Source organism: Haliotis asinina, chromosome 12 (genome assembly GCF_037392515.1).
Source record: "Haliotis asinina isolate JCU_RB_2024 chromosome 12, JCU_Hal_asi_v2, whole genome shotgun sequence".
Lineage (NCBI taxonomy): Eukaryota > Metazoa > Mollusca > Gastropoda > Lepetellida > Haliotidae > Haliotis > Haliotis asinina.
This window is the reverse complement of record NC_090291.1, coordinates 26,525,018-26,646,913: the sequence shown is the minus strand read 5'-3', so window position 1 is coordinate 26,646,913 and position 121,896 is coordinate 26,525,018. Positions and strand designations below refer to the sequence as shown.

At 39.9% G+C, this 121,896-nt stretch overlaps 6 protein-coding genes across 9 annotated transcripts; 2 read left to right on the top strand and 4 right to left on the bottom strand.

The window, feature by feature from the left end:
• Window positions 1-3,227: 3,227 nt before the first annotated feature.
• Window positions 3,228-23,919, bottom strand: LOC137258857 (uncharacterized). The gene is made up of 5 exons (XM_067796552.1): window positions 23,717-23,919; window positions 14,316-14,463; window positions 10,309-10,513; window positions 8,742-9,566; window positions 3,228-6,776 (listed from the first exon to the last, which is right to left on the bottom strand). Exons 2-5 carry the CDS (start codon window positions 14,398-14,400, stop codon window positions 4,346-4,348), a joined length of 3,546 nt encoding a protein of 1,181 aa, XP_067652653.1. The 5' UTR covers window positions 14,401-14,463; window positions 23,717-23,919; the 3' UTR covers window positions 3,228-4,345.
• Window positions 23,920-26,093: 2,174 nt separating this feature from the next.
• LOC137258858 (D-aspartate oxidase-like) lies at window positions 26,094-41,636 on the top strand. Of its 4 annotated transcripts, none has more exons than XM_067796555.1 (12): window positions 26,094-26,172; window positions 30,411-30,486; window positions 32,816-33,028; window positions 33,499-33,610; window positions 33,728-33,807; window positions 33,971-34,036; window positions 36,297-36,351; window positions 37,393-37,494; window positions 37,725-37,795; window positions 38,158-38,275; window positions 38,766-38,864; window positions 39,331-41,636. In XM_067796555.1, exons 3-12 carry the CDS (start codon window positions 32,832-32,834, stop codon window positions 39,445-39,447), a joined length of 1,017 nt encoding a protein of 338 aa, XP_067652656.1. In that variant the 5' UTR covers window positions 26,094-26,172; window positions 30,411-30,486; window positions 32,816-32,831; the 3' UTR covers window positions 39,448-41,636. The 4 variants fall into 4 exon arrangements, with proteins under 4 accessions (XP_067652656.1, XP_067652655.1, XP_067652654.1 ...); XM_067796554.1 differs by lacking the exon at window positions 26,094-26,172 and adding an exon at window positions 27,814-27,969; XM_067796553.1 differs by lacking the exon at window positions 26,094-26,172 and having other exon boundaries at window positions 30,199-30,486.
• A 526-nt stretch (window positions 41,637-42,162) lies between these two features.
• LOC137258852 (kelch-like protein 26) lies at window positions 42,163-51,702 on the bottom strand. The gene is made up of 4 exons (XM_067796548.1): window positions 51,375-51,702; window positions 50,428-50,625; window positions 47,105-47,229; window positions 42,163-46,711 (listed from the first exon to the last, which is right to left on the bottom strand). The coding sequence occupies exons 2-4, from the start codon at window positions 50,604-50,606 to the stop codon at window positions 45,198-45,200; spliced, it is 1,818 nt and encodes a 605-aa protein (XP_067652649.1). The 5' UTR covers window positions 50,607-50,625; window positions 51,375-51,702; the 3' UTR covers window positions 42,163-45,197.
• Window positions 51,703-57,938: 6,236 nt separating this feature from the next.
• LOC137258855 (UPF0434 protein HCH_02705-like) lies at window positions 57,939-60,311 on the bottom strand. Its single transcript, XM_067796551.1, has 3 exons — window positions 60,260-60,311; window positions 58,504-58,660; window positions 57,939-58,392 (listed from the first exon to the last, which is right to left on the bottom strand). Exons 1-3 carry the CDS (start codon window positions 60,300-60,302, stop codon window positions 58,248-58,250), a joined length of 345 nt encoding a protein of 114 aa, XP_067652652.1. The 5' UTR covers window positions 60,303-60,311; the 3' UTR covers window positions 57,939-58,247.
• A 180-nt stretch (window positions 60,312-60,491) lies between these two features.
• Window positions 60,492-66,779, top strand: LOC137258854 (ribonuclease P protein subunit p29-like). The gene is made up of 6 exons (XM_067796550.1): window positions 60,492-60,651; window positions 63,328-63,389; window positions 63,792-64,006; window positions 64,479-64,547; window positions 65,432-65,607; window positions 65,826-66,779. Exons 1-6 carry the CDS (start codon window positions 60,630-60,632, stop codon window positions 65,960-65,962), a joined length of 681 nt encoding a protein of 226 aa, XP_067652651.1. The 5' UTR covers window positions 60,492-60,629; the 3' UTR covers window positions 65,963-66,779.
• A 274-nt stretch (window positions 66,780-67,053) lies between these two features.
• Window positions 67,054-81,715, bottom strand: LOC137258853 (3-dehydrosphinganine reductase-like). The gene is made up of 10 exons (XM_067796549.1): window positions 81,377-81,715; window positions 79,770-79,859; window positions 74,184-74,243; window positions 71,831-71,896; window positions 71,503-71,598; window positions 70,987-71,178; window positions 70,284-70,367; window positions 69,881-69,964; window positions 68,217-68,318; window positions 67,054-67,654 (listed from the first exon to the last, which is right to left on the bottom strand). The coding sequence occupies exons 1-10, from the start codon at window positions 81,485-81,487 to the stop codon at window positions 67,532-67,534; spliced, it is 1,008 nt and encodes a 335-aa protein (XP_067652650.1). The 5' UTR covers window positions 81,488-81,715; the 3' UTR covers window positions 67,054-67,531.
• Between the last annotated feature and the right edge of the window lie 40,181 nt (window positions 81,716-121,896).

Here is a 121,896-nt window from a genome sequence, read left to right as displayed (position 1 = left end):
CTATCCCTGTTGTAGATTATCCTTGGATTGGGCTTATGTTGGAGCGTTTGTAGAGGCGCTACTTTCTTACATACTGTTCATTTCTGCAGGGCTAGGGATAAGAAAGAATCCCGAGCATCTCATGCTGTCTGATTGTCAAAGGTGTATCTCTGGTGTCCCCCACCCTCATACTGGCGACATAGTGCTAAAACCAGCGTGAAACTTAATTCACTCCCTCGTCAAAAGCGACTCCCTGACCGGTGGTCAGTGACAAGATGTCAGTGCGTATATCAGGAATCAAAAGGTAGTCTGGATTCGATTAGATATAGCCTGGTAAGATTCAGCTTGAACAATGCTGCACTTCTTCAAAGTCTGTTCTCTACGAAAGATAAGACAATGAAAAAAGTAGTGTCCCGCTGTGATTTCGGACACAGGCAAACTGTAGCGCAGTATGGTTGCGCAGCGTAGAGAATATGACCGGTCTTCATATATGCGAGCGAGGCATATATGAAGACTGGTCATATTCTCTACGCTGCTCAACCATATTTGCGCTACAGTTTGCCTGTTTTTCGGAGTAGAAATGGGGTGGTCACAGTTTCTAGAAATGTAAATGTCATCCAAACCGATATAAATCGAGACGAGGTAAATGTTGTGAAGAGGGACTTAAAGGGGCACTGATGCGGAGCATTTTCCGTGGACTGGTGTAAACTTTTGTTATTGTTTTTCTCCCGTGAGTACCCGGATGATATCCCAGAATTCGTGACTGGTTCGTGACCTCTGCTGCGCAGTCCGTAAGCGCAATTGATAGTTTAATTATAGACATATAAACTGAGGTGAAGTCAATTGTACTTCATTACAAATGTATTATGAAAACAAATGAAACACTTTGAAGGTTAATCATCTGCCAGTGGTAGAAATGGTAAAAAACTATTAGGACGGAAAAATAACGAAGCCAATGTACGTCTCTATATTTTGTCTCATAACCCTAATTAGTTTATTGTCATATTTGTATGATTCTGAAAATTAATAAAAGAACACACGATTTGCTTATACTCATAGTAAATTTCTAACATAACAGCAACATTTATACATTGTATAGATTGCCAATGTGGATCCTATTTCACACACATACGCGATCTAGTGTGTGTTTTCTGTCATACAGATTCTGCTGAATGCTACAACAAATAAATTAAAACAAAATGCAAATAATGAACGTAAAACAGACTAATTTTATAGCAACAGTGTCAGGCTACTACCTTGTTCAGGAATGTATCCATCAATATCCACGTAAAAGAAATCGTATTCCATTCATCTGCAGCTGGTAAATAATCCTGCTCTGTGTCGCGTGTCTTACAACTGTCTCATTTGCGAAAAAGTAACACATCGTTTCACGTCTTTCGTTGGTGAAAACTAGATAAACCTCTCATTGGTCTCCCAAGATAGCACACCTGGCAACTAATTGTATGATGTCCACTATTCTAAGTAATTTAGTTGACCAATATTGAGCAATCAATCAATCAACGCAAGGGTGGTTAATTCTTTGAAGGGAGGATGTTGTTTTTGCACTCACACTTTACGACAGGGTGTAGTCATCTACACACACTGCCTTTTGACAAATCCGCTAGAAGAACAAAAGTAATTAATCAATCAGTGTGTTATCGGTTAATCCTTTGATCGATGTTTGTTTTTGTAAATCAGGTGATAAACCCTCTTGCATCACTTACATGCACATATTACATAACACACAATACATTTGCCATTACAGACCTTAATTTATAATGTTGAGTATTTACTCCAGACAGGAGAAATGCCAAATGGGAACCTTTGTTGAGTAACCGAAGTGGTGTTGCTACTAATTATACCTGTTATAAATTCATGAATTGACCATCAAGGGAATGATGACAAATAACACGTGTAGGTTTACACCATCAAACGCGAGTTACAGCAAGGAAGATGTAATCTCTGTGTCGCATGCAGCCTGAAAACACTTATGGGCCGAAACTGTTTTGAGGATACCAACGGAATTTCGTTACATAAGGAATACACTCAGGCATTTGCTGTGTACTTGGGTAAATAAGTGAAATAAGTTTTTTTTACGTAAGACAATTTTCAGATTTCTCTACCAAAGCCAAGGTCATCGTCTTTTTGTTTACGATTTCAAATAAATCAACTGTGTGTTTTATTATCATAAATAATAAACCATTGTAGCTACCATAGCTACCAAAATTTACGTATGCTATTTGCTATCACAGCTCAACCAACACTCAAAACTACCTAAATATACAGCTTTGCAATCTGCCGTACTGAAACAAATGGCTTGCTACGTGCCTGTAGACATCATATTTTCATGTAACATGATTAAATATCGAGGTTAAAAACACAGAAATAGGATCAAATTGGATCAGTAAGTATACCATCCAAGCATCTGAAAAGAACTACACTGCTGGGATATTTGGTTACGATCAGACAAGGAATACCATGGATATTTTTAAACAAATGGCATATGATGGGCATCCGGCCTCCTGACTGTTTAAGTGAAGAAATTTTGCTAATATGGACAGGAGCCCAGTTCCTTTGTCCGTCACGGTCGAAGGAGTGGGCGCTGACCAATTTGCGGTCTGCTTTCGTAATTAGACCGTCAGCGAGAAGCATTATTCGCTCCACATCAGTGCCCCTTTAAGTGTAATAGACAGCCTCATAACAGGCTATTTCGTCCCAACAAATGAATCAGCATATAGATCTACTACATGTTAGTTTCAATAATTTGCGGTTTTCTACTTGAACAAAGGCTGTCAGGGGTTTCATGAAAACCTTGGGGGTACTATGTACTTGGGTCATAAGGAGAGTATAGCATGGATGTGTGGTGTCATCACTAGCACCTGATGTTGATCACCATGTACTGACACACCACTCTCTTAAAATGAATGTCCACAATCTGAGTGGGTGTTACTGTTTTGACCAAAGCCGTGATCACATGACCCATGTGTTCCAGTTCAACTTGATAAACCAAAAGTATAATTAATACATACACATAAAACATGAAGGTGATGATATTTCCTGTATACAGTTCACTTAAACTACACATGCACATAAACAATGTGTCAAGGATAATGGCCATCTGGCAACCTTCACTGATGGAACCTTTTACTCAGTACAGGGTAGTTCTGCTCAGGAAAGGCTCTATGAAGATACCTGTATGTGTGTATTTTTATGCATTAACATGACACTTTAAAAAGACACTTCAATAATGAAAGGTTTACACATTTATTCAATACTGAAAATAATATAGTAATGTTTCATTCTGAAAGAGACAGACTTTTCTGACTACATTTGATCTTGTTTGATCTTGTAGGCGAGATCTACATATGGCAAAAGAGATCTATCAAAGACTTCAGGTGATACATGTTTTAACAATGTTAACGACAAAATACAAATCTCTTATCTTCAGATGTCAAGACTGACATGCCAACATTTGGTCCGTATCCATTGAATAACTGAATGAGTCGGTGAAACTATGTTACAAAAAACACAAAATATTGCAACGGGCAATCCTTGGTATATTCACCTCAACACACACACACACTAGAGATGATGACATCAATCACACTTTAAACCGCTCAATTCCAACTGAAGTTTTCACAGTACTGGAAACCCATCCTTGAGTGGAATACAGCCAAATTTGAACGACAATAATGTAACAAGTGTCAGTGAGACCTCTTCACATCTGACATATTTAACTCTAAAAAATAACTGAGATATAACAAGTTCTGAGACACCTTGATACTGCAAATAACAACAGAAAGAACAACAACATAAGTGAATGTGTATAATAGTGTAACAAATGAAGAAAAAACCATCACCTGACAATATTATAACACCGTCAACCAAAATACATTACTGAGGTTCTATAGTAGAAGAATAGTAGTGATAAAGAATCATATTTAAAAAATGTGTTGACGTAACTGTGGCTAAAGAGCTACCAGAACTTGCATTCTGACTTTATGCTAAAAAACATCTTAGGGATAATCTGGTATACATATGCCTATGTAATATAATGGGTATTACGATAATCTTGGCTATCAGTGACCAACATTTCTGAACAACTGTAAAGAAGAAATATGTTCTAAACAGAAAAGAACCTCTTGAAAATATCTGTAACCATGCAACTCCTCTATCATTCACAAACAAACAGCAGTCAAAACATTTGCATCTGCACATAAATGTATGTATGCTTAACAAACAAATTCAAACAACCAGATATGTCTGCGTGCAGCCATCTCTCTCCAGGTGTCCTGCAGAACAACAAAGTCAGAAGGACACATTTAATCAATATTGCCACAGGTCAGCACACTGTCAAGAGTCCAGATTACCGTTGGGTTTCCAAGGTTGTTGGCTTATACACAGGAGCTGTAGATTTGGGTAATGGCTTTTGTCCAAGGATAATGTCTGCACACTTCTCAGCAATCATGATTGTTGGTCCATTGAGATTGCCACTAACGACACTCGGCATTATGGAGGCATCAACAACCCTAAGTCCATCAACACCAATCACTTTCGCTGAAGGATCTACAACAGCCATTGGGTCACTTGGCGAACCCATCTTACATGTGCAGGAAGGATGGTAAGCACTGTCTCCCATTTTACGAACAAATGCATCAAGATCTTTGTCACTAGTAATGTTATATCCTGGAGCTATCTCTGGACCTCTGAACTCATCAAATGCCTTTTGGGAAAAGATCTCTCTGGTCAGTTTTATACCATTCCTCATATCAACAATGTCTTCATGTGTGCTCAGATAGTTAGCAACAATCCTTGGGTGCTGTGAAGGATCTTTGGATTTCAGTTTTATGAAGCCTCTACTTGTTGGTCTCATAGTTCCCATATGAGCTTGGAAAGCATGGCAAGGTCCAATCTTCCTACCATGGTCATTGACAGTTGATGGCAGGAAGTGATACTGAATGTCTGGATGTTCAATCCCTGGCTGACTGCGGATAAATCCACCAGTTTCAAGATGAGTTGATGCTCCATCCCCAGTGTTTGTGGTGAACCACTGTAAACCTATCCTGATCATGTTATGTGGAAACTTCCATTGTGCTGAGTACAAGGTGATCTTCTTTGTACACTCCTGCTGTACATATACTTCCAGATGGTCCTGAAGATTTTCCCCAACACCTGGAAGATTTGCTACAACTGGGATGTCCAGTTCCCTCAGTTCATCAGCATTGCCAATCCCCGAGATCATCAACAACTGAGGAGAGTTGACAGCTCCTCCACTGAGGATAACTTCCTTTTCAGCCCTCACCTCTTTCATGATTCCTCCCTGCTTGTACTCCAGACCAACTGCTCTGTTATTTTCAAAAACAATCTTTGTTGTCATTGCTCCCGTCTCAGTAAACAGATTGTCCCTGTATAGAACTGGTCTGAGGTATGCAGAAGCTGCACTCCACCTCTTACCCTTATGAATAGTCATATCCATGAACCCAACCCCTTCCTGCTGAAATCCATTCATGTCGTCTGTGAATGGGTACCCTGCCTGAACTCCAGCATCAATGAACGCTTGGAACAGAGGGTTATTACTTTTCCCCCTTGATACATGAAGTGGTCCATCTCCTCCTCGGTAGTCATCAGATCCGAGTTCATGAGTTTGTGCTTTGCGGAAGTAAGGGAGACAATCTGCGTAGGACCAGCCAGCTGCTCCTTCCCTTTCCCAACGGTCATAGTCAAAGGCATGTCCTCTTATGTAAACCATAGCATTGAGTGAGGATGATCCACCCCATACTCTGCCTCTAGGCCAGTACATGACTCTGTTGTTCATAGCCTTCTCTGGCTCTGTCATGTAGTACCAGTTATACTGATCATCACAGAGGTTATACATCAAAGCTGCTGGCATATGAATTTTCCAACTGTCATCCTTTGGTCCAGCTTCCAACAGAAGGACTCTGTTATTAGGATCTTTACTGAGTCTGTTGGCCAGAACACAGCCAGCAGATCCTGCACCTACAATGACATAGTCATAGGTCGGAAGTTTATCTTCTGAAGCTTTTAGCCTTAGTGCAGCAACTCTACTCAGGTTTCTTCTGATTTGGGTGAAAGGTGACGAGTTGACTGAGGTACTAAAGAGTCTTCTGCCAGTGGAACCACCAGACCCCTTCACTCCAGCAACCCCACTGGACACAACGTGGGGCAGGATCTCACTCACCACATCAACTAACAAGTCAGCATGGGGTTTTAGTTCGGAATGTGATCCCACTCCTGACAAGACTCCGATCTTTGAGGCAACATTGGCTAATGATCCCATATGTAGATCTGACACTGTATCCCCAACTACACATACAGAAGACGGATCAACCTTTAGCTCATCACAGATAAGTTTGAGATTGTGTGCAGACGGTTTGGGTTGACTATGGGGATCATCACCACAAACCATCATGTCGACATAATTGAGCACGTCAAGTCCCATGAGATCACGGATGGCAGTTTCTCTAGGTGACCCAGTGCAAATAGCAATCTTCACACCACTTAGCTTGAGGTTCTTAAAGACTTCTTTCACATCTTTGTCAAGTGATTTTGGTTTAGTAGTCAAGATGACCTCACTGTCCTGCCAAGCTTGATTCATGATAAGGATGGCTTCTTCATAGTAGAAGCCTTCTGATGTCAGGAACTTGACAAGAGCAGATTTCACCTCATGCCAGGAGCCTTCAGCAAGGACACCACTCTGGAGTTTCCTTGAACTCTGGCATGCCCCCATGACATCAAACACCTTATTGGCCAGCTTCATGCCTGTGATTTGTTCAAGCCTGAAGAGAAAGAAGTTTAGCATTGAGGTTATTTACACTGCACAGACGACATATATTACAAAGGATACTTTTTGTTGAATATTGATCACTGCAATCATATTGATCATTGTAAGATATCTTGATTTTGTTTCAATACATACCATAAAATTAAAGGAAATCAATTCTAATTCACTCTTCTCCAATTTTCATGAAATACCATCAAATGTAGAATGTTTGCAAACAAACGAACTAAAGCACATTATTCCCCTAATCATGTGATGTTGACTCCCTGAACACTGATATAAATTCAGTCCATTGTCATAATTATCATCTGAAGTTTAGCTACCGTTATGATTGGTAAATGAAAAGCAATTAAATGTCCATCAATATCTTAACCTTGACTATAATGGCTGATGACCTTTACCCAAGTAGTTACTTGGAAGCATCTGACATTAGTTATCAAAGTCCTTCATGATGGGAAACTTCTGGCTGTGTTGGTACCCTGTGCTGTAATTAGGCTGGATATGATCATTGTCACATAGCCTTTGATGACACAATTTAATAATAATAATTAACAATCTTCCTTGCGCTCGAAGAATGATGTTACATTAACCAGTCCTTGACAAGTGGATTCTTCAAGCTAATAATTGTTTTTATATTAATTTTTTACTTAAAGGTCACATGCAACCAAAAAATCAAACATAATTAAAACACATTTATCACTTATTCATGACATATAATATACATTGCTGCTTTAAAAAAAACAAATAAACAAAATTATAAGTGTACAATCGCGATTCAAAAGTGCAGTATTTTGTACTTGGGCTTACTTCCCCCGAAACAAAGCCCTCGGGAGACCGAACCCAGTCATAGCGGGTGGATATGCGCTCAAGTGTAACGACGGCTTCTGATTGGCTGTTTCATTTGCTGATATGCTTAGGGTTCATTGTGTGTACAGACAGATGATCTGTTTGATGGGCATTTTAGAAGTATAGCCAGTCACAAGAAAGTAAGATTCTTTATGGATAACAACTTCTTTTTGTGTACTTGATGCGTCGTTTCAGTATGGATTCATATACTGTCAAACAAAATCATATACACTAAAAGAAGTCGTTATCCATGAAAAATGTATATAGAGATGTTGGGTTTGGACAATACATGTTCTCTGAATTTGCATTTGATCCAATCAAAAATCATCTCAGTAGAGATGGTAAACTACTGCGTGGCTGGAATCTGTCATTCGTCCAAGTACAAAGCAGGACTTGAAACTGACAAGAGTTTGCACCAGTTTCCGTCAGATCCAGTCATCCGAAAAAAATGAATGTAGTTTGTTTGCAACCCACAGACATAAAAACGTCATGTGTATCACACATGCCTAATTACATAATGTGGCAGAGACGGGACTCGGGTGCACGAGTCATAAATCAACTTATTTTCTTTATGTCATATTGTCTGATAGGTGATAAGTTCAAATTGCACGTGGTCAATGATTGAAGCTGTGTATTGCATGTTGTCTTTAGCAGACAGGCAGACAGACATATAGGTGTGAATAAACCAGACACTGAGCTTTCTCTGTGACAGAGACTGCTTACCACAATGAACAAGTTTTTTTACGTAATGAGTAGATTATTTACTTGTTTGTGTACACAACCAAGATTAGACTACTGCTCACGACCTCAGACGCTGGGCATGCATACTGTTTCAAGCTCCACGAACCTATTCACTGCGCATGCGTTATGGACGCAGCGCAGCACACCTGTTGAAACCAGTTTTTCCCCCAGCGCTGGGGGGAATTCAGTGAAACGTTTGAACTCCAATTTCGCTGGCTTTTTGTTCATCACATTTTTTTCAACTTTATAGGTTGAATTGGCATTTTTTATGATTTGTTTCAGTAAGTGCATACCGAAAGGTATCAGAATCTGCAAAGTTGTGTTTTACGTTGCATGTGACCTTTAAAGAACACAGAAAACCATAAACAGTTCCTACCTTTCTGTTAATCTCTCCAGCCATTCTGTGTGTCTACTGTGTGTACACAACAGTGTACCATGAATGTCAAAGATGACCAAGTCCATCTTCTTGTCCACCTGGCGGTCCCTAACATCTCTGCACGCTTCCTCCAGGGAGTGAGGTTCAATCAGAATGCGATCATTGGCAGAGTAGGCATAGTACTCCTTCCACTTGTCATATGGCAGGATGAGAGGCAAAAGATCCTTCACATTCTTTACCACGTGGTCTGAGAGAGCCAGGAGTTCCTCAGTACCACACACTCCACTCAAAACACCAACGCTCCATCCCAGGTTGGCATTCCTTCCCATCCCAACATCTGCAACTGTATCTCCCACCATCACCGTGTCTGATGGATCAACACCCACTGCTTCACAAATCTTCCAGGCATTGTGGGGATTAGGCTTGGGCTGCATGTTAGGGTCATCTCCACAGACAACACAATCAACATAGTCATTGAGACCCAGTTGGCTTAGGGTGCTCAATGTACCTGTACGGTTATCTGATGTGCAGATGGCAATCTTCATCCCATTGCTCTTCAGAATCCTAAACAAGGTTCTCAGGTCTGTGGTTGTCCTTAGGACATCTGGGTTCCCTACATCTCCCTCTACCCAGCTTTCCTTGATCACTTCCCTGGCTCTTTCAAGAGTCAGGCCTTCTCCAACAAGCACCTTCTCCAGCTCCACTGCTATCTCTGGGGTGGTTTTTTCTGCAAGGAGTCCAGGTAAGACTCGATTCGACTTGTGGCAGAAGCCAAGGGTATCAAATATCTTCTCCTCAATGTCAAGGCCACTGGACTTTGCCATACTAGAAGAAAACAAATACTTCATTAAAGCTCAAGACTAACACCTGGAAGATGGTGAATGCACTCTAAATGTGTACATGTGTTTCTTATGCAACAGTTAAGTTCCTTTCGTATCCTAAAACTGTTGTTGACCTGTTAGTTTTTTAATGGCATGTGCGTGTGTGCGTGCGTGCCTGCATGCATGCCTGTGTGCATGCATGCATGAGTGCATGCGTGTGTCTAGGTGAAACTGTATTTCATCTTTGCTGAACAGTGTTAGGATACACCCTTTTACTATCAGTTGTGGAGCAGAGGTTGCAACCCTATCAAGATTTATGAGAAATCGTCTGGGCAGGCGCTGAGAAACAAGAATTGCAAAACCAAAACCCAGTCCCAGGGAATTGCTCTAGATCAGTGTCCACTTCAGGTGAGCTAATATTGAAACTCACTACACCCACAACCCTGTTGAGTGTTGTGGGTAAGGTAGATAATGACATCCTTATGCTATACAACAGAGGTAAAAATGGTAACAGAAATGACTATTAGACGGTTCTAATGAGCATGCTTGGTGACATGTTGACATTGTGGGTTGACAATTATTATCATATTTCTGTGATAGAGTTGTGATTGTATTGACTATGACAAACATAACCTTCACACAATCCCTGTCAATCACAGTTATCAAAACAGCTCTAAAACCACATAACATGAGGAATCAAAACATATGAAATGACTAACAAAACCAACAAGTACGCAAACACATACTTTGCAGCTAGATTTTTTGCCCATGGTGTCCACATGGTATGGAAGCAGATAAGAGTCCCATCTTTGTCGAAAATCACCAACTTTGCTTTCTTCATATTGCTCTTGCGGTGCGAAACACTCTTTATGGTTTCTTGAAGGAACTCTCGTTTTGTAGATTTTTCTTGTTGCTTTTCGTAACAAATGGTAGATAGTTGGGACAGACATGCTGAAAGATATAAAAAATGCAATTTGACATCTCATGTTGTTCACAAAACTTTGTTGTCACTTGACTTGACTGTTTCTGTTCAGTTTATGACATGCCCAAGACCAACTAACATTAACAAGTCACTAAATATGAGCTCCATAAGGCTGCATGAAAAAACTGAAATGTTTCTCGGGCACATTTTTTCAAAAGTGACGAGGGTGATAGGACTTTTGTTTTTATTTTTTCTCTAAGAAATACAGCTTGGGAAGTTTAGGATGTGTTAATGAGTTGTCCTTACAGACACTCATTCTTCTAGTGGAATAATGGATGATCAGAACGCAGCAAAGTCAAAATTGTCTTTTTAAATGGCAACAAAAACTTGTTACGTGCACATATAAAAGTGACGCACCGATGCCCAAGAAACATTTCACTTTTTTATTTAGCCTAAGTCATGTACTGCCAGTACGTATTTTCAGTCACAATTCTGATATGCATCTGGTTTACTATGGAAACAATATTTCTCTTCAAGAAAAATGACAATGATGAATGCTAGAAAAAACTGGGTATCAAATTTCATTGGATACTTCAAACTAACCATGGCTTTCCACATAGAATTATATGTACATATACATAATAAGTCAAAGAAAATACCCATTTGTCTCACAAGTTTCTCAATCATCTAACAAACTCCTAGATTGTCCACCTAACAAACTCAATCCCCAAATCGAACAAACTGCTCGATCACCCATCTCACAAATTTCTCATTTGTCCATCTCATAAACTATTCAATCCACTAACAAAACATTAAAACAGCTCAATCGTCCATATAACAAAACTCTCAGCGACAAGTAATATGGAATATGTTTGGTCTGGAAGTCAGTCATACAGTGTGTGTTTTTTTCAATGTATATGCATTTTTCTGTGTAGGAAATCTACACCAACTAAATAAATCTAGAACAATATATTTTAGCAACATAATTTCAGCCCCTTTTCCTGTATACTTGACCTGTTAATTAAAGATAATTAAAGGTAAAATTTCTTAAAACAACATTTTAAAATTCCTGTATTATATGAACATCTACAAAAACACTGCATTCAATGGACAAATTAGATGAGGAGATGACTGTAAGTGAGACCATGTTCATGGGTCATTAAACAAAGGTACAATATTGGTGGATTTTAGTAGCTGAGAACTGTTTAAACAGCACCTCTGTGTATGTGGCATGGACAGATGTGACAGTAAGAGCTACATATGTTCTCCTCTGCAGGCACCTGGCCCAGGGCACTTCCATAGAAGTTGTAACAGTCATCAGGTCCATTACTAGAACTTGGGACTAGCATGACCATCTGGAAATTTCCATGCTGAGTAATCGAGAATGACAAGAGATTCCATCAGAACAACACAAGCCTGCTATGCTAACATGACCTGTATATCACTTAGAGTTGTCATTCAAGCTTGTTGTTTTCCTATCTGCCTTACATGACTCAGCTATATTTGTACGTAGGATTGTCTGTAGCCACGAGGCCATGTCTTGAACCTCAATATTACACTTTGTAATATTATAGGAGAAAGGAAATTCACCACAACTATCTGTGAGACAAACACTTGGCAGAAGTGATTAGACTCTTCTTAATCTTCTCATACATATACGACTAAAAGACACACCTAGCCAGTTTTTTATATGTAATGTTTCAAAAATGAATAAAAACTTTGTGTCTAATCAGTATGTCTATGGTGATTATTCCATCCAACCATTTCCAAGTTTGAGTCCATTGCCACTGAAAACCTGTTGCCAAACGTAACCAAATATGTTTTTCTCAATAAAGGTAATAGAGCATGAATCTGATGTGATTCTTGCAGTTTCTTTTGCATGCATAATCTGTGCAACACTAGCAATGAAAAACAAGAGAATTGATTGTTTTAGCAGCAGATGACAAATGTAAATTTTGCCTTGACTTGCTGAGGCACATCGCAACAATGCAATTAGTCATCTCGAAGAAGGTGCATCACAGTCAGCAGTGTCAAGGCAATTTAATGTGCCTTAAACTACCATAGGAAAGCTTTGGCATCAGCACATACAGTATTGAATGACAAATGCTTGTTCTTGGCCCGGTAGTCCCCATTTGATAGACATTGAAACAATCTCAGACCAAACCATCAGGAGCTGTCTCCATGAGGCAGGTATTCATCCAGGGAGACCTTTGCTGGCACCTTTCCTGTCACATCAGCAGCAGCAGCAATGTAGACAGTTGTGTTGAAACTATCTCAGTGATTATTACAAAGCTGAAGAAATGTCATGTATGTGTCCAGTATATCCTCAGGCATCATGACAGAAAAGCATGTGTGTACAGAGGGTGTCATAAACGGTATACTCCCAGTTTGCATACAGGAAATGGACAGATTTGTGGTGAACTTAGTGTTATGATTTGGGTAGGCCTTTCATACGAAAGGAACCAATCTTATTCATGTTCAAGTCAAAACTACAGCTCAATGTTACTGCGATGAAATCCAGGCCTCACATCACTCTATCCACAAACTGTCAGAACATCATTTTCCAACAAATGAAAGATTTTTCTGCTCAGCACGTTCAGGTTTTTTCTGGCCCTTCCATTCAGCAGATCTGAACCACGTTTGTGGGACGGAATAGATGAATGTGTGAGACAGCGTGATCATCTGCTGCAGACCTTAGCTGCTCTGATTCTTGCTTTGTGTAAATATCAGAACATTCCTGGAAAGTTCATCTGGAATCTGATCCAACCTATTGGAGGCTAATGCCAGACAACCATTGATGCTGATGGTGATCACACAAGATACTGACTGCTCTGTGACCTTCACCTTTCGTAGTATAGATAAACGATGGTTCTGGTTCACAAAGCAAAATTCCTATAGAGAAATACATAACTGAAAATCACCATGTAGCTATACCAGTAATTTTGAGTGATACAGGACAGTGACAAAGAGAACACTCTAGAACATGCATTGTCCATAAGGTGGGTCATAACAAATGATGTACAGAAAGGAGTAGTATAGACTAGTACAGACAATGATGGTTCTGACTCACAAAGCAAAATCCCTATTTATTTCACAAACAAGAACAGGTGCATTTGAATACATCTAGAGAAACTCTATGTCTTCAGATACTTTTGGATGCCTTTGACACAAACTCCTCCTAGACAAATTAATTGGCGGACAAATGTCCATGTGAGCAGACACATTCTTGTACATTCTGGCAGGTAGTGGGAACAGCGAAGCCACCTGAGGGATGTCAGAACAATGTTTGGGACACACCATTGCCCAACTATGGTGGGCCCAAGGACATGGAAGTGGCATACCTCTGTGCAATGAACACTGAAAAGCTGCAGACATTCCAAAGGGAATCTACTGCAAAATGTTTGTTCATAGCAAAATATGAGGGGAAGAACAGACTGCTGCTACTCAATTTGCCAAGTGTTGGAGAAATGATTCCTGTCTACGGTTCGAGATGCCACCGAAAAAGAACACCTCTGCCTGGTGGATGGACTGTTCATGTGCCGACTCGTAAAGGAAAGAAGATCAAGAAGTCAAGTTGCAGTTCTCCAGAGACTAGTGCATGTGGTGGGGGTCTCTTATATCGGTATATGGTGATTTTCAGCTATGCATTTCTTTTCTTGAGTAGTGTGTATGCCAGGACTATGGCTGATTGTGTGAATCAGGTGACCACAATGATTGACCTGGCTGAGTGTGTGAATCATTGAATTAATTGAAGCTGACTGACTAACTGACTATGAGGTTTTATCAGATCACACAAACCTTCCCTTCACTGAGAGCAACTAGAAAACCAACCTGGAATATGATGTCTTGGACCCCGTCTTGACACTTGACTACCTATGAAACGGGCCCCTCGGAGAAGACCAGTCAAGTTCCTCATGTTGATCGCTCTTCAGTTTCCAGTGCAGTCTTAGGCTGGTCTTTGATTACCATATGATTTACACTAAAACAGAACAAAACAAAAGCAAATTAATCACTTAAAGTAAGCTGACTGTGTTTGTAAGAGGAGCAGCGCTGACTGTTGTCACTTCCTGCCTTGGATGCAGCACTATGTGTAGCACAAGAAAATACTACAAAGTCCATGTTGTTTCGAGGGTGTATTTCCGGTATATTTTGTTATTAATTCAGTAATAATTATTATTGGGTCACAACATTTAGTGTATTGAATATTAAATATGATGGGTCACATTTCGTTTTAATAGCTGGTCAACACTTTTATGATTCTGGTTTTCGGAATTTATCTGCTTCTATTTTGTGATGTTCACTTACGGGATACTGTTTTGAGACCATTCTACAGTGTTGACGATGTTCGTTTGTGCCCGAACTTTCGCGAAATGACTTTGTAAATATATATAAAGGCTGGCTTCCATGTTGAGGGCTACACTCACACTCATTCACATCACCGCCATCACTTGAAAGCCCGTAAACACCATTATCTGCTGTGGCACGATCGCTGTGTTTGCTTTTTGCCATAGCTGTTCTCTCTCACACCAAGATTTTGGTGAGTTTGCTATATTGTATTTTGTGACCATTGACTTACATTTTGTCTCTCTTGAATTGTATTTGTAATCAGCATTGTTATATTGACTTGTGACTTTGTATACCTAGCTCTCGTTGCATAATAACAGAATTTGAATGTAAACGACTTGTCTTTGTTCTGTTTTGCTGGTTCACAGGGGATTTCTTACATCGTTTGTCACTGTAAATTCTTAACTGTAACAACGTGGAAACATGATACTTGGTGATGATGATGATATACATGTTCAATAATAGGTGGGACAAATATTATATGGCAACCTATATTGACTCATATTGAGTACTGGTGACTGTCCTATCTTATTTATAATACACTATATTCACTATTATTCAATAATATATCCACTGATCCAGCTCTACCTAACAAAACACAAAACTTGTATCTCCTCACATTAACTGACATTATGTAGTTTTCTAAGGACTTCATCACAGGGCTAAATAATATGTCTAGTTCAGTATTCTCTCCAGTAAGGCTGTGTTTAGTAATGATATTTATGAAGGATACTCGCACTTGTATCCGTGATCCAGTTATGATCACTTTTGTAAATGTGCCCAGGTTTCAATACCTGCATGGTCTTGACATGACAATTGGTCCTGCTCACTGATTAACTAGCAATTTTCTGACTTCTCTGTACAAATGTTGTGTTTTCAGAGATTCTCCATCTGAATGAGTTCAGGCAACATGGATAATGAGGATGAAGACTTTATGTCTATCCATAAAGTCTTCATCCTCATCACACCAACTTCTAAACTGCCACTTGCAGAAAGGGATAATGTTTACAGGCAATGCATCACATCTACTCTAGTCCCCAGGTGTCAGTCATGTAAATTTGGAAACAAATGAAAACTTGTGAATTCAATCTGTTTTTCTGAAGTAAGGGGAAATAACTTCTAGTTGTGATTGTTTGACACCTTAACATGTTGGATCCTGGGTCCAGCCAGTGATAATTTCAATTTCCTCTCAATCTGACTTTTCTTTTTAAAGCAATGCCACAGCTGAATTATCCAAAAGTTCCATCCTAATCAAATATTTTAGAAGTTTCTTAATTTTTATTTTGCTCACTAAACTTTGGCACAATACTTCAGTTACCAAAAGTGATATCAAAACCATGATTAGCTCTTAAGTTGGAGAGTCTCAACAATGTCTCAAGCTTAAAATCAAAATGAGTCACTGATATCATAATAATGAAATGCAATGAGTATAGAATAAACATTGGCACATATACAAATTAAATTCAGACCCCACATAATGCCCAGTTTCTATTGCAACATGATTCCTAAATTCAAATGTTAGGCTATACAAGTAAATGCAGTTCTCCAGTAAGTTGTGTATGATCATTTTAGCCACAATGAATAAATGATATTTTACAAGTGCTTCATTTGCTGCAGCTGAAATAACTTGTACTACTGCTTGACAAGTATTAGGTGAGCCAGCGCAGTGACTGTGTTGTGTCAAGCAGGCGGGCAAGTAATCTGGATGAATACACTTGGCTGCTACAGGTCACAGGGGCTTGTATCGCTTTGAAACGGCGTTCGAAAGACATATAGATGTATAGACCCTACCCTAGTACTATATAAAAGGAAAGGGATGTAACGAGGAAACCACCCCCTCCTCGATCAAAGTTACATGTTACCGCGTAAAATATTTTTAAGGCCCCATCGAGGCCAACGGATCGAAAGCCAGATGATTTCCCTACAAAATGAGCTATAAATGGTCACAATCGGATCATTCTTTCAAAAGTTATACGCTACGAATCATCGCAAACAGCTACCTCCGCAATTTCACGCCAAAATCATGGATCACCCAATACGGCGAAAACTCACCTTTTAAATTCGTTTATTAATTCCAGCCACGTTGGCAGCACCAGCGCTGGGCTGGATTCGATCGGCCGCGGTATTCCGAGGGTCGGAAAACTTATTACAACATCTACATGTCATTTTTTCGACAGTAAGCAAGCATTTTCACCAAAATAGCCGGCAATCCTACTCACATGTCGGCCATAAGCGACCTTGACATTCAAGTGAACTGAGCAGATCCGCACAAACAGACTCGGGCCATCCGACTGGTTGGAAACAAAATATACAGTGGAAATGGCCAATCGGATGGCCCGAGTCTGTTTGTGCGGATCTGCTCAGTTCACTTGAATGTCAAGGTCGCTTATGGCCGACATGTGAGTAGGATTGCCGGCTATTTTGGTGAAAATGCTTGCTTACTGTCGAAAAAATGACATGTAGATGTTGTAATAAGTTTTCCGACCCTCGGAATACCGCGGCCGATCGAATCCAGCCCAGCGCTGGTGCTGCCAACGTGGCTGGAATTAATAAACGAATTTAAAAGGTGAGTTTTCGCCGTATTGGGTGATCCATGATTTTGGCGTGAAATTGCGGAGGTAGCTGTTTGCGATGATTCGTAGCGTATAACTTTTGAAAGAATGATCCGATTGTGACCATTTATAGCTCATTTTGTAGGGAAATCATCTGGCTTTCGATCCGTTGGCCTCGATGGGGCCTTAAAAATATTTTACGCGGTAACATGTAACTTTGATCGAGGAGGGGGTGGTTTCCTCGTTACATCCCTTTCCTTTTATATAGTACTAGGGTAGGGTCTATACATCTATATGTCTTTCGAACGCCGTTTCAAAGCGATACAAGCCCCTGTGCTACAGGTAGCAATGTGCAATACATGCTGATCGTGAAGTGAATACCACTACTGTTTAACACGTGTCTCATAGAGCGATTAGTTTAGCAAAACACCATCACAACATGATTCGCATGATGAAATTGAATTTTTCAATATTTAGACGACAACCTGTTTCCCTCTTGTTTAAAATGGAATGGTCTGGAGGGCGTTCCCATATATGCAAATTGGGGTCATTTGTCAGGTCGTGGCTCATCTAATACTTGTCAAGCAGTAACATACTATACTGCTGAATGTCCTCCATCTTACTGGTTGTGTTAATCCCTACTCACTAATGCTGAAACACATAACACATATTCTTTTGCTGTAAAAGTGTAAACATGACCAAAAACAACATTCCGATGCCAATCTTTCTTTTTAACTGCAGATGCTTTCACAAACTATTTCATCTGTGTCCATGGAGAGGGAAAGTGTGATCAAATAATTCCCATTAGTTCATGCTGTATGTGAAGTCTTGAACTCATGAACGAACTGCTGGGCATTTTCTCCAAGTTATAAGCCTACTCAATGTTTACCATAACATCTATATTTACTGTAACATCTCAAAGGCAATTGATGTGGTTTGGGAGACTATGACTACTTGTTCCCTTTACAAATTCCTACAGAAAACTATATTATGTTCTGATATGCTACTGTTTGTACAAAGTTTTCAATCTCCAAACTATTCCTGCCAACATGCAGTCTTGAAATATTCATAACTTACCTAAAATTGATGAATTGATTCTTAAAGCAATATCATGCAATTACCACAGACCTGAACAAGTTACAGACAATTACATATATATGAGACCATGTTCCACAGCTTGCCTTCTTACTGTTTGTAATGCTTTGTCCCAGTGAGAGTGAAGGTGGAACAGACAGGACGTGTGCAGGCTGCATAATCATCTGGGTCAATCACATCTTACACAATACCATGTCATGTGTCAGCAGCTGTGCAGGTACTGGACACATGGAATATATCAAAACAAATGTTGATGACTCTCTGTGTGTCTTTCTCTTTCTCTCTCTCTCTCTCACATATATACATACATAAAATATATATAAAAAAACATACATAAAACATATAAAATATGGTCCCAATATCTTATCAGATATCTTATAATCCCACAGATTAACTAGTATCAACGTTCAAAATAAATCCAAACAACGTAAAACCCAAATACCAATGACATCACCTCATACTACTTCTCTCCCCCACCTCTTATGTCAAATTTCAAAATTCATACAAATTTAATTATGCAGCCCTAACATCCATGAAGATTGCCTATTGTGCTGGAAAGCACACTTTAAACTCTCCAAATTATCATTATTTTTCAATTCATCATGGATTTACATGACATATAATTATCACCTAATTTAGCTTTTGAAGGATAGATAGTAGTACTGAAATTGTGGAACTAGCTGATTTGACAGATGTTTTTGTAGAGAAGTAATGAATATTACATGCACTTGCATTGAAAACAAACTTTCTGACTTAAAAGCCAACATACAAAGCCATGGTTATGTAGAACATGTGTTTTTGAAACAATTTCAATATTTCATATTAAACAAACCATTATTAAAGTAAGTTCATATCTATCATCATAGTCAGCCTCAAGAAGTTATTAGCTGGCTGGTCCAAACTTGTCTTTCACTATACATGATTACAAACAATTCATTTGGAATACGACCAATGTTTTAAGTCTTGGCATTTAAGATTATGATTTGCTCAGGTGTTAGTAAACCTGGAAGATTACTTATAAGTCCAGGCTTTGGGTAGCCACTATAATCTGATGACACAATACTGTATCCCTAAATGGTTTGGTCATAACAATAGAGAAGCTGACATCTATAACATTATCCTGCATGGAATATGTGGAATCAGTCGTTTTTATATATTTGATTCCGTCATTAACATTCTCAAAGTTTCTCAACAGCACTCGACATGTATACCTCTGAATGAATAAATAATGTCTGAGATACAACCAGTCCTCATGCAACTTACCTTCAGTAAACTTTCATCATGCAAGATGCATCATGACAGTTATTGTGCTAATGCAATACTTGTGGCACTGGTGATATCAGATATCTGTACCCCTCTAGAAACACAGTCTAAGTAAACTTAGTCTCAGTGTTATTCGTTACACTCCACCACTGAGTCTAACAAAGCCTAGTAGAAGGTCGTGTCAGGTAACCTTTGAGCAACCTGTGACTGTCCAATCAAACACGAGACAGTTAAATAGATTTAACCAATCAGACAATGGTTACTACTTAGGGATCGGAGAGACTTACAAAATATTCAACTCACTGACACAGATCTCTCCACAAACAAAAATCCGCTTATAACAAGTTAACTGACCTGCAGTATACATGCTTTGGGGTTTCTGTTGACATGGTTACTATTAGCTAGTATTTCTGCAAGATGACATCTTTGAATATTGCAAAAAAACTATTTTCAGTGACTGTTTACTCATCGTTGTCATGGTTGTAACGTGTGCTGTGTGCATCATACAGAAGCGAGCGTATGCTAGATAGCATTTGGAATCGTTTGGGTATGAACCTTTTCGAGATAAAAAGTTCAAAAGGTATGAGTGAATGTCCACTTTTGTGATTTGGTAAGCTGTGTTCTGACTGGTCAATCTCATAGGTTACCTGACGCGACCTCCCACTAGGTTTTGTTAGACTCAGTAGTGGAATGTAACAAAAAGTACCGAGGCTAAGTTTACTTAGACTGCTAGATACAAGATATAATATATTGAAGTAAGAAGTTATTGAAGACTAACCAGGGGTGGAAATAACTATTGCCAGACGTCCCAGTCCAGTGATTTGTTCTACTGGGGCAAGCAAACTTGTTTATATTGCTGCACTGGTGCCCAGCTGACTTTCCAATTATGTCGTGCTTATTCAAACTTGGCCAGAATAGAGAAAAATTACTAGTGCACATGATTTTACATGTACAAAGTTAGCAGTTTAAAGTTATTTCCTCACCTGACTAACATGGTCATGGTGTATTTCACAGTGAAGAACACAGCTATGACAACTGTGGCCTGTTTCAGCCATGTGATGGACGGACCAGGACCTACATCTAGGAGGGCTACATCTACAACATCAGCAGTAATGACATTCGAGGATGACATTCGAAGATGACATTCCCAGGACTTCTTCAAACAAACGTATGTACATACGTACATACATACGTAAATACATACGTACATACATACATGCTGATTTGTATGTACATGTGGAAGTCACACATTTTGTCATATGACAAACTTGTGTATACAGTCAACACACATATCAATCAATGTATGGTTGTCTTACACATACCTGACTTAAGTTTGTTGGTACTCGTATCCTTACATACTGAATACATATGTCACTGTACATAGTACCCAATGCATTCAGTATTCTATCTCAATGTGTACAGTAATGTGCTTAATTGTTCGCTACTAGAGCACCCTCTCTTTATTCATGCACCAGAGTTTCATATTCAGTCAAGTTCCCAGTTACCTCACGCATCTCATTCAGGAAACAATGCAGTACCTGCTGCTGGCCACACAATATCCCTGTTCTACACAATGTAGGGAAATCATCAAGACAGTAAAACTACCATTGCTTTTAGTACTTGTATATGTGAAATATGCAATCCACAGCTTCAATAACTGTGTCAAATCAGTTACGATCCCACTAACCATAACTTCATTATGCAGGTAATAACGAACATACTGGGAGATGTCAAAACATAGTGAGTCTCACCAGCGCAATGATATAAATGTAGCTGTTTATGTTTTACTGATATTTTTCTACATACCATCTGTCAACCTCAAGCAAACTGGTTTGCTATGTACCAGTCTCACGATCCCCATGTTGTTTGTCTTTTTATGTTGTGCATAAAAAAGCAATTTGAAACTACAATCACTTGTTAAAGTGACTCCCCCATTCACATGATTCATGTCTGTTGAAAGAGTTTGTTTTGGAGACACTACCCACTCCCCACCCCATATATTGTTTTCCTTTTTTTTCGCAATTATTTTGCAAATATTATACCCCAATGTGTTGTGATGACTCATATTTCATGAACCACATTACCCACATGTGAAACTTTGGATATGGTTTTGCTAATGACCCCGTCACAATAAAATCGTAACTTTACTAACTTTGGACATTGAGAATATAGTTAGACGCACTACTTTTTGACATCCCCTCATACAATATTTCACAAATGACAAGTCTTTATGGATGATCAGCTTCTTTTTTAAGAACATGATCATCCACAAAACGTGTCATTCCTATTACTTGCAACTTCTAGAATGTCTCACAAACAGTTCACACAATATTTCCTTTCAACATAAGTCTGGGATATGAAAAAACCAAAATATCTGAAGATGTTTCTGAATTTGATGTTCTAGGTTTCACTGAAACAAATTTAGATGCATTTATACAATTATTGGATCTATTGATAGTTTTCGCTAGAAGGAGGGGGATTGAGGTCTATTTTTGTAATTCATGAGTTTAAACACAGAACAGATTTAGAAGTGCACAATCATGAAATAATGTGGTTTCAAATTCATCTGTGAATGTTTTTTTGTCTAATGAGTGAAAATAAGCCCTTGGCATATTTTCGACACTTCTAAGATATGGGATGTAGAACTTCAAGATTTTCATATTAATTATCATCAAAATATGTGTCAAACCGATTGCAGAAAACAAGTATCAGAATTCTATATTTCTGTGGCAAGAAAATGGCTCACTGTGACACACTGGAGCTTAATGTTGTTTCCTACTTTTCTATTTCTTAACAAAGCTCCAGATAATACACATATTTGCATATTTTACTCAATAAAAATCACATTTACTCAATTAATTACAAATCTAGGAGTACATAAAAATGTATAAGAATCACTTTAAACCCAATAGGTCTACAATACCTGCATACGTCACTCAATTAACTAATTTGGCTTGTGTATGATTCGTCAAGATGCCCAGACCCTATAACAGAATTAGCAAATGGTAGGCGATGCCTATATAAATTATAGATATACTGTTACAGCTGTAGCCACTATCTGCAGTTTACTCTAATAGTCACATGACTTCCATGTTGAGTATTTAAAAATGTCTGCCAACTATTTGGCAACACAGCAACATAAGAATTAATAACAACTTTTAGTCTGTTGAGACACATTTATATTTATAATTTTAAGAGAGTTAATTACCCAATAATGATAAGAAGTTCTGTGTAAAAGAACTCAATTCTTTAAACTAGTAGGAGTATACAAAACACTAGTTACACCTCAAAAAATGCAATTATGCATACATAAACAGACATGGGAGCAAATGCCCAATTGTTTGAAAAATTATCTGGAGTGGTCTTAATCTATAGAAGCTCCTCTGACTCCAGTCTCTTTAGAAAAACGATTACAACTGATGTCACAGAAAACCCTAGAGGCTGAATGTCTGCAAAGTTATTTGTATTCATGACCAATGGCTAATTCTAAAACTTGCAACACTAGCAGGAGGTAAGTGAAGATTGAGTGTATTTGTGCATGTAGTCATGGTAATCACAAAGCAAGGTACTTACATAACCACGGGCGTGAGCAAGCAATTTCACCTCACCAAACGCGTATGTTGACAGGTTGATTTTAAGCCAAATATTGGTGTTGACGATGACGACGATGATGATGACAAGGCAATGTTTATAGATCTACAGATCTAATGAATGATGTCAATGGGATAGCATTCCCAGCGATGGCCAATCAGGAGCTTTTGTTTATAACTTACGAGACTGTGATACAACTGTATCAGACTATGCATAAAGCCGTGTGAGCATTTTCGTTTCTCAAAAGATTCGGTGTGTCAGTAATAGAAGTTAAAACACTCTGTAAAACATCTGATAAGCCACGAATCGACCAATGGACAATTGCAATGACAAAACACTCATTCACGTACAAGTTAAGACACTCAACAAGTTGACGACTGAACTCACCTGGCCTACGAGACACAAGTGAGGATGATGGGGGTACAACCATCTGCAACAGTGACAAACGCTTGTCCTAGATATGACGCGACTTGACCCTAAAACCCGGCGACACGGATTTCAAGTTTCCACTCAACATACGGTAAGAAAGGTCAGATGTCAAGGACGGTTGAAGGCCGTTTACCGGCAGGCAAAGCTCCGCAGATATCTCTCTACAAAAAAGAGGGCGTCTTGACGTTGTTTCCATTGACTTACAGGGTATTTAAGTATAGCATGAATAATTTTCATGAAGTGAGTCTTGGACGGACCTTTGTCAAATATGACAGGCACATTTGTAATCATCGGAACCCAGTAAACAGGAAACGAGACTGTTCTGTAATCAATGTTTTGACTTGGAGAACCAATGACACACATGGGTTCGAATCTCTGTTTAGACAATAATTTTCAAAAATATAAATCTTTTGCAATCGTATGATGTTTTGAACGAAATCAGTGAAGAAGTGGATTTTTAAGAAATTCTACCGCTGCATTCATTATATAAAGTATACGTATTTTATGTAATGAATACAGCGGTAGAATTTACTAAAAAACCCATTTCTTCACCGATTTCGTTCAAATTTGAAATTTAGATAAACTATAGCACCTAGAAACATTATACAATTGTAAAAGTCTAGATTACATATTTTTGAAAATTGTTGTCCAAATAGAGATTCATCAATGAACATGAAAACACATATTTTACAAAATGTAACGGTGAATACTATTTCCACAGAATAAAGAATACCAAGTATTAATTTTCCTGCAATGAGTTCTCAGTCTTTAATACCTTTAATAACATTGTCAACGGAGAGGGGCTAGCCCTTTGATCTTGCTAAGAAAATGTGTCTTTTAGTTTAAAGTGCTTTATCGTTTAGTAATTTGTGCGGAGCCGAGCATTCATGCAAGATTGTTGCACTATCTAAATTGGTCCTTCTCCCAAGATTAGCATTCAAGATTAAGTCTAAGCCCAGCCCAAATTCCTTAGCGTAAGTACGCTTTAGATAAGATATAAAACACGATTCGGACATCCTTACCACTGACTTTTCATTGATATAATGTTCCCAAGTGGAAGGTATACAATGAAACTATTGGTGGTAGTCTTAAAAAGTTCCATTGGTATTTTAGGTACTGTGGAGAGTTTAAAATGTTAGTTTACTGGATGCTTGACTCTTGTCATACTAATGTTTGATAAAAACCAAAAGGTTATACCAAAAGGTTGGAACAGAGCAGAATACCATTGATTGTGATCTTATTTCTCCAACAGCGAAATATCGACGACATGTCACGGCAAGCACTTAGGCCTGACCTTTGGTCAACTGAACATGTCTGAAACGTCACTGGCAGACGTGAATTCATGTCAAACTAAGCATCCTGTGATGACTCTCAATAATCTCGGAGCTGTTTACATGAATATATACTCATGACAAAATTTAAGGGAACGCATGTTTCTTAGGGCAATTCAAAATTTCTGTTTACTAACTTCAGCGCCGTGTATTATCGTTTTCGTGAAGAGCAGTTCACTCAAACTCACCACAATGCTTTCCATGCACGTGCACTACATGCTCCCGAAGTTACATGCACTTAGATTTACACGTAACATGTATGTGCACTGTCAAACACAACGGTTAAAAACATTGTTAATATGGCGAGACAGTACTTAACTTTGGCACAGAAATGGGAGGCAATTGGCATGGTTAATGGTGGAAGCTCATTACGACAGGTTGCAACAACTTTTCACAAGTCTGTTAGCGTGATATCCAGACTTTGGAATCTCTATAGAGTGACTGATGACGTGAAATGAGGCGTGGTCGGGGACGGAAAAAGAAAACCACCCCACGGGATGACCGGACCCTACGCCTTATTGCTCTGCGAGACAGGTTCAAATCCTCCTCCAAAATGAATAGGGAATTCTGATTCTCAATCAACCCCACCCCACCACTGAAGATAAAAATGACAAAAGTGCACCCCCGCCCCTTGTCAAAAGGCTGGATCCGCCCGTGAGTCTTTAACACATAATCCAATCTGAGAACACACGAATAACCCGGTAGCATACACCAAATTACCTGGTGTTTTGCGCATGGCGTAGGATGTTTCTGACATGACACGAGAGCCCTGGTGTTAACCCGGTATGCAGAATCACGTATGCTACTTTAGCCTGATCAGTGACATGTATGGAGGTCGTGATACATATGAAACGCCGGTACAACAGGATTTGCAGAACACCTGTGCGTCGCATGACACGCATACACTGTTATTAAAACTGAATAGTAATTGGGCTCAAAAGCATTAATTAGCTGAATCTTTTATCTGACTGATTATAATAATGCGTCGACACTGTCGTATGTGTGCGATTCCAGCTTATGGCTGGCCCGGGCTGGTGAATTACTGCCAGGCAGTGATAACAGTAGGTGTTCCGGCGCGAAAAGGTGAGTGTTTCCTGTTCCACCCGTCACAAACACATACGTAGGCAAATCAGTTATACTGTAAATTAGCTGATGAAAACATCAGCCTATTGCCATCAAACATCAGCCTATTGCCATTGTATGCAACAGTACAAAAGATACATTGTGTATATCGTTCGAAGCTATTGCCATTGAGGTGTATAAAGCTTTCCCAGAAATTACTGAGAAAATCTTTGTTTCCTAATACTGACAACAGAATTCTAAAATGTGTTACATTATGTAGTAAAAGTACTCATAAGTGAGGCAACTCTTGTAGGCTAGAGAATGAACATCACTACACCAATAGTTATCTCCCCTGGTGTAGCAGATGGCTTCCTTTGTTGACGTGGCCGATTTGACAGATGAGGAGAAAAGAATGCAGGTTTTAGATGATTGTGAAAGGGGTGTGACTAACGCAAAAGAGCTGGCTGGTAGACATGACATGCCCCTGTTTTCGGTATACAGAACTTTGAAGAATATTGAGTCAGGAGTTGGGTTCGAGCTAAAGATAGGGACAGGTAGGCCAAGGAAATTCAGTACAGATTGCTGGCGACTTGGTAAGGTTGTTAATAGGGGGAAGTGAAAAAAGTTGAGAATATCAGGAATGACATGATTAATAGAAGAAGTCCTCAAGTATGTAGTGAAAACCTTACCAGACAAGAATTACAAAGACTTCCCTTGGTTAAAAAGCACGGAATGCCCCCCACAAATTGATGAATATGAATAAAGACGTTTAAACTGGTGTACTCTCGAAAACCAAACCAAGATTGGGATACTGTTTTGAAAGTCATGTGTGAACATTTGGACAAAAGACACAGTGGGACCTAATTGCCAACGCCCCAAACATGGCCCGAAATTCCACTCGTGAGATGAGATATATCATTACGTAGAGTGACCCTGCTGGGTATTTTCATTGGAAATTTGACTAAGGAGCGACATGTTGACATCTTCAGTGATCACATCCTTCCAACGGCCCGAACACTGTATGGAAATAATTGGATTTTCCAGAATGAAAAAAGACCCAATTGAGGCATATCTACGCAAAACAGTGGTGGTCGAACGAAAATATTCAAGTTTTAGACTGGTTCATATTTATAGTGTCCGAGGACTAATGAAGGTCCGGGGAAAAAACAACAACAAAAGGACTTAGAAATATTGGATATGAAGAGAAAAGTGGTCGAATATTGGGATAAGCCGAAGATATTAACACTATTTCCTACAAACTGTGATCGGTAGTGTACTCAATTATATTTAGTCGTGCAGTAAAACTTCTATTGTTTCCATACATATATTACAAATTTGCAGAAACAATTTTCAAAATAATTTCTTGGAATACCATATTTAACGAGCAACGGGACAGATGTCCATAAATGAACGCATCTGTTTTCCTAACCTATTTTTATAATTGTCTGAATAAAGGGAATTATATGCTAAAACGCCAAATTAGTTTAGGATAGCGTGTTCTGCAAAACTGGAAATGCAACCACGTTTCAGTTTCATTGAACAGACAGTACTCTTGGCACTGCTATAACAGCTAGCTCTGAGGAGGATCTAGCTCGATCGTATACACCCATAGCGTATAGGCTGCATGCAGGTACTCGCGCTGGTTGCCTGGCAACGACCTTCAGGGGCGTAACCGATCCCATCGGACAGTAAGCAAGTTCACTTCATTCCATATATATGTGAAGGTACATTTATGTTTGGAGTAGCAAGTTCATATGAAGCAGCTGGTGTACCTTTTAAGGGCGGAACAGATGGTTCAAATGAAAAGGAAATGATGAGGTATCAGTGGCTATTGCAATACGTTCCATACGTCATATGTTTTATCGTCAGGTCGTGATATACTGCACACTACCACATTAGAAGCTGAAAGCATCGCTGTGGAAATGAACGCCCCAGCGAAGCTTGTACACGTACCTTGATATTTGATCGACTCGTTTGTAGTAGCTTGAAATGAGAAATTGTACGACACAAGTTACTGCTAATGATTAAGATATCCTTACCGAATGATGCTTGAGCTACCTAGCTGGTACATGGCTGACTGCCATGTGAGGAATGATGCCGATATATGTGCAGTGCGATTTCCCACTTTTCAGTCATCCGAGGACAACACCACGCCCCACATATTCACGCTTGGCCTAGGTCAATAAGTCCAGGCAATATTTTGCCATGGACGTATTGATCTTGTCCAAAGGTTAATGACCACCTAGCTACATCCGGGCGAATAGTTTGGCCTTCATCAGGTATACAGGTGGTAGTCCGTTATTCAGAATAATACCCACCACAATTACAGCGATACTGAAGGAATATACTACAACATGATAATGCCTCCCACCTTTAATTTCGTGATTTCCACGTCCCATCGTCCACAATGGCTGGTGTTCAGGCAGGAACATTGACTATAGCTGTGGCTGTTATTGTGTGGTTCATATGTATTTCAAAACACGTACAGCGTCACTCACAATTTCATGTGCAGATATCAATTAACTCTGCTGCTATCAATAACTGTTAAACTATAACTGACACATGGACATTACCTATATTATCAACTGTTGTGTGTGTTTAGTGTTATTGAACATTTGTAACGTGACATGTGTAATTCACACTTTAAATACATTTCCCCATAACACATACATGTCTATATTACCCGACGATATGCACATTGCTATATTACCCAACGATATACACATGGTTATATTACCCAATGACATACACATTGTTGTATTACCCAACGATATACATTGTCATATTACCCAATGACATACACATGGTTATATTACCCAATGATATACACATGGTTATATTACCCAATGACATGCACATGGTCATATTACCCAATGATATACACGTGGTTATATTACCCAATGATATACACATGGTTGTATTACCCAATGATATACACATGGTTATATTACCGAATGATATACACATTGCTATATTACCCAATGATATACACATGGTTATATTACCAAATGATATACAGATGGCTATATTACCGAATGACATACACATGGTTATATTACCCAATGATATACACATGGTTATATTACCAAATGATATACACATGGCTATATTACCCAATGATATACACAGGGCTATATTACCGAATGATATACACATGGTTATATTACCAAATGATACACACATGGTTATATTACCCAATGATATACACATGGTTATATTACCCAATGATATACACATGGTTATATTACCGAATGATATACACATGGTTGTATTACCCAATGATATACACATGGTTATATTACCAAATGATACACACATGGTTATATTACCCAATGATATACACATGGTTATATTACCAAATGATATACAGATGGCTATATTACCGAATGACATACACATGGTTATATTACCCAATGATATACACATGGTTATATTACCAAATGATATACACATGGCTATATTACCCAATGATATACACAGGGCTATATTACCGAATGATATACACATGGTTATATTACCAAATGATACACACATGGTTATATTACCCAATGATATACACATGGTTATATTACCCAATGATATACACATGGTTATATTACCGAATGATATACACATTGCTATATTACCCAATGATATACACATGGTTATATTACCAAATGATATACAGATGGCTATATTACCGAATGACATACACATGGTTATATTACCCAATGATATACACATGGTTATATTACCAAATGATATACACATGGCTATATTACCCAATGATATACACAGGGCTATATTACCCAATGATATACACATGGTTATATTACCAAATGATACACACATGGTTATATTACCCAATGATATACACATGGTTATATTACCCAACGGTACACGCATGGTTATAGTATGTTGTATTTGTCCCTGAAGCACACCAACACTAGATTTACCATCTCACCAGTACAGCGGGTATGCCGTGTTATACCAGATACACCACTTCCCCCCTATATACATTGTCTTTTCCCACTTTCAGATAACCATGCAGGTATTGATTTCTCTCTCGGAACTAATCTCAGTTGCCTCCCTTGCTAAACGCCACAAGGAAATGAAAGCTTTACCCCGCGTCTATAGTGCGTTTCTGTATGGAACAGTCAGAAACGTTGACATCGGCAACGCGTGTGTGTTGTAAAGTATATACATCTGGTCATATGAAGATCTGGTGTTCGCTCCCTTTTGTAATATGACATTAGTTAAAGATACCTGATTTCTTACAGGAATAATTCCACTAACGACCCGGTGATTGTGAGAATGCCCGATGTGATAGTGGAGTTACTCTATATGTAGATACAGGTAGGTGATGAGTGACCGGAGCCATCATATAATGCATTAATGAGTGTTCTTAATGTTGCACTTCTTATACATCTAAGACATTGTGTGAGTTTTGGTTACGACTGGTTGCCTATTCCAGTTATCTCCCTTTGCTGATTTCCCCTAATGAGTGTTGATTGCTTACATTGTATTGTCCTTAATTAATGTTTATGATATAAAACCGTGACAATAAAGTCTTCACTCTAAACTGAATTCTAAAAATACTTCTAAGGCAGCCGACTTTTCAAATCAGAAGAATGAAGTAGGTCAGTCAGCTGGCATTTACCCGAAATTTCCGTAGTGATATGACGACACTCGCCGGCACGGTGTCAGGAGGACCACACGTACGTACAGAGGCCGGCACTTGTACCCACCTTCCTTCTCTCTCTCTCTCTCTCTCTCTCTCTCAACTTTGATACGAGCATTAGTCGAAACTAATATCACATTATTAGACACTGGAAGAATCTATGTCAGTTGTGGATTATGTTTTCATGTCATATTCCTTAAGACGCTGCTTTGTAAAATCCATCGATTTTTTTAATGAAGTATGTATGACTGATTTGTCAGTTTGTGTGTTTGAGTGACTGTGTGTGTGTGTGTGTGTGTGTGTGTGTGTGTGTGTGTGTGTGTGTGTGTGTGTGTGTGTGTGTATGTGTATGTGTGTGTACGGGCGCGCGTTATCTGTATGTGAGCGTGTGTGAGAGAGGTAAGGAGGATGTAAGTCAATATATAGGTGACTAGGTCAACCCCAGATGATGTGGGTCAGTCTCGCTGTGTATACATAAACAAGTCAGTTCAAGTAGCTTTCCGAGTTCAGAGGTGTCTGTGGATATATAATGCTTACATGAAATGTCAAGTAACGTGTAGTTAGATCTGCCATGGAACAGTACATTTGGTTGTGTGTTTCAAACTACTTATCCTAACTACATGGTTGAATTTTGAAATCTAATTAATGAACTTGAACTTGAACTTCTGTCAAATATGATTCAGTCTGAGGTAGATCGGTACGCTTTACAGCAATGATAGAACTCAGCCACGGACAAATGTGTCACAATATCAGAAAGCAAGGACGGACGTATATGGCGAAAATCAGAAAGCAAGGGCATACATATACATGTATGTCGCACTATCAGAAAGCAAGGTTGGACAAATATGTCGCAACATCAAAAAGAAGGACGAACATGTATGTCACAACACATGATAGCAAGGGCGGATATATACGTCGCAATGATTCGAATGAGTGAGTGAGTGAGTGAATTTAGTTTTACGCCGCTTTTTAGCAATATTCCAGCAATATCACGGCGGGGGACACCAGAAAATGGGCTTCACAAATAGTACCCATGTGGGGAATCGAACCCGGGTCTTCAGCGTGACGAGCGAACACTTTAACCATTAGGCTACCCCACCGCCCCGCAATGATTAGAAAGCAAGGACGGACAAATATGGCGCAAAATCAAAAAGAAGGACGAACATATATGACATATATATCGCAACATCAGAAAAAGTAAGGATAGATACATGTAGCAGCACAAGAAAGTAATGATGGACACATTTAGACATACAAGAAAGCAATGATGGACACATATAGAAATATAAGAAAGTAATGATGGACCTATGTAGAAATAGAATGAAGTAAGGACGGACACACGTAGCAACACAAGAAAGTATAGTTGGTCACATGTTGTATCAGAAACATGCAAGGATCAACACATGTAGCAATACAAGAAAGTATAGTTGGTCACCTGTAGTAATGCAATACAAGAAAGTATAGTTGGTCACATGTAGTAATGCAATATAAGAAAGTATAGCTGGTCACATGTAATAATGCAATACAAGAAAGTATAGTTGGTCACATGTAGTAATGCAATACAAGAAAGTATAGGTGGTCACATGTTGTAATAGAAACATGTAAGGGTGGATACACGTAGTAATACAGGAAAGGAACGACGGACACATGTACCAATACAAGTAAGTAAGGCTGGAGACATTTGATAATACAAGAAAGTAAGGACGGGTATACGTGTAGCAATTCCGGAAAGTGAGGATGGACACGTGTAGCAATACGAGAACCATTGACGTACACAAATGTATCAGAACAAGCAAGTATACTGAACAAAAACGCAAGGCCGAGGATATTTATCACAATGCAAGAAGGCAAGGACGGACAGTGTAAGAACCATTAACGCACACATGTGGCAGTACAAGAAGCAAGACAACGAACATATAAATGAAAGAAGCGAGCATGTATGTATAATAATGGATATGGATCAAGTGATATTTAATGACTTGACAATTTAATATTCCCATACAGGTCACCGGAAGCGTCAATGATGGTTCGTGTTTGCGTCGTTGGGGCGGGAATAGTGGGACTGTCCACTGCCATTAACATACAGAGATTGATTCCGGCTGCTCAGATCACTATCATAGCCAACAAGTTTGGTAATGATACAACCAGTGCTGGAGCCGGTGGCCTCTTTAGGCCCAACCTCGGTCACATAAAAGGCGTTCCCATTGATACGTTGAAGTGAGTATGAGCTGTGTCTGTCACTTGGTCCTGCTGTCAGATATTCATTCATGGCAACATTGGAAAAAATATTCTGAATTTATTATTTTGATTTCCCTTAAGTATAAGCAATATAAAGAAACATAGAGACTTTTCAAAGACCCATTTTAAATGCTTACTGGAATATGTTTGAATGAGCCTGTCTCACCAAACATACAGACAGTATAGTAGGGAGTACTATTCCTCATGCTATGCTTTGTTGTGTAATTTCTTGTATAGTGGAGTTACAGACCCTCGTTCCAAGTTCCCTTTCAATTTATCTTAACAACAAGAAGGCACAGGATGCATATTTAAGGACATCAACAAACTTCCTAAAAACATTCCCCACACCGGAGGGCAGCATTATTTAAAATTAAACTAGCTTACGTAAAGACATACCACTTTTTGTTGGACAAGTCTGTGGTATACACAACATTTTACTACACTGACAGACGGTGGTCAAAGATTTCTTGGCAACACTTCTCTAGTCTGGCTTTGTCTTCGGAGGCATCATCGTCTGGAAACAACGTCACCAATGGGTTCGTGCTGCAGGATACGGAAGAGGTATGTTGATACGTTAGTGCAGTATAGTCACTAAACATTTGATGGAAGCGTTCTCTTAAAGGACTATTTCAGCGCTTCAGCTTCTCTTAATATCGTAAATGGTGTTTACATTTCCAGCCTCAGTTTTTGAACGAGGTGATCTTCTCATACCATAAGCTGTCCCGGGATGAACTTCAGCGGTTGAACTCGAATCAGAAGTAAGTATTATGTCACTCACAAATAAACAGTTTGTTGACACATCGTTACAATATGACCAAGGATCACTGTAACACACGTGAAAAGACGAACACAGTTTCATTTAATTACACTTAATATTCTGAAAGTGAAATCGCTCCCTGATTGTATACGTGTATATTTCAGACACGGGTATAACATCACAACTGTTATCACGGAACCCAAGAAGTACCTACCATGGCTTATGAGGAAGTGAGTGCAGACAGACACGAGAACTAATATCTATAACTATTACACGCAGGTCTCAATCCACGTATACATGAAAAAGGCAACATAATGGATCTGAAAGTTTGCCTAGTGATTTGATGAGTGCACCAGCTGGCGTGGGGCTTGCACAGAATACCTGTCACAGTAAATCTGTTCCAGATTCGGCTATATTCAAACCACTGCCATTCAAACAGAAAACAAAGCAAACATAATATAAATCACTGTTATTTAGAAAGACTCTGTTCTACCAGATTAAGGCAGTAAATCAACGACAAACGGATAAGAACTTTAATCTATTGTAATATTCCCATGCGCGTCTTGTTAACAATGAGAACAATAGGACTACTACGAAGCGGGTGTAAATAAGGTGGCTTACGGCCAACGGGGAATAGGCGGACTAAACGTGCTAAAGAGTCTGGTGATCCAAACAGAAAATATACGCTCAAAGGCAGATGCTATTGTGAAATATATAAACAAACAAACGGAGTTAACCATGACATGTTAAATACACAGACTAAAAGCCTTTAAACGCCAATAGATGGTCTGGATAAGATCATTCGTATCCGAGTTCGTGCAGTGGATAGTATGTATCGCCACGTCGCGGAATTCACGTTCCCCTCGATCACAGTCATTGACGTCCTCCCTCAGGTGTTATCACTACCCACATCATAACGGCCGCACCTCCAAAGCGACCCCAGCCCAGAACACAAATCCTGAGGTAAGGTTCACCTTGGAAGACTCGTGTCCTGTCGTCTGGCTGTATGTCGCGCGTGTACGGAATGTAAGGACTGTTTGGCTCCGGCCTGTGTCGGACGGTCGAATCAACTAAAATAGACGTGATGTTGAGTCGTTGATGGTGGCTGTCCACTACGGAAGGCCTATAACTTTACTGTTTGCTGAAAACGTCGCCATGACGTGGCCAACGGTGTCTATTGACGTTGAATCACTACGAGGCATTAGACAGAAGTCTCCATTTGTCATTCCAGGCACGCTACCCTTCCCAGATCCTAAATTTCATTCATAAGATTACCAAGGAAAACATTACATGCCTCAGTAACATTTGAATCTGAAAAGAACAGGGAATATGAACTATGTAAATAAGTAAGTAAGTCGTCACCAAGAACATTCTGGAAACTACATAAATTCGAAAAGTTTCATAACACCAGGCGATTTATATTCTCCATGAAGATGTCCTGATTACTTCAATAAATTACTTGTGAAAATATACAAACATTTAAGACTAATGTTAAAACCTTCACTGTTACAGTAACATCCATTCTGCTGTACGGGGACACGGAAATATCGCTGTGATTGAAAGTGTTTATTTGAATATTATTTATCTATGTGCTGATATGAGACCCCCGAGTCCGTTTAGAAATATCAATTAAAATATTTTTGGCTGAAGACTGCTACTAATAATCGCCATCATAGTTTCTGATACGTTATATTAACTCTGTACTGCTGTGTCTGCTGTGTCTGCTGTACAGTTTACAGTGGTTAAACTATATCCATGAATATTTGCGGCCTCCCTGACGCCAGACTTACACTATGTCCCACCTCAAAAATTGCCACAAGCATTTTCAAAACCGTGAAGCCACAGCCTCGTAACACCATATTGATGTCGGTCGTATGTAGAAGCAGGTACATCAGTTTGTGATCATTGATAGAGTAGGCCTTTGAAAGAGGTAAATCGTCCAAGGATCGGGACGGATGCGTATAGAGTTGACACACCCAGTGTTGTAGATCGATTCTCATGCTTTTCGTCACAGGATTGTCTGGTCCAGACTCGATTATTTACAAGCCGCTGGATGTATAATAGCTGGTATATTGCTGAGTGCGGCTTGAAACTAGATTCACTCACATGTATGAGATCCATATTGCATGTAGCTTTTAACGCTGAACAATTCTAACTGGGTCATTACAGAATGATCTCTTCTTCGTACCATCAACGAGCGGTTGATACATATATTGCCAGGACTATTCAAATTATACAAATCTTCACGCCTGACCGCATGAAAACACCCATCGACAAGCTTTGTACACATCATGATGGAGTGAAGGCTAAATCAAAAAGTGTATTGTTCTCAGTTACTGATGGTGGTGCAAGACGTGAAGCGTGGATAATAAATATGTGCTAATGTTTAGGTATACTGTGCTGATGCTGGTATGTTTTTACGTTAGGAATTGGCATTGGTGTAGCTGGATGTTAATTGCAAATGACCAGTTCAGAGTACCTTTGTTTCAGATATAAAGAACACGGCGGACAGGTGGTATTTAGAACACTGACGTCTTTGGAAGAGGTGAGATATATATTCATTCCTTCATGTAAATTGTAAATATGAACACTCTTGTATCTCATTTCCTTGCATTGGTCGAGGAATCATGTATACAAGCAGTTCAGCGGAGTCCTGCTTTAACAATAGGTGCCCCAAAAAATTTCGTTCTTAACTTACATGAAGATACAGAAATGGTTCAGTCATGTAGCTACTGCGATACAGTTCCATGCAGACACAGCCATACTGAACTGCTTCAATGTTTCAGTTGTGTGGTATGCCATGTAAGTGTAGTATTCACCTACTCCAATGTTTCAGTTGTGTGGTATGCCATGTAAGTGTAGTATTCACTTGCACCAATGTTTCAGTTGTGTGGTATGCCATGTAAGTGTAATATTCACCTACTCCAATGTTTCAGTTGTGTGGTATGCCATGTAAGTGTAGTATTCACCTGCTCCAATGTTTCAGTTGTGTGGTATGCCATGTAAGTGTAATATTCACCTACTCCAATGTTTCAGTTGTGTGGTATACCATGTAAGTGTAGTATTCACCTGCTCCAATGTTTCAGTTGTGTGGTATACCATGTAAGTGTAGTATTCACCTACTCCAATGTTTCAGTTGTGTGGTTTGCCATGTAAGTGTAATATTCACCTACTCCAATGTTTCAGTTGTGTGGTATGCCATGTAAGTGTAATATTCACCTACTCCAATGTTTCAGTTGTGTGGTATGCCATGTAAGTGTAGTATTCACTTGCACAAATGTTTCAGTTGTGTGGTATGCCATGTAAGTGTAATATTCACATACTCCAATGTTTCAGTTGTGTGGTATGCCATGTAAGTGTAGTATTCACCTGCTCCAATGTTTCAGTTGTGTGGTATACCATGTAAGTGTAGTATTCACCTACTCCAATGTTTCAGTTGTGTGGTATACCATGTAAGTGTAGTATTCACCTACTCCAATGTTTCAGTTGTGTGGTATGCCATGTAAGTGTAGTATTCACCTGCTCCAGTGTTACAGTTGTTCGGTATGCCATGTAAGTGTAGTATTCACTTGTTCCAATGTTTCAGTTGTGTGGCCAGTACGACGTAGTGGCCAACTGTTGCGGCCTGAATGCAAAGTACTTGATAGGTGACGAATCGATTTATCCCATCAGAGGACAGCTTATCCGCGTAAGGAACGACTCGCTGAAAACTCGTTGGCTACCTAAGTATTATATGAATTGTCTTGTCTGCTTTACTTCCACGTCACTTCTAAGGTTAGCAGTACTGACATTTTGACTTCTACGTCCGCTAGATATAGCAGTATCCTGGCAATGAACTGTATGGAAGGTGCACTTATACGTCTGTGCCAGTACCTCAGTATTATAGGAGATATATCCTAACTGTTGTGATGTCTTCAGATGCGAGCTCCCTGGATACGTGGATTCTATTACATAGAGCATGATGGCTACAGCACATATGCAGTACCACAGTAAGTGCACAAATACCACTGATCATAGAACAATCATGTGTTACCCCTTGTAACAGAATTACATGCCATACCAGAACCATCTGAGTTTCCACCCCTATCCCATCAGTATACATCTGCGTATGGGTGCCTGTACTCCCCGCTGTCTGCGTATTGATATACATATGTGTGTGTGTTCCTCACCTCCAGGTATAGATGATATACGTGCGTGTGTGCGTTCCTCCACCTCCATGAATTGATGGTGCACGTGTGTGTGTGTGTGCGTGTGTGTGTGTGTGTGTGTGTGTTTGCGTGTGTTTGCGTGTGTGTGGGTGTTCCTTCATCTCCCAGTATCGATGATATACGTGTACGTGGATGTGTTCCAGCGCTGACTACATGATACTTGGCGGGTGTCGCCAGGAGGGAAATTTCAGCGAAGAAATTGATCCCGCCTTGACGGAGGACATCCTTAGAAGGGGCAAGGAGAAGATACCTGGCCTGGAGGTACCAAGATGAAAGGCTGCATTACTCCGTCTAGGAGTGTCCCTTTTACCTATCTTGTCTCCCAAACGTACCTGGATGTTGGTTCTGAACAGGAGATGCGCCTTTTTGGTGGCTAGCTGCAAGCACCATCAAGCTGATAGTGAGGTGGAGGCTAGTTGAACATATCATCAAGCTGGTAGTGAAGTAGTGGCTAGTAGACCATATCATCAAGCTGGTAGTGAAGTAATGGCTTCTAGAACATATCAAGTTGTTATTGAAGTAGTGGCTAGTAGAACATATCATCAAGCTGGTTTTGAAGTAGTGGCTAGTAGAACATATCAAGTTGTTATTGAAGTAGTGGCTAGTAGAACATATCATCAAGCTGGTTTTGAAGTAGTGGCTAGGTCAAATTGTATCTGATGTTTATGACTGTATTGTCATTGACTGAACGAAAAATGGGGTGAAAGTGGACCCTTTTTATCGAAAAATGATTTTTCATTTGTTCTTTAAGGGAGCCAAAGTTATCGACGAGTGGGCCGGTCTCCGCCCGACAAGGATTCCCATCAGGGTTGAGAAGGAGAGCATGAAGCTTGGCAGTAGGACACTGAAGGTAGGAACGGGAGGGAGACGGTGTTCTCACTACTAAACATTGATGTAGAGATCGACGAACCCAGGGACAGTGTATTGTTGAGATGGGGGTGAGCGTAGATATCAAGAGATACTACCACACATGAACTAATATAAGTAACGTGTATAATTAATCCAATATATGAGCCATCAGGCTCCCCAAATAGGACATCATGTGTTAGGAACACTACATTTACAATCACCATTTGAGAATAATAATTCAACTAGTGTTCTGTTTCCATTCGTGCATTGGTGCTGTTATAATGAGACTTACAAATGTGACATAGTTCTCATGAAGATTAGTAAATCATGACACATTTTGATTATACCAAGCGTGTGTAGTCATGAATAATTACTGTTACATACTTACAGGTTTATTTTAAAGAATATAATGAAGTCTAGTAACATCAGGCAAATCCCACTGTACTATTTTATGTTGTCTGCAACAGGTGGTCCACAACTACGGTCATGGTGCCAATGGCATCAGCTTGAGCTGGGCAACTGCCGTCGACGCCGCACAGATGGTGAATGAGTTGGTCGACAGCTCATCTCACTCAAAACTTTAACCAGCATTGTCAGACTCGATCCATTCTGGCCTAAAGATGCATTGGCAGAACAAACTCACGACATGTAATGTAACGTTGCATTCCTTAATACAGCTCGGTGAAATTACCTGTAAATTGTAAGAATGAACCCACGATACGGATCATATTTATCAGCTTCACACCAATATTCCGGAACCATGTAATCACCTGTATGCCAGACGGTATTGATGATAGTCGCTACAGGAAGAATTCCTTTGTAACTGTTATTGTGCACCCTACATTAAAACTGGGGCAAGGATGGCATATTGGATACATATTAACAGTTATTCGCTTACACTGTGTCTAAAAAGTTGCACATAATAAGGATGAACCCATTTCATGATGTAATTATAATATTCATAATGCGGGTCTAGGTGGCGAATTTCCCATTTGTAGTAGTTAAAACAGAAACCAATTGTGTATGTGTATATGACTGTTTTACTGGCAGTCATTGGTGCAGAGTGAAGCCATTATATGTTGTTAACTCATACCTTATTATCATGTTAAGTATTGTTCTCCTTGATGAAACTGTAATATTTGAACTCTATGCATACGAGGTGCACAAAGCCTTGAAAGCGGTATGATGAAACTGTCTGGGAGCAGGGAGACTATAAGTTGTAGATTATCCCTGCTGGGAGAAAACATTTTACTCCTGACCCTACTGAGTATATTTTACGTATACTAGATTAATATTGTTTTTCCACTTTGACTGTTGTAGTTTGTCAGAGGATGATCTCATGAGCAATCTCGTTAGTGCCCTTTTTACAACGTCTGGCTGATGTTATGATAAAAGTTGTGTTTTGAGAAGAGCATTCTCACTGGTTATTTTGATTCTGCTAGTAAAATGAGGAAAAATGCGTTTGTTATGATATTTGAATAGAACACGCCCTACTACTAAAGCTGCACCTATTTTAATGTGTGCATGTTACATTTGTCGCGCTCCACCATACTGCTGATGTTCCACCTACTTTACGCTTGAGCTACTGGTGTTCCACTCTCTTTACACTTGTGCTACTGATCTTCCACCAACTTTATGCTTGTGCCACTGGTGTTCCACCCACTTTACGCTTGTGCCACTGGTGTTCCACCCACTTTACGCTCATGCCAGGTATGTTCCACCCACTTTACATTTGTGCTACTGATCCTCCACCCACCTATCCACTAATGGCCTGGGAACATGACTAGATCACAAGAACAGTACGGCAGACTTTTGGCAATCAAGTCAGCTAACTAAACGGCACACTGTGTCTTCACACTGCTGATTTCCTTCCTTTGCTATCGTGGCATGCAGCATGACTTCAACGTATACAGAATCCTGCCTTTTGGAAACTTCCAGTTTTAAATGGAATGACCAATACAGTAATAACAAGTGTTTACCACTGACATGGCAATGTCCCCCGCTCCTAAAGCAGAATGAAATATTTATAACATATCCATTACTCTTCACTTTTGCTCACACACGAGGTGGGTGTCAGGATAATCATCCAGTGTAGGCTGTCAACAAAATTGAGGACGTTGGTGGCAATGTTTTATGGAATATTGTGTTAAGATCAGTTCGAAAAGTGGACAAAGTGTTATGGCCATACTGAAAATAAGTTCAAGGTCACCCAAACTGACTGATTGCTGCGTAGTCCCCTACATAGGATGTCACCAAATTTATAGACATTTAGTATAACAGTTCATGTCCACAAGAATGTGATGAGTAGTCAAAGAGTCGCGGTGACCTTGAATGTAAGATCAAGGTCAACAAAGTTAACTGGTTTGTGCACATTCCCCCAATGTAGGCTATCATCAAATGTGAAGATATTTCGTACAACAGATCAGGAGATCACGTTCAGATCACGTTAACAAGAGTTAGAAGTGTGATGAAAGAGTCATGTGACCTTGAAAATAAGGTCAACATCACCAAAATCGACTGGTGTCTTCGTAATCCCACATTGTAGGCTGTCACCAAATTTGAAGACACTAGGTACAACAGTTGAGATAGTTTGAAGAGTGGTGAAAGTGACCTTGAAAATATGATCAGTGACACCCTGGTGTCTGAGTAACCCCTCAATGTAGGCTGTCACCATATTTGATGATGTTGGGTGCAAAAGTTCATGAGATATAGCTTCAACAAGAAACAGGACGTGTGCACGTACAGAGGCTGCTGAATACATAGTTCCCCGTTCTGTGATGTTCTGTGATGCGGCGGAGACAACAAAGCACAAATAAAAAGAAATCTTTGCTGAAACAGATATATGAAACAAAATTATTATCTGGTTGCAGCCTTTGACAGTAGGAAAACACATGCAAATATTGATCACCTTGTTGTAAGACATATTGAGGGAACAATATATACAGTGCACTCTGTCCGGCTCTGACTGTTTCACTTGGATTGCTGTATAAATCAGACTGAACTCATGGTCACAGCATAATACTTCTTTGTTGTCATAATGAAAAAGCTCTGTATCTCTTACTCGCATTATTTTAGATTTCAGACCAAAGTGTTGGCCCGAAAAGGTAGTTGCACCTGGAAAACATTCCTTTATAATAACATGAAAATGGGTTTCACACACAGTACCTCTGAAGGGAATTGAACTGGGTCCACAGAGTGATGAGCAAACTAGTTTAACTAAGGACAGAGTAGCCAATTAATAAAAACATAAGCTCAAAATGACATGTCAAGATGAGATGAACAAAAATAAAAGACAATCATTGGACAATATATTTTAATGAAACAGGTGTAAAAGGATTTCAGTGGACGATGAACACATTCTGTGAGATGTCGTATACAGATTCTGGAGGAGCAATGCTACACCCCTAGAATGTACATGTTGAAGCAGCTTGCCTGGTTATGTAGAGATCAATGAGTTACAAAGTCAGGATGCCACTACAGTGTAAACAGGGAACAGACATGTCTATGCTCTATTGTAGCAGACAAGTAACAACCCCATAATCTGTATTACCCATTCTATTTTAGTTAAGTTTTTACCTGTTCTGTGTTACAGTTTAATCAAGGGTAAAGTTACCAGGACCAAGGGACAAAGTTAACTGACACAATGAATACACAACTTACAATTTCACAGGTTTCCGGTGACTTGTATTCCTATGCTCACACGCTGAAGATTATTATTATTATTATCATTACAGGACATTTATATAGGGCACATATCTATGCAATTAGTACAAGGCACTAGTATTTTCTTCCCTTGATTACTGAATGTCAATCTCAACTTCATATCATACTGTCATTTTCAACTCCCTAGGGATCAAACAACGTTTGCTGCCACTAGGTGCACAACGAGTTAATGTGGCTTTCATATCCTCACAATGCATTATTTCAAGTAAGACAGCAAGGAATAGTCACATAAAAAGCAACTCTCAACAGATAATGGTATACATGAGCGGGTAGTCTTGTGGTTAAAGTCCTCGCTTGTCATAATATGAGTATGGTTTTACCCTAATATTTGCAGTATTCCAGCATCTTCATGGCAGGGGACGCTACACATGGGCTTCACACATTGTACCCATATGGAAATTGAACCCTGATCTGTGTGACAAACAAATGCTTTCAAGGCTAGGCTAACCCTCTACCCCAACAACATTTAATGGATTATGAACTGGACTTTTATAATGAATCAGTATTTCCAATGTCTGCAGTGTAGGCATCTCTTGCAAGAAGCTGCGTTGGTTCTCCTACTGATGTCCAATAGTGCATTACCTTCTTACTTAACTTAAAGAAGTGGTAATGTGGCTGGCCACTGAACTGGTAATACAGTTTATGCATTGTGCTAACAACTTGCTACATGGGTTAAACCATAACACTACAGCTGTGATGTCATTAACACTAACACTACAAAACATTTCTCCATGCTGAGTATGCAGATAGTCACATAGGTATAACACAGATGTGAGAATAAAAACATAAATACATGTGCTATATTCCATTGTAAGTTCCATGTTGTGTTGGAATATTTCAACTAATTGGCGACTTCAATGAAATAAATGGAAACTGAAAGGAACAAACAAGACTTTCTCCTCTGCCGAGTCACAAGCACTGAAATATGTCAACTGACAGACAACTTCACATCAACTGTCCCCAGGTACATATATGCATGAAGAAACTCACTGTGTGTTTTGTCATGAGCTTATAAACCATCATAAAATAGGCACGTTTCTGCAACACACTGGCAACTGAAGAAACAGATCATTCTGTTGCTAACACCTACCCTTCCATGTCCAAATGAAATAGACTTAACTGTACTAAGACGCACTGATAATCAACCAACAATCATGAACACATTGGCAAAAAATCATTTCTCTGAAAAACAACAATAAATTATATACCTACTGTCAGAATACTTGCAGGATTGGGTGGAATTTTCAACATTTATATTTGTGGACAATATTGCAGCCACTACTTACACCCTATCTGTCTGCAAAGCACTTATGGTCTGAAACCTAACATAACAATATTTTCTCCAATGTGTACAGGCTACATACATACTACAGCAGAAGCTATGTGCTATATGTTCAACCAAATATGATGCCGTAACTTACAGTATCAGAACTATACAGGGATGTTGATTATTATAAGTCCATCCATATACAATCAGATGCATAATGAGAATAAATGTGGCGTGTATTTGATGTGCTTTACCAGTTTAATGTAATGGAGGTAACACAATGAAGTCATACACACACAAACAGGTGTATCACTTATCAAGTTCACAGCTGTCTCGGACAGTCCAAGAACTCTTGAATATAAAAACGTAAGTTTTACCTTTGAGGTATAAGCTGTTTTTAAAAACACAGGGTTAAATAGAATGGCCAAATAAAATGCATTAAAAATCAATCATATCAATCTCACAATCATTTATCAAAAATCAAAACTAAACTGGGTATCAAAACTGAGACTCGTTCCTGTCGATAGTTTTGTCCATGCATGTAGACCTCTGTGTCCCTGCATACTGAGGTACCAGGAACACTCCCATACGGGACGGGCAGTGATGAGACAAGTCATCCATGAACATTGTACAGTTCCCCACTAACTTGAGTACACTTCATGCTGAATAGTTACCGTAACACATAAGTTAAGGCATAAAATACAACGTACATACAAAATACAACATACATACATCAACAAGAAACTAACAGTAACTAACAACATCATAACATGCTTCTGAAAATGCTGCGTTGTCTAATGTTACTTCTGCATGGAGAGACCAGAAGAAAGTTAAGGGCTAGGGTTTTCCCATTTTGGGCAGGTACAGACTGCAGTGAGGCCAGGACTGAATTACAAGGGCAGGGCACTACCTGTCTGAGCAGGTGCAAGAGCAAGCGCAAGGAGGGGCCAGGAGTGAATTACATGGTTAGGGTTCTAAAAGTTTGGTCACATACAGACCACAGGGTGATGCCAGGAGAGAGTTACAGGGTCAGGCCTGTACCAGTTTGGGTAATTACATACTGCAGGGTGAGGCCAAGAGTGAATTACAGGGTCAGGGCTGTACCAGTTTGGGTAATTACATACTGCAGGGTGAGGCCAAGAGTGAGTTACAGGGTCAGGGCTGTACCAGTTTGGGTAATTACATACTGCAGGGTGAGGCCAAGAGTGAATTACAGGGTCAGGGCTGTACCAGTTTGGGTAATTACATACTGCAGGGTGAGGCCAAGAGTGAGTTACAGGGTCAGGGCTGTACCAGTTTGGGCACATACAGACCACAGGGTGATGCTAGGAGAGAGTTACAGGGTCAGGGCTGTACCAGTTTGGGCAGGTACAAACTGCATGAATTATGCTCCCATATCTCCAGAGACTGCTTCTTTTTGTCCCTCCACTGTCTCGTCTTCAGATCAAAACAGTCGACAAAGTTACTTTTGCAGCGGTAATCTCCCCCTTGCCATCCGCCAATGACGTAGACTGAGCTGTCAAATAGTGTGTATGTTGCATAGAGACGTGTTTCATTTAGAGCTGCCACTTGTTGCCAGGAGTCTGTGTCTGCATGATAACAGTCAATGGAAGACACCATCTCTCTTTGGTGGTTTGTTTGGTCATAAGTCCAACCTCCAATTACATAAACTTTACCTCTGAAACAGACCATGGTGTGATCCACACGTGGAGACAGCAGTGAGGCACACCTGTGCCAGGTATTATTGAGTGTGTCATATCTCAGCAGATCACTCAGTATTTCCCCATCTGTTTCCTGCTGACCTCCTGACACATACAAGTACTGGCCTACTGCAATGCCTGCATGTTGGGTTCGGTTGCCAGGCATTGGCTCGATGTCCTGCCAAGAATTACTTTCTGGGTCATATCGTTCACAAGGTGCTCCATCAAGAGTAAGATCAGATGCTTGTGGGTCACCCCCTATTGCATAGAGATGGCATTCTGTCACCCCAAGATAAAATCGGCATCGTTCATGATTCATAGGAGCTATACAGTCCCACTCACTCTTGGAAGGGTCATAACGGAAGCCATAGGGATGAATAACTTCATCAAACTGATCATTAAAACATCCACCGATGACATACAGCTGGTTGTGTAGAACAGCCATGCCAAAGTTGCACTGGTCTACATGAGGTATTCTGGTCAAATACTTTAAAGTTGCCAAGTCTGTTCCTTCTCCATAATACCAAATATTATTGGTCATTCCTGAATCAGCACTGAACCCCCCAGCCACCAATACTGTTTTATGGAAACCTCGCATATTTGTAATTCCATGAACCTGTGTGCTAATAGACTGTTTTACTGCAGAATCTCCAATGTCAAGTCCATGATTCCTGTCCTCCTTCTGAAAGCTTGTGAGCATCTTTCCCAAGCAGGGAACTGCCAGGATCACGTCCTTCCATTCCTGGTCCTCCAACAAATCCTTCAGACTCTCTTCTGGGATGTTATGGAACTGAATGTGTGCAAAGATGTTCTCAGCCATGGTCAGTCTCTCCTCTGGTCGGTACTTCACCCAGCTGAAGACAGCTAGGAGGACATCAAGCTCAGAGCAGTCAACTGGGAAGCCTGAGGCCAGCACATTGACCAGTGCTTGGTGACCCATACTGTGGAAGTAGGTGGACATTGTGAAGGTGGTCCAGTGTTTGCAGATAAACTGTTGCACCTGTTGCTGCAGAGGCTTCAGACAGTACAAGTCAGCCACACTGGCCACATCCACACAGTTGTCCAGGGACAAATGTGACCGCAGGAAATCTTCACATGCATCAATAACTGGCAGAATCTGTACATGGGTTGCAGCACCCAGCACATCAGACACATTGTCTGAAACAAGGTGAAACACTTGATTAACAACTGTAACAACTCCACTAATACTGGCACAGTTAGGACCAGAGCTTGACACACAGGACAAAAGAAACGTACAACTCTATCAAGGAGATGAGCTGCATGAAAATGTTGACCAATCAAGACAAAGTCTTCCTACATGTATTCAACTGATGTGGTGGTTTTCACCATTGTTAATAGTTCTTTTGTTTGTTACATGAAGAAATTTGAGGATAACTCTGAAATGTTCCACTTTCACAGTCAGCCTGTCTTCATGTCTAACAGCCAGGACAACATGGGAAGATGTACAGCAGCACAGCATACTCTGTATCCACATATGATATAGTTAATAATTTGATGATAAGGATTGCCAAACAACCAGAAAGTACCTACCACTATCAATGTTACTCTTTGATGTGTAAGCAAAGTCCAGGAGATTCTTCATTCCACGAGCAGTGACTCCGTTTAACACAACCTGCTTCTGTCTGCATTCCTTCAGGCCATCGGTGAACATGGCTCTGAAAACCAGAACAGATGTTAAGTGTAATCATAAATAGAAATGATATTGATCAAATGAAGAACAATGTCAGTATGACTAATGTAGACATAAGGTATAAAATGTACTCCAAACTAAATGGTCTAAATAACTAACTTCATTCAAAGGATATTTATCGTGTGAATCTAAAATCATTGATGCATTTTTCTCTTTTTTTGTTGTTTTTTTCTCTTAAATTTCTATCTTTTGAAGTTACATATTTCTATCCTCTGTGAACACTCACAGAAAATATTTGTTTACATGTATTCTCTCTTTTATCAGACCCATCTGTTGAAAATACATTTTCCATCCTCCGAGAACTTTCATAGAAAATCTTTATTTCTCTTTTTTTTAATTTCCATCTTTTGAAGTTACATTTTTCCATCCTCTGTGAACATTTATAGATAGTAAACACAATAAAAATAAAAACTTTACACTTGTTTCAAAGTCAATAATTTGAACATTTTGGAAAATGGGTTTGAAATAACAATTGTATTCAATTCTCTTGCCGCTAAAGATGCTAAAGCATACAGACAATGTTTGTCATGGAATCGGTTCCACCGGAAATGCGACTACAATGTCCATGATCAAAACCTGTGAGTCACAACTTAATGAAATCATGTCAATATCGGGTGTGTCCTCCATGGGCGTTCACAACTGTGATAAAACATCTCCTCATGGACTGGATGATGTGTCTGAACACAGCTTGGGAAATGCGCCGCCATATTTGTACCAACATGGCACCAAGCTCCTACAAGTTCTGTGGAGAATTCCTTACTTGACGGAGCAGCTTGCCTAACACATCCCATACACGCTCTATGGGGTTGAGGTTGGGAGATCTTGAGGGCCACTCCATGATATATATGCCAGGGTTCCTGAGGAAATTTGTTGTTAAATTGGCTGTATGAGGTCTGGTGTTATCCTGTTGGAAAGTCAGACCTGGGCCATGAGCTACCATGAATGGCAAAAGCTCTGGAACGAACACCTGATCCCTTTATGCTGCTGCATTTAGGCTTCCCTGGATGACAATGAGTCGGGATTGAGCATGACCGTTGATAGCACCCCAAACCGTAATGCTACTGCCCCCAAATCGTTCCACTTCCTGTATGCAACATGGCATTGCCTGGGCATTGCGTTCTCCTCGTCTTCTCCAAACTCTAACCCTTCCATCAGTAAACGTTAATGTGAACCTTGATTCATCACAACCCTATTCAAATCTTGCTGGGTCCATCTCAGGTGCTGTTGTTCTCAGAGGAGACATTGGCGTCGATGGAAAAGGGTTAGATTTGGTCCACAATATGGTCACCGTGCATGAAGAGGACAGAGCGCAGGCCATTCTGAATGGTTTGGGCAGTCACTTGACCTCCAAACAATACATTCCCAGTGGATGTGGCAGTGACAAACCGATTACACAAATGATGCAAGACAATCTGTCGGTCTTTTGCGTGTGACGTCACACATGGTCGACCAGGACGGGGGCAGTCAGCTGTGGTGAAAAGTTTGATGGTCATGTGTCTGGAGATTATGGATGGTCTGTCGACTGCATCCCATCACCCTCGCAACATAAGTGCAAACATTCCCGTATTCAGCATGCCAATGGCACGTTCAGAATGTTTGACAGTCGTGGTATTCTAATTAACGAATTATTAACCATAAAACCATGCTTTTCTGAGATGACACTCTACTCTGCTACCGTGAGATCAATTGCATGTGTATCAATAGGTCATGTGACTTGTGGCACGTAGAAAAGTGATTTTAGTGTGCAGTGCTCTTGCAAGTGCTACTTAGGCCCGACCAGTAGAATGAATGTGTGACGTAATGCCCTTGACAATGCATTTTACCATTATCACAACAAGAACTCTTTCAAGAAAAGTTTCAAAACACTATTTGAAAAATAATGAGTGTCAAGTTTTTATTTTTGCTGAGTTCATATATTTCTCCTCTTATATTTCCTTATTTTGGAGTTACACTTTTCTTTCCTCTGTGAACATTCATAGGTTGAGTGTCCAGAATTAATGGTTGTTGCTGTAAATGTATTAGCAACAGACACACATATCTGTATGCATGTATGTGCATATGAGACACGACCTGACCCCAGTTTGTATATATGGGTACACCCTCCACAAGATTCCATTTGAAACAAGAGGGAAAAAGGTTGTCTAAATACTGAAAAGTTCAATTTTCTCATGCAAAATGCATGCGCACACACACACGAATACATTATGTATAATATCTCCAATTAGCAACATAGGCATGCATATATATATATATCAAATACATGTATTTGGATTGGGTAATTTGAGTGATTTCTAAACAGTATGTGGAAAGTAGCTCAGAAGGCATGAAAGCTTGCAAAGTTACAATTTGAATGTGTTACAAACTTTGAGTTTTCGTAATATCTTACTATTTCTTTTTGAAAGGTTAAAAAGCTCGGTTCAGTAATTTTTCTATTAAATTTGTGAAGGCGAGATTTTGTTATGATTACAGCATTCAAAGCATTGTTATGTTTACCTTAAGCCAAACAATATATATATTCTGTATTGAAGGCGATTCTGCCTTGTGTATAATTTCCAATCTATTCTGATAGCTTTTCCCATATATCAACTGAATGTAAACATGTACATAAGATTTGTGAAATTGTTTCATTTGGTTTGTTACATTAGTACAGGCTGCAAGACAACCAATGAATGAATAACTGTACTCAGGACGTTGTGCACAAATAACAACTGAAATCACCTAATTCACTACTTGGAGTACATCTTTTTACCATCATGTTATAGATTATCTGTTCTGAATCAATATATGTGTTCCCAAGGTAACTTTCCCACTTTGTGTAGGTCTTAAGTTTCTTAAAATAAGACTCATGCAGAATTTTATAAAGTATCTTACATACAGATTTATTGTGTATTTTTGAGATGCTGAATGGCACTATTGGTCCTTGAGAAAGTTTTACTAAATGATTTCTATTAATGTAAACTATTAAAAGTTATTATTATTATTATCATTTATTTATTGCTTCAAGAGACAATGAAAGTTTTGAAGTGTGACTATCATGTCCAAGCACCAGAGAATACAGGAACCTCTAGAGAGTTATCTCAGTGAATGGATCCAGACATGGGTATTCTTCATGAAAAACAACAGGGGAGTCCATGCAAGTCTATTAATACAGTAGAACAGGTACCTAAAGTAGTCACTGCATGAGGCCAGCACCACCCTGTGTGCAGGAAACTCTAGATTGTCCACAACTAGAGTCACATCAAACAGTTGATGCTTGTCTCGGAGGTGCCTCAACCCTGCAAGCAGAACATCCCCGTGATTTGTGGCCTCAAACTGGAACTGGTTCTGGTCCATGATGTCCATGGTTTCGTCAGTTCCGTTCCTGAAGAAAAACCAGCATGCTGAAATCTGTTTGACACATCTCTCATTAGAATACACAACTACAGATTTGGGAGAAACATTGTTTAAGCCATTTCATCAACATATGCACATTTTGTATCAGTAGAAAGGAAAATCTTTTGATAACTTCCAAACATCAACAAATTAAACTAAGTCTCCATGTTCTTGTCCATTTGGCTGACAGCAGTATTGCGTTTTGTGACATGTGGTGTTATGTGACATGTGGTGTTCTGTCATATGCTGTGTTATAATGTGACATGTCATGATGTACTTGCTACACTGTAGTTCATCACACATGCATTGGTACACTACACTGCCGAGGATGGTCCCTTGTTGTAGCTCTGAACAGGACAAAGGAGACTCTGATATACTGGTACTAGTAGTATTTGAACAACATATACTCCAAGAAGCGGCAATGGTACTCTACAGATTCCTCTGTGATGCAGCATTAAAATGTTCTAAAGGGACAAGCACTGATGTCCATACTCAATATGTATAATCTCAGTATTTTAAAGCGCTACATGTATCACCGTGGACACAAGTTGTGAACACTCTGTCTGACTCTATATAAAATCCTACTAGAAGCAATGTGTACAGAAGTTTAGAAAGCTCGACCGCTCTACACCATGGACAGTGTTAAACATCACTTCGCGTGGTGCAGGATTTGGATCTCATTTAACATGACATCTCGCCTATCAATCAGATATGAGTACAAAGTACTGTAATGTTTACCTATGATATTTCCATATGCTTGATAAATCCCCTGAATCAATCACTTCCGTGTGTCACAACAGATATCGAACATGACAGGTGTCATTGTGACTGTCCACTGCCGGTGACATTTATATCTCCTTCTGCGACTCGCGTCTCTTCAGCTGTACACACACGCACATCAATCGTATACGGACATCAATCAGTACTAATTAATGAGCTGGGTGATCGAACGAACGAGAATCGGAAAATGTCAATCGCCAGTTATTTCATCAGTGTTGTTCATCACTTGAAACAAACAACACTGGCTTTGTTTTCCTGGCCTTTCGGTCAGCCGTGACTTGTGTTACTAAATATAAACCTTCCGCTTTTGTGGGTACCCGAAACAGCTGATAACCTACACACCGGTATGAGTTACCTCCCTTTGTTATAAAGTAGAGGTTTACTTGTATTCACGGAGAATCGTATATTCTGTAGGCTTCATACCTGATTGATTCCCACGCCACCCCAACAAAGGCTTTGTGTGAGATAGAATGATTTAGCATTTTATCCATTTGGTCTTCACAAAGCGTTTGGAAACTATATAAAATAAATCACAGCGAAAACCAGTTACTTAATATACATGCCGGCAGTCATGCGGATGAATGTTATGTTCAGCTACTTTACAAAGATCAGTGAGTTATGAACTTGTCTTGTGGAGACACCCTCAAAGAGAACATCATCAGTTTTCGTTTTCCTTTGTGTTTCATTTTAAATCTCCACGCACCACATAATGATGCAGCTGTAGAGTACCAGCTGCGGGGCCTAACTGAAATAAACAATAAAATGATGAAGAAGCCTGAAGCTTCATGCAGTCTGCAGATGGGATGTGATCTCCGGACGCAGGTTCATTGTCCGGTCAACACAATTATTACCATGCATGATTGACTGACAAAACCACTGATCCGATGCAAATATCGGGATCGAGGGTCTGTCATACCAGGAAGACTGTATACAGAGTTGTAGATTATCCCTGGTCATACATAAACATGTTTTATAACTGTGATACATTCTAATAACATCAAACATATACATCGTGATATTATAAGTCTATACCTCGATCACATAAACAATAGTTCCCAATGCATATATCATGTTGCAACATACACATTCAAAACTCTCTTTTTCTGTAGTTTATAATAATGTTAGGTTGTTGAGACAATTACTTGTATACCTAAAATATATACAAGAAACAATAATCAAAGAAAGAAATGAATCTACTTATGCCACGCGGTGATTCATCCCTCCCTCTGGCTACAAGCTTTCATATACTGGAAGCATCAGAACCAATAATGGCCGCAGGCAACACAAGCCATGCAGAAAGCGTTATTGTACAGAGGCCTGAGATATGAATACAGGTGTGAATGTATAGCTACTTGCAACAGAGCAACGAATTCCAACTGACATACGTTTACCTCTTAAACATTACTGTACATACGTACTCTGTGTGTGTAGGGGTGGGTGGGGGTGGGTGGGGGTGGGGAAATGTATGTGTGTGTGGCCTTTTGTTCTTTTGGGATCTGTACATCAGTAGTTGACATAATGCTGATATCTGTAAATATTTTGTGTGTATGTGTGTGTGTATGTGTGTGTGTGTGTGTGTGAGTGTGTGTGTGTGTGTGTGTGTGTGAGAGAGAGAGAGAGAGAGAGAGAGAGAGAGAGGCAGACGATAGGACTGACATGTATGTGCTGCCCCTGAGTGGATACACGAACGTTAGTAACACACCTGTCTATATCAGGAGGAACGTGAACCTCAAAGTGCCCAAAGCTGCCCAAAGTGACTGAGGCAGCTGTAGCCGGAGATGACATCATATACTGAAAGCATATATAACACGAAGCTAACTCTTACAGCTTAAAAATATGAACTGATCCCTCTTCTCACACCTCTAAATTTAAGAATGAACAACGTTCTGTCCTATTCCACCACTTCGGTGTATGTTACAACAGGCCATATTTCACCACTGACATTATTTTTATCACCTTTATATCACTAATTTGGGCAGTTTAATAACTTATGTTTATACACAGCCATAATGATGTTATCGAATTATCTGATCTTTGGTATATTTATAACACGAATATTACATACAGGAACAGACCTACGTGCTATGAAACAGTACCCCCGACGCCGTACAGAGCAATTCCGAAGATATATTAGCGCCTCTCATAGAGTGTTTCCTGTGTAACTCTACCCTCAGTTCATCTTAGTTGAGTTGAGTAGGGTTGAGTTGAGTTGGGTTTTACGTCACACCGGCATTATTCCAGCCATATAGTGATGAGATCAAGTTAGCATCCATTATCATTTCATCTTAAGGAAATCCAGAATATAACTGCTATGTTGACATAACAACATGAAACAGTGCGGTTCTTCTTACAGTACCGACAGCACACATAATACGTACATTGAACCAGTGACCGTCCAGCACCCCGTCTTCACATTGCCTCAAATGTTCAATATTTGGGTGAATGTAATGAGGGCACCTTGCTGAGCACATTCGTATCTCACTAAACAACACTAGAGCAAACATTTTCTGTGTTTTGTAACTAAACATACTTGATCTGCTGTTTCGGGTGTTACGCTTTGTACAAAAATTAAGTAATCATGTGCAGATACTGAAGTTGGATGTACTTGTTGATGCTGTAGTCTGCTCTCACATATTTGGCTCTTGTAAATATCAGCTGCGTAAACCGTTGTTACTGAAAATATCATGAGTCACTTGTAACATCAGTATGCATAATTATTAAACGTAAACACATGGTTGCTTAACAAGAAAGCATTTCGGCCATGCCACAGAGCGTGACGATAATACGTTTGGGAATGAAGATTTTTATGGATATCAACTTTTTTTATTATGAGAACAAAACGTTTCGCAGTTAATGCTTACTCCTTCATCAGGTGCAACTTTCATGACGATGCATAGGGTACTTGGTGAAACATAAGTCAAGTTCCAATATAAGGATCACGAAGGTGTTATGATAAATACAGGGGTACAAATGATGTGGTGACATTTTTCACGAAATGTGGTAACTTACCGAGATAGGTTATCACGAATACTCAAAAACTAGTGAAAGAAACATGCTCGCACAAATAACATTATAACGTAACATAATAACGTATTATATAGTCTGGTTCATAATTACTGAGAATTTTTCTTCTTACTTTGAGCTATCCTAACACCTCAACTGATTCACTGATACTTAAAACTAAGTAATGGCATAAGGGAGGTAACTCATCTTGGCCTACTGAGTATAGTACAATTAGAGTTACCTCCCCTGAATTTGTAGCAGACGTCATTTTCCTCAGCACTATCAACAATGTCTGCTGAAAATAAAAGAAGGTTGATTTTTGAGCTGTGTAATCAAGGAATTGACGATGTAAATACATTGGCAGAGAGAACAGGAACTCCTCTTTCTACTGTGTATAGGATTAGGAAGAATTTTAAAGAGGGAAAGGATTTTGGGCACCAGAAAGGAGCAGGGAGACCCAGAAAATTGGACTTCTCAGATCGCGTCCGACTGGGAATTTTAGCGTCTAAAAAGCAAAGGGCAAGCATCTCCAACATCAGGTATGAAATGATAGAAAGGGCATCAACAGTTGTATCAAAATCTACAGTTAGAAGAAATTTGATTGATCTTGGATGGGAGAAAAAGACTGGAATTCCTTCTCCTCTCATGAAACAAGAACATAAAGACAGGCGTGTTGAGTGGTGTTTGGCACATGAAAACTTTGACTGGGAAAATGTGATTTTTACTGATGAAAGCTCAATATGGGTATATCCCAATAATGTGAAAATATGGACAAAGTCTGCGTCAGCACCGTTGTATCGACGACCTAACTACAGCCCAAAGTTTCATGTATGGGGAGGGATATCCTTATTAGGAACGACCCCGCTGTGTGTGTTTGAGGGAAATCTGACAAGTCAACGCTACACTAACATATTAGATAATTTTCTCCTTCCAAGTGCACGTGTTTTATGGAAATGACTGGATTTTGCAGCAAGATAATGATCCTAAACACACCGCAAAACATGCCAAGCAGTGGTTTCAGGAGAAAAATGTGACTGCATTACCATTTCCTGCATATAGTCCTGACTTAAATTCCATTGAGAACATTTGGGGAATGATGAAGGAATGTGTGAATCAGAAGGGGTTGACAAAAATTGAAGACATGAAGAGAGAAGTGGTCCGATACTGGGACTGCATAACTCACGAGACACTAACCTCTCTGATAGGAAGTATGCCTACCCGTCTTAGACTGTGCCGTGAAGCTCAAGGAGACTTGATAAAATATTAAATTGTTACCTACACAACATGAAAAGGTCAGTTCACTTTCACAATACATTCAATTTTATCTGATTTGTTCTCGTTTAATAATATGAAATGCTTTAGCTATTCTCAATAATTTTGAACCATACTGTAACATCGAAGAGATGGACATCACTGCGAAATGCATTCGGATGCCCGTAATGTGGTCTCACAATTTTACCATCAAAAACTGTGTTTTACATGAGATACCGCTTGTGTGAAATCAGTAGATTTGGCACAATGCTCTGACAATGCTATGACGCCATGAACTTGATGACGTCACAATGCTATGACATCGCCGCACTGCAACTCTAATGGGAGTGCTGGGTTCAGAGATGTACATTTTTCATTGAAAACGAATGAAGAATGATTTTGGATGATAAACAGAATCTCACCCGCGTGTCTAAGACTCGGATATGTGTTACTTTATCATCTCGTGTTGTTATATTTGGTATCAATAGACACTTTGGAGAGATTTGCGATGTATTCATAGCTGACGACTGTTTCCAATTACCATAGCTACAGGTCCCTTACGATCTGTAAAGTTTAACGTAAAACCATGTGTAGTGAACACATGGAAAGTATTTTTGTTTCAAACACATGACATGCATTTTTCAGTGGATACATTTCAATACAAATTCAAAGGTACATACCAGCTGCACATTTTGCTGATCGTTATCACCCGTGCAGCAGATCTCACATGAGTTACATTTCACCGACAGCCTTTAACATTCAGTTACTGTTTGGCAATGATCTCTCACTCACACACACGCACGCACACACGCACGTACGCACACACAACATCACACACACAACCTCCCCCCCCCCCCCCCCGCAAAAAAAAACAACAACAAAAAACAAAAACCAAAACCAAAAAAACCCAACAAAACAAAACAAAAAACCAACAAACAAACAAAAACGACAACAACAACAACAACAAAAACCATAACCCCCCCCCCCCCCCCCAACAATGAAAACCCAACAACAGATTTTCACCACAATATCAGTAGAGGTTATCAAGCGAGGTTTTGGGATGGAATATAATATGCATTGTTTTCAGCGAGCCATGGTTGTTAAGGATGGCCTAACGAGGCAACTTGTTCAAATGATTAGTTTTCTCCTCTTTGAAAGTAACACAAAGTACGCTTGTGATGCGACTTCATGAATACTTTTCTGTGACGTAAAGTTGTGTGTGAATGATTTTCTGCACGGTAAATGCTTCATTGAGTGGGAACTGTGAATGCCTTACCGTGAGGTGACTGACGGGAGGAATTATTGTGAGGTGACGTAACGGCATGAATGCTTCACTGTGAATTAATGGCATAAATGCTTGACTGTGACGAAATGATATGAATGCTTCACTGTGACGTAACGGCATGAATGGTTCACTGTGACGTAACGATATAAATGCTTCACTGTGACGTAACGATATAAATGCTTCACTGTGACGTAACGGCATCATTACTTTAGAGAGGTATTGGTGTGAAATTTTTACTGTGATGTGACTGTATAAATGCCAGATTGTGACACGACTATAAGGATGTTTTACTGTGGAGTGATTGTTTGAACGTCAGATTGTGACACGGTTATAAGGATGTTTTACTGTGAAGTGACTGTATGAACGCCAGATTGTGACATGACTATATCAATGTTTTACTGTGAAGTCCCTGAACAATATTATTTTCCTGAAAATATCTGGTCTGAATCTCTGGTCTGCCTTTGGCTCTTAGGTTTCTTTATTGCTATCAAAAGCATATATATCTTCAGAGACTAAGCATTAGTTTAGTATGGATGCATTAATTCAAGGATGTATGAATACCTTTGTGTACTGCAAAATGATTCCGATATAATAAATCTATATAATAGCAGTGTTGCTCCTGTTGTTGATCACTGGACTGTCTGGTCCATCAATCAGTCAAATCTATTAAGAGTACTGGGTGTATCAAACATGTGCCTGTATGAATAATGCAGTTGTGAGACAATATTGACAACAAACCCCTATACAGTAACTACTTGCAATGCTCCCAGTAGATGTTTGTGTAGATTGAAGCTAGTCTGGTCCAAAGATGCAGCATCAGCTGACAACTCAAACACTGTGATTCTTCAAACACTGGGGAACTCTCCATTACTGACAAGACTATATTGGTTTTCACATATCTATGTGGCAGTAGTAAAAACATGTATTCAGTCACTGACTCACAATGAAAAATAAAACATATCACAGAGGTGGTCGACATGCAGTTTCTATTAATGTATGCTTTAATTGTAATAATTCACTTTCTAATGGGAACACCGACAACCAACACTTTTAATACAAGGTGTGAAAATGTTTCATCAGACTTCCAGTGGCTGAAACCACTGTGTTGGATGTGACTGGCTGCTGCTGCTGCAGATCTTTATCCATGCACCACTGCACCACAAAGGCAACTTTTACCTCAAATGACAAACCTCCATAATTCCAGCTGTTTTCATTTGTTTATGATCCCATGTACTATGTATGGACAATATATGTTGTCACATGAACATGAGTTGAGAAATAATGGTACTGGCTCACACTGGTGGACAGTCTGTTTGTAATGGTTTGTCAGTCTTTATTATGTGGGCATCTGTTGGAATAAGATTTGGGATGCCATCGACTATTGGGTAGGCAACACCAATATCATCACACACAAGTTGATGCTTTCCTCTGTCATACCTGGAACAGACAGAATTTAGAACGTGTATTCATGACAGCTTGCACCATCTTCAACCACTGCAATTTTTTCAGTAAAATTCTTACAATTAACTGGTCTTGCAGTAAAGTTACCTGAGAGGTTTTTTGGAGAGAGGACAGCATATGTGCTCCAGGACGGTTTCATCAAAGCTCCCTGACTCCTTGGCTGTTGCATCATCTAACCATGTCTGGGTGGTTGAAAGCCACCTTGATGATGCCAGGCCCCTATGGGTTAGCACTCTTCTGCTGCCTGTAAATATTAATGAAGAAATATAACCATTATAATATACAATAGGGGACCTTACACCAGGTTGTACACCGATCAACAGGGATTGTGCACCAGATATCACACAGATCAACAGGGACTGAACACCAGGTTATACAATGATCAACAGGGACTGTACACCAGGTTATACACTCATCAACAGGGACTGTACACCTGGTTATACACTGATCAACAGGGACTGTACACCAGGTTATACACAAATCAACAGGGACTGTACACCAGGTTATATATCATCAACAGGGACTGTGCACCAGGTAATACAATGATCAACAGGGACTGTATACCAAGTAATACACGATCAACAGTGACTTTACACCAGGTTATACACCGATCAACAGGGACTGAACTACAGGTTCTACTTGATCAACAGGGACTGTACACCAGGTTATACACCGATCAACAGGGACTGTACACCAGGTAATACAATGATCAAAAGGGACGGTACACCAGGTTATACACTGATCAACAGGGACTGCACAGCAGGTTGTACAGTGATCAACATAGATTGCACACCAGGTAATACACTGATCAACAGGGACTGTACATCAGGCACTTTACACCAGGTAATACACTCACTGACACTGACTGGACAAGAGGTAATACATCGGTAAATAAGGGCCCTGCACCTGGTGGTTACATCCATAGGTAATACAACTTAATACAGGTAATACACCTATGGACACTGAACGGGCACCATGTAATACACTGATCAACAGCGACCTTACACCAGGTAAGACACCTACAGACAGACTGGCCGCCAGGTAAAACACTGATGGACAGGAACCTTGAACCAGGTAATACATCCATAAGTATGGGCCTTGCCCATTGGTGATACATCCGTAAGAAGGGGCCTTGCACCTGCGTGATACACTCACAGGCAGTGACATTAGAACAGGTAATACACATATAGACACTGAACGGGCACAACGTAATACATGAGAGACAGTGACCTTACACCAGGTAATACACCTATAAGTAGGGGGCTTTGTACATGGGTGATACACCCATAACAGCAGGAGCAGTAAACCCATGTAATACACCCATAGGTAGGGAGCTTGCCCATGGCTGATGCACTTCTAGGATCTAGCATCCAGGTGTAAAGATAAAGAGACAACCATATGGACGTATGACAGGAGACAATGACTTGAAATTCAAAACTGATCACTGGTTAATATATCCACATATCTGGATAACAACAATTGTGATCAGACATCACTGTTAATTGCATAAATATAGATTTAGTTTGTCACAGAGTTAATTAATTTCCTTAATCAAACCTATCTATAACGCTAAAAACTGCTGTCAAAGTATGCAGTGTTACTAACGGCGTCTTAGGTAGTACCCCGTTAGTGACAGTAAATATCCTGATCAGATGGCAGTTTTTAGTGTTTCGGGTCAGTGAAGATATGCTATGGAGTTTTCAGGAAAAACCTGTAACTGTCATAGCTCCAGAAATATTTCTTTCATTAGGTGAAAAACGGTTGTATAAAATCGCGCTAAGACAACGATCAACATGCAAACTGCATTCGTATTAAGACTTCACTTTTCTATGGAAACATTCACCTTGAGCAAAATGTTTTGACATGTGTGTCATGGACGCCGCCATGTTTAGGGACCAGTCAATGTTCGTCAAATTTTCAGTGAAATATAAAATTTCTGTTTTTAATATCATTGACTCAAGAAATTCATTGAAAGGACATAGATGTAAAGCATTACTTACTAGCATTCTACCGCTTTGAAGGCAATATTACTTCACGTGGCGATAGTTACTTAGGCTACTAAAGGCTTGACTATGATCCCTGGTAAGCTTTTCTTTCCTCCAAAGATGAAAACTTGGAGTGTGAACTAGCGACGACCCAAGTTGTTGAGCGTGTTCTGATTTCTGTTCGTTGTATAAAATGAATTAATATACTGAACATATATAAGACCGAACATGGAAATTAAAGCTACCACCGGTATTGTAGTATTTGCCGTATAGTGATATTTATCTAGCTACTGAACAGAAGTATAGCCTATGGGTAAATCACCCTGTATACGGGCCACTTGCCAGTTTTTACATTTTTTGGGAACAAGTCAAAGTGGCCGCACAAAAAAGTCAGAATTGCATACATTATTTTATCAGTTTTCAAAACATTTGTATTATTTGATATCAAAGTGTGAAAATAACAAAAGAAGTTATACACACACACAAAACATGGTGTTATTATTGAAGTACTTTCCTAAATGATACTTCGTGATTGTCAGAGGTGGAAGAGAAGTTCACCCTTCTCGAGACCGGCTCTCAGAAGGGAAAACCTCTACTAACGAGTCTTATGGATAAACCTATGTCGAAAAGGTATTTCCCCTGTTCTCAAATATATTACATAATCATATCCCAGTGTTAGGGGTTTTCGACGGTATAAGACAAAAACGTAATTTTTATCTTTAATATCATTTTTAGTTTTGATTTTGCTAACCTTGAGTGATAAAGGTATATTCATCTATTTCACAAAAAAGTATTATGTGTTTCCAACAAAAATAGCGTTTATAACATCGTATCGGCGAAACTGCAGTCGCTTGTCACATCTGGGTATTTTTGTATGTGTTTTCAACGGTGAGCCATACTTTATATTATCTAATAAGCAATGTTAATTCATTGTAGTCCGTTATTACTGTATAAATACTTTGTAATGTAAAGTTGTAAATATAGGACAAACATTATAATGTATTATATAATACTTTTTCAGTTTATTTCCATTTTAGTCTTCAAGAGATCAGTCCACTTATCCTCTAATTGGCTCGTTATTTACTAATCAATACATGATTACATACATTGCGTAACTTTAATTAATATGTGAATCTAGAAGTACCTCGCTAACTGGCCAGCATTGTTCAATTAATTGTTAATCCTTGTGTCTTTTGTAATTGTTCCTTTACTTTCCAGGTGAAGGAAGCACCCATGGCCAGTCTATGACTATTGGAATGATCAAGTTTTTGACTAGAAGTAACTGATAAACAGTAAAAATAAACAGTGAAAAGATGTTTGGACAACATACATATATGTTTTGTTATTTGTTTAAAATAATTTGTTTGTGTGTAGTAAACATCAAACTTTGTTTGATATAAATTCTCTTCTCATTTATACACTTTGGTATCAAATACTATAAATGCTATGAGTGTTAAAATATAATAAAATAACGTATGGCCATTTTGACTTTTTTGTGTGGTCATTTTGTGTTTTTAGTATGGCCATTTTGACTTGGAAGTTTTGTGGCCATTTTGTCGTGTGTCCATTTTGACTATCAGATGGCTTAAAGTAATTTAATTTACACCACAAGGGCGTTCTTATTCGGGTGAAACATATTTAGGCATGATGAAAATTATTAAAATTACTACAATTTTTTTAAGAATATGACATTGTGTGATTACACGATGCCATTTAGAAAGTGAAATCCCAGATATGACATATGTTGTATGACACTGTGTGAATAATAAACAGATGTGAACTTGTGTATATCATTTGTTCATTCATGAGGCTGAAGCACTGACCGGCCTGATAAATGATGATGATGCAATTAATGATATGATGACATACATGTTTCAATGCGATATGTGTCAATAAATAATGTAAAACCTTGCTAAACTTTTTTTCTGTCAACCCGTGGTGACTTTCACCTCATCCATTTTGATTTTTTGTCACTGACCTTTCGACTTTCACCTCGGTCCTTTTGAGTTTTTCCATTGGTCCATTTGAATTTGACCCTTTTGACTAGTTCCTATTATTTACATGCTCTACGCATGTAGTCGCAAATTATTGTGAAACTGATTACCTTACCTAGAACAATTATTTCTAATTAAACAAATATTCGGCCCATTTGACTACAACCCATAAAAAATCCCCTCGATGGTTTCCTGTTTGGTCGTAGGTTCACTGATAGTGTAAACACTCTTTAAAGAAAAGCTGTTATGGAGATTATTTACGAGTGATGTGTGACAACAGTTCATAGGCGAGTCCACAAATCCATTTAGCTTTGATTTTCAATAATTGATGTTCTGTGGTGATTTAAGCTACTTCGCAGATGTGCAGGAACTGAGGAAGGACAGTGGATGTGTAAATACAAGCGCTTGTTCAGATACTTATTTAACTAATCCCGGCCTTTGTTTCATAAATGACTTGAGATCAGTCATATTCAACATAAAACTGTATGTTTGGTTTGATTTGTGTTTTAACAGTATGACATCAAAGTTAAATGCAGTTGTAAACTTCATTAATATCATTAACTGTATGTCATCAGCTATTTCACTGAGACAGGTGTTCAGAATGGGGTCTGTATATATGCATGTCAGTCCTCACATGTTCACTATTGCCTTTGCATTTTGTAATAGGTGTGCTAAGTTGAAAGCAGTGTTAAAGTACAGGAGTTTTACAGACGTCAGTCAGTTAAGTGCAAACGAACTTAAGGTCTTGAGTGTAAGACATCACATCTTGAACACCTGGCCAAGGACAGCCCACGTCTTTTCCGCCCAATTTCCACCTTTCTGACTTTTGATTTCGGTCCACTTAATTTTTGGCCCCGGCCCTTTTATCCTTCTGCCTATTTGACTACAACCCCATTACGTTCACTGTTCACTTTAACATGTTGTTGTTTCAGACACTCTATACAGTCAACTCCCACTGTCAGTTAAAATACATGGCCATGAACTAGGACTGAAAGTAAGAAAAAAGGCTAAGTTCTACTGACAAGCATGATGAAAGTACAGTTTGTGACCACCAAATGTATACTGCAGATTTGACTTGTAACCATAGCAACAAAAATATCAAAGACAGAGAGTAATAATATTGGCCTGTGTGATTTCAAAGCTATCCATTGTTCGTAAAGTGGTGTGGACTAATGAAATATGATCTGATTTACAGGCTATGTATGTATGTAAATGAGTAATGAGATATCACTGGAAGTATGAATTGTGTCAGTATATGAAGACAATGATAAAATATTGATGCATTGTTACAGTTAGGACTATGCATAACATTATTTAGAATATGAGACATGGTGAACTTTTATAGTCTGCCAGGTTAATGCATAAGTTCTTGCATTTGCATTAATCTGCTCTACAGCCAATCAAGAAGCAAGGCTTCGTGACAGCTTTCCTTGAGAAGCACCTGCCAGTGCGCAGACTACAGCAAGGGGAGGGTGACCTCAGTCACAAGGTGGAGTTTCTGGATGCCAAGAAGAGGAAGAAGGTTAAGAATGCTTGTGTTGGCAAGAAAGGACTCTCAAACAAGGACAGGAAGCGACTCAAGCTGTTTGATATTAAGAAGGATCAACAAAAGTAAATGACAACTTCTTTCAACAGATGTTGCTCATCATAGATTATCCACTGCATCAGTTAGCTTTAGTACCTTGGACCTATTTGGATGTGTTAGCTACCATAGTTCAGAAGTGATTTGACAAATGCCATCACTTTGACAATTAACATGTTGAAGCTCACACGAAAATATTCTCTTAATATATAGGATTTCACTTTCTCAGGAAAGTATAGATTCTAGTGCTTTTGTTGATTTGAATCCCATCTGGGATTTGATACCATACTCTCAGTCACATAAATGTCAGCATGTGGAGGCAGCATTGGCTGAGTGGGTTAGATGGCCAACTTTTTGAGTTGCAGGTATGTATTTTTATCATTGAAACATGTGTAGCAGATTGATTAATGACTTAATAACAGGTGTAAGACATTATTTGAATTGTTTTGCATATATCTGTCAGTAAAGTCTGTGAGATTCTGATTTTGTTACTGCACATAGGTATGAGGATTATCTCCCCCTGCACGCCCTGTGGACAAGCTACATGAAAGATCTCATAGACTTCCAGCAGTGAGTAATCTTATGATCATGATGTGTAGTGGATATTTTCTTGTACATTTCCACTGGTGAAGATCCCAAGGCAGAACATGTGGTGCTTCATGTGGTTGAATAGTTATGGATCATAATCATCCGACTACATGAATCATGCTTCTGATCACTTGTTTGCAGTTATGGGACTACTTTCAGTCTGCTGTAGTACAACTGGGGTAATGCTGACTGCAGCCATAAGCAAGTACTCAACTGATTTCTTTCACCTGCAGTGTAAGTCAGAGGTTTATTTCACCAGTGACCTCATGGGGTGAGGTCTTTTTTTACAGAATTAAGCGTCATGTGTATTCTATTCCATTTGTATCTGTCATTATGGGTTTTGTCACATCACAGTTAATTATTCATTGGCGACTGTGAGTCCTTGTGACAGTGAGAAGCGATTTGGAATACTGAAATATGTGCTGGCAGACCTCCAAATATCAAGTTGGTGTTTTTGTTCACTCTTTGAGTAGAGCATGGTGTCCTACACCTTGGAATCCTCTAGCAGGAGTCAGCGGTATTGATTGTGGTCAGTGCTTTGTATGGTGTACTCTTAAATGTACTTGTGATGCTTACTTTCTAAGATGCAAGTCAGGTACTAGTTGACATATCATTAGATTTTCATATACACCTGATAACACATAGCCCTAGGTCTCCATGTTTGTTGAAAACCAGCGATGTGTGTTGACCTCTACCTTAATGACATTAACCTCATACCATCCAATCACACATATATGCTATATGTGAATCATGTCACTCAGTAGATCATTGACTTTTACAATGTTTTAAGAAAGAATATTTGTGAAAAAAAATGGATGGAATCAAATATTAGTATTGTGGACTTATAACGCTTTTCTTTTTTTAAGATTGAATGAAAAGAACCACATGACAGCCACCGTGAAGTTTATGAAAGCTGACCTCCATGGCTGCATCATCTCAGTACAAAGGTCCAAGTGTGCATCCTATGTGGGTATGACTGGGATAGTGTTGAAGGAATCTCGCAACATGTTTCAGATCATCACAGCTGACAACAGAGTCAAAGGTATTGTGGGACACAGGACCTCCTCCTCCTCAACAGATGTTGAAATAACTTTTTGTGCTGTGAAACTAACCTAAAAGTGGACAATTAATTGGAGTGACAAAGGGTAAAACTTCATAAAAATTGTATGTGGGTTACGGTTTTATAAAGGCTAAGCGCTTTGTATAAAGAAACCCAGTCCTGTTTGCCATTTCTCTTCACTGCCTTGTTATGTCTTCCAGACATCCCCAAACGGAACAGTGTGTTCACCGTGAAGGTGGAGGGGTTTCAGTTTACTGTACATGGTAACCACTTCAAGGTGAAGACTGCAGAGAGGCCAAGTCGCCGCTTCAAGAGTAAAGCAACTATTGACCTGTAAATGGCTGATCGTCAAATTTAACTCAGGAACTGATGCCATATGAAGTAAAGGCTTCAGTGTGGCCTGCTATCCCTCGAGCAAAGCGTCTGTTTCTGAATGAATGGCAACCTTCCTAACCAACTACAGTGGGCCAAAAAATTTTAATGTGATATGTGACAGACAATAACTTTTGATATAACAGTCTGATGATACCATTGCCTTGCTTATTGTATAGTGTGTGTTCTATCCAACACTGTCATGTCTGGTGAATATGTCATCAGGCAGTCTTTGGCTTGTTGTGTAACGCTGCACTCAAGAATAATCCAGCTGTATTGTGGGGTCTGTAAATAATTGAGCCTGGGCCAGACAATCCTGTGATCAGCATCATCAGCATCGATCTATGCATTTGGGATATCATGACCACCTGATCCTCTCAGTCACCTCTACCGACAAGCATGGATTACTGAAGACCAGTTTTAACCCTGGATCTTCAGGGGGTCTGGGACTTGCTACAGTGGGCCATGGACTGAGAGCTGTCTCCATGACTAACTGGTCAATAAAGCAAAGAACAACTGAAACATAATCTATTCATGATTTCAGATAGTATAAAAATAACAATATATAACAATAATTACAATTTTCAGTACCTCCTGCACAGACAAGTATTAATATAAAAATATCTTAAAAAATGAAACTCACATTAATGAGTCAAGGCCATCAGGAAATAAACTGTTCATTAAGAATCCATTGAGTTGTGGCTAATTGTAGAAATATTTGTGTTCCATGTATTTGAACATGTTATATTTTATGTAATAAATCAAAGTTTGTTAAAAATGTATCTTAGGGATTTAGCTGTCATTTTTCTTTGTACACCTCGCATCTGCATCCTCTAGGAAAAGCTAACAGTTTGGAGTTGCATCCCTTTACATGATGATACCAGAGGTTTGTCCAATGTCAGTCCAGATGGTAAAGTTGCAGAATATATGCAGAGGCAAAGTACTTTGTTTTAACATTCTGTATAATGTTAACAGTATGAACTGGTGTGATATTTGGTAATCGAAGATGGTAGGTTATTGTTGCTGGAAACAGTATAAATGAAACAAACACAAAACTAAGATTTCTTTCTTTATTCTATAAATATAATTTGGAAAAAACACTACTCTAATGTGCATCTCACTTCTAGTGCAAAAATTAAACTTGAGAACAAATGCAGTCCTTCACAACTGTTTGATTCATCAATTTCACAAAAAATAAAGAACAAATTATCTGAGTTTTACAGCAAGCGAGTTGGGATAGCTTTATAAATGTATTACTGTGCCCATTCACCATCAGCCAGCATTTGGCTAGTGGGCCAGTGTCTTTTTCGATCAGTGCATGTAATATTGCTGCAACTTCCTGATATAATGTTATAAAATGAAATAATGTTGTCACACAAGGTTTAGGAAACATGGTTTAGCTGGGAGTCCATTAAAAGTTGGAAGCCAGAGGATCAAAGTCAGCTTTGGAAAATGACATGAGTAAAATTGATAGTACTGTCCAAGATGCTATCTGTACAAGATAGCATGCAGTGGTGGTTGTTATGCAAGATAATCAACTTGTCTTCTTCTCCTCCCCAGTTTTGGTTTCTCTCTCAGACTTACACTTACGACATATTCGGTCAAAATAGTCCAGATAGAACAGTGAAATGACACGGAACAATCCAACTGTGGCTACCTGGAACACAAATATGGAAGTGTTGGAACTGGTAGATGTTTGGATGGCTCATCCAAGAAATGATGGGATGGGTGAGCAGCTGATCTGTTTTCTGTCATTTTTAGTTGGTTATTTATTAAAACTTGGATAAAATATATTACCCATTTTATTTATTTTCTGCAGGATAGTAAATGAATAGATACTAAAATCACACTGAAAAAAGAGATCTAACGAACATGACAACATAGATGACCTGACACAAGCACTTCCCCTTAAGAGTGTGTAGGTGGAGATGACTGGTGGACCATGGACAAGAGGAGTGCAATATGTATTGTCCTGCATCTTCTGAGTCTGTGTTTCATGGGTGTGTGTTCATTGTGTTCCTCCATCACCCATGAATACATTCTGCATGTTATATTTAATTTCAATGATACAGCATGTTGACATTTGATTTCAATTATACCGCACATGCAAGATCATCAAACAGGACATACAACTACATATGTTCCACTCCATGATTAAATGGGCGGGTTAAGCTAAATCACTGCTGACACAGCTAAACATGCCATGATGGGTGACTGACCTGCTGTGTTGCTTCCATGATGGACGTGACTGGGGACATTCCACAGGTCAGGTTGGCCAGCATGTAGCCATCCAAACCCATGTAGCTGAAGAAACGACCTTGCTGAAATGAAGACGAAACTATCAGTACTCTTTGGCCCTTGTGTTTTTCTGTTGCAGTATTTGAAAAGTATGTTTTTTTTTCCAGTCTAAGTAAACTTAGCCTCAGTACTTTTCGTTACACTCGACTGCTGAGTCTAACAAAACCTTATAGGAGGTCGGGTCAGGTAGCCTTTCAGACTGACCAATCAGAACACAGTTTACCAAATCGCGAAAGTGGTCATTTGCACATACATTTTGAACTTTTTATCTTGAAAAGGTTCATACCCGAACAATTCCGAATGCTATTTAGCGTACGATTGTTTCCGGGTGATGCATACGGTGCACGATACAACCATGACAACAGTGAGTAAACAGTCGCTGAAAATAGTGATTAGGGCCATATTCAAGGATATCATCTTGCGGAAATATTAGCAAATGGTAACCATGTCAAAGCGTATATACTGCCGGTCAAATAACTGTGTATTTTTGTTTGTGTCAGTGACCTGAATATTTTGTAAGTCCCTCCGATCCCTGAGTAGCAGCCATTGTCTGATTGGTTAAATCTATTTAACCGTCTCACTATTGATTGGGCAGTCATAGGTCGCTCTAAGGTTACCTGACACAACCTTCTACTAGGCTTTGTTAGACTCAGTGGTGGAGTGTAACAAATAACACTGAGACTAAGTTTACATAGACTGGGTTTTTTCACTCTTGACTCCATGTGACATCTATTCTTGGAATCATTTTAAGACATAAGATAATTTGTTGTTATGTCACAGCGATCCGTAACAAGTTAAGTCTGGCCCAGGGTGGGACCAGTTCCAACCGACAGTCCCGCATGATGATTTGGGTGGATGTTAAACAGACCATAAAGTGACACATCTTCGTTATCTCCAGTGTGTAGGTACCAATACTCCACTATATCCTGGATGCATCTATGGCTCAACCATACTTTATTAATTCCCTTTGCTGGTTCTGCATTCCCTCAGTAGCCAATCAGCAAAGCTGCCGTTACAACTAAGCTTGACAGTGTCAAGAAAGATGGTTGGTGTTGCAAAGGTGTGTTCGCAGTGTGACTCAGATTTTAGGGAAATCATACTGACAAATAATTTAAAAACAATATCTTTCTTTTTTAAAAAATCCTTCTACCTCTTTTAGAGTACCTCTGCATCTTTTGTATTGCCAAGTTTAATTGGTTAGATAATTTAGAAAGCGAAAGTGAGCTGTGATTGCTACACTCAACTTCTCAGAGTAGGCACATAATTGAATAAAAAGCTGGGCAAGAGAGGTAATAAATTCATCGTGCTGAGCTGTAGATCCATACTGGTATAGTGGAGATTTATAGGAACATCTGCCCTGCAGATATCGAGGATGAAAATGACACTGGTGTATACAATAATGACTTTAGTAAACGATCATGTAGCATATCTGGTAGTGTCTGTGCATGCTCTACAATAACGCAGATGGGCTGTACTGTTTTCACTGCTTGTGTCCTTCACAGTTTTCAGCTTGTCCATCACAATGTGCCAGACAATGTAATGTCCTTAACGTGTACAGTAACCTAAGAAAACTATTTCAGCTTACAACTGCATCCTTGATTATTGTTTTGGCAACATCTGCTGGTTGGGACAGACCGGCTGTTTCTGATATCAGTCGTGTTTCAGCAGGCTGTAAGAGATAAATATCCTCACTAGCTACCCATAGTCATACACATTCACATAGATAATACATACATTATTTTATTGCTAAAAATGCTTCACTCAGTTATACCCCCCAAATAATACTACCAGAACCTGGAAGAACAATAATTTGGCTTCCTATTTTAAAATTCTAGCATGACACATTAAACACAGAGAAATTATATCATTAGAGAACCAAGAAATGTTACAAACAGATGCCATCATGTTTAAAGAAATGTATTGTTCCATCATGTGACACTTAACAGAGGTATAAGAACACTTATAGTGAGCAGTAGCCTGAACGAAACCTTGGATTTCTGTTCCTCAGCAAATCCTGGTGTGTCTGTATCAGCTGGGAAGGCTAACGTTACATACACATTGTAGGGCTTCATCTGAAACAATGTGGTCCTTCAAAATTATTGTGTTTTAACAAATATTAACAACATTTGACATGCAACACAAAGACTCATCACAAAGGCATCACACTTTCCTTCAAATGCAAAATGCAGGAAAAACTGATTAAAAACAAATTGTTGCCCGTTACAGTACTAATTATTAATGTTACATTGAAGCATTTCACAACACCACCAGCATGATATGTGTGAGAGTATGTAGAGTAAATATGAACGAATAATAAGAGACATATTATACACTGTAAATGAAACAGGAGCCTGGTTCCACAGCTGTTTGGTGTGGCTGAAATGCAATGTTTACAAGAAACTGTTCTAAACGAGTGTGAAAGGTAACCTGAACCTATTATATCAAACTTATTTTCATCTAGGTTCAAGTCAAAGAGCTAAAACAAACTGGGATAATTCAAACACTTTTAGCTTCTCCTCTTAAAACTAGCCCAATACTGAATTTCAGATATATCAAACTATTTGCTGTGAATGCTGAAAATCAATTCATTTTAAATTTTAAATTGAAAAAAGACATGACGAACGAATTTCGCTGACATATTTGGACAGACTGATGAAACATTTCTTTGATGGGAAAGTCAAACAAAGTCACCTCCATGTGTAGTGACTCTGCCAATCCTCTCAAAGCATACTTAGAGGCAGAGTATGCTGTGTATCCAAACAGTCCGGTCTGCCCGGCTTGTGATGACACGAACACAATACGTCCTTTCTGACGCCGCTTCATGCCAGGAACAACAGCCTTGGTGGCATATACGCTGCCCATGTAGTTGATGTCAATCATTCTCTGGAAAAGACAGGGTAACAACAAAAGTCTTAACATGACAATCTGGCTTTGGATATTCAAAGAAATGTCCCTCAGCATACCTATACATATACAAAGATCAAGTAATGAGAACTGACATAATATATGGTTGTCATGGTGTCCATGTTGCCAATCACTACCAAATTTTGCAAATTGTCCAAAGACCTCATGTCTGGTAACATCCTGACAGAGTTCCAAGGTAATCAAGGATTGTGTTTCAGATGTTGTACTGAGAGACAGACAGAAAGGTGAACTGAAAAGTATCATATTCTTCCATACATGTTTTTAGCTTTGTCTATTTTGTACCTTGAACTCCTCCACTGCAATGTCCTCAAATATTCCACTGATAGAAGTGCCAGCACAGTTGACCAGGAGGAGGACATTACCCAGCTGTTCCTCTGCCTGATAGAAAACATTTTACTGAACATCATGGCAACATAAAACACAGGTTTCACTGAACTTTGTCAGGAAACAACTCACATATCTTACTGAACGTTGTAACTATACAATCCACACACTACTGAACTTTTTAACTACACAAATAGATTATCCTGATCACTTTTACAACTCATTTTATTTGATACCATTCTATATGATACTGGATTACTTGAAAATTCCCCAATGATGCCTCTACCTGTCGTATTGCTCTCTCCACAGCAGCAGCTTCTTTGGATAAATCAGCTGATATGCAGATGATCCGCTGCAACAACCACCACATTACGATACTATCTGTTCTGTGAAAAATAGTGACAAACTACAGCCAGGGACCACTGTAGCCCAATGGTAATATCCAGGAAAAATGAGTGTGTGAGCCTGTGTACAAGGAGATACCAGGGACATAGGCTAATCACACCGACTACATCACACCATTCGCCAACAATGGGGTCAGTTAGCTGCTGTATGTTTAAAAACAATTCTTCAGTCCAGAATACATATCTGCAGTTTCATTGTGTTTGCAAAACTTGATACACACAACAAAAATGAACAAAGTTACTTCCCTTTGCCATTTTATATGCAATAGCCTGATGCATAAAGGAGATGCTGAATCTATTAGAGACACCTTTTCATTTTGTGGACAAGAAATATTTGAATTTACTAGTGTTTTATATGATATTGCACAATCATAAGTTTCACTATGATTAATGGGCGAATATCCTGAATATTATGCCTAAACCTCGTTTCACCTCACTTCACTAGGTGAATATCCTGGATGAAATGCTATTCCCCACTTAACCTCACATACAAAATGAACACCCTGAATGAAAATCTAAATCCCATTTAACCTCACCTCATTATGCAAATATTCTGAATAGGATGCTTAAACCTCACCTCAAGGTAAATATCTTGGATGAAAAGCTGAACCCCACTTAACCTCATATCACAACATGAATATCCTAAATGAAATGCTACACCTAATCTCAACTCACCTAGTGAATATCTTGAATGAAATGCTAAACCCCACATAACCTCACTGCACAAAATGAATATCCTGAATGAAATGCTAAACCCCACACAAATTCATCTCACCTCGTGAATATCCTGAATGAAATGCTAAACCCCACATAACCTCATCTCACCTGGTGAATATCTTGAATGAAATGCTAAACTCCACTTAACCTCACCTCAAAAGTGTATATTGTGAACGGAATGCTAAACCCCACTTAGCCTAACAAGGCAAACAACCTGAATCAAAAGCTAAACCCAAGATTAACCTTACCTCACAGGGTGAATACGTACACTACCAGTTCCTTACTTCCTTACTCAAATTTCCTACCCCATGTTTAATAATTACTCACGTGAAATATGTTTTATTTAACATTTTAGGTGCCACTTGTGGTATTCAGATCGTTCTTCGCCACATTTCCCCTGCCAGATTCTGGTTGAAAGGGGTGACGGAACAAGAATAAGCAGAAATTTAAAAAAAGTACCATATTGCCTAATTCTGTCATGAACCTGTTGGAGTTATTTCCTGTTCCTTCTCTCCGTTGAACCGGAAGCTGGAAGGGGGAATGGCCTAATATATCATGATTTGCTCTTAAAATGTTGAATAAAACATATTTCACATGAATAATTGTTCAACATGGGGCTGGGAATGTGAGAGCAAAACCCAGTGAAGAAGTGAGTGTATACCTTTGATGGTGGTGATATTTTATTTTGACATGAAAAATATTTTTTGAACCAAAGCAAGGCAAGTACGTTGCCAACATTCGCTTGCTTTGCTTGCATGTAAGAAGACTGGTTATTTTCTCCATGCTGCGCAACCCTACAGTTTGCCTGTGCCTTGCCTGACCAAGTGAATATCCTAAATGATAATGATAAACCTTGCCTCACTAGCGTATATCCTGAATAGGTTGCTTAGGTGAGAAATACTCATTTGCAGTAAAAGGAAGACTAATTTAAGTTTATCATAACAAAAGTTGGTTTTGTACATAACCAAAACATACAGTCGGAGGTGAGGACCAAGATAAAGAGTTTGTTATATCCATCAGTTCACTATGTTATTTTATTGTAATTTATCATTATTTTCCTTAAAGAGGTTGGCAGGTGAAATGTGTTCCTCATTCTCTCTGCCCCTCATGGACCCTGCTGTCAACATCCTACAGTGGCAACTAAAGGACTGGCATCCACTGAAATCATGTCCATATGGAAGGTTGGTGGGAGACCTTTCAGTTGGAGGTAGTTGACAACAGTACCATAGTCCATTTTGATGAACAGAAAATATCTAGGTTCCTGAGAGGCATTTAGAAGTTGGTATTGTAATATAAAACAAAATTTTGTGTTATATTAGAAAATACCTAGTGACGGTGATGCCTGCTGAAATATGCAGCCTGGTTGTGTATTGGGTTCAGCTGAAGAAAGCATTGAGAATACTTAATACATTACATGCATACTTTAAAGGGTGTACCATAATATTATATCATTCATAGTCTTTTCAGCCACCCAATGTAAAACCATAATTGAATGTTTTCTTTCAAAAAGGCATGAACCTGGTTAGATTTGTCCTGAAGAAACTTTTCAACTTCTTCTTTGGCTTCTTGCAACTTTGTCTGAAAACATACAAAATTGAAAATACAAAATGACCTTTTTCTCTGTCTGAGAACTGGGCCCAATTTCTCAAAGCAAACTTCAGTTTGTCCTCAAATTTCAAATTGACAATTTGGAACAGCTGAATTTTAACTCCACTGCATTTCTAAAATGAAAAAGTTAAGTAACCTACCCACCAAACCTACACAGTCTACTATGTTTGAGTTTAATATTGATTTTTTTTTTCCTGTGAAATACATTTCCTGAATTTTGTCAAATCTGAGCAAAAATTAAGTAAAAACTCAGACTTAGTTTGTTTCGATAAATCAGGGCCTAGTAATTCAACTTATCAGCTGCTACAGAACACTATCATGTTATATAGATCCATGTTCCTAGTAAACAAGTATGTATTCCATTAAAGAGGTTGGATAACTGTGTTTTGCACATACCATATGTGATGGGATGTGACAGCAGGACAGCATATCTGTCAGTTTTACGTTACACACAAAATTCCCATGATCTTGCTTCTAATCATACTTCCGACATTGTTTATCTCCTCTGAAAAAACATACTATCTATCAATTTCATGAAAAGAGATTATACTGCACAGAATACTTTTTTTTTCAAAAAGAAATCCAGCAGTTTCCATGATATTTTGGCTATTGAAGACTAATAAAGAAATGCCACACAAGCATTTATCCGGAGGTAAACCTAGGAAAGAGTTATCTCCCCTTACTTAATTTGGGTATGTTGTTTAAAGCCATTTTCCAGTTTCGCGAAACAACTTTGTTCAGCATGATGTCCTTTGCAAAACAATGCGACCGCGAGCAAACTGTCAAAACACATGGCTGTAAAATTTTGTGACGTGTTTGACCGTGCACCAACCGCTATCTGAGGGATGCTGAATATGCCTTACCACCACTGTTGCTACGGTTTGTGCAAGTCTGATGATAACAGGTACAAGGCTCACCATGACATGGAAAACATATTATTTATTCCTTTTCTAAAGCTGCAGAGTCAACCGGAGAAATGTTTAAGGTGGATGAGGGCCTGTGGTGGAGAGGGATTTGATATCAAAAGCATCACAAGGTACACATATATTTGTTCCAAACAATTCGTAGGTGAATATATGTTTCCGTCAGGTGAAATCAATAATTAATATATTGTCAGAGCAAATGATTCATTTCTCAGACAATGATTGAAACAACAACCTGAGTCACAGATCTGTAAGTGATTCCATGGTGTAAAATAATGTACCTATGCATAGTTTCGTACACCTAACGAATACCGGATACCTACCAAACATATTGTTTAGTGTCACGTTACCCAAACTCAAATGCTAAACCTAAACCTTACCCTAACCAAATTATACCTGCTTGCTTTCAAAGATCGTTGAAGGTACCCGGTATTCTGTAGTCTTACCCATAGTTTTAAACTGCCGACTGAAATATATATATTCCTAACTGGGGATTGAAGTTGATGATAATAATCATCTTTAAGATGCCAATAACCATCTTTCAGGTAACATACAGTACTTTGTGCAGCAGTTTTAGGATCACAGTCTCTCAAAGCCCATGGATATTTAATTTCTAATACTGGTAGTTTGTTGTGATGATTTTCTTTGCATTGACATTCAATTGTACCATCCATTGAAGTACCTGTTATGATATGGATCTCGGGTCCAAGTGAGGGTACCAGTGAGCTCCCTTATCTAACTGGCGTGCTGGTTTGCTTGGGGGAATTAACTCAGCAAAGAGTCCGAAGTCATAAGAAGCTAATTACAATTTTATGTACAAGAGATGGAGTAACAAGGGTGGCCACAGAGAGTCGGTACAACCCTCTGGGCTGAGGGCTAGAGCTGACCTGTGTTGGGAGTCTAAACCCTACTGATGGACAAATGAAGTTGGAGACTATTTAACTACAATTTAAACAATACAAAGATTCTGATTTGCTGACTGATACAAAAATGGGTGTAACCTACAATAGCCAATGAAATACAGAATAAACAAAATGGGGTGTGTCCTACCATTACAACTTCAGTGACCAGACAGGGGGAGTACTTAATCTTTTAATCCTATTATCTAAGTGACATTAATCTTGTTGGCACATTTACTGGATGCTTGATTACTTACTCTGGGCTGGATCTTTAATGACCCTTAACTGGTGCTTGCATAATGTTATTTTACTGTAGGTGATGGCATGTTTACTCATCAAAGCAGTTTATTAACCTGTCTAGACATAACCCTTGTCTTAGTGAATGGTTTGTCTTACAGTGGTGTTCTGATTACCTCAGGCTAGGCTTTTAACCATGAAATTGTGTGGTCATAACTTATACCTTTTTCAATAGAATGTCTGTGAGATAAGCTTTACTATTTTTGAGAGGAGTCTTGTCTAAGCTATTACTGATACATGATGAAACTAATATTCTAAATTCATATTTTCCTAATATTTGAATGCTAATATATTGCTTGTACTGGTTACAATTAATATGAATTATCATTTCATGAAATACCAATGAAAGGGTTTTCTTCGTCAGTCAATAAACCTTTGATTTTCACAGACAATTTTTAGGTCTCCCTTTTCAAAATTTGTTCATACATTTCTTTGGCCTTGATTTCTTTCTTTCTACCCTACACAACAGAAGATGGTACATTGCTATTTTCAATGCTAAGACTGTCATGGAGCAAACATTTCACTAACTTTGAACAATCAATGTTATTGTTTTCCTCAGAAGAGTCTGCTCTGGTGTAAACATGTTTAAAATTTGAAGTGGTCACCATGCCTTTTCTCATAACTGACCATGTAGGATTTTCACCCTGCCCTTTGGTTTCATGTTCAATGTACAAAATGTCATCATAACAATATTTCAGTCTATCAGTTATATCCAGAGATATGTCAGTATCTGGAGGTAACTCAAGGGCTTCTAGCTTGTTGACTAAGGACATGGCAGCACATTTCTCCAAGGCACAAGCATTAGGATTTATCTGCAATTGTGAAAAGTTTTCATAAGTTCTCTGCAAAAAAATATAATTCATGTAGGTTACAACTGGTGCTGAACACAGAAAATAGTCCTTTCAAGTGTCATCCCATGACAGGGAATATTTAAGTCATTCAAACCTGGTGCAAGGAGGCTGCAAAATTGGCCATCTGTTCAAATGATGGAGTTGATCTGTCACGTACTGATCAAGGATAAAAATTCTCCTTGCCAAGGTCACTGTCTGAAAGTGTTTGTCCATAGCTGCAACACTGTACATATTGGTCATTTATACAGAAAAAGATACATATCTCCAATCGGTATTTCCTCTTGTTGGTGGTGATATTATTTAAAACCAGATTTTATGGCAAAATATTGACTGGTTACAGACTGATGTATTGAAAATTCCCAAATTTCCTCTTGTCTTTCTTTTTGTACCTGATTTCCTTAACTTTTAGGTGACACAGTGACACAGAGTATTTGACTTCTTGGTTGTTTGGTCCATAGGGATGGGCCATCAGTGACGCTCATTTTCTCAAAAGCTTCAATCTCAGAAAGTGTTGCTGCTATATGTCTGCAGGCTGCATCATATCTGAAATATGTGAAAATATACATAATATTGTTCCAAGAATAGGGTTACTTTAACAAACATTGTATATATACACATGTATATATACTCTGCATGGGCAACATCAATAACTACTTTCACGATATTATGGACACGTCTACATGAGTATTGGGAATGTACAAATGTTGTCCAAGATCCACTGAAACATCACAGATAATAAATACACACTGTTTCCAAGAGTATGGGACTGGTTGTTTCTTTTGCAAACTGAAGGGGTTTGGGGAATTTGGCTTTAATGGTATTTAATACTTTATTTTTATGCTCTCAAATCAAAGACAGGCAACCCACTTAATTCTAAGGATAATTATGAGAATTAGACCTTTCCAGTGTTTAAGGCCAACTAGCTCACTTACCCTCCAGGACACTGTCAGAATGTCCTTTAAATGGCGACATTCAATTTTGTCCACAGCAATCCATAAGTTGTAGAACTCGGACTTTACATAGGTCTTATTCCGTTCTGTTGGCTTCACAGATATTTTAAAAATTCCAATAGTGTCAGTAGCATCAACATATTTACACCGTTGACACGCCCATCAGCATGTTTACATCCGAAACATCCTGGAAGACGGGCAAGTCCAAGCTGGCAACACACTCTGCACAAAGTGATCAATTCGTGACAAATGTATCCTGTAAATCTCTCACCATGATCTTTCAAATACATCGTCAACTGTGGTACAGTCTTGGACGAGAACATTCATACAGCTGTTGTTTACAAGTTGTCATGCCTGCGGTCACGTCACAATGGGCAGATAACTCTAAACGGCAAAACTGGAAAATGGCTTATTGGAGATAACGTTGATACCATCTGGTAACATATTTTCATACTTTTGAATATTAACCTAGTGTGAATTTGCCATATAAAAATTCACTTTATTAAAACATCTTGATATCATAAAATTCATTTTTCATTGATGAAGCAATATTGTGTTAAAATTCCAGTCTTTTTAATTAGTGTGTCAGATCCTACGTATTGCCTTGAAAATTGATTTTCCTGCTTTATTTCACATCAGTACTGAAATATCTTTATAAAAAAAAACACATAATGAAAAATGAAAATAAGAGAATTCATATTGACATAGTACTTTATACAGACGGTGGCATGAGCGAGCACCATCTGTCGCATGACTTGCTATTTATATTACATATTTAGATTTGGGACACATTTTTCTACAAAGTGATACCAAATTTAGCAATTTCTTGTCATTTTCATTTTTTGTATCCAACCTCTTTAGCATGATAATATTTTTTGATTTATGAGTTTACAATTCTATATGCAGTTCAACAATGTATTAATGCTACCTTTCAACATCATATCACTGTTACCTTTCAACCCCATATCACTGTTACCTTTCAACACCATATTACTGTTACCTTTCAACACCATATCACTGTTACCTTTCAACCCCATATCACTGTTACCTTTCAACACCATATTACTGTTACCTTTCAACCCCATATCACTGTTACCTTTCAACACCATATTACTGTTACCTTTCAACACCATATTACTGTTACCTTTCAACACCATATTACTGTTATCCTGCAATACCATATTTATTTATTATCACTGTAACCCTTCAACATCATACTGTTACCCTGCAACATCATACTACTGTTGCCCTGCAAGTGAACACTATATTACTGTTATCTTTCAACACCATATTACAATTACCCTTAAACACCATATTACTGTTACCCTTCAACACCAAATTACTGTTATCTATCAACACCATATTCATGTTACCCTTCCAGACTATTTGTGTGTGTTATTATATTTCAACACTGAATTAGTACTTTGTCTCATTTTCAGACTACATCCCAACTTTACAGCAAGACTGTATCAATACTGCATTTCATCTCAACAATGAATTACCAATACTTCAACACTGTATTACACTGTAACACTAATTACTGGTGCATTACCTTGTAGAAGCAGAATAATCTTACTTGGTTTCGTGCCAGGAGGGATATGTTGGCTCCTCGCTTTGCCACCTCTATTGCCAAGGCCTTTCCAATTCCACTTGATCCCCCTGTAATCTGTGAAGCAACCAAACCAGTTCTGAGTCTGAATAAGCGCTTCACATGTAGTTCTTATAATTGGTCAAATTTTACAAGTTAATGACAAAGCTATACTCTTCTCTGTCACTGTGGACCATTGGTTCTGTTAGTATGATTGTTCCTACACATGAAACACTTGTGAAATACTGGATTTCGTTGTTTGTGCATACGCAATGCATACCCATGAGCTATTGACATGCTGGAATTCAGATGAAGACAGCATGTGCGGAGCCACTTATGTTCCAAAGTTTGTCGTTAGTAGTTATACACAAGCTGAAAGGGGTACTTGCCACTGGTCATGTGCAACAGTTTCAGAATGAAAGCTGATGGACTTTGTGCTTCATTGAGGGGTTTGGTTTTGTCTTGCAAACTTGTTATGTACGCAAAGGCATAGAATGCCATGGCAAGCAATGAGACAGGATCTTTCCCCTACTAAACATGGCATGGACATGACTGGGAGATGTGCACCTTGGAACACCCTAACTGAAGTTGAGGAGAAATGGGTTGGACTCCATCTCCCAACAGGACACACAGTAAGTCTCACTGAGCAAATGAACGTTTGACAAATTGTGGCAGTATTATATACTAATTATCCAAAATAGACTACAATGATATCTGCGAATTATGATCTTCATGATTAATACAAGGGGAGTAAATGAGTGACTTTAGCTTTACTCTGCATTTTGCAATACTCCAGCTGTAAACCAGCGGTTTGTAAATAATTGAGTCTGAACCAAACAATCCAATCATCAAAAGCATGAGCATTGATGTTACAAAGAAAACAAATGATAAACATTTAAATATTTTGTCAATATTATTTCAATTAAAGTTCTTATTACTGTACACCATATGGGGTAAATCAGTTTAAGAAAGACAGCCCGTCATAACGTCCGAGATGGATGGATTATGTGGAGGACGGGTTAAAATGAAATCTAGTCTGTCCTCATGTCGGGTCCGTTTTACCAAACCAATTATAACCTTTGATATAATGATTATAACCTTTTTGAAAATTGCCAAAGGATAGTAAACAGTTGATTATAGTAGGAGAGATTTACCAGTCTCTGGGTGTGCATATTAAATGATAGCTTAAAATAAAACAAACCAGTTTAAAGTTTTGGTGTTATATTTGTGGAGGACAGGCTAAATTTAGGCAGGACTGGTAAAAAGTCTGACCAGACAGTCCTGTGGACAGGCCAAATTTTCTACATCTGTCCTACACTGGTAATATGAACCTCGTATTTCTATATCGAATATAAGTCTAGATCAGTACATCCAACTGAAGTTGACTGGTCACATGACACGCACCAGTCTGAACAGATGCATTGAAATATACGTGAAATATGGCATGACCACGATACATGGATTTGCGGAACAATGGTATGAACTGACCCACCTGCATTGCAGCCGTGCATTGTTAATTAATGTAATATTTAACTAACATACATAGCGTTCACTACATATATAACATTGCCAATAACACACGATGATATTCTTACCAAGACATGTTCGTTGATTAGTTCCAATGGTTTCGGTGCTATAAGAGGCGAAGTTAGATACAAAACGATTAAGAAAACAACAAATAAGGCTACTGCAATCCAAAACCACATCTTGAGGAGCTCTAGGACCGGCAAACAACAACGCGTCCTGAACAACGATACCAAACCGGAAGTAATAATTCAACGTGCGCATTCGCATGTATGTGTTGCATATGACTTTTAATTACCCCGGTTGAAATTGATACTACATTTGTGAATGTTTTCATTGATTATTACCAATACATTTCAGGGCAAACAGTCGTGTACGCTCTTGTAAGGGAGGCTACTCCCAGCACAAACGCTTACCGCATGCCACTAAATACGTATGAAAATATTGAAAATCTCACCCAAGTGCCCATACTAAGATCAATTATATCAACACGAGTTGTTAAAAGTTAGTTTTCAATGAAAAATGTACATTTCTCAACACCGAGCTACCATATTGTACTGGCAATGAATCGATGTCTTAGCATTGTTATGTCATCAGGTTCATGAGTCACTGCATTGTCAAGGCATTGTACAAAATCTACTGTGAAAACTATATCTCCTAGAAGCTACATGATCTCACACCAGCGATATCTCTTGCGGTACACAGTTTTGGATGATAAATGCATGCTTTACATGCTAACCGGTTCATCCATATATGACATGTATGAATTAATCTATTCTAATTAAATCCGCAGTGCTGTTACAATGGCATGTAGCCTATATTTGAATGTAGTATTTATAAACAAAAACAAAAACAATAAATTCCTTTCAGTATCGGTTTGTTTGTTGTTTAAAGCCCTATTTCAGCGCATCGTACTTTTGCAGTACTCAAAACAGACTAGTGATTGACATCATGATCATCGACCTTCGTAATTAGGAAACGATAACATGTATCACTGCTGTCAACCAAGCCATCAAGCCTACCTGACAAGCTGGCTGCTGAAGACCAGGGCCCACTTGCACCAAGCGATCTTAGCACTACAATGATTGTAACTCCCATTCTCCAGTATAGGCTAAAGATAGATGTAGCCATAAGATCGCTTTGTGCAAGTGGACCCAGTTCTAACCCTGATCTTCACTGATAAAGACGTTACGTTCACAAAGGCCCGGGTGAGAATACTTGCTCTTCAGTAGATATCTAATCCATTCTTGTCATATTGGAGAACCAACAGGATCGGATTGTCAGTCTTGTTGACTAGACTGATACATGTCGTATGAAGTTATTGTTATGTCATCACTACTTTTAACTGGGCAACTCACACAGAACAATGCTTAATTACATAGGATGTAGTTAGATGTGGATTCAGGAAGATGGTGGAAAGTCCATAATAAAAGTCCATAGTTTTACGCAGCACTTACTTTATTCCAACCATATGTAAATAATCGGATCTGGACCAGACAATCAAGGGATCAACAGCATGAACATCAATCTTCGCAAATGGGATTCGATGACGTGTCAACCCTCTCAGACCCCCAAATCAATTCACGGATCTTCATGGGTATGAGAATAAAAGAAGATGAATACAGAAATGTAAAGAGTTTTGAAGTGATATAACTCAATGACTGTTCAGAGCAGTCCCTGTTTGTAGAGCCAGACACACATTTAGTGAAAACAATCAACACATTTCTGCACGCTGATACTTATATATGGTGAACATTGCCATTAAAGTTCGATGTATCTGCTTGAACCAGGGTATGCATGTATTGTATGGTTTAAGTGGCATCCTGTCTATGTGTGTCTATGTATGACACTGTATTGTATATTTATTGCTATAGGCACACTTTAGACGTTAAACTTTCAGCCATTAATTTTGCAAGCACTGATTCCCAACTGAGTATAAATAAATAACATAACAAAGAAGTGTGAAAGCATCCGATTAGCGTTGTTCCTCGGTCACTGACCCTGAGAATTCCACCCACCAAATGCCCTCGAGAATCAACTGGACATAAAACTCGGATATCGGACCTTTTCATTTCCTCACCCCGTCATGGGCTATTTGCCACCACTACAGATAAATAGTTTAAATGCTGACAGAAAACGATTACAGACCCCTCTATTCAATTATTTTGACAGATTAACCATATCCAATGAGCAGAAAACGCTATCTATCCCCGCTGAAAAAAACCACTTCCTGCTCTACTGTTCAATTATCACCTAATACCTTGACGCAGGGCAGCCAATACTGATGTTTGTATTGGCAGTTTGTTCCGTTTGCCTAAATGTCATGCTGCTTTCACCAAAACATCAATGGACACTATCAAATGAGGACAAAATTGGGCAATTTACCTCGACAAAAACATATAATAATGTTGATGATGTTCACAAGGCTGATGATGTTCACGCATAGCCCCTGGTAACATGTTACCGGTTAGAATACACAACATAACTGACACATGCCACAGTCTCTCGCGATAATAACTGACGACACACAGACAGACAATTCACTATTAACTGTGTATAAATCACTATAATCATCAACGACCTCATGCAGTGTGTACTGTTACGGTCTATACAAACAATAATAGTAGCTGCCTTCTGAGTCTCCGATGACAATAGATGTACCTGTACATTCAGTAACAGGTTGTTGTATGTTGTAGTTAGACGTGTTCTAGATCAAGAGACAAAGATTTAGAAAGCTATTCAGGCATCATCTACCACAGTGTGTTATTTCCTACACTAAAGGGAACTGGCTATTGTCTCTGATCCTACGTTACATCTCAAACCACAATTTAAACTATATATGTATAACCTATATATAGTTATAGGAGACGATTATAGCCCTTGGTTTGTTAGCAGCCTAGCTGTTCTGGTGCAATGAGTATACGTGTTCCATTGTAGCCCCATTCACATGCACAAAACTTGCTCATGTAAGTATATTTTTCACATGAGTAAATATACATACGTCTGTAATAGTAAAAAATTGCTTTGCATTCACACTGAATTTATGTAGAGTGGAAAAACGTGAATGTGTAAATATTAAATGTATTAAATTGTCTCAGTTATTTTTCTGAACTTCAACAGAGAAATATATTCTCACATCGCTGGCACATAAACGGACAAACATATTCTCAGATATGTACCTCACTAGCAAAAGGTCTGTCACAAGACAGCCTTCTCTTGAAGAAAGGCAGTCTGTTTAGCAGAAGGACACGAATAAATCTCATGAGGACAAAAACTGGTACTATACTTTTGGAGTGAACAAAGGGGTGTTTTATCTCAAATGTGCACAAGTGCAGAATTACTTTAAATCTATTGACAAAGCTGTTATGCAGTCTTCGGATGTACGAATTAAAGTTGTAATGTAACATACCAAATGACTTCAACTTCAGAATATTGGCGAGGTGAAATGGGGTTTCACGTGGCACTTGCCATTTGTCAGACCATGCGTGATGTTTTGTTTTCGAAATATGGAACTTTTTCCATAATGGAGATCTGAAAGAGGCGATACTAGGATTTGAGCGCAAAAGATCTTTTACAAACAGTGCAGGAGCCATAGATGTATTAAATCGCGAGTTTGGGGTATTGGCTCGCTTGGCAAGAGGTATGACTATACCACACACAACACAACACCTGAGTAAAACAAACAGGGAGTTTAATACCCACAGTCACAGGATGTTTTGTTACATCCTAGTAATACATACATAGTGATCAATCAGCTTCCATAGAACATAAAAATCATACGTAGATTCGTTGTACATACTACATTAATCACGACACACATTCAAAAGTATACGTCGTTGTTAAATACTCTACACATCAAGCCAGAGGGCGTTGATACAATCTACATTGTACACAGTTACAAAACAGTTTAGTATTCAAAACGTAATACAATAGATAAAATAGATAAGTTTCAACTCGCACAGCAGAGGTACCAGTGGCACAACCAACCCACACAACACACGAGACTGAATGCTTTTACTAGACAGTCATCCCACGATTTGTGACTGTCATCCGTATTACATACCTGTTCCAGCTATCGCAGATAATCGCGTTTACAGATGAAACTTACAGATGATAATGCTGTTAGTGTGTCATTTAGAAGGACCGAGGCATCGATGGCCAGTCGTGAGTATGCCACGAGGGTATACGTTGCACGCACGTGATTTGACCAGCGTGAACCACAAACAGCTGTAGAGACAGATGCACATGCATTGCACCTTGGCTCTGCTAGCTTACGAGATACTGGTCACGGATTAAGTCTGAAACTCGTTATCATTGTGACCCTTGACAGGTTTAACATTTAGGAACATGGTCAGGTGGTCTGTAAATTTCCAGTTTTCAGTAACACATGCCATGATGAAATACTGGTAAAACTTTGTCCAATTTTCCCGTGTTACTAGATGTGTGTTACCGCAGGAAGCTCATGGGTGTTATCTCAACCGTATGGGCTGGTACTCCCTCATTCTGGGCTGGTACTCCCTCATTCCCCAGGTCATCTGCGATCACAAGTATGTGTGTCTTCATATATGTCCACGGTAAAGACATGTTTCCGTTCTACGACCGGGTGAGGAAATCGTTCTCGGAAGGACATTGAACCCTATAAATAACACAAAGGTGTACTTCAGTGTAATGGCATGTTTTCTGACACCTGGGAGACTATATATCAAATAAGCGCTATTATGTTTTCGTAGACCCGCATCTGTGAAATGCTCCCATGAGTTCCCACGAATGTAATGAAATGCGCGAAATCACTTACTCAGCTCTTACCGGCTCATATGAGACGCGACAGAGCTACGGGTGTGAACATACATCTTAAAACGCTCAGTTACAGCTTCTCAATAATGCACTGAATGATTGAAACAACCAGGACATACAGATGCACCAACGACGTTTTTTCATCTATATATACGCCATCTTTGCACCATTCTTCAGTCCATCTGAGTCCAAAGAAATAGGAAAACACACCAACTCTGCCGAATTTTTGTCAACAAAATATAAAAGTTGTTTAGCAAATCATCATTACTGCAAGATTTGTAACATGGGTGTAGCAGCAGCTATGTTACAAATCCACACACGTCTGCTACTACTGTATCTTTCCACACACGTCTGCTTCTACTATATATCTCCACACTCGTCTGCTACTACTGTATCCCTCCACACACGTCTGCTACTACTGTATCCCTCCACACACGTCTGCTACTACTGCACCTCTCCACACACCTCTGCTACCGCTGTATCCCTCCACACACGTCTGCTACTACTGTATCCCTCCACACAAGTTTGCTACGTACTACTGTACCCTTCCACTCACGTCTGCTACCGCTGTATCCCTCCACACAAGTCTGCTACTACTGTATCTCTCCACACACGTCTGCTACTACTGTACCCCTCCACACACGCCTGCTACTACTGTATCCCTCCACACACGTGTCACACGTAACGCTCCAGCATGTCTACATGTATTATTCCAACATGTCCACATGCGCAGTTCCAGAATGTCTACATGTTTCAGTTCAGAATGTCTACGTGTAACGTTCCAGTATGTCTACAAGAATGTTCGAGTATGTCTACATGTACGTTCCAGCATGTCTACATGAAAGTTCCAGCATGTCTACATGTAACGTTCCAGCATATATACGTGAATGTTCCAGCATATCTACATCTAATGATTAAGCATGTCTACATGTAGAATTGCGCATGGCTACATAAACTCTCCAACATGTCTACACGTAATGTTCCAGCATGTCCAAATGTAAAGTTCCAGCATGTCTACATGTAAGTTCCAGCATGTCTACGTGTAACGTTCCAGTATATATACATGTAATGATCCAGCATGTCTACATATAGATTCGTTCATGTCTACATGAACTCTCCAGCGTGTCTACATGCGCAGTTCCAGAATGTCTACATGTTACGGTTCAGAATCTCTACGTCTACCTGTTCTGTTCCAGCATGTGTAAAGTTCCAGAATGTCTACATGTAACATTCCATAGTGTCTACAAGAAACGTTCCACAACGTCTACATGGACGTTCCAGCATGTCTACATGAATATTCAAGGATATCTACGTGTAACGTTCCAGAGGGTTTGCATGTACATTCCAGGATGTCTACATAAACTCTCCAGCATGTCTACATGTACGTCCCAGCATGTCTACATTAACCTTCCAGCATGTCTACATCCGTATTCCAGCATGTCTACATGTAACGTTCCAGTATGTCTACATGTAACGTTCCAGTATGTCTACATGTAACGATCCAGAATGTCTACATATTTCGGTTCAGAATGTCTACTTGTAACGTTCCAGTATGTCTACATGAATGTTTGAGTATATCTACATGTACATTCCAGCATGTCTACATGAACGTTCCAACATGTCTACATGAACTCTCCAGCATGTCCACATGAAACGATCTATACAATAAAAAGTCTTCTCTTGTTTCGCCTCTGGGACTAAGAGTGAAACCCTTTCTTTCTGCTGGCGGCATTGAGCTAGCCAATATATCTCCTTCCCGTCTTCTTTCGTCTCCTCCTTGGCAACTAGTTAGACCCGAAGTTGACCGGAAATAACGGAAATAAGTGAATTACAATATAAACAAGAATATAGTCAAGTAAAATTAACTATAGTACATGTACATACAAATCGTTATTTACAGATGGGTCCAAGGATCAAGAACAATATGTTTCAGACTACCGGATAACCGTTTGCGGAAGCAAACGTTATATTAACGGCTCTTAAATATATTGAAAGACAACCTAGACATAAACAGTATATAACCTATTCAGACTCTCTTTCTTGCCTCCAGGGAATTAAAACCCTGTCATGTAAACATCCTAGACATAAACAGTACATATATAACCTATTCAGACTCTCTTTCTTGCCTCCAGGGAATTAAAACCCTGTCATGTAAACATCCACTTTCAATAGAAATTATAGAATTATATAATGATCTTGCTACTGGCCAATACGACATCGTGTTTTGTTGGTTACCAAGCCACGTAGGCATTTCTGGTAACGCAATGGGTGATCTTCTGATGCCAAAGAAGTGGGACACCCAGAGGGGTGTAAATAAATTACATACAATAAAACCTTATATTGGGTATACCCACTTTGGTTGTCAGTCCAGATTTGAAGCGCACATTTTGCGACGATGTCGTTATGGCCATACAAGATATACTCATGAATACCATTTGAAAGGCGAGGATCCTCCGTTCTGCATCCCTTGTGATGAAATAATCACAATCAAGCATATGCTGCTTGACTGTGTTGAGTATTCCATCACAAGGGATCAGTATTTTAATTCACGAACTATGAAGGCGCTTTTTAGCAATGTTAGTCCTCGTTTAATAATTGCATTTTTAAAAGAATTAGATTTGTTGAATGAATTGTAAATACATAAAATATTTTATGATTGGAAGATTATATTAGTAACTCAAATCGTCAGAGGCTGTACCCTTAAAGGGGGTTGAAGTACTGTAAAACATTGTCCTCCTGAGACGGTACTTAAGTCCCAAAACATTTGATGTAAATTTAAGTTTTGCAGGTTTTTAATCGAGAATAAGTGTTCTTTTATTGTATGGTTAGATTTGTCTCAATTGCTAACAGCTGAAGGGATTATGTAAATCCAACTAGAGTCAAAGTCAGTGAAAAAGACTCTTTTTGAAGAAAATGACAGATAATATACTGAGGGCTACAAGGGCGTGCACACATTTCAAACTGCCGGCCCGATGCAATAACAATCGACGCTAGGCCTCCGGGCCGGCGATTATTTCGAACGCTGCAGCGTCGTGTTGGTAGGATATGGGCCCAGCGATCACTTCGTGGAATTGACCTTCACATTCCAACATCGTAGGAACCTTCTACAGTGATCATTACTACATCGCTGTTTATTGTTACAGTGTCATTTTGTTGATAAAACACGCGTGTATTGCAGTGTGCTTCAACGTGCATTTTCCATGTCATCAAAATTTTTTATTACTTTTTATTTTATTGGAAGAAACACAACCTGTGTACTTTCTTTTGTTCGTCAGTTTGTTCTTATATTCGGAGGCCTTCATATCATCAGGTCAAAAGCCTGAAAGAAGTAAACAGCCGAAGGGGACATTATGATTTTTTCTAGATTTTCTTCAAAGACAAATATGAACTCAGACGCACTCTATGATAAATATTTGATTGCTAATCTCAAAGGTTCTTTCATCTACTGAATTTAACACCGAAGTATTTATTATTGTCTACGATCTCATTTTCGATATTTACCTGATACAAGTATAACCAAATGATTGGGGTGGCCCGCTTGAAAGGATGAGAGCTATTCCGGCTCATGTCCAATTAAAAAATACTGCAATATTTTTTAACAAGAATCTAGTGTATTTTGGAGTTCAGTTGCCCGAGAATCAGCAAATAGAACTGTGTCCATTGCAAAGAGAAGGATTAAGAGACAAATACAATATTGCACATGTAAGTTGTTCATATCGTCAGAACTCTCCGTCTTGAATCCATCTCTCAATACTTTGAACGGATATTTCTAGATCATTTACTCCTTGCCTCATGCCTGATCAAGGCTAACACGGGAAATACTCTGACAAAACACTATTTATGTTATAGTACAACAGTGACGATATATCATAGTATCGATAATAGTGATACTTTATCGGACGATAAATGTATCGATACTTTTTCGTATCGGGATACGTATCTTTAAACTTAAAAAAACTGAAAATTTCACTAGAAATTGATTTTTATGTCAATATTTACATTGTTCCTTGACATAAAATATACATTTTGAAAAACAAATAGCTAAAGTTTGCATACCATGTGCATCGAATCGAAGCATATCTTTCCAAGATATCGCAATGTGTATCGTATCGTCAATTTTCGGTATCGTCACTCTTCTAATTTATAGACACAACTGATCTATTTGCATGCATAATTTGTACTAACTGGAAAAAATACCCATAACATCACATATTACTCTATGTCATAACACTTTCAAGAAAGGTACGTACCTTGTAAACGAATGCCGAAAAGCGAACCAGTACAACGCGGTTTTCTTCGTGCTCCAGATACATGTAAATGTATGATACTTCAGGATATTTTACTTTCGTTTTCGACTTCAGGGGTTGAAAGACAAGATATTAAACCTCAATTACACTTTTTAAAACAACTGAACCTTGCACAATAAGTATGTATATCATATAGATCCTAATTTCGGAAATGTTAGCATTCACTTTCGACTGACGAACAATATCGAAATGGAAGGTAAAAAATATTCGAACACTGATTAATATCTTAATAACCAACAAGACGTTTCCGTAAACCTATAAATCGTAACCAAAATTTGAAGAAAACAAACCATTACCAACATAAGTAACGTAGGCTTACATTCTTTTAATATCAGGTGTCTTGAGAGACAGTGCAGACACGTTTCATTGAAGCACTGTTTCTGACGTGTGACCCAGCCAGCCTTCTCTGCTCCATCTACACCCGGGACTGGCCATATTCGTGCGCAGTATCTGTCCTGCAATCGAGAGAGTACATGTGAGAATATGTGTAGGTGACATGGCAAGTTCAGTGATCCGGCGGTTGTTAGGCCGATCTGAGGTGAAACATGTGGCTGATCTGATCAACAGAAAAGGCAAGAACCTGTCCCTCAGCTACCCTCTGTCCCTCCGCTGCTACGACACTGGCTTCTCTACGTGGTGGGCAGTGGTAAGGAACGACGGCCTGGTCATTGGTGACTCTGACTCTACTGACATTTGTTAAAAATATCACTCATCCCTGGTTTCCAAGTATACTGTAGTAGCACTCCACTGTCATACATTCCTGTTCCCAATCCCCAGTAATAGTGTTAACCTCAACGTTCGGCCTTCAAACGTTAAACTTGACTCAGGAATACTGACTAAGGTATTGACTAGAAAAAAAAAACATCACCCAGTTATTTAAATCGTACAGTATGACTGAACAGATGAAAGTAGGTGACTATGGATTTACAGCGGTTTTAAGCAATTTCAGCAATATCACCAGAAATGTGCTTTACACACTATACCAACCACTGGGCTATCTCCCAAAATATAGAAACAGAGTTTGGAGGGTTAGTCAGCAGTCACGTGACATAAACTGCGTTACTCTCCGATGTGTAAACATGGTATAAAACATATAGGGCGATTTCCTTTTATATTCAGTTTCCTGAAAACGATCCCATATCTGTCCCTGATTCCTTATTATTTTTTACTGAACGGTAAAGAATCACTTCAACATAACAAGAGCAGTTCTGATATCTAGGTATATATCATAAGGTGTTTATTTGTAGAATGGGCCACACAGCCCACAAGACAAATGATTCGTAAAGTTTACCTGTCTGGTTCTTTTGCTTTGTTATCACAAACATAAACATCAGTCAACGATTTGGCAACATAAACAAGTAAAACATATATAGTTCTTGTGTGTTCTTGTGCAGCGCCAAAACACAAAGTTTATTTTTAGATGCAGGTGTCGCTCTGTATATAGACAACCTTAAGTGTTATATCAAAGGATGTAAAAGTTGCTTCCAAGTTTTCAAATGAGGAAAAGGATGCCTTTGGTTTAATCCGCTCCCGCCTTCTCAAGGGACATGCACATGACGGAATCCTGGTGGTGTCATTTCAGCTATATATTGCTTCATCCCCTGCCTCTCGAAGCTAGGTTTCAGTTAAGAATAAAACATCAATGTCATATTCCATAAGCATGTCAGCTATTTCTGTGGATTTATTTTTGGAAAACTGAACATTCCAGAAGACAGCATTGAGTAAACAGTTTGAACTATCACTGGTTTTGTTTTGTAAGCGTTCGTGGTTAGTCGCATGGACTGTACATAGATTGTTCACTTTCCGTCCAAAAATACAACCTCTTTTTCTTAGTTTCCCCTTCACATATAGTGTGTTTATACTGACTGGCGGACAATGAAGTTGGTGCACTGATTGTCTGATTGACAATAGCATGTCTCAGGAGTACACGGGTGGCTCATTGGTCACCATTGTTCCACTCCTCTCACGCGCTTGTCTTACTATCAGAGCATGGATACTGATCAGCAAGACATTTGAGATCACAGAGAAACACAAACAGCATAAAACTAACCATAGCTTTCCAAATCATGCACTTACTTTCTCAACCAGGTTTAAAGGGCTACGTGACAAATTCCGAGGGCAACGGACAACCTAGACATCCTGTTACAGGTTTAGTTTTACAACCCAGCATATGCTTTTCGCATTCATGTAGCAGTTTGTAAGTAGTATATTGTTAGATTTTAAATCATCATCATAGTAAACTTATATGAAGTAAATTAATAACCAATAACCTAAATATTTAATGACATAAACCTAAGCATATAACATTTAATTTCCTTAAATACCTGTGTTAACTCCCGCACTTGGATAGTTTAGCCTCTTTATTGTATATAGTACTCATGGGTATTGTCATTTGGGCAGTCACGGGCTTGGCCTGTTTTTGGGATTTTATTGTTCTCTGGGATCACGTGATCGGTTTAGCCATGTGAGGTCAACTTCAAACGTTTGGCTCATCAGCAGACTATTTCTCCCTTCTGCCAGTGAGCACATGTTCTGCGCGAGGGAACATAGGGTAAGTTCATGTATTACTTTATCTGGAATCTTAGGTTGACCATTATATACTTTAAGCCTTGCTATATATGTAGCATTTAAGTAAGTAGTGTATTATATTGTATGGTAGTGTTTATTCAACTTACCTGTGTACTTGATTGAGGTATAGACCAAGTGTATTGCACAGGATATAAATGTACATTTTGTATGTGTAAACGGGTTAGAAGTATCTTATATATCATGTATGTATATTATTTCCAGAAGTGTAACATAATCTGTACATGCTAGTGTTCCATAAGCTTTATTATAAACTTATATAGTATGTTAATCCAGGCTGCGTCCCTTTGAGGAGGTAATATATCTATGTGCATGATCTTTGTATAAAGGGTAATGTGATCTATCTAAAGGGATTTGTAAAGCATATACAAATGAATTGTAAATTTTGAAAGTGTCATAAATAACATGATTACATTGTGTCTGTGCAGTGCCATGATATTTATGATTGAATTATGTATGTCTTAGAACAAATCTGGACTACCATTTACACAAATATATCCCTCGAACCCCGCAAGTACTTGCTTGTGATTGAGAGAACATGGGTACTGCAGTTACATTCCTAAACTGTATCAATGGCGACCACACTTACACACTGTTATTAAACAAATCTACACACGTTAAAAATGTGATTTTATGACCCGTTTTTTGATCCCTCCACACCCGCGTCTACTCGGACTTCAGTACACTGCTTCTCCGAGAGACCGATGGGATGAGTTCATGTCTGATGGTGGCTCTATAATGTCTCCGCTTTTCACGTAGCTTCCAGCCGATGAAACTGTGGAGTAGGTTTGGTGCTAGGGCCTGACTGTCCAGTCAGGATGGTTGTTGTAGCAAGTTAGGGTTGGTACACTCTGATGATGCTGTCACAGAGATGGCATAATTTAGTTCTTACCCACCATTAATTCCTTCAGTAGGTAGTTCCCAAACAAACACAGCAAGTCCCATGTGGTCTCTTTGGGGGCAGTGTACTGACCAACTGTGACCGCCATCTGGTAAAGTATTGCAATATTTCAGTTTGATATTCAGGTTAAATCTTGTTTTTCACGACCCGACGTATTTGTTTTGCATTTAACATCATTGTTAACATCATTTTATATTTTGTGTTCCCCATTGTGACATTGTTGTAATGTTGCCAAAAGCGGCGTAAAACTACGTTCATGCAGTCATAACATCTGTGGTAAGTATGTGCGATATAAACTATGTTTACCTTCATTAGTAGGACCGTGACATAAACACATACTTTTGGCATTCATTGTCGATGTAGTGAGCGTCAATGATGTTAAACATTAAAGTTCAAGTAATCTTTTCCTTTAGGACCTCGGACATCATCATCCGGGGAGCAGAAATGGACCGTGACGTCATCCAGAGGCAATGACGACTGCCAAGAAGACATTCCCTGGACAGAAGTGGACCACGGAAAGAGGGACGAAGGACGACTGACATGACACCGGTAGAGGACCAGGAAGGCAAGTAAATATAAACTATTTTAAAAATTAATCTTCTCATTATCGTTACTATCAGGACCATGGACATCATCATGCTGGGGACAGAAATGAACCGTGAAGTCCCCGGGAGGCAGAAGGACTGCCAAGAAGACCTTCCAAGGATAGAAGTGGACAATGGAGGGAGCGAGGACGAGTGCCACAAAGACGACAGAGGAGGAAGGGGGCAAGTGTTTCAATCTTTTTATGTTCACCATGACGTCATGTGCAGATTACAACGAGCATTTCAGGATACAGATTTTTCCACAATTCCCCATTAATACATACTTTTGACATGCATTACCTATGTAGTAAATATCAATGATTTGAAACAATAATTTATTTTTTTATATATACAATTAGAACCGTGGACATCATCATCCTGGGGGCAGAAATGGATCGTGAAGTCCCCCAGAGGCAGTGACGACTGCCAAGAAGAAACTCCATGGACAGAAGAGGACCATGGATGGAGGGATGAAGGATGGCTTCTACGAAGCCGACAGAGGACCAGAAAGGCAAGTAAATATCAATTAACATAAATTATTTCAAACATTAAACTTCTCATTATCTTTACTGTCAGGAACGTGGACATCAACATTCTGGGGGCAAAAGTGGATCGTGAAGTCCCCCAGAGGCAGTGATGACTGCCAAGAAGAGACTCCATGGACAGAAGAGGACCATGGATGGAGGGACGAAGGACGGCTTCCACGAAGCCGACAGAGGACCAGAAAGGCAAGTAAATATCAATCAACATCAACTATTTCAAACATTAAACTTCTCATTTTCTTTACTATCAGCAACGTGGACATCATCATCCTGGGGGCAGAAAGGGGCGTGAAGTCCCCCAGTGGCAGTGACGAGGACCAATTAGGGAAGGACGAAGGACGACTGCCACAAAGCCGACAGAGGGCCATAAAGGCAAGTAAATATCAATTAACATCAGTTATTTCAAATATTAAACTCCTCATTATCTTTACTATCAGCAACGTGGACATCATCATCCTGGGGGCAGAAAGGGACTGTGAAGTCCCCCAGAAGCAGGACGACTGCCAAGAATACCTTCCTTGGACCCAGGACTCTTCTTGAGGCAGGACAACGACCACAAAGCCGTCAGACGAACAGGAAGGCGAGTTCTCCAAACTATCTGTTGAAGACAACATAAATATATTCCTGTTGACAATGACGTCATGCTCACGGTACAACTTGTGTATCAGGTTACAGCGATTTTTCTCACCAAAAGTCATACACTTTTGATATTTATTATCTGTGCAGTACGTATCAGTGAGTTTAAACATTAACCTATTCTTTATCTTTACTATTAGGACAGTGGAAACCATCGTCCTGGGAGTGGACATGGACCCTGAAGTCCCCCAGAGGCAGAACGACTGCCAAGAAGACATGCCATGGACAGAAGCGGACCAAGAACTCTTCTGAAGGAACACTGTTAGGAAGGCAACAGAGTTCCAGACAGGTCGGTGTTTCCAACTCTATTTGAAAGAAAACATGCGTCTCCATGGATGTTTGTTTAATATACAGTGCACACTCATTCTCTCATAGTATACCACCATTTAGGTATAGACGGGAAAGGTTTATACTGGTTTCTGCATGTAAATGGAGTGGTAGTGTAACCTAGCAGTTCAAGTGTTGGCACGCCAGGTTGAGTTCCTGTGTTCGAGTTTCCACTTAAAATTATACTATGTCTCACACCCACTTCTGATGCCCGTCGTTGGAATATTGCCAAACCAATCTACATACGTGAAAAATGTGATTGTTGATGCTTATGCAAGACTCATTTCTTTCAGACACAGGAACCCCGGCACATTCTGGATTTGGTGTTGTGTCCCTCCACCAACTTCTACATGGACCTCAGTACACGGGCTTTCCTAGAGACCGATGGGATGAAGTTTTGTCTGATAGTGGCTCCATAGTACGTCCGCTCTCCGCGTAGCCCCTCGCCGACTGTACATGGAGTAGGTTTTGTGCTAGGGCCTGATTGTACAGTCAGGATGGTTGTTACAGCAACCAGCTAGTTTAGGGTTGGCACACTTTGTGGCCCCAGTCTTTCTCAGCATCCCCGGTAGGCCCAATGCTGACTGCACTTGACTGGTAGATGTGGGTGGTAGTGTAGATACGGCCCCCTCGTGCATGCCCTGCATGATGCTATCTATAGATGGCATAACTTAGTGTTAACCCACCATTCCGTCCTTCAGTAGGTAGTTCCCAGACAAAGCTTGTCCCGGATGATCACTTGGAGGGTCAGTGTACTGGCTGACTGCGCGACCACCTGCTGGTAAAGTATTTCAATATTTAAGTTTAATATTTAGATTAAATCTTGTTTTTCACGACCCACAATATTTGTTTTGCATTTATATCTATGGGGATCGTCGAATAACAGAATGGTTAAAGCGTTCGCTCATGGCGCTCCAAACAAGCCTAATTCGATTTCTCACATGGGTACGATGTTTGAAGCCTATGTTTGTTGTTTCTCGTCGTGATATAGCTGGAATGTTGCTAAAAGCTCACGCACTCATTATGTAAAATGTTCTATGCCTTTTTTGAGTAGAGCCGTCGCTTACGCATGCATAAGGTTCAATGCATCCTTGTTTAATATGATCTCTACTACAAAACTACAACTTGAGCTTCAGGTTTGAGCTTCTTTCGCGAGTAGGCATATATCTTGCATTCACACACACAGTAAGTACCAATAATGTAAACTATATTCACTTTACTATTAGGAGCGTGGATGCCATCGTCCTGGGGTCGGAAATGGACCCTGACGTCCCCCAGAGGTAGGACGACTTCTGGAGGCAGAAGAGGTGTGTGTGTGTGTGTGTGTGTGTGTGTTGGTGTGTGCGTGTGTGCGTGCGTGCGTGCGTGCGTTGGTGTGTGCGTTGGTGTGTGTATGTTGTTTCTGTGTTGGTGTGAGCGTCGTAGTCTGCATCTGTGTGTGTTAGAGGGTGTGTGTGTTCTGTGTGTTGGTGTGTGTTTTTGTTTGTATGTTTACGTGTTGGTGTGTCTGTCTGTGTGAGTGTTTGTGTGTTGGTGTGCGTGCTTTTGTGTGTGTGTCGGTGTGGCTGTTTGTGTGTTTTCTGTGTTTGTCTGTTGGTGTGTGTGCGTTGGTGTGTGTGTGGATGGAAGTATTGGTGTGAGTGTGTTGGTGTGTGTATGTGTTTTGGTGTGTGTGTTGGTGTGGGTGTTGTTCTGTGTTGGTTTCTCTGTGTGTTGTGTTAAATGTGTGTTGGTGTGTATGTTGGTGTGAGGGTGTTTGTGTGTGTGTTTGTGTGTGTGGGTGTTGTGTGTTTGTTGGTGTGTGTGTTGGTGTGTTGGTGTTTTTGTTGGTGGTCTTGTGTGTGTGTTAGTGCGTTAGCGTGTTTGGGTGTGTTTGGTGTTGGTGTATGTGTGTTGATGTGTATGTGTGTTGGTATGTGTGTTTCAGTGGGTTGATGTGTGTATGTGTATGTGTTGGTATGTGTGTTGGTGTGTGGGTGTTATTGTAGGTGTTGGTGCGTGCGGTGGAGTGTGTGGGTTGTTATGTTCATGCTTTTGTTGGTGTATGGGTGGTGTGGTGTGTGTGTGTGTTGGAATGTATCTTGATGTGTGTTGGGGGGTGTGTGTGTGTGTGTGTGTGTAAGGGTGTTGGTGTGTTGGTGTTTGTGTTGGTTTGAATGTTCATTGTTGTGTTGTTTCTGTGTTTGCAGGTATGTTGTTGTGTTTTGGTGTGTGTTGGTGTGTTGTTGCGTATGTGTCGGTGTGTGTGTGTTTTGTGTGTGTGTGTTGTGTGTTAGTTGTTGTGTGTATTGGTGTGTCTGTATCTTGGTGTGTGTTCGTGTTTTGGTGTGTGTGTGATGGTGTGTCCGTTTGTGTGTGTGTTGGTGTGTTAATGTGTTGTTGGTGTGTTGTTGTGTGTGTGTTGGTGTGTTGGCGCCTGTGTGTTTCAGTGTGTTCGTTTGTGTGTGTGTTGGTATGTGTGTTGTTGTTTGGGTTGGTGTGTTGGTGTGGGTGTGTGTGTTGTTTGTGTCAGTGTGTTGTGTGTAAGTTGTTATGTTTGTGTTGGCGTGTGTGCGTATGTGTGCGTGTTGGTGCGTGTGTGTTGGTGTGTAGGTGTGTTTGTGTGTGTTGGTGTGTGTATGTTCGTTGGTCTGTGTGTTGGTGTGTTGGTGTATGTGTTGGTGTGATTGTTGTTCTGTGTTGGTGTGTCTGTCTGTGTGTGTTGCTGTGTTGTTTGTGTGTTGGTGTGTGTGTGGTTGTGGATGTCTTGGAGTGCGGGTGTTTGTGTGTGTTGGTGTGTGTGCTTGTTGTGTGCTTGCTGGTGTGTGTGATTGTGTGTTGATGTTTTTGTTGGTGTTCCTGTGTGTGTGGTAGTGTGTGGTTGGTGTTGGTGTCGGTGTGTGTGTGTGTGTTGGTATGTGTGTTGTGTGTTTTGGAGTGTGTTGGTGTGTATTGATTTGTGTGTTGTTGCGTCTCTGTTGGCATTTGGGTGTTAGTGTGAGTGTTGGTATGTGTGTGTTAGAGTGTGTGTGTGTTGGTGTGTGTATTGGTGTATGGGTGTTTTGTGGTGTGTGTGTGTTGGTGTGTCTGTGTGTGTTGGTGTGTGTTGGATCTGGATGTGTTTGTGTGTGTGTGTTTTTACGTTTTTATGTCTGTGTTGGTGTGTTCGTGCGTGTGTTAGTGTATGGGTGTTTTGTGATGTGTGTGTGTGTTGGTGTATCTGTGTGTTGGTGTGTGTGTTGTGTGTGAGGGTTGTTTTGTTTTTGTGTGTGTTGGTAGGTTGGTATATGTGGGTTGGTGTTTTGGTGTGTTTTGTTGGCGTATGGCTGTTGGTGTGTTGTTTGTGTGTTGGTATGAATGTGCGTTGTTGTGTGGGTTCCAGTGTGTTGTTGTGTGTGTGTCCCAGTGTTGGTGGGTGTGTTGGGGTGTGTGTACGGGTTTGTGTGTTGGTGTGTGTGAGGTGGTGTTTGTGTTGATGTGTCTGTCTCTCTGTGTGTGATGGTGTGTTGTGTGTGTGTTGGTATTTGTGTTGGTGTGTTGGCGCCTGTGTGTTTGTGTGTTGGAGTGTGTGTTGGAGTGTGTGTTGGAGTGTTTTTGTGTGTGTGTGTTGGTGTGTGTGTGGGTGTTTTGTGTGTTGTGTGTTGGAGTGTGTTGGTGTGTGTGTGTATGTGTGTTAGGGTGTGTTTGTGTGTGTTTTGGTGTGTCTGTCTCTGTGTTTGTGTGTTGGTGCGTGTTTGTTCCTTTGTTGGTGTGTGTCTGTGTGTGTGTGTGTGTTTGTGTGTTGGCGTGTGTGTGTGTAGATGGAAGTATAGGTGTGAGTGTGCTGGTGTGTGTAGGTGCGTTGGTGTGTTGGTGTGTGTGAGTTGGTGTGGGTGTTTTTCTGTGGTGGTGTGTCTCTGTGTGTGTGTTGGTGTTTGTGTGGTGGTGGGTGTGTTTATGTGAGGGCTTTGTGAGTTGGTGTGTGTGTTGGTGAGTGTGTTGGTATGTTGTGTGTGTGTGTTGGTGTGTTGGTGTGTGTATTCGTTTGGGTGTGTTGGTTTGTGTGTGTGTGTGTGTTTGTGTGGTGGTGCGTGTGTGTTGGTGTGTTGATGTGTGTGTTGGTGTGTACGTTTTGGTGGAAATATAGGTGTGAGTGTGTTGGTGTATGTAGGTGCATTGGTGTTTGTGTTGGTGTGTTGTTAGTGTGTGTGTGTTGGTCTAAGTGTGTGTGGCGGAGTGTGTTGTGGTGTCTGTGTGTTTATGTGTGTTAGTGTATGTGTTGTGTGAGTGTTTTTATGTATGTGTTGGTGTGTGTTGGTGTTTCTGTGTATGTGTTTGCGGGTGTGTTGGTGTGTGTGTGTGGAAGTATAGGTGTGAGTTTTGGTGTGTTTGTGTGTGTGTTGGTGTGTTAATATGAGTGTATCTTGGTCTGTTGGTGTGTGTGTCTTTGTTTGTGTGTGTTGGTTTGTGTGTGTTTGTGTTTGTGTGTTGGTGCGTGTGTGTGGGTGTGTTCGTTTTGGTGGAAATATAGGTGTGAGTGTGTTGGTGTATGTAGGTGCATTGGTGTTTGTGTTGGTGTGTTGTTAGTGTGTGTGTTTTGGTGTGTGTGTGGTGTGTTTATTAGTGTGTGTGTGTGTTGGTCTAAGTGTGTGTGGTGGAGTGTGTTGTGGTGTCTGTGTGTTTATGTGTGTTAGTGTGTGTGTTGTGTGTGTGTTTTTATGTATGTGTTGGTGTGTGTTGGTGTTTCTGTGTATGTGTTTGCGGGTGTGTTGGTGTGTGTGTGTGTGTGTGTGGAAGCAAAGGTGTGAGTTTTGGTGTGTTTGTGTGTGTTGGTGTGTTAATATGAGTGTATCTTGGTCTGTTGGTGTGTGTGTTGTTGTGTGGGTGTTGGTTTGGGTGTTGGTGTGTGTTGGTGTATCTGTCTGTGTGTGTGTGTTGATGTGTTTGGGTAGGTGTTTTGCTGTATGTGTATTGCTCTGTATGTGTGTGTGTGGGTGTGTGTGTATTGCTACGTATGTTTGTGTGTTGGTGTGTTTGTGTTGCTTTATGTGTGTAGGTGTGTGTGAGTTGGTTTTTGTAGGAGTGTGTGTGTGTTAGTGTGTCTTGGGGTGTGTGTTGTTTGTTGGTGTGTTTTGTGTGTTGGTGTTTGTGTGTGTGTGTTGGTGTGAGTGTGTTGATGTGTGTTCGTGTGTGTGTGTAGGTGTGTTTTTGTGTGTATTGGTTTGTCTATCTGTCACCCTCACACCAACACACCCAACATCACACACACATCAACACACAAACAACACAACAGCACACACACAGGCAGACACACCAACACAGAACAACACACACACCAACACACACAACAACGCAGATACACACACCAACACACCAACGCACTCACACCAGTACTTCCAGCCCCCTCCCCCCCCAACACACACACAGCAACACACATACATAGACAACATTCAAACAACCACACCCACACAAACACGACAACACACACACCAACAAGGACACAAACACTGTCGAAATAAAGTTTGTAAAATTTTTGATCAAGTAACAATAGGTAACACAGTAACTGAATTCCAACAATATTATAACATAGTATTAATAATGATATTTATGTTTCTGTGACACCAATTTTGTAGTCTAGGACCCCTGAAAATTATGAGCATATGTCTCAGGAAACCTCAAATACAGGACCAAGGTAAATCTCTGTGGATGTGGAATGATCATGCAGCTACAATTGATAACATGGTATATATTCTTGGCGATATATGGACAAACCTGTGGCCAATAGTATTGAGGGGCAATTAAAATGATGATTCTGGATGTGTTTAAAATCATGCATAAAATAATTTCCAATAGTGGCATCACAACTTGCACAACATGCACAATTTAATTCTCAATCCCGAGAATTAGAGCTTTGGATACTGTTTTCATTGGTTGTTGGGTCAACATGCTGTCACCAAAGCTGTAAGGAGACCTACAGTAAGTGAGTAGAGATTAAGGTGCTTTCAGAAATATTCCATGAATATCATGGCACAGGACACCAGAAATGGACTTCAAATATTGTACACATGTGGGGAAGAGAAACCGAATCTTCAGTGTGATGAGTGACCCATAGCCATGAAATTACCAATACGGTCACTCGTTGATAAGCTACAGTCCTTTGCACCACACCTTCTCGTTTGAAGTGGTGCATCTACCTAATTTTGCAAAACAATATATGGGCTTGACCAACAGACTTGCAGTAGGTCTTACTTCAACATACAGGATTTAGTTTACAAACAAAGAGACCTGATTGGTCAGATGCGGAGCCCTCACCAATGGTATGGTTACAGGAGCAGAGGCAAGTAAGCTTTGGTGCGTATTGACGATTGCTGACCAACAGTACTCTGAACAATTGAGACATATTCACAGTAAACATCAATATTTTGTTACAGGCTTGCCAGCAAGCTAGCAGTTGGTGCTGGTGTAGTGTATGTGACCATGCATGGCAGCCGATTTCATTCAGGAAGAATCAAGAATATCTCTGTTAAATTATTTTCTTCTTTCCTTTCAGATTCCATCTTTAGATGATATCAACAATACAGTGTTAAGTGGCTGGAACTCAGGTAAGCTTGTTACGTTTTGGTATTGATGGATAGTAACTCTCACATCAGTGTCACATGTTGTATTTGGGATTACACTTTCTCAGTAAAGTACAAATTGTAGTACCTTTGGTTGTGTTTAGGCCTATCTGGGATTTGAACCCACAACCTCAGAGTGAGGCAAGTCATTGCAAGCACATAAATCAGAGGCTTAACCCCTAATATAATGTGTTGCATTTGGCCACTTTCTAAATGCCATTGTGTACTCCCATGTTAGTGTACTATGAATTGTAATCTTTTCTTGTGTTGCTTGACTGTTGATGACCACAAAGTCTAAGGATTTATATGTATGTTCATCTGTGAGGTATGTGCAGAGGGTCAAATGGAGAGATTACCAAGCTATCTTGCCTTTCATTCATATGTATATATTTAGGATCATTTCTATAGTATCTATCACCATGATTTCAGTTTCAGGAACTTTCTATCTTGGACTGACTGTTAGTGCTAAAAGATCTTTTGATTTGGGAGGTCTGTTGGAAAAAAGGATCAAGGCAGGAACATCTGACACTTACATATGTTGACTTAGCTGTGTTTAGTCCTGTGACCCTGTCACTGATGTTGATTATATGATGTGATTCAGGGGTGAAGACTGTGCTCCACTATGTGTCATCAGCACCAGATACAGTCGGGGAGTACAGCAAGAAGGACGTGTCATCATCCGTCAACTTCGTACATGAAAACTGATAAGGACTTGTTATTGTGTGGCAGATAGCTGAATGACTGGGACTAGAAGCATGTGTAAACAAAGGACATTGGTCAGTGTGTATAGCAGGATCTGTTCTCCTTCAAACCAACACTAAACTGTTTGGTTTGTGCCCGAACTGAAGAGTGATGTAATGGACAGTTCTACATACCATCATATCCTAAGGTATAAAATCCTGTATATTTAGGACAACTGTGATCTGGTGAAGCAAAGATGACTTTGATTTCGGTAAACACTTGCAAAACCAGTTGTTTTTGTTTTGTTCTTCTTTAGAGTGGTTACGTGTAAACCATCCATCTCACTGAATGGCAGTTCACTATCGAAGTCTAGTTACCATTCCTGCAGAACCAGGTTGGAATATCATAGCTTGATTGTAGTATGTCAATATCATTCATTGCCTTGTTGAGAGCATACCTTTTTCATATTTTGTGAACCATGTTGTTTGTTGATTCCTTTGGCTGGACAATATGTAGACGCTTTCGGCCGGACATTTTTCTCAGAAATTCCACCCATCTCCTACAAGGGTGGAAACTGTACTTTAAAAATCAGCTAATTCCACCCGGGGAAGTTGATCTTCGTCACTGTGATACAGTCACACTTCATACTATCTAAACAAACTTGTCATGTCATTACCATGACTTTTGCATGTTCAGCTCACTATGACACTCTCAAATATCCATTTACAAACAACAGGCTAACCTGTCCTACATGTCACTTGCTTCACAACAAAAGTGACCTCCTTAGGCAGCAATACTGAAAAGTAGTTCACTGTGCTTTTACAAAAAGACGCATTTGGGATGCGATGATATGTGTGAACCAAGTCAGAGAGTCTGACCATCCGATGCTATTAGTCACCTATAGCAACAAGCATTAGTTCCTGAAGATCAATTCCAACCTGGATCTCCATGGGTTGGATGTACTAAAAGTTCAAAACATTCTGAGTGGCAGGTATGCTCATAATTGTCGTACCTGCCTGTACGTTACCCTTATGAAGGCAACTCAGCTCTTTAGGTTACTGGTGCAACAACACCTGCCTACCTGTGTAACACCCCTACATACTACAAGTCATGATGCTGAAATGAATTATGTGCACAACAAGACAATATTTGAAACTGACATAAGTACATTAGAAGACTGGAACCTTTCTTTATCATCACACTCTTACCATCAAAGAGTTGAACAAAGTTTTCTGTGGACAATATGCAATTGAATTCATGCTCCTCCACAATGACAGATTTCTTGGCAAATGTCATTCACCATACGACATTTGGGACATTACAACCACAGACACCACTATATGTGACATTACAACAACAGCCACCACTACATGAGACACCACAATCACAACCAACACTACATGGGACATTACAACCTCAGCCACCACTGCATAGGACATTACAACCACAGTCACTTCTACATGAGACATCAGAAACACAGATACTACTACATGGGACACCACAGCCAGATCCACCACTACATTTGACATCACATCCACAGTCACCACTACATGGCACACCACAATCACAGACGCCACTACATAGGACATCACAAAAACAGCCACTACTGCTTGGGACAACACAATGAGAACCATCACTACATGGGACATCACAACCACATCCTTCACAAAATAGGACATTACAACCACATCCACCACAACGTGGGACATCAAAACCACATCCATGAATACATGCCACATCACAACCTCAACTACTTGGGACACCACAATCACAGCCTCCACTACATGTGGCATGACAGACACATCCACCACTGAATAGGACATTACAAACACAGTCACTACTACATGGACATCAGAAACACATCCACCACTACATGGGACATCACAACCACATCCACCAGTACATGGGACATTACAACCACAGACACCACTACATGGGACATCACAACTACAGCCACTACTTCTTGGGAAACCACAATTACAGCCACCACTACATGAGACATCAAAACCACATCCACCACTACATTGGACATCACAACCACATCCACCAGTACATGGGACATTACAACCACAGACACCACTACATGGGACATCTCAACCACATCTTCCTCAACATTTGACATTACAACCTCATCCACCACTACATGGGACATTACAACAACATCCACCACAACATAGGATACCACAATCACAGCAACCACTACATGGGACATCACAACTACAGACACTCCTACGTAGGACATTACAACAATAGCCACCACTACATGAGACAACAGAAAGACAGCCACCACTCCATCAGACATCAGAACCACAGCCTCCACTACACAGGACACCACAAGCACATCCACCAATACATGGGACATCAGACACACAACCACCACAATATGGGAAATCACAACCCCAACCAAACTACATGGGACATCACAACCACAGATACCACGACATGGGACATAACAAAGATATCCACCACTACATAGGACATAACCATATCCATTACTACATGGGACACCACAATCACAGTTACAACTACACGGGGCATCATAACCACAGCCACTACTGCATGTTAGACCACAAACACATCCACTAGTACATGGGACATCAGAACCACAGTCACCAGTACATTTCACACCACAATCAAATCTACAACGACATAAGACACGAGAACTACAGAAACCACTACATGGGGCCTAACAACGACACCCACCACAATGACATCCACCACTACATGAGACACCGCAATCACAGCATCCACTACACGGGACATAACATCCAGACCCACCACTACATTAGACATCACAACCACACCCACTACTACATGGGACACCAGAATCACAGACACCACTACATGGGATATCAGAACGACATCCATCACTACATGGGACACCACAAAGATAACCACCACACCATGGGACATCACATCCACAGCCACAACTACATAGGACACCAGAACCACAGCCTCCACTACATGCGACATCACAACCACAGACACCAACACACGTGACATCACAACGACATCCACCACTACATGAGACACCACAACCACAGGCACCACTACACGAGACATCAGAACCACAGCCTTCACTACATAGGACACCAGAAGCACAGACGCCACTACATGGGACATTACAACTACAGCCACAAATACCTGGGACACCACAATCAGATCCACCACTAAATTGTAACATTACAACGACAGCCATCACTACATTGAACACCACAACCACAGCAAACACTCCATGGGACATCACAACCACAGCCACCACTACGTGGGACACAAGAACAACAGCCAGAGCGACATGGGACACCACAAACGCAGACAACCACTAAATGGGACATCATAATCATAGATACCACCACATGGGACACCACAATCAGAGCCACCACTAAAATTGACATCACAGCGACATCCATCATTACATATGACACCACAACTATACCCACAACTACATGGGACATCACAACCACAGCCACTACTACATGGGACACCAGAACAAAAGCCACCACTACACTACACTAGAATACATCCATAGCCACAACTACATGGGACACATCAAACAGCCACCACTACTGGGGACACCAGAACTACACCTACCACTACATGGGACATAACAACCACTGCACCCAATATATGGGACACCACAACCATAACAACCACTACATGGGACATCAGAACCACAGTCACCACTACATGGGACATTACAACCACAGCCACAACTATATGGGACACCAGAATCACAGCCACCTCTACATGGGACACCACAAACATGGCCACCACGGGATGGACCATCACAACCACAGCCACAACTACATGGGACACCAGAAGAAAAGCCATCACTACATGGGACATAACAACCATAGCCACACCTACATGAGACACAACAAACAGCCACCACTATAGGGGACATCAGACCCATTACTGCATAGCATACCGGAAGCACAGACGCCACTGTATGCGACAGCACAATCACAGCCACCACTATGTAGGACATTACAGCGATATCCACCACTGCATGGGCCACCACAGTCAAAGCCAACACTACTTGGGACATCACGACCACATCCACAATTGCATTCAACATCAAAACCACAGCCACCTCTACAAGTGACACCACAACCAAAGAAACCACTACATGGGACACCAGAACCAAAGCCATAACTACATTGGACACCACAATTACAGAAAACAGTACATGGGACATCACAACCACAGCCACCACAATATGGGACATCACAACCACATTATCCACTATATAGGACATTACAACAACAGCCGCACCTCCATGGGGCATCACAATCACATTCAGCATTAAACAGGACACCAGAAACCCATTCATCACTACATAGGACATCACAATCACATTCAGCATTAAATAGGACACCAGAAACCCATTCATCACTACATAGGACTTCAGAACGATATCTACCACTACATGGGACATCACAACCACATCCACATCCACATCCACAACTACATGGTACATTACAACTAGAGCCACCACTTCATGGTACTTGAGAGCCACATCCAACTGTATATGGGACACTAGAACCACATTAACTACTATATGGTACATTGCAACCACAGTCACCAATACATGGGGCACCACAATCACAGCCACCAGCACATGGACATCACAGCCACAGAAACAACCAAATGGGACATAACAACCAAAGCCACCACTACATGAGACAGCACAATCACATCCACAACGACATAAGACACCAGAACCACTACATGGGAAATATCCACCACAGCCATAACTACATTGGACACCACAACCACATCCACAGCTATCTGAGATATCACAACAAATATATGGGACACCAGAATCATATCCATCACTACATGTAGTCGTGACTGTGGTTCTGGTGTCCCATGTTGTTGTGTCTGTTTTTATGATGTCCCATGCAGTTGTCATGTCGTTCTGGTTTCTTACGTCGTTGTAGCTGATATGACTGTGGTGTCCCATGTAGTGGCGTCAGTGGGTGTGATGTCCATGTAGTGGTGCCTGTGGTTGTGGTGTCCTGTATAGTGGGTGCTGTTGTTGTGATGTCCCATGTAGTGGTGTCTGTGGTTGTCATGTCCCGTGTAGTGGTGGATGTGATTGTGGTGTCCGATATAGTGGTGGATCTCTTTGTCATGTCCAATGCACTGGTGGCTGTGGTTGTGGTGTCTCATGTAGTTGTAACTCTGGTTGTAATGTCCCATGTAGTGGTGGCTTAGGTTCTTTTGTCACATCTAATGGTTGACGTGGTTGGTATGTCCTATGTAGTGGTGGCTGTGGTTGTGATGTCCTATGTAGTGGTGGCTTGGATTGTGATGTCCCATGTAGTGGTTGCTGTGTTTCTATTGTCCGCTGTAGTGATGGCAGTTGTTGCATATAGTGTCTGTGGTTGTGGTTTCCCACAAAAGTGATGATCGATGTCGTTGTGATGGTCCCTGTAGTTGTGGCTGTGATTGTAATGTCCCATGTAGTGGTGGCTTTTGTTCTGATATCCTATGTAGTAGTGGCTGTTTGTTGTGGAACAAACATGAAGTTGTGGCTGTGGTTGTAATGTCCTATGTAGTTGTGGCTTTTGTTCAGGTGTCAAATGTAGTGGTTGCTGTGGTTCTGATGTCCTATGTCCTATGGTGTGATGTCCCACATAGTGGTGGCTCTGATTGTGGTGTCGTAGATGTGGTTCTGATGTTCCATGTAGTGGTCTCTATAGTTGTGATGTCACATGTAGTGGTGGATGTGATTGTGGCGTCCTATATAGTGGTGGCTGTGGTTTTAATGTCTCATGTACTGGTGGCTGCGATTGTGGAGTCCTCTGGTTGTAATGTCCCATGTAGTTCTGGAGTTGGTTCTGGTGTCTTATGTCGTTGTGATTGCGTTGTCCTATGTAGTTTTGTCAGTGGTTGTGATGTCCCGTGTAGTGGTGCCTGTGTTTCTGGTGTCCCGTGTAGAGGTGGCTGTGGTCGTAATGTCCCGTGTAGTGGTTGCTGTGCTTGTGATGTCCCATGTAGTGGTAGCTGTGGTTCCGATGTCGTATGTAGTGGTGGATGTGGTTCTGATGTCACGTGTAGAGGTGTATATGGCTGTGATATCCTATGTAGTGTTAGATGTATTTGCGGTGTCCCAAGTATTGGTGGCTGTGTATGTAATGTAACATATAGTGTTAGTAGGTATGGTTGTGATGTCCCATGTAGTGGTGGCTGTGGTTGTAATATCCCTTGTGGTGGTAGATGTGATTCCTGTGTCACATGCAGTGGTGGTTGTGGTTGTGATGTCACATGTAGTGCTGTCAGTGATTGTGTGTCCCATGCAGTTGTGGCTGTTTGCAATGTTCCTTTTTATTGTTGGCTGTGGTTGTGGTGTCGAATGTAGTGGTGCCTGTAATTGTGATATCCCATGTAGTGGTGGCTGTGGTTCTGGTGTCCGATATAGTGGTGGCTGTGGTTCTGATCTCCCATGTAGTGGTGGATGTGGTTGTAATGTTCCATTTAGTGGTAAGGGTAGCTGTGGTGACCCACTTAGTTGTTGTTTCTGCGATTCTAGTTTCCCACGTGGTTTTGGCTGTGGTTCTGATGTCCCATGTAGTGGTGTCTGTGATTGTGATGTACCATGTAGTGGCGGATGTGTTTCTGATTTCCGCTGCAGTGGTTGCTGTTGTTGTAATTTCCTATATAGTGGCTGTGATTGTGATTTCCCGTATAGTGTTTGCTGTGGTTTTGGCGCCCTGGATAGTGATGGATGTCGTTCTGATGTCCCCAGTACTGATACTTTTGATTGGTGTGCTCCGTGTAGTTGTGGCTGTGGTTGTAATGTCCCATGTAGTGGTGGCTGTTTGTTGTGTCTCAAGCAGTTGTGGCTGTGGATGTCACGTACTATGTGTTGCTGGCTTTTGTTCTGATGTCCCATGTAGTGGTGGCTGTGGTTGTGATATCCTATGTAGTGGTGGATGTGATGTTGTGGTGGAGTCCTATGTAATTGTGGCTGTTGTTGTGCTGTCCTATAAAGTTTTGGATGTGATAGTGAATTCCCATGTAGTGGTGGATATGATTGTGGTGTGCTATATAGTGCTGGGTCTGGTTGTGGTGTCCAATGTAGTTATGACTGTGGTTGTTAGACTGTAGTGATGGTACTACTGGTGTCCAATGTAGTGGTTGATGTGGTGGTGGTCTTCCATGTAGTATTGACTCTTGTTTTGTCAGGTGCCGTGATTGATATTGTGGTGGTGTTCCATGTACTCTTGGTACTTGTGATGTCCCCTGTACTGGTTGATATGGTGGTGGTGTTGAATGTAGTGTTGGTAATTGTGGTGTTCCATGTAGTGTTGGTAATTGTGGTGTTCCCTGTAATGGTTAATATGGTGGTTTTGTTCCATGTAGTGTTGGTACTTGTGGTGTTTAATGTAGTGGTTGATACAGTGGTGGTGTTCCCTGTACTGGTTGTTTTATAGTGTTGGTATTTACCTGTAGTGTTTGATGTAGTGATGGTGTTCCATGTAGTGTTGGTAATTGTGGTGTTCCATGTAGTGTTGGTAATTGTGGTGTTCCCTGTAATGGTTAATATGGTGGTTTTGTTCCATGTAGTGTTGGTACTTGTGGTGTTTAATGTAGTGGTTGATACAGTGGTGGTGTTCCCTGTACTGGTTGTTTTATAGTGTTGGTATTTGTGATGTCACTTATAGTGGTTGGAATGGTGTGGGTGTTCCATGTAGTGATGGTATTTGTGTTGTCCGCTGTAGTGGTTGATATGATTGTAGTGTATATACTTGTGGTGTCTAGTGTAGTGGTTGAAGTAGTGAAAGTGTTCCCTGTAGTGTTGGTACTTGTGGTGTGCAATGTAGTGGTTGATGTGGTAGTGGTTGTCGATGTAGTGTTTAGAGTTGTTTGGCAGCTGTAGTGTATGATGTGGTGGTTGTGTCCCTGTAGTGTTGGTACTTTTGGTGTCTCCTGTGGTGGTTGATCTGTTGGTGGTGTTCCATATAGTGTTGGTGATCTTGTGATGTCCCCTGTAGTAGTTGATGTGGTGATGGTGTTCCATGTAGTGTTGATACTTCTGGTTTCCCCTGTAGTCGTTGATATGGTGGTGGTGTTCCATGTAGTGTTGGTAGTAGTGGTGTCCTCTGTAGTGGTTGAAGTAGTGGTGGTGTTGTATTTAGTGGTGTCAATAAAGTGTTTCATCAGGTGTTGGTGTTCCATGTAGTGTTTGTACTTGTGGTGCTATTGTAATGGTTGATGTGGTGTTAATGTTCGATATAGTGTTCGTACTTGTGGTGTCCCATATGGTGGTGGATCTGGTGGTTATATTCCATGTAGTGATGGTACTTGTTTTGTCCCCTGTAGTGGTTGATATGGTGGTGGTGTACTTGTGGTGTACCCTGTAGTGGTTGGTACGGTGGTGGTGTTCCATGCAGTGTTGGTAATTGTGGTGTCATCTGTAGTGGTTGATGTGGTGATAGTGTTCCATGTAATGCTAGTACTTGTGGTGTCACCTGCAGTTGTGGATATGGTGGTGGTGTTGCATGTAGTGTTTTTACTTGTGGTGTCTCTGCAGTTGTTGGTATGGTGGTGGTGCTCCATGTAGTGATGGTACTTGTGATGTTATCTGGAGTGGTTGATATGGTGGAGATGTAGTGTTGGTACTTGTAGTGTCCCCTGTAGTGGTTGTTCCGCTGGTGGTATTTCATGTAGTGTTTGTACTTGTGGTGTTCCCTGTAGTGGTTTATGTGGTGGTTGTGATCCATGTTGTGTTGGTACTTGTGGTGTCCCCTGTAATAGTTGATGTGGTGATAGTGGTCCATGTAGTGTTGGTATGTGTGGTGTCCCCTGTAGTGGTTGCAATGGTGGTAGTGTTCCATGTAGCGTTGGTACTTGTGGTGTCCCGTATAATGGTTGTAATGGTAGTTGTGTTCCATGTAGTGTTGGTTCTTGTGGTGTCAACTGTAGTGGTTGATGTGGTGCTTCTCTTCCATTTAATGTTGATACATCTGGTGCATGCTGCAGTACTTGATGTGGTGGTGGTGTTCCATGTTGTGATGGTATTTGTGGTGTCACCTGTTGTGGTTGTTATGGTGGTGGTGTTCCATGTAGTGTTTGTACTTGTGGTTTCTCCTGCAGGAATTAAAATGGTTTTGGTGTTCCTTATAATGTTGTTACTTGTGATGTCAATGTAGTGGTTGATGTGGTGGTTCATATCTCGAAAGGATCTTCTTCTTCGCAAAGCTATTCATAGGCATCCATTAACTCATCTATGACATTAAGATATGTTGAACGCAATGCATTGGTTGATGGAGACCAACAACAGATTTCATACAATATCTGCATATCCTTTGCACATAAACTTTGCACAAACCAGGTACTCAGACTTTTGTAATGGGTAAGCTTTCCATTGTGACTGGAATGAAATAAGAGGGCGAGGCCCCCGGATCCCCTGACGGAGACACTTGTATTACTCATACACGTTATAACGTTGTACCCATGACTGTTTATCAACACTATTAGGATTTAACCAATGTTCTCGGGTACATAGTACATATCCATTGAAAGGGATGTCATTAATAATAGCTGTTTTCTGCACACATGGAAAGATGCAATTCTCTATACAGCTGGAACAGGTCTCTTGTTTAGTGTCGCAAAGGTCAAGCCCATCGATATGTTCGACGTCAACGTGCCAGTGTCACACCTGTCTGTCAGTTCTGATTCTGTACGATGCACTCCATCGACCGAAATTTAAACAAATTCAAATGCCAATGATAACTGATGATGTCCCTCCGATTTATCTGAGTTCAGGTTGTTGTTAGAACTCATGTGCTTGGTTGTTGTGCTGCCGTTAACAAAGAGATGCATGAAACGGCAACATGGCAGGTTTTGTGCCATGACATGGGACGGGAGTAAACTAACTGCAGGAACATCTCTGAATTTTGTCCATGGAAAAATCACTTCGCAACACTTACGAGACAAGATACTGGCGATAATGGTGATGTGTGTGCCATATTGTTTCACATTTGCCCTCAAAGGGGAGACCCTCGTATTCATGGTGAACCTGACGTAATTAACCTCACAGCAAATGCCACCATAATGTTATGCATTAGGAGAAGTGTAAACAAGACTCTCAAATTGCAATGGACAATTGATTCTGGCCATATGTACAAATCTCAAGAGTTCATTTCTTAATTACATCCCCGTACTTTTTCTTGGTTGTGTTTCAGCGCTTAAAATTCCCAGTCATGGCGGTCTGTTGATTGTCCTGTTGCTCCTCGTCCTTCCTGTTTTCAGCCACACTAGACACTCACTTGTATTTCTGTAATCACCTGCCATTTTCGAATATTCAGTATTGCTCTTGAAGAGGACATCTTTGCAGGATTCCCACCGCAAGAGGATACCCTTATTCGTGTGATACGTCCTTAAGTAATGAGACAACAACAACCCTATGAGGATGAAACATGGGAGATCAGGGATTCATTGTCGGATTAGTACCTTCAACAAGAAACTGGAAATGATGAATTACTTTGTCATCCATTAACCGCGTGTAATTGTGTTCTGAGCAATGTGAGAGTTGAAACCCTGACATGGTATTCCTAGCTGCACTGCTCTTATTCAAATCAGTAACGTGAAAAACGGGGTTATCGATTTTTGAAAAAATGATTTCTGTTCATAACGCGGACCAGCTATTGGTAAATATTCAAACAGCAAAGTGTGTCCTGGCTATGATGCGTTGATATTTGTTGTTGAGACAGTAAACATAAAACAAATAGGATCAAAACATCTGTCTCACGTGGCGTGCATAAACGTTTTGATCATGTGTTCGAGTTTCTATGTAAGAGTTCACTCGCCCAGTTCATAAATAATACATCATTTTTCCATGGCAACTCGAATTTGATTTGAAAAATCAATAAAATTAGACACTATCATTTTGTATACTGCGTATGTATACAGTACTGCCGCACCTCCATCAGTTTGACCTCCAACACGGCTGATATCAACAAAACAGACGTGATGGAGATGTTAATAATAAAACATTTATTGAAACTAAAGAAATATATTAATTATATGACTTTCTTCTCCATATTTATTAGGGAAGCGAACGATCATATTAACTGCTATTGTAAGAATATTCAAACGCAACTACAATGTACAGCCTCAAACATAAACAAACAATATCTAACTTCTCAGATAGCCTTGTGAAAATATATCCCTATTTACACAGAATCTGCAAAAAAAATAATCGTTAGTAAGATTTGTCTGACCGGTACAAGGTATATTTGTTTCCCTTTAGAATAGTTTACACAATATGAGATATGAAGCACTTCATGGAGAACTTCCCTTGCCAATTCTGGTGACCCATGTGTGCACACTTTAAAGAACGCCTGGTCACAATCCTGTCCTAAATGATGACAACAACCTCTGAGAAATCCAAAGTTTACGCAAATCATTGCTTTAGCCCAGTGCTATCACTCTCTTGTTGCATGCCAAGGTAGAGGCACGTGAAATCATGATCGAAATACGTTGGTCCTTAAAATAAACAGTGCTTGATGAGTTACAACGCCGATTTGTTGGTGGATGAGAAAAGGGTCTATTCTTTGATTCTGTTGGGTCAGATTCGACAGTCTGTCAAGCATTTTCCTCCACTGTCACTTCCAATCCCAACAGGTTCAGATGTCGATGGACAAACCACTAAAATTTGTGATAGATACCTCTTGTATAGACATCTCACCTCGGGTAGAAATCTTGGTGTCTGTTATGACTGCAAATTATCTTTGGATTATCAAGCTGACAATCTGGAAGGCCTGTTTTGTCTTCTCGGGTATATTTGTCAGACTTGTCATCTCGTATCACTTGATGCAGCCAAGACAATCGGACAGTATTTGGTACAATCGATGCTGGACTGTGGCAACAATTTGCTTCAGAGCATCAACAAAGAATCATTGAGGCGATTTAAAAACCTCCAAAACGTCAAAATGTAGCGACAAGAATTGTTACACGCGCTCCAAAGTACACTCACATTTCGCTGTTACTGAAGTCATTACACTAGCTTCCAGTAGATGCGAGGAGAGTGTTTAAAGTACTCTGTGTCACATACAAGAGTCATGTCATGTCATTAAAATATCTAAGTGAACTGCTATCCCCCTACAAGCCATCCAGACAACTGCGATGTGACAGCAAATTCGTATTGAAAACTGGCCTCTTATGGAAAGCGTTCTTTCAGAGTTTGTGCCCCATCGCTCTGGAATACTCTGCCAATCGCTTTAAAGCTGTCCCCATCTTTTGCTGTGTACAAATCACATCTTATAACGCACACATTTTCACTACATCATTAACTCTTCTCAACCATTGTTATTGTGATTTTTAGAGCTTTGGGTACCCACTTAGTGGTTGGATTTAGCGCCATATACATGTTCAGTAATATTATGTTTTACAGATTGAAGACAAATATGCAGCAGGGTGAGTTCGAGTGATCCAGGCGCATTATTATTATGTTTTACAGATTAAAGATAATATGAAGCAGAGAGAGTTCGAGTGATCCTGGCACAGTCAGGCTGGTAAGGCTCATCATCAGGTCAGGGCCCTTACCCTGTCTACACGCAGCCCAGACAGCGAATGGGACTTCTCCAAGGAAACGCGGCCTGGTCGAACCCGCCAAGAACTTTGAGTACCCAACACTGCAAACTTCTGCATTGCCCAGAGTGTTGGAAGGGTTGTGCTCTCCGTGGAGAACCTGGACACTCTGTTGATTTGGGCCAATAGATCAAGTGGTACGAAACCAAGGGCATTTCGGAGTTGTGACGACAGTATACGTGGGATGCAAGCGACACATTTTAAGGGCAAGGTCCGCATAGTTAGAATTCTTTTCCTGAATCTTGCCTATCACATTGCTGTGAAATGGGCCTCCACATGGGTCAAACCCCGACCACCAGATTGCTTATCACATATAACCGTTTAAGAGAGGAACGAGGGTGTCAGACATGGTCCTTCTCGTTCGGCATTCAAGATTCTGGATATCTTGTTTTGTCCAATCAACAGCTCCAAAGAAATAGGAGGCCACTGGCACAGCGAACGTACTGGTGGCTTTGACGTTGTTTTGAGCATTTAGCTCCAAATTTTCTGTAAGCGAAATTCATACTCGGTCTGAGGTTTGTCTTGAATCATTTAGGAGTTTGTCTCGACTTTGCGCTCCAAGATAGGTGTAGGCCTGATCTTCCACAAGATGCTTAATAACTCCCCCCACCCTCCAATTCTAACTTGATCGATCCATCATTAGAGTGAGTGAGTGAGTGAGGTAGTTACTATTTAACGCCACATCGACAATATTGCAGCCATATCGTGACGAGAACATACGTGACATAAAAAACCAAACATATATGCATATTACGAAGAACCTGTCGACGAAAGACAGTAAAACCACGAGATTATCACAGTTAGTATTTAAAATTAGCGTGGAAACTTAAAAAAATTAATAGTATCACTATTTGGACATAACAATATAAAAACAGGCCATAGATCGCCAGCAATCGAGGGTAGATCACCATACTAGGGACCATGGGGACTTACAGAATCCATTATTAGATTCCTTGCCGCTTGTTTAGATAAAGATAATTACATTTGACGAGTCCAAATATAATGCCAGTATCATTAGAAAAGGGCTCGACAAGGAGAACCTGCTCTTTCAAGTTGGTATCTCTTTTTGGAAGGAGCTCAATGTATCCATGTAGAGATGTGTAAGTGGTGTTGGGGATCTGTGCCGAGGAGGTTCGCGATGGTAACCATCCTCTCTATTGAACAGAAAAAGGATTCAAAGACAGACATAAAAGCAAAGGACTGAAGGAGTCTCCCTGAAATATTCCACTTTTGACTGGAGTAGATTCCGAAGTCTTCACCGCTCTTTCGCGTACATCTCAAGTTGAGTCGACCAGCAACTCATTGAAGACTTGTGTAAAACAAGTAGTCACTCAGGGAATTCAATACAATGAAGAGACTTCAGAATCCATTCGTGAGGGACAAGAGTCATATGCTTTTGTGTAGTCAATCCAGCACATGAGGAGTTTGCCGTGATATGTTTTAGTCTCTTCCAACACCATCTTTTAGTACAAGAAGTTGATCTTGGCACCCCAACCTGCCTTTCTCGCAACCTTCTGCTCCCTGCAAACTTTATCATTGGAGGAACAGTAGGATGACACGAGGTTTGTCAAACACCCTGTGTATATTTTATGTTGAATATTCAAACATGTGATAGGGTGGATGTTTTGGGGATCAGTCAAGTCTCCTTTCTTGGGAAGCAGTATTGTGCGACCTTTACAGAATCATGAGGAACATCACCTGTGTCCAGAAGAGAATTGAAACAGTGATGTAATGGTGTTTGAACACAGGGGAACAGTTTCCAATACCGGTTTCGAATGCCATCAGGCCCTGGAGCTTTATTAAATTTGGACTTATTTAACAGACAAACGACCTAGTTACTTTCTCATGCATTGCATAATCACTAACCCATACTGCCTAAAGGGCAAAATCGCCGGGTATAGGCCACAACTGTTTCCACATCCTTTCACTGGTACCCACTGTTGTCAATGCAGATTAACCATACATATTCAGCGTTGTTGTAGCTGCGAAGGATCACAAGTGATAACCAACTTGCCTTTCTTTCCGTCTTGACTTGAATTCCATATTACTGTAGAACGGAACGTAAATATTCAAAGTTTTGATATGATGATGTATGTCATATTTATACACTCAAGTAGTGTATGTTAAAAACGCCCCAAATTCACTTCAAAGGCATAACAAACATATCGTAGAATTTATGGGCAACATTGAGAAAATGGTACAAAGTACTGCGAACAATCGTCTATTTTAACTTGTTATTTTAGGTCAAACCTCCAACAAAGGCTGCTTATCAAGATTTGACGGGAAAAGACGTTTCTCTGACGCTCCCAGCACAACTCAGCTCACCTGCTTCGCAGTTTCGAAGACGAGTACTCGAGTACTCACGAGTAATTCAACGTGAGTACTCGAGTACTTTCTATTTTTACCCGTTTCAATCCTACTCAGTACTAAGTGCAAAGCTTTGCAGCCTATCGGATTTACACAAAAACAAAAGTTACTTGCAACGCACCTGTCATTACCTATGACTATAATCACAAAGGTGAAATACGTTTATCTGTGTTCACGCCTATGTTAATCTTCCATGTTGGTCAAATCATGCACATGTCACATATACATTCGTGGCACACATCTAATTGGTCGTCCATTACATACATTTATCACCGATGCTTCTGCCAAACTAAATGTTACATCTCTCACAAGTACACAACGACGACTTTATCGTCAGTCCAACCAGTATATGCAATTACCTGTCATCGACAATGTATAAAATATATACGGATGCAGTGACAAGTCAATAGGTGCTTGTCTAATAAACGGATGGTATATTTCTTAAGGGAAGGAAGTTTGTTATTTTCTACTTTGTTAAATTTCTATCTTAACGTTAATGTGTTGTTTCTTAACTATGTGTTAGTATCTTTACCATTGCCTATAGGTTTGTATGAGCATACTTGGCTGTGTTTCCCAGATATTCTCACATACTACAGTTTATAATAGATCACTTCATTCTTGGTCCTGAGCCACGAGTTCGTAGCGTTACCTGCTATCGTAGCTCAGTACTTTATGGTTACCATCGACTTACGAACAGGTTAGTGCTACGGGTGAGTGAGTTTAGATTTAGACTCACATTGTCAATATAGCAGCAACATCTATAATAATACACACATACTTTAACAACTGAAGGTAGCTCATCATATTGGGAAACATGGGGAATAGTGCTACGAACGTTTTGTGAATACGATCCCTGTTCTACGCTGTCTTCAATATGGATTCATGCTATATTTGGTGACTGCCCTCTCTAGCAATAAATTATTGTGGGTTGGATGTGCTGTATTCAACTGATGAATGACTTTATGAAATGTATCGTGACTGATGAGCTATGTTTTCTTTGCAAAACTGGAAACTTGGTACTCGTGAAGTTTTGTCTTGAATGTTTGTTGAATGACGACCCGTGAAGGTCCCGGGGTAGAATAGGCCTTCAGCAACCCATGCTTGCCATAAAAGGCGACTACGCTTGTCGTAAGAGGCGACCAACGGGATCTTGGTTGACACATGTCATCGATTCCCATTTGCGCAGATAGATGCTCATGTTGTTGGTCACTGGATTGTATGGTCCAGACTCGATTATTTACAGACCGCCGCCATATAGCTGGAATATTGCTGAATGCGGCGTAAAACAAAACGCACTCACTCACTTGTTGAATGACCATTGAAACGGTTGTGAAACTCAGACCTTGCGTTGTTGTGTGGGAAGGTTGTGCACATTCGCACCACCGACAAGCGGACTGATTCACCAACAGTCTCGTTTCGATGCGTGCATAACAGGGCTGAATACGTAATACCTGCAAGTGTTTCTTTAGATCCTGGACAAAGCGATACATGCAGATAAAGCCTCTTCTGAACAGCGCAAGAAGCAATGCAGTCCCTGGATTATGTAAAGCATATAACACGATCCCGAGGTTTGGTCCCTTGGGCCTTTGGCCCGCGGGTTCTCCCGACCCCTCATGCTTACATGTCCAACCAAAACCGAGGGAGAGTGTTATATCTGTCATATACACCAAAGGAAAAGGCGATAAATATATCAAAATCGAGGTTTATTATGACGAACAGAGATGGACGATAAGCGAGTAACCGTTTACACTAAAAACTATCTCCCAAACACAGCCACTCACCCGCCAGCTGTAAACAGCACGATCTGCACGTGGTAACTGTCGCGACTACACGTGTGTGCGCGCTGGCTCGTCGTCAGTCGCTAAAGTTATTTCGAAGAATATGGAGCGAGAAGGTGATGACATTTTCATAACGCAGTCGAAATGAATAGCGAAAGCAGTGACAGTGATCGTGAGTTTGAGTTTGGATTCGGCGAACCCCTTGATAATAACACCATTGATATAGAACTTGAAATTTGTGTTCCGAAGTCTACAAAATACAAGAATGATTGGACTGTTGCTGTGTTTACTAGAGGAAAGGAGGCAGGAGGAAAGACGCCAGAGAGCCATGAAATACAATTTGGATTTGCCGAAGGTGTGTTTGTCAGAAAGTTTATTCGAAATGGGTGCTGAGAACCTTAATCTCGCCCTGAAATTTTTCTTGCTCGAAGCCCGGAAACAAGACGGAGGGTTGTATCCATCTCATACATTGTATGGTATATACACCTCATTACAAAGCGCCATCAGAGCAAAGGGATGCACAGTGAACATGTTTGAAGATAAGGAGTTTGAAGTCAGCCGTCGATGTCTGGACGCAGTTATGCGCAAACGTTCTGCTGTTGGTCTTGGAGCCGGAAGCCAACAGAAACGACATCCCTCACTGAGGAAGAACAGCTTTGGCAGTGTGGAGCGCTGGGAGACGACACCCCCAGAAAACTTCTAGATACAGTGCTGTATCTTACAGGTTAGTCGACACAAACACTGTCGGGAACTTACGACGAAAAACAGTAAATCATCAGATTATAGACCGTTCCTTGCACTGGCCATACGTGCTAATAGGGGCTAAAGTCGATATGTGGTACTGTGTTCCATCGGAACATTATGTGTGCCTCGTTCGTCTTTATTCTAAACTATACTTCATGTTACGGCTGGAAAAGCCATTAATCGTGTATGTCCAGCCAGTATCTTCAATGAGATCTATTTTATGAAACATGATATATTTCGTAAAGGGACTACCTGACATCTAAAGGAAAGCCATTCAAGACCACTTCTGGTTGTGTTTTGTATCAATAGTGTAATAGATAGTTAATCAATAGAAAGGTCAGTGAAGCAGATATCAGTGATCCTACAGTTGGGAGAGAATGATGGTGTAGCGTGTATAAATAACCATATGTTGCAACTAAATAATACCTTCAGAGCGCTATGTTCCAATGCTCACACTCATTAGGTGTTTCAAAATATCTCCATATGTAACGTAAAATAGACATTTACCAAGACACTATCATGATATAGTCGAGATATAAGGTATAAGGAATAGTTAGAAAACATGTGGATTGTGAAATACTGATAACGCGATCCTGACATATAAATTTTTGATAGGATATAACGCATTCTATTCAGAGATATTTGTAATAGGAAACACATTCCAGTCTTTCAGAGCCAATAAACCATTTCTCATTTATTGAAAGTCCACCACATCTCTTTGAATACAACAATCTAGGTCTTTTCGGTAGTAATCGACATTTTGCAGTGTTTCAAGAAAAGCTTTTGTCTTCGGCAGGTTTATGACCTTATCTCCGAATATGGCAACGTTCGTCCGCAAATATTAAACTATTTAACGCTTGTACAGTTTCCTCAATGAAAGCACCACTAAATTCACTATTGCAGCCCTGTCGGACTCCAGCAGTTGATGTAAATACACTTTCATAAATCTGCGTACTGGTTCTCACATCTGCTCTCACATTCCAATACATGTTGCGAAGCAGAGAAGAATTTTGCCATGTACGCCATTATTCAGAAGAACATACAATATTTTTTTCCAATCAGCAGTGTCGAATGTTTCTTGAAGTCTACAATTATACATTAAAATTTGCCACGTTTTTCATTATATGTTCAGGATTTGAGTCAAGTCGGAATACCTGGTCAAAAGT

Excerpts from the sequence above, each read along its gene's own strand:
- LOC137258857 (XM_067796552.1), bottom strand. The coding sequence starts at position 14,400 with ATGAGGAACTTGACTGGTCTTCTCCGAGGGGCCCGTTTCATAGGTAGT. Across the intron at positions 9,567-10,308 it reads GCAAAAAATCTAGCTGCAAA|TATGGCAAAGTCCAGTGGCC; the intron begins GTATGTGTTTGC and ends GTTTTCTTCTAG. Across the intron at positions 6,777-8,741 it reads CTGGAGAGATTAACAGAAAG|GCTTGAACAAATCACAGGCA; the intron begins GTAGGAACTGTT and ends CTTTCTCTTCAG.
- LOC137258858 (XM_067796555.1), top strand. The coding sequence starts at position 32,832 with ATGATGGTTCGTGTTTGCGTCGTTGGGGCGGGAATAGTGGGACTGTCC. Across the intron at positions 33,808-33,970 it reads CGGTTGAACTCGAATCAGAA|ACACGGGTATAACATCACAA; the intron begins GTAAGTATTATG and ends TGTATATTTCAG. Across the intron at positions 38,865-39,330 it reads TTGGCAGTAGGACACTGAAG|GTGGTCCACAACTACGGTCA; the intron begins GTAGGAACGGGA and ends TGTCTGCAACAG.
- LOC137258852 (XM_067796548.1), bottom strand. The coding sequence starts at position 50,606 with ATGGACATCATGGACCAGAACCAGTTCCAGTTTGAGGCCACAAATCAC. Across the intron at positions 47,230-50,427 it reads TCATGCAGTGACTACTTTAG|AGCCATGTTCACCGATGGCC; the intron begins GTACCTGTTCTA and ends TCTGGTTTTCAG. Across the intron at positions 46,712-47,104 it reads AAAGAGTAACATTGATAGTG|ACAATGTGTCTGATGTGCTG; the intron begins GTAGGTACTTTC and ends ACCTTGTTTCAG.
- LOC137258855 (XM_067796551.1), bottom strand. The coding sequence starts at position 60,302 with ATGGCGGCGTCCATGACACACATGTCAAAACATTTTGCTCAAG. Across the intron at positions 58,661-60,259 it reads GTCAAAACATTTTGCTCAAG|GCAGCAGAAGAGTGCTAACC; the intron begins GTGAATGTTTCC and ends TAATATTTACAG. Across the intron at positions 58,393-58,503 it reads CTCTCCAAAAAACCTCTCAG|GTATGACAGAGGAAAGCATC; the intron begins GTAACTTTACTG and ends TGTCTGTTCCAG.
- LOC137258854 (XM_067796550.1), top strand. The coding sequence starts at position 60,630 with ATGGAAATTAAAGCTACCACCG. Across the intron at positions 63,390-63,791 it reads GCCATGAACTAGGACTGAAA|CCAATCAAGAAGCAAGGCTT; the intron begins GTAAGAAAAAAG and ends TCTGCTCTACAG. Across the intron at positions 64,548-65,431 it reads GATCTCATAGACTTCCAGCA|ATTGAATGAAAAGAACCACA; the intron begins GTGAGTAATCTT and ends TCTTTTTTTAAG.
- LOC137258853 (XM_067796549.1), bottom strand. The coding sequence starts at position 81,487 with ATGTGGTTTTGGATTGCAGTAGCCTTATTTGTTGTTTTCTTAATCGTT. Across the intron at positions 71,897-74,183 it reads TTCAGGACAAATCTAACCAG|CGGATCATCTGCATATCAGC; the intron begins GTTCATGCCTTT and ends TGGTTGTTGCAG. Across the intron at positions 68,319-69,880 it reads CAATAATCAAGGATGCAGTT|CAAGGTCGTTTCTTCAGCTA; the intron begins GTAAGCTGAAAT and ends TCTTCATTTCAG.